The sequence below is a fragment of the Panthera onca genome, chromosome A2 (assembly GCF_046562875.1).
Source record: "Panthera onca isolate mPanOnc1 chromosome A2, mPanOnc1 haplotype 2, whole genome shotgun sequence".
In the NCBI taxonomy this organism is placed as follows: Eukaryota; Metazoa; Chordata; class Mammalia; order Carnivora; family Felidae; genus Panthera; species Panthera onca.
Window position 1 is genome coordinate 1,397,889 of NC_138340.1, and position 108,401 is coordinate 1,506,289.

Consider the following 108,401-nt stretch of genomic DNA (forward strand, 5'->3'; position numbering starts at 1 on the left):
AGTTGCATGCTCTACCGGCTGAGCTGGCCAGGCATCCCTATCTCTATTCTTTTTTTTTTTTTTTTTTTTTAATTTTTTTTTTCAACGTTTTTTATTTATTTTTGGGACAGAGAGAGACAGAGCATGAACAGGGGAGGGGCAGAGAGAGAGGGAGACACAGAATCGGAAACAGGCTCCAGGCTCCGAGCCATCAGCCCAGAGCCTGACGCGGGGCTCGAACTCACAGACCGCGAGATCGTGACCTGGCTGAAGTCGGACGCTTAACCGACTGCGCCACCCAGGCGCCCCTATTCTTTTTTTTTTTTTAATGATTTAATATTAATTTATTTTTGAGACAGAGAGAGAGACACACACACACACAGAGTATGAGAGGGGGAGGGACAGAGAGAGAGGGACGCGCAGGATCCGTAGCAGGCTCCAGGCTCTGAGATGTCAGCACAGAGCCCAATGAGGCACTCGAACTCACAAACCAACCATGAGATCATGACCTGAGCCAAACTCAGTGCTTGACCGACTGAGCCACCCAGGCGCCCTCGCGTCTCTACTCTTAAATTTTTTTTATTTTTATTTTTTTAATTTATTTTTGAGACAGAGGGAGACAGAGCATGAGCAGGGGAGGGCCAGAGAGAAAGGGAGACAGAGAATCCGAAGCAGGCTCCAGGCTCTGAGCTGTCAGCACAGAGCCCGACGCGGGGCTCAAACTCACGGACTGCGAGATCGTGACCTGAGCTGAAGTTGGACGCTTAACCAACTGAGCCACCCAGGCACCCCTTTACTCTTAATGTACATACACAAATATAACTCAGAATGGATCACAGACCTAAATGTAAAGGCTAAAAGTTTAAAGCTTCTGGAGGAAAACATAAGAGAAAGTTTTTATGACTTTGATTGGGCACGGATCTTTCTTTCTTTCTTTCTTTCTTTCTTTCTTTCTTTCTTTCTTTTCTATAAGATACAAAAAGGACAAACCATTTTTTGAAAGCAATAAGGTAGACTTTACCAAAATTAAAAAGAAAATGCTATTCAAGAAAATGTTTAAAAAGTGATAAGACAAGCACCACCTGGGGAAAGTATTCACAATACACATGTGACAAATGAAAAGAAAATACTAAGAAATAATAAGAAAATAAGCCACACAATTTCTTAAATAAATTAGATTTGAACAGCACATACTTTTACCAAAGAAGATTATGGATAGCCATTCCTTAAGCACATGAAAAGATACTTGGCAGAATTAGTCATTAGAGAAATGTTCCCCAGTGGGTTATCACAGTATATCTATTAGAAAGAATAAATTTAAAAGCCCATTAACACCAAGTATTGGCAAAGATGCTTAGAGATTGGAACTTTCAGGAATGGCTGGAGTAAACACAAAATGGCACCACCACTCTGGAACATGGCTTAGCGGTTTGTTACAAAGTTAAAGATACATTTACCATATGCACCAGCAATTCCACTCACAGGGATTTACCCAGAAGAAATTAAGACACATTTCCAAACACAGACTTGTAGGCAAATGATCATGGCATCTTTATTCATAGCAGCCAAAAAGTGGAAACTACTTAAGTATCCACCAACAGACAAGTGGATTAAAAAAACATAGGAAAATAATATTGACAGAAAACATATCAGTGGTGGCCTTGAGGGCAGGGATGAGGGGAGGGTTGACTGCAAAGGAGAAAAAACTTTGAGGTGACGGAAATATCCTATATTGGGATCATGATGTGGTTATACATCCATAAATAATGGCCCAAAGTTATCAAATTGTAATTTTACAGTAAAGTGAATTTAATTGTATGTAAAGTATAGCTCAATAAAGCTGAGGTGGGGGGGCGTCTGGGGGGCTCAGTCAGTTAAGCGTCCGACTTCGCTCAGGTCATGATCTCACGGTCCGTGAGTTCGAGCCCCGCGTCGGGCTCTGTGCTGACAGCTCAGAGCCTGGAGCCTGTTTCAGATTCTGTGTCTCCCTCTCTGTCTGACCCTCCCCCGTTCATGCTCTGTCTCTCTCTGTCTCAAAAATAAATAAACATTAAAAAAAAAACTTTTTTTAAAAAAATAAAGCTGAGGTGGGGAATGCTACAAGTGGTGGAGGGGGGGACTTTACATTGGCAGGAAAAAAATGGAAAAGATGGAAAAAGGATACACCATCCAAACACTAATCGTAAGAAATCTGGAGTAGCTATATCTCTATTAGGAAAAAAAAAAAAGAATTCAGAACAAAGAATACTAACATGGATAAAGAAGGTCATTAACAATTCATCAAAAGGACGTAGCAATCCTAAACATGTATGCCCCTAATAACTGTGTTCAAAATACATGAAGGAAAATTTGACTGGAATGAGAAGAAAAAAGTCAAATTCACAATTATGATAAGAGATATCAATATCCCTCTCTCAATAATTAGTAGAGTAAACAGAAAATCAGTTAAGATATAGATGATTTGAGCAACACTATCAACCAACAAAAGCAATATGTACATTCTCTTCAAAAGCACGTGGAGCTACACAAAATTAATTAATTAAAGACAAAAACACATGGAATATTCATCAAGACGATTGGATAATGAGCTGGGTCATGAAACATGTAATACATACAAAATAATTGAAATCATGCAGAATAGTTTCCTACAATGTAATTAGGTTGGAAATTAAAAACAGATATCTGTAAAACCTCAAAATCTCTCTCCCTCTCTCTCTGCCTCTCCCTCTCTCTTTCAAGGTAAACAAATAAACGTAAAGAAAAACCCACATGAGAGCAAGCTGATCTGTCGCTCCCCTTACCAATAATATCTTAGGGGAGATATTTCATTTACCAATAAATATCTTAGGGGAGATATTTTGAGATTATGTAATATCTTGTTTCTCATCCTATTTTTCCTCTAATATTTTAGTGTTTATCGCATCTTTTGAGTTCAGACTTGCAGGGACACAGCATACCTTTTGGCTTTTCTATCTCATGGCCTTCTCCAAAACCCGTCTTCCTCACGCCTCAATATCCTCTTCCCAGAGGAAAACAGTGCTAACAGTGGTTAGCAGTTGGGGATGTTCCCTTCCAGACCCTTCTCTCTACATTTATGCACGTTGGTCTCTACCTGGTCCGTTTGGAGGTGAATGCATTTTCATACAAATGAGACCATGCTGGGGCACCGGACAGTGCACAGCCTGCTCGGGGTTCTCTCTCTATTTCTCAAAATAAATATAAATAAACACTGAAAAACATGTCAGCGTGCTGATCCGTTGCTTGCCTTCACTTACCGATATGTCTTGGATGCTGTGGTTGGCAGAATAATGGCCCCCAAAGATGTCCACGTCCTAATCTTTTACCATATGAGGTAGATAGGTCGCCTCATATGGTTAAAGGGATTTTACAGATGAGGACCCTGAGACGAGGATGACCCTGGACTACCAGTCGGGCGGGAGGGCAGCACCCTCAGGAGGTCCTCATGAGAAGGAGGCAAAGGGTCAGAGTCAAAGAGATGGGCGGGGCCTCAGGCCAAGGAGGCGGTTCCTCTGGGAGATGGAAAAGGCTTGAGGAGGGTCTCCCTGGGGCCCCAGAAGGAACCAGCCCTGATCACACCCGGGTTTTAGCCCAGTGAGACCCTAGTAGGACTTGTGATCCAGGGTGTACTGAAGAATGGTTTTGAACAAGGGCCAATTTTTGCCTATGGGATTCTGGTAGACTACTGCAATATTTAGGACATCCAGCAGAGAGCAGTGCTAGCCAGGTTCAGAGAAGGGGCCACTGTTCTCTGAGATGATCTTGGCTTGGAGCCCCCAGCATGGCATCTAGCCAGAGGTTTGGACACATGTGATCAATCCCAGCTCCATCCCGACCAGTTCTTTCATCCATAAGTGACCCACCCATCCATGCATTATCCATCCATCTGTCCATCCATCCATCCATCCATCACCCATCAGCCAGCCAGCCATCCTCCTGTCTGTCCATCCTTCTGTCTATTCATCCATTCATTCAATAACAACATACTGAGTGTCTACTCTGTGCCGACTTTGGCAATGAGCAGGAGAACAAAGTCATGGCCAAGAGAAGTTTTGGGGAAAATGACCAGGCAGATGTCAGGACAAAGTTAGCATGGAAGAACGGAGAGAGAGCTGGCGTGATCGGAGCAGGGCGAGCAAAGAGGGGGACAGAGGAAGGTGAGCTTGGCAAGGTCAGTAGGCATCAGCTTACGGGAGCATTCACCGAGTGCCTGTGCTACTTCCCATATGTGTTCCTCTATTTTGATCTCTGAGATAATGAGTGAGGGTCATTTCAATTTTGTCTTGAAGGCAGAGGCTCAGAAAAGTGAGGACCATGAACCCAAACCCCACAGCTATTAAGTCTCTAGATTTGAACCCAGGGCTCATGTTTGTTTCCTAATCCCAGCTACCTTTGAACCCAACTGTGTCACCTTTAACAGATTTTCTCATCTTCACTTGGCTTCACTGCTTTGAAGCTCTCTCAGTCCAATAAGGTGAACGCCTGGTGTATGAGGTGGCAAGTGTTGTGCTAACGCTGGGTAACAAACTACACCAAAGCTCCGTGGCTTAGACAGTAATCATCTATTCCCATCTTCAAATCAGCGGGGCATCCGTAGAGCTAACTGTATCTTAGTTGGTCCTGGTTCCAAGATTTATGTTGCCCCACCTATATTCCAAGCACGGTGTGCTGTTGAATGTTTAACAGCTATCTAGAGGTGGGGGGAGGTTGTCGCCTTCCCCAATTTCTGTGGTGTAAATGCTCCCACCGCAGCTGATTTTCAATCGACCTTTGAGACAGCCCTGAATACAGAGTTGGAAAGAGATGTGCAGTGGTGGACCATCATATACCATCTGAGTCTTTTGTGATACAAAAGTATCACAGATGGGGGCCCGGCGTCGGGCTCTGTGCCGGCAGCTCAGAGCCCGGAGCCTGCTTGGGATTCTGTGTCTCCCTCTCTCTGTCCCTCCCCCGCTCATGCTCTCTCACGCTCTCTCTCTCCCTTTCTCTCTCAAAAATAAATGTAAACATTAAAAAGTTTTTAAAAAAAAATTTTTTTTTAACGTTTATTTATTTTTGAGACAGAGAGCGACAGAGCATGAACGGGGGAGGGGCAGAGAGAGAGGGAGACACAGAATCGGAAGCAGGCTCCAGGCTCTGGGCCATCAACCCAGAGCCCGACGCGGGGCTCGAACTCACGGACCGCGAGATCGTGACCTGAGCTGAAGTCGGACACTTCACCGACTAAGCCACCCAGGCGCCCCTAAAAAGTGTTTTTTTAATCTTTAAAAAAAATATAGCATACTTTTTCCTGAGTGATAAGAGCACCAGAGAATGAAATCATGCCGTCTGCAGCAGCGTGGATAGGACTGGAAGGTATTATGCTGAGTGAAATAATTCAGTCAGAGAAAGACAGATATATGTTTTCACTCATGTGTGGATCTTGAGAAACTTAACAGAAGACCATGGGGGAAGGGAAGGGAAGGAAAAAAAAAATAGTGACAAACAGAGAGGAAGGGAGGGAGGGAGGCAAACGGTAAGAGACTTTTTTTTGTTAATGTTTATTTATTTTTGAGAGACATAGAGAGACAGAGTGTGAGCGGTGGAGGGGCAGAGAGAGAGAGGGAGTCACAGATCCAAAGCAGGCTCCGGGCTCTGAGCTGTCAGCACAGAGCCCGACGCGGGGCTTGAACGCACAAACAGTGAGATCATGACCTGAGCTAAAATCAAGAACTGGGTGCGTAACCAACTGAGCCACGCGGGTGTCCCCCAGTTGGATTATTTATAAACTGTTGACTTGTAAGAGTTCTCTACACGTTCAAAATACAAGTCTCTTATCAGATACCTGATACACAGATATTTTCTCCCTTTCTGTGGGTTGTCTTTTCATTTTCTCAGTGGAGCTCTTTTAAGCACAAAAGGTTTTCATTCTGATGACGTGTAATTTATCTAAATGATGTACATGCTTGTGCATATTTTTTGGTGGGTAAGTGCTCTCGTTTCTCCTGGCTTCACATCCAGGGTCATGGGTAAGTGTATGTTCACGTCTCGTAGATGATGTCAGTTTTCCAAAGTGTCGTACGAACTTCCCATCCCTGCAGCAGTGGCCGAGGTTCCAGAGCTATGACATTCGTGCCCACACTTGTCTGTCTCAAGCGTCCAACGAATACACCCACGTGGCCGATTGTTACAGTGCCAGCTGGCAGGTGAGGAACCTAGATATTGGAGACAGAGGTGGTCTCTAATGAGTCCTCTGGTTCCGAGTGAGAAAACGCCTTTCATTTCTGCTTGTGAGGGGTGGAGTCCCTAGGGCTAGGCCTGGTGTCGGCATGAATGATTTGGCACTTCTAGCCCCCAGCGACCCCAGTTAGGCTGTTTCAGTCCCCTGGTAGCCGGAGAGGAGGTCCCAGCAACGAACCCATCATCTTGCGTCACCTGTGTTCCTGGTCACCACAGGGACCAGGATTGCTGGGAGGGTGCCGAGGTGAGGTGGCAACCGAGGTGCAAGCCAGGCTTCCAGGGAGGTGGCCCTTGGACCCCGGAAGGGCCTGGTCCCAGCCACCGCTCCACCAGGAACTCAGCCAGACAGCGGATCCCTGTCCTTGGTTTCCTCAGCTGTAAAGTGGGGTAATGATATTTATTCCCTGCTGGCCTAATGTCATGGGGAGAAGGGAGAGCAAAAGTGTTAATTATATTGACATTGGTAGTTATGATAATACAATAATGGGCATAATTATGGAGCATTTACTGTAAGCTTCATCTATAGCACCTCGCTTAATGCCCATATGGGGTTCATATCAAAATCAGAGGCTGATGACTCTCCTCCAAAACAGGCAACTGCCGGAGACAGGATTTGAACTCACATTCAACCTAGGACATCCACCTGCAATATTTTCACAGACCGAAGCTGCGATTGGGCCACTGAGTCACTGTCTAAACCTCTATTGGCTAGAACGCCTGCCCACCTGATAGGCTGCTTCCCCAACCTATGGCTGGTTGCTTTGGCTAGGGAGCCAATCCCCGTTAAGGAAGTATGATCACATGACTTTGTCACGTGATAATAAATATGGCTACTCAGGAAGGGACTCGGGCCCTTTCCCCCCAACAGGCTGGTGTGTGTTTGGCAGGTGTTTGGATTTCTGGGTAGGAATGCCACCTAGGATACAGGACTGCCCATTAAATTTGAATTTCAGGTAAACAGTGAATTTTGTTTAGTGTAAGCGTGACCCATTGAATATTCGGGACATGTTTACATAACAAAAATTGTCCATTGTTTGTCTGAAATCAACTCTAACTTGGAATCCTGTATATTTAATTGCTACATCTGGCAATCCTAATTCCAGGGACTCTCCACTGCAGACGGTTCATAGGGAGAAGAGGGGAACCCATAGAAGGGAGAAGAAGCTCGTGAGGACTTTTATCCTTGTACGATGGGGACTAAGTCTCTGGGTGGTCAATCCTGGCCCTGCCTGCTCCCACCCATGTTGCAACCCCACTCTTGCCCAGGACCCTTCCCTTCTTTCCTCCCATAAAGAGGATGTGGAAATATGTCTCATTTCTCTCTCCTTTTTTTGATTATCACAACATCCACTGGACGTTTGAACAATGAACAAACTTACTGACCCCATTATGCTCAGGCTAGGGCTGTGGCCCAGAGCTACGGGTGGCTCATCCGACATTAGCAAAAGCTAATCCCAGCTTCTTTCTCTGTGTTTCAGAAATAGCCTTTTCCCCACCACCGTCCCCTTCACTTGTTAAAACCCATCTAAAGACCTCCAGGGACACAACTGTGGTCCCAGAAAGTTTGGTTTTTTAACTTGCTACGGCAGGAGACCACATAACAGAGGAGGAATGGAGTGTCTCACCAGAAAAGGAAAAAAAGGAAGCAGATGATAAGATTTATGGGAAAAGCAGAGTTTAGGTGATATTTACATGGAGTGGAGTCTGATGGGCTCAAAGCTCAGCAGACTTACGAGTAAAGAGGCTGGCGTGAAGCTTGGGCTAAGATACCGACGCAAGGTCCTGTTTCCTTGGAAACTGTTGTGTGAAATGTTGTGTCTAGACAGCCTAGACGCTCTGCACCTGGTTTGGAAATCCAGAGTACTTCTCTGGGTCGAAGTGACCTGGAGGGCTCAGACCCTTCAGACAAGAGGAAGAGGTTGTATTTCCACCAAGACTGAAAATAGCAAAAACTCTGACAGACTATGACTTTAGAGAACAACGTTGTCCCACACTCTGATGTGCTTAACAGAAGCCACTTGTGCAGACTCACATCATGTATCTCTGTCCCATCGTGTGTAACACAAAAATCCACGACGCCCAGCACCCAGACCTGGGTTTCTAACACCATTCTCCAACAAAAGGAACCAGGGCTCCGTGGAGAGATGGCTGGTTCTAGACTGAGGAAATACATAATATGAGCCTGGAGCATCTTGTAATCACAGAAGGGTATGTCAACGGGACACGGGAACCCACTGAAAGAGTCCCTAAAGCTAAAACAATTTTTGCAATGAAATAAAGCAATATTGGATTAAACCCCAAACACGACATGAATATCTATGACTCCGTACTGATGTAAATCAATGATTAAAGAAATAAGTGGAAAATAGCCCTCCCAGACAGAAGAATTCGAAACAATTCACACCAACACTCCATCTTCAAGGAGAGGGAACGTAACTTCCAAATTCCAAAGCGTGGGCTATGCATAACAGCGTCCTTCCAAAGAGTACAGGATGGAAAGGGGGGAGGGGAGAGTAAATTTACAGTGCAGACACCTGACAACATACCTCAAAGATTAACATCAAGAGTGATAAGTCTTGTTGATAGCTGGACTCTTGATGTGGGATGACCCTTCAACTCTGTGACCTCCTTCCCTAAAACCCATAGCTCCAGACAAGCCCCAGTTGAGAGACATTCTGTAACATGCCTGATCAGCACTCCTCAAAATTGTCAAGGTCATCGAAAGCAAGAACATCTGAGAAACCGCCTCAGCCAAGAGGAGCTCAAGAAGATATGTCTACTAAGTTTTATGCGGTACCCTGGATGGGATCCTGGAACATAAAAGTGACATAAAATTGGGAAAGTCATGGAGACAGGAAGTAGGTGATGGGACCAAAGGGTGGGGGAGTGCAGGGGGGAGTTAAGTGTTTAATGGGGAGAGAAATTTCCATTTGGGAAGATGAAGGGTTTTGGAGATCAATGGTGGTGATGGTTGCACAACACTGTGAGTGTACTTAATGCCACTAAAATGTACACTTAAAACTGGTTAAGTTGGTAAATTTTAGGGGCGCCTGGGCGGCTCAGTCGGTTGAGCACCTGACTCTTGATTTTGGCTCAGGTCATGACCTCACGGTTGTGGGATTGAGCCCCGAGTACAGCTCTGCCCTGGTAGCACAGGGTCTGCTTGGGATTCTCTCTCTCTCTGCCCCTTCCCCACTCTTGAGCACGCACTCTCAAAATAAATAAAAAATTTAACAGTTTTTTAAAATGATACATTTTATGGCATGTGTATTTTGCCGCAATTAAGAACAACAACAACAACAACAACAACAACAACAGACTCCAAGAAACCTATGTGCTTGACCAGATGGCTTCTGGAGGCTCTGCCATGCGGTCAAAATAACAGAAGAGAGTTTTGTTTTTGTTTGTTTCGCCTTGTTTTTCATCAGCACGCTCGAACCAACTGCTCTAATTTGAAGCCAGAATGTGGGGACCCTTGAGGTTGTCCAGAAGTGACTAAGAGACGTGTCATTAAAGGGAGGGCACTCTTCCATCATGAATCTACTTACTGCACAACCATTGGGACTCTCCAAATGTGAAAGTATTTAGAGATTCCAGGAAAGCTCTAAGCTCTTGGGCCGCCCTAGATTTCAAGGCTGACGCCCCACCTCTCCCCAACTCGATGCCGAGGAAGGACCTGGAAAAGAAAAAAAGGAGTCCTGGGGTGTAGTTAGCGAGACAAAGCAGGAGTTAGAACGCTACAGACCCAAACACTTGGCCAAGACAGGCAAGTGGTGGGGGGTAAGGAGTGGGGGGTGTTTCAGTACCACGGAGAGTTCTGAGCTGCCCAGAAAAAGATCAGCGTCCAGATCCCGTCAAAGTTTGTGGGGGGCAGGTGCAGTGGCCGGGACGGAGGGGACGGAAGAGGTGCAACCTCAGACCACAGCGAGTTTACTGCGGGGGGCGTGGTGAGCCCTCCAATAGTTCTGCCTACTTCACTTATTGAGAGACTGGGTCCCCGCTTTTCTAAACCCTATATTCAGCCCCCCATTGCCCTCCCTCTGCCCACAGGCACTTGGAGTCACAGCACTCGTTCACAGGCTCTGCAGTTAGATCAACCCAGCCTGGCCACTGACTAGCTGCTCGTGACTCAGGTAAGTCACTAACCCCATCTAAGCCTTGGTGACTTTTTTCACCTGCAAAATGGAATGTTTATAAGGTATGGCAGGTAGATAGATGTCCCTTCCTCCAAGATGTCCACATCTTAATTACAGGAACACGTGAATAGGTTACACAGAAGAGAATTAAGGTTGTAGATAGAACTGCAGTTGTGAATTAGCCAACCTTAAGATGACGAGTTTATCCTGGATTATCCGGGGGGACCCAAGGTCAGCATAAGGCTCCTTCAAAGTGGAAGATGGTCAGGGAGGTAGCGGCCTGAGATGCTGCTGGGTCTGACGATGGAGGAAGGACCACAAGCCAAGGAATGCAGGCAGCTTCTAGAAGCTGGAAAAGGCAAGGAAATGAATCCTTCCCTAGACCCTCCAGAAGGGAGTGAGGTCCTGCTGACACCTTGATTTTAGCCCAGTGTGTTAGTCAGGGTTCTCCAGATACAATGTACATATAGTAGTAAATTCGTGTGTTTCAATTTGTGGTCCTTTGCTACAGCAGCCACAGGAAACTGACACGAAAAGACTATCCCTCCTGGGATCCTTGCAGGGTCAAGAGAGACTGTGTGTAAAGTGCTTGGCTTAGCCCGAGCATACAGTTGGTGCTCAATAACTGGAAATGGTAGAGTTCCCATTGCAGGGAACTCAGAAACCCTGGGCTTCAGAGATGACAGTGGCCTGGATCCTGGAACAGAAGGAACCTATAGTTCTTCACTTCTCTGCAGTTACTGTTGTCATTTCTGAGACTTTAAAGGGAGCCCCAGGAGCCAGCAGCTCCATGGTTTCCCCGCTGGGGGAAAGTTGGTGAATTCACTGAGATTTTCCAAAGCACCTGACAATCAGATGTTATTCTGTGCATGCTGGTCTTTAGCATGAAAAAAAAACCTTAAATATTTTAATGTTTATTTTTGAGAGAGAGAGAGAGAGAGAGAGAGAGAGAGCAGGGGAGGGGCAGAGAGAGAGGGAGACACAGAACATGAAGCAGGCTCCAGGCTCTGAGCTGTCAGCACAGAGCCCGACGCCAGGCTCGAACCCATGAACTGTGGGATCATGACCTGAGCCGAAGTCAGACCCTCAACTGGCTGAGCCACCCAGGCATCCCTGAGCTCCTGTAATCTTAAGCAGGGGGTCAGCAAACCACAGTCCCTGGGGCCGAGTCCAGCAGGAGAACGTTGGGGAGCTTTCTGTTACATTTGGGGGTCCAGGGGTGCTTTTCCCCAGCCCCCTGCAAGCATGGCAGGCATGATTAGGCAGCTGTTTCCAAAAGGCACATGTTATGTCTTGTGTCAGGGGCTGGCGCACTTTCCGCAAAGGACCAGGGAGTCGATACTTTGGCTCTAACAGCTCAACCGTCCAGTGGTGGTGGAAAAGCAGTCTTGGATGATGTGTAAGTGAATGTGTGTGTTTGTTTCCAATAAAACTTTATTTACAAAAATAAGGGGTGGACTGGATTAGACCCTGTCCTAAGCCAACTCTCCTTAGAGGAGAAAGTATGGGCCGTTAAAGCCCCTCCCAAAATATCTTCTAGAGGTCTGGACGCTTCCGTTCTTGTCCTCTTACCATGAGCTCGCCTACTGGAGGATGAGGCCAGAAAATAGAGATGAGCCAGCCCACCTAAAGCCCTTTAGACCAAACAGCCTACCGCTGACCCACTGAACGACCACGTGTGTGTAAAAAGACCCAGGCAAGACCGCCAGGAGAGCTGTCCAGCTGGGCTCAGTCCAATGTGCTAACCTTACAGAGCAAGGAGCAAACTACATGATGGTTGTTCGCAGCCACTGTGTTTCGTAGCGGCTTGTTACGCAGCAGTGGATGACTGATACACGTCGTTAGGCCTAGAGTTCACAGAGCCGGGATGTATGTTTTGACAGCTCTGCCGGGAGACCCTGCAAAGTCACATGGCCAAGGGTGTGCACGTGCGTAGGCCCATCGTCGGGAGACTCCAACAGTCTACTTGTCCCTTTCCAGTTGCAACCCCTGTGATGTGTTTCTTGTGAGCCAGAAAGACCCTACTTATATGCAAGCGTGTTTATGTATGTATATATGTATATATTTAAATACAAACATGAACTTGCTCAGCTCGCTAACCCGCACCTTGCTTTCTTCACATCACACATCGTGTAAATCTTTCTCCGCGAGGACATCTTTCCACAGTTTCATCTGCTGGATGACCTTTAACTTGGCATACAGCTTTGTAATCCTTGTTCCCTGCAACACAGATGCATCCCGTCTTGCCAAGAGTGATCTCATTGACCCTAGGAGCAAGCAAATGACACAACAGGAATGCAGACTCCCAGAGGGTTCTGTATTTCTGGGGCAGAAGCCTACCCTGGTCTCAAAATCTGGCTGTTATGATTATATTTGCTACCGCTTTTTAAAAAATCGTGATGGGGCTCCTGGGTGGCTCAGGCGGTTGAGTGGCTGACTTTGGCTCAGGTCACGATCTCACAGTTTGTGAGTTCAAGCCCCGCATCAGGCTCTGTGCTGACAGCACGGACCCGGCTTGGGATTCTCTCTCTGCCCACCCCCTCAAAAATAAAGCAGCCATTTAGGAAAATAAATAAATAAATAATTGTGATAAAATACACTTAACATTTACCATATTAACCATTTAATTTTTTTTTTATTGAAGCACAGTTAACATACACTATATGTTAGTTTCAGGTGTACAAAATAGTGATTTGAAAATTATATACATTATGAATCGCTCACCCCCGTAAATGTGGTCGCCATTGTAACGTTTCCAAGTGCACAGCTCAGTGGCATCAGGCGTGCTCACACTGTCGTGCAGCCGCCCCCACCATCCATCTCCAGAACTTTCCATCTCCCCAGACTGAGACCGTGTCCCCATGAAGCACGGACTAACCCCCCCCCCCACCTGGCTCCCACCATCCACTCTCTGACTCGGTGGACGGGACTCCTCTAGGGACCCCCTGTGAGTGGGGTCACGCGGGACGTGTCCTTCTGTGTCTGGCTTCTGTCACCGCACACACTGTCCTCCGGGTCCATCCACGTGGTGGCAGGTGGGAGGACGTCCTTCCTTCCTGAGACTGGATCCTACTTCAGCATGTGGATGGACACACCGTGTTCACTCGTCCATCAGTGGACGCTCCGGGTGTTTCTACCTTTTGGCTATTGTGAATCACGCTGCTGTGAACATGGGTGTACAAGTGTCTGTTTGAGTCCCTGTTTTCAATATTTTTGAGTATATACCTGGGAACGAAACTACTGGATCATACAGTAACTCTATGTTTAATTTTTTGAGGACCTCTAAAACTGTTTTCCATAGAAGCAGCTGCATTTTACATTCCCACCACCCCAGACCTGGTTTCATTTATTCTCGTCTTTCTTCTTTTATTTATTTATTTATTTATTTATTTATTTTTAAAATTTTTAATGTTTATTTATTTTTGACACAGAGAGAGAGAGAGAGAGACAGAACATGAGCAGGGGAGGGGCAGAGAGAAAGGGGGACACAGAATCCGAAGCAGGCTCCAGGCTCCGAGCTGTCAGCACAGAGCCCGACGCGGGGCTCGAACCCACAAACCGCGAGATCATGACCTGAGCCGAAGTCGGACGCTCAACCGACTGAGCCACCCAGGCGCCCCTATTCTTTCTTCTTTTCATATGAGGGGTGACGTACGTACAAAACAGACAGAAGTGCACTCGCTACTCTCAAGTGACTCTAGCTTGATGAATCCCACCCCCCCCCCTTCCATCTCCAAGTCACCAGCACCCGGACCACAAGCTGGAACACAGCCAGCCCCTTCTTAGTCAACACCGCAACCCCTAGAGACAACCTGTACCTGACTTCCAACACCGTTCGTTCATTTTCCTGGTTTTGACCTTCGCATAAACGGAGTTAAGAAGTCCGTCCCTTTCGGGGATGGGAGGCGGATGAAACAGGGGCAGTGCACCCTTCCGATGAACGGGGAGAAGCGCAGAGAATTGTTGAATCGCTACGTTGCACACCTGAACCTCGTGTAACACTGTGTGGAAGCTACACTGGAACTAAAAGTTAAAACTTGACGATGAACAAAACACCAGCCAAACAAATGAACTAACTGCTCAAAAAAGAAGAAGAAAAAAGGTAAGTCCCTCTCGTGCTGTTTCACTGCCTTTACCTGGCCACCGCGTCGGTGGCCCGCCCACGCTGGCGTGTGTCACTTCTTGCCTCTTCGGCGCCGTGTGGCATCCCTTTCCCTGCGTACCACCACACTTTCTCCACCCACTCTCTTCTGGAAGGACATCTACATCATTTCCAAGGGGCGCCTGGGTGGCTCAGTCGGTTGAGCGTCCCACTCTTGATTTTGGCTCAGGTCACGATCCCAGGGTCTTAGGATGGAACCCCACGTCTGCTTAAGATTCTTTCTTTCCCTCCGCCCCTCTCCCCCACTCACTCTCTCTCTCTCTCTCTCTTTCTCAAATAAATGAGATGAAAAAAACTTTCAAAAAATCATTTGCAGTGATTGACTATTGTAAATAAAGTCCTTGTGAACATTTCAGTGCACGTCTTTTCTTATCATTATTATTATTTTATTATTATTATTTTAGAGACAGGGGGTGCAAGTGAGTGATGGGGAGAGAGAGAGAGAGAGAGAATCCCAGGATGGGCAGAGAGAGAGAGAGAGAGAGAGAGAAGTGGGGCTCACCTGAAGTCGAGCTTGAGTTCACAAACCGTGAGATCGTGACGTGACCGAAGTCAGATGTTCACCTCCTGAGCCACCCAGGCGCCCCAGCGCAAAAGGTGTTCCGGTGGCTCCCCGTTCTTATCAACACTAGACGTTGTCAGCCTCTTTAGGTTTGCTTCCTCGGGGGAGGGGAACGTCCACCATCATTTAAAAGACATCTGGGTCATAGGTATCTACCCGCTGAGATGTCATCTGATGAGAATAGCCTTCTATCTCTGTTTGGGTCTTCCTCCCCCAAACCCCATAACCCCACACCAACTAGAAGAAAAATGGGGCACCTGGGCGGCTCAGTCGGTTAAGTGTCAGACTCTTGATTTCTGCTCAGGTCATGATCTCACGGTTCCTGGGTTCAAGCTCTGAGTCCGCGCAGAGCCTGCTTGGGGTTCCCTCTCTCCCTCTCTCTCTCTCTCTGCCCCTCCCCTGCTCACTCTCTCTCTCAGTCTCTCAAAAACAGGTAAACTTAAAAAAAAAAGAAAGAAAGAGAGACAGCAAACATCAGAAAAACAAACAAATTGAGGGACCAAATGCCTGACTAGTCCTCCTGAAAACTTCCGAGGTACCAAAACCTTCACAGCCCAGAGGACACTGGGGCAGAAAAAGATGTTAGGGAAAAACTAAGGAAATTCAAATAAAAATTGGGCTTTAGTTAGTAATAATGTGTTGATATGGGTTCCTTGGCTGCTACAAGTACATCTAACTAATGTAACATGTGAAAATGGGGGTGGGGTGGGGGGGGGACAGGATGCCAGGGCATAGGAATATCCTGTACCAACTTTGCAACTTTTTTGTCAATCTTTACTCTTCTAAAATTAAGCATGTATTTAACAAAGGTAATAATGTATGTCTTTGATTTGAACATGTCCCAGTCTCTTTCCGTGTTCACAATTTTGAGATCTGGGTGCATCTTACAATCAATGACAGGAGTTGCCCACCAGCCCCCTGAGAAGGTGTGGGTCGTCTGCCGGTGGTTTACTCTAGAGCTCAAGACTAAAATCGTGGGTGGAAGTCTGAAGGCTCCGGGAGAATTTAGAACCATAGGACAGGATGAGTCAGGTCACTTGGGGACCGGATTTGCCCCTGCTGCTGCCCTGACCTTTTCTGTTGGACATGACCTCGGTGTCGAGACTCCAGCAGCCAGAATCTGCACCTCGTGCGTGCGGACTGTCCAGGACTGTGGCAGGCCGGAAGTGCTGCGGAACTCACAGCCCCCCTTCCACCGATGACATCCCCTTCGCCCCCCCGGGACGCTAATCCCAAGGGACGTGTTTGCGCACCCCACAGTCTCTGTGGTGGTGGGGCTCCCACTGTGGCAGCTGGTGTCAGAGGCACCGGCTCTTCCTGTCTCCCCCCCCCCCCCACTCTTCTCTGCACTTCTGAAATCATCGACCTGCCTCGACTCCAGGGAACTCAACCCAGCACAGAGACCAGGCCAGCGGCCAGAAGAGGTGACTCTGGAAAGGGCTAGCTGCACAAGGTGGGTGAAAGAGGCCATCACGTGTGGGGGTGCCACCTCCCCAGCTCTGGGTGCCAGGTGGATGGGCACACACACTTATCATTTCATCCCCGAGGCTTGGGTCAACCCTGCCTGGCTGCCTCACTCCAGGTCACCTCTGAGGGTGTACCAGTGGCCAGGATAGAGTCCCCGCCCTTGCAGGACTCTGGGGGAACCAATGGGCCAGAGTAATGTTGGAGCAGGGTCTCTGCCCCTCGGCGCTGCTGATGTTGGGCCTGGGTCGTTCTCTGTAGGGGTGACCTGGACACTGTGGGGGGCTGAGCAGCGTCACTCCCAGTCGTGACAACCACAGATGTCCCCAGACCTGGCCCAGTGTCCCCTGGGGGCGGGATCCCTCCGGGGGCAGAACGGTGGTGTTGAGGCGGCTGGCGCGGGCCTGCGTTTGAAGCTGCCCCCCTCTCCCTGTCCTTTTACTTGAGTGGTCTCTGAGACGTCGTTCCCGTATCATAAATTACATCTTAGCAACTTATCGTTTGCCGTCCTTTCTGGAACGTAAGCTCTATGAGGACAGGGATTTCCATCCGCTGTCCCGTCGTGGCTGCTCTGTTCCCAGCGCCTGGAAGAGGCGCCACCACGTGGTAGATGCTTAAGAAACACTCGGTGAATAAAGTAGACGAGCAAAGAGACGAGTAGATGAATGAAGGGTTACGGGCAAGGAGGGGAAGTGGGGGGAAGTTTTCCCTTCCGGCTGCGTGGGAGTGGAAGGTAAGTCCTAGATGGAATGACGAACCATCCCTGTTTGCCCAGAACAGAGGGGTCCCCCGGGTTTCCGGAGCCAAGACCGGGCAAACGGGATAGTGGGTCACCCTACAAACCACCGTCACAGTACCGAGAGCAGTGCTGATGGCAAATCGTGTGCCAGGCACTGTTCTAGCATTTTCTATGGTAACTGACTCAACCCTCTCGAACACCCCGAGGCACGGACTGCTGGCATCATCAGCTGCTCAAATGAGGAGACCCGCAGAGGTTGAGAGACTCACCCAAAGTCACCCCGCAGGGAAGGGGGGGGCGGGATTGGAATTCTGTGGGCGTAAGGCAGGTATAAAGCATAGTCTGGGACCCCACCTTGGCTGCGGAGCCCAGGAACGTTCTGGAGGAAGCGAGCAGAGAACAAGACTGATGGCAGAGGCAGGAGTCTTAGGAAGATTCCAAGCCAGGGAACTGCACTTGCTGATGGCCCTGGGCCAAGGTCACACTCCTTCAGGGCTTGCCTTGACATCTCTCAGCCAGTGGGGGGTGGGCAGGGGAGGGGTGGACGGAAGCAGCTGTGAGTAGGCACTCCCTGGTTGGCTGCTGGACAGGGTGTGAGAGGTCCCTGGGGGTCTCTGGGCAGAAAGGAGAGGATGGAGGGAGTGGGAGGCAGAAAGGGAGGGAGGGTGTTTCCTGAGACGTGCCCTCTGGGATGGAGGCTGAAAATAGCCTGAGGGCCCTGGAGCCCAGGGTGACTGGCCCTCCTTGGGAGGACAAGGGGTGCATCTGGGCTTTGGGCTTCTCAGGCTGGGGACCCTAACCCTTATCTCCAGGGCTGGCAGGTGTCCTCAGCTCACGAAGCTGGAGTCCAGGCTGGCTGCGTGATCCATGGGAGGTTTGTCCCTGTCTGAGCCCAACTTTCCTGTTGCCTGGGTGACCCTCTGGCCTCCTCACTCCTCTTATTCGTTCTTCTTTTGCCCCCCCCCACCCCCCACCCCAATCTTCCAGTGTGCTAACATAGCAACCAGGAGAATCTGTTTTTAAAAAGCTTTTTATTGGGGCGCCTGGGTGGCTCAGTCGGTTGAGCGTCTGACTTCGGCTCAGGTCATGATCTCACGGTTCGTATGTTCGAGCCCCGCATCGGGCTCTGTGCTAACAGCTCAGAGCCTGGAGCCTGCTTCGGATTCTGTGTCTCCCCCTCTCTCTCGGCCCCTCCCCCGCTGGTGCTCAGTCTCTCTCTCTCAATAAAAAAAAAAAAAAAAATTAAAAAATAAAAAAGTTTATTGATAGACATATAAAAAGCGCATGATGGCTACTTTTTCACAGGTGAATGTCCCTGTGTAACTCCTCTGGCCACCCCCCCCCCCGCCCCGCCCAGGGCTAACCACTGTCCAGACTTCTAATGCCCTCGGTGAGTTGGCCTTGGTCTAGAGCTCCCAACAGCTTGTCTTTCAGACCCTGCCTCTCTCCCTCCACATCGCCCCTGAGAAGCCCCTACGGGGGTGTGGGCACTGCCGTGCCGCGCTCCTGCCAGAGCTCCATCTTTCCACCTGTGTGACACTGGGCAGGTCACTGCACCTCCCTGACGTCAGGCGCCTCACCTGGGAAGAGCAGACACCATCACCCGCCCTCCTGGGGGGCTGTGACACTTAAGGGACGTAGCGAAAAGGCAGAGGCGGTTGGCTCCTTTGCCAGCACATGCCAGGTGCTCAGTTATCACAAGTGTCTGTGTTAGTGAGGGCTCTCCAGCCAAGCAGAGAATGTCTGTGTGTGTATATTTACGCACACATATAGGGAAATATAGGTGTGTAGATGTACTCTGTACATATACAATATGCAATGCACATATGCACGTTTTTACAATACATGTATATACACATGCATCTAAACATGTACAGCAGGTGCATAATACAATATATACACACACGCATATATAGGTATACACAGCTAACATACACGTGCATATAGTATGCTCGTGTGTATGCATATATAATACACATACGCGCACACACACGCACCTGTCAACAGACTTACTTACACATATACTACATGTATATACGTACACACATAAATGCATAGGTGTGCATATGCTCAGTGTATGTACACGTTATAGATCCATACGAACTTTTAGGGAACTGGGCGATGGGACTCGGAGGTGGGGCTGGCAAGTCAGAAATCTCCAGGGCGGGCCCCCCAGGCTGGAACCTCAGGGAGGGCTGATGTTGCAACTGGAGTCTGAAGACTACTGCAGACAGACGTCCCTCCTTGTGGGGAAGCTTACTTATTTCCTCTTAAAGACCTTCACCTGATTGGACGGGGCCCACCCACGCCATGGCGGGTAACCACGTCCTTTACCTAAAGTCCACCGATTTGAAAAGTAGCTCCTGGCCGCATGTGGAGTAATGTAGTGGACGCAGGAGATTAGGCACGCTCTTGGGTGATCCTCTCGGAAAGCGCAGCTCCCTGCGGGCAGGGCATTTCCCCCTGGTCACTAACGAGTGCCCAGTCCCCGCGCCCAGCGGGTACTCAACAAGCTGCATTCGGGTACTCCGAGCGGCGGGCGGCGGCGGCGGCGGCGGCGGCGGCCTGGAGGCCGACCCTCCTACTTAACCAGGAATTACGGCTCTACTGCCGGCGCGGGGGGCGGGCCCCATTCCTCCAGGGGCGGGGCTCGAACCTGTCATCCCACACGCGCGGGGTCTCCCCGGGTCCCCGCGTCGGGCTGGCGTGGGTAGCCGAGGGCAGCCGAGGACGTGCGTGCGTGCGTGCGTGCGGGCGAGCCCACGGGGCGGGGCTGCGGGGGGGCCGCGCGCGGCGCGGCGGGCGGGGCAGCGGGCGCGCGCCGCCTCCTCGCGCCGGGCCCCCCCCGCGCGCGCGCGGCGAATGGTTCGGCCCGGCCCCCGGCTCATTGTGCTCGCTTCACGCCGGCCCAAGATGGCGGCGGCGCTGGAGGCCCCGGGCCTGTGACCACAAAGAGGAGCCGGGGGCCGGACGGGGAGCGCGGCGGCGGCGGCGGCGGCGGCGGCGGCCGAGGCCCAGGCCGGGCCCCCCCCCCTCCCCTCAGCCTCCCGCCCTCCCGCCCTCCTCCGCCCGCCGCCCCGCCCCCGCCGGCGGCGCCGCGCCCCTCCCCCAACCGCCCGACTAGCATGGTGCGGCGGCCGCGCGCGCCGACATGGGGGAGAAGCTGGAGCTGAGGCTCAAGTCGCCCGTAGGGGCCGAGCCCGCCGTCTACCCGTGGCCGCTGCCGGTCTACGTGAGTACTGCCCCCGCGTCCCCCAGCCCCCCGGCCCCGGGTCCCCGCGGCGCGCCGCGCCCGCCCGCCGACGGTGCCGCCGGGGTCCCGCGGACCCCCCTGCGGGTCCGTGGCCGTTTGCGGGGCCGGGCGGCGGGGCGCGGGGCTGCCGTTGCCGGTGCCCGCGGCGGGGTGGGGGTGGGGGGTCCGGGCCGGCGGGCGAGCCGGCCGTGCCGCGGTGTGTGCGCTGACACCGGGGTTTCCTTCTGTTTGGGGTAGTTTATTTTTTGCGCTGTCAGTGTGCCCGGCTGTTCCGTTTGGGGGATGCCCTGTCTTCCCTCCGCGCCGGGTTTTCTAGCCCCCCTGCTCTCGAGTGGGTGGGCTGGCCGGACCCTTGCAAACGGGACGTCCCGGCTCCCCGGTCCCGGGTGGGTGGGCCGGCCGGACCTGGGGCACGAGACACGCTGTCCCCCGGTGCCGAGTGACCCTTGGAAGATGACAGGCCGAGCGGAAATTTACCAAGGCGGCCGCGGGGCGCCGGGGCGCGGGGTGGGCGGCGTGGCGCGGTGTCCGCGGCCCCGGGGCGGCTCGGGCCGGGCAGTGTGCCGTTGGGCGGGGGGGGCGCGGCGGGCCCCCCGGGCGGGCGGCGTGGGGGCGCCCTTTGGCGCGAACGCCTCGCGGGGAGACAGGGCCTCCGGGGGACCCGGCGGGGAAGCCCGCGCGCCCCGCCCCTCACGCGCGCTCCGTGTGTGTCAGTTTTTGGAAACGTCGCGGCCAGGGGCGGGGTCGGAGCGCTGGGACCGCCCGGGAGCGGGTGTTGGCTCCCGGCCCCGGGTGCTCCGCGGTCGTAGGGTTTCGCGGTTGCCAGCCCGCCGCGCGCGCTCCGGAGCTTTCTATTTTTGCTTATCCTGCGGCCGGAGGCGGGGTCGAGCCCGGGCTCCGGCTTTTCCGGCTGGCAGCGCCCGTCTGGGGGTGTGTGTGTGTGTGTGTGTGTGTCCGTCCGTCCGTCCGGGCCGGCGGCCCGAGCAGTGGGGCAGGGCGGGGAGACGTCCAAGGTGACGACGCGCGAGCGGGGAGAACCTTCAAAACTCCAACCGTCGCACGGGCCTCCGCCTCTCTCGGCCCTTGTGACAGCGCTCGGCATGCACCAGTTGGCTGGCCAGCGCGTTCTTTGAAACGGAACTGGTTTTTACCCGCGGTGGCTCCCACGTACTACGGCCGCTCTCTTTAGCACAGCGCAGCTCTGGGGGTTTTGACGGATCTCTCGCCCCTCGGCCTTCCCTTCTGCTGCTCCTTCGCTGCCAACTCGCCCCTTTCCTCCTGGCCGCCACTAATCTCCTCTCTATCCCTGCAGTTTTGCCTTTTCCAGGAAGTTAGATAAGTGGATTCTGGCCGCTTTCTCTCAGCCGAGCATTTCTGAGACTTAATCCACGTTGCTGTGGGTATCCGAAGTCACGCCTTTTTATTGCCATGTCCTGTTCCGTGTTTTCCTTTCCCCCTTGGCAGGCGGGTGCCGGGACGCGGGGGATGTTTCCTGGTGGCGGAGGTGGTTACGAATAAAGCTGCTATGAACGTGTGGGGGCAGGTTTCTACCTGAAGTTGAGTTTTCCCCTTGGAAAGTGTTGGGGAGTGTGGGGGGGCACTCTGCTGTGTTTGACACTTGCACATCTTACAGACGGGTGTTCTTGAGTATTGGCAGAGTGAGGAAATTCACTGCGGGCCACTCTCCAGGCATTTGATACTATGGTGAAAGCTCATCCGGAGACAGTCACGATGTCCCCACTGCTGTCTTTTATTTGGAGCGGAGCAAGGCCACAGCGATTCGTACCTGCTGTAAATAGGCCCTTCTGTGTTGGGCCTGGCAGGACCTGGCTTCCCAGTGGCGGGTGGTTCTGAACTGCAGAGCCTCTTTCCCTCACTGGCCTCGACCTCGTTTGGCAGGGGACAGGGTTGTGCTGCCCGCCTGGCCCGGCGCTCTGCCTGACGTGAGCAGGCCCGTTCCTGGCATCGTTGTGCCACTGCCGGGCCAGCGGGCAGGACGGCCCTGTGAAATCCTCAGCGAGCTGCGGTGGCCGCAGCAGCTCGCTTGTCACCGCTTTGTAGTGATGCCTGCGGCCTTTCCGCACCCCTACTGAGGGATTGTGCTTTCTCGTGGGAAGGGGGAGGCGGTACCTTTGGAAGGGTTCGTACTCTGTGACGGCTCGATGACGAATGTTAGGAAAATGGACCGGTTGGTGAGTTAACTCTCCAGAAGGTCACGTTACTCGTCAGACCGCATGTGTGAGATGACAGGGCTATTTGTTCACTGATTTACCCGTCCTGCAAGCACCTGCTGGGGACGCAGAGGGCACTGGGCAGTGTTCTGCTCCAGAAACCTACAAACGCGGGGAGGTAGGTGACTCATACGCACAGAAGGGCACTGACGGTCCGACTTAGTCCTAGAGGGCAGGGCTGCTGGTTTCACCCTGGGGGGAGGTGTGGGTGGCTTCCCGGAGGCGGTGGCCGGGCATCTGGAGGAGGAAGTGTCAACAGCCACAGCCACCCACACTGGGAATGTCCAGCCTCAGAAAGGGTTTTTTGGGGAAATTGACAAGGGGGAGGGGGCAGGCTGAGTTTTGTAATCCTTCCCTGACTCAGAGTTCTGGGATACCTGCCTGCTGCTCACGGTGGCCCTGCTTTTGGTGGGAAAACCAGGTCTCCACCGGAGGGGAGTTTGTGGTATTTTTGGTTGCCTGGTGGCAGGGTGTGGAGTGGCCCTTCCCCTCCTTGACTTATTAAGCCTGTGGGCGGGGGAGCGGCCCCAGCGTGACTGTCCCCGCCTTCAGCTTCCTCCCCGGAGCCCACGACTTCTCTGACGAATGCCCTCCAGCAGTCATGCCCTTTCAGCGGGGCTGTGAGTAGTAGCTGAAGTGGGCGGGCCGAGTGAGCCATCCTTCCCTGTGACTCAGAAAATATTTTCTGACACTGACCTCGCTGGTGTGAGCCTTTTGCCTAATCCACACTCAGGTGGAAGGCAGATTAACCCTTAGATAACTTCGTGTGGGTGGAGTAGCCTCTTTAAAGGGGGGGAGGGATAATCGGAAAGGGCTGAATTTCCTATGTGGTCCCTGAGGTCCAAATGCCTGCTGGTGCTCTGTTCCCGATGGGTGGGAGCCAGAGGGAGCTGGGAACTTCAGGGGTTCTCCAGGGAGGCGGTGGCAGAGCTTCAGGGGACCTGCCTGCCCACTCTACCCTCCCTCTGGGAGCTCTGTCCTTTTTGTCCTTAAACTTTCATTTTTTAATTTTTAATTTAATTTAATTTAATTTAATTTAATAATGTTTATTTTTGAGACAGAGCATGAACACGGGAGGAGCAGAGAGGGAGACACAGGATCCGAAGCGGGCTCCAGGCTCTGAGCTGTCCGCACAGAGCCCAACACGGGGCTCGAGCCCTCAAACTGTGAGATCATGACCTGAGCCACAGTCGGACACTCAACCGACCAAGCCACCCAGGCGCCTCTGTTCTTAAGCTTTTAATTTCGAGATAATCGCGGATTCACTGGAAGCCATAAGAAATAACAGAGACATTCCCTGTTCTTAAACCCAGCTTCCCCCAGTGGTGGCATCTTACAACCAGTGAGGAGAACGATCGTATTGTCGAGATTGGTACAATCCAGATACGAAGCGTTTTGGGGTCCTCTTTTCTTTAGGAGTTTTTTCTTTTTTTTAGTGAGTGAGTGGGGGAGAGAGGCAGAGGGAGAGAGAGAATCTTAAACAGGCTCAGTGCAGTACAGAGCCCGGTATGTGGGGCTCGATTCCACGACCCTGGGATCTCGACCTGAGCTGCAACCGAGAGTCAGGTGCTCAACTGACTGAGCCACCCAGGCGCCCCAGGGTCCTCTTTTGAATGCCGGGACCTGCGGGGTGCCGACGGTCTGCAGCTGGGAGTAAGCGGGTCCTGGGCCCCATGCGTCTCTCCTGGGAAACTTCCTCCTCTGCCTGACGCCCCTGCAATTGTGTCTTCGTCTCCCCAGCTGTGGGAATAACGTTCCTGCTTCCTTTTTCTCAGGGTTGTACTTCCAGAAGCCTCTCCCTTGCCTTCTCTGTCCCCTCGAGCTGTCCCTACCAATTCCACAGCGTGTCTCCTGCCAGTGCCGGCCCATGGCATTGATTCTGTTTGCCGAGGCCCTGCCGCATTTTGGGGGTGCCGGGGTGCGTCTGCCACTCCGCAGCCCCCATGTGGCTCTGGTGCGCCCCTCAGTTCCCTGCACGCCCCTTGCTGTTCCTCTGCCCCGTGCTCTTCTCCCGGACCGGATTCTCTCTTCTCCCCTACCTGCATCCCCTGGGCACCTCGCAGGCCCTCTCCCCTGCGTTGGACCAGCCCCTGTTCTGGTGCACAGCACCTGGGGTGCTGCTAGCGGGAGTCGGGAGGTCAGGGGCTTTGGCCTGTATCGTGCAGTCTCCCTAAGCCTCAGTTTCCTCATTTCTGGAGAGGCTTCAGCCTGAATTCCCTTCAGTTAGTCACGGGGGTGCGTGGGCTAGTGCGCAGAGAGCATTAAATTCACTCCAGGTGCAAGCGGGGGTGAGCGTTCGTGGATGTTCACTCTGATAATACTTCTATCATTTAAAAACCCGAAGCTTCTTTTTAGGAGTTGGGGAACAGGGCTTCCGGGGCTTTGTGGCGGGGCTGGGGCGGTGGGGGGCTGTGACCTGCGGGACCACAGGAGCTCCGGAGGGCTCAGGCTGCTCTGGATGGCTGTTTTGCGGGGACGTGTTTAAAGTGGCTCACGGGGTTCTGTTTCCCTGGTCTGCCCGTGGCTCACTGTGGGTGGATCTGCTCTCCCGTGAAGGGGCGGGCACAGGAGGCCAGGCGGGATGGGGAGGGACCAGGATGACAGTTGGGGGTGGGGGGGTGGGGTTCAGGGGCAGTGCTGGGTCTTGTGGTTTTTGTTCATCAGTAACAGCCTTATTGCAATATAATGCACACACTGTACCATCTATCCATCTAAAGTACGATTCCACGGATTTTAGTCCATTCACGGGGTGGTACAGTTACCACCTCTAATTCCAGAGCATTACATCACCCCAAAAGGAAACCTTCGCCCACAACAGCCACCCCCCGAGCACCCCCACCCCCACCCCACCCCACCCAGCTCCTGACACCCATGAACCCCCTTCCTGTTCATGGATGAGCCTGTTCTGGACGTTTCACAAAGGTGGACTCACACCCCGCGTGGCCTCTCGTTTCTGGTTCCCTCCCTTAGCGTTGTGTGTTCAGGGTCCGTCCGCGGGGCGGCGGGTGTGGGCTCCTCGCTCCTGCTCGCGGCCGAGGGACGTTCCCCTACGTGGATGGTCCAGGTCGTGGGATCTTGGGCACCAGGTGGCCAGCGGCTGCTGCTGGGATGGCATAGCTCTAGACTCCCCTGCCTTGTGGGGGCTCCTTCCTCCGGACCCCCTGGTCATTGGGGTCCGCAGAGCACGGCGTGCGGGGCTGTATGGGACCGAGTTTGCGCAGGGGTAAGCTGTGATGGGCCCGGCCCGGCCCTCTGGCCTGCTTGCTCGGTAGGGTGGGCGTCCCTGATGCCGTGCTTGGCTCCTGGGACCGCTCGAGCTCTCCTCACGCCCTCCGGGTTTTTCACCCTTCTCTCCTCCAGCTGGACTCAGGCCTCGTGGCACCCCTGTGGCTCTTCTTCCCACGGAGACTCGAGGGGCTCAAATGTTCACTCGTCCACCGGAGCCGCTCTTCATGATGGTTTGCTAAGGGCCACGCAGCAGGCCTGGCACACTGCTGGGAGGGTGTCCGGTGGGACTCCCTTGCCCCCCGGAGCTGGGGCTGCCGGGGTGGTGGGCAGGGTGCTTTTGGATGCGGCCCTGGCCTCTGAGCACCCTCGTCCGTCGCAAGGCCTGTACAGGTCAGCGCTGGCGCCGGGAAGGGGGTGCGGTGGAGGTGGTGGCGGGGGCCGCGCCCTCCCTCCCCGTGAGTCTCAGAGCAGAGGCCTTCCCTGAGAGCGCCTGGCCCAGCACCCTCCTCCCTGGAGGGAGGTTACCTGAGCAGCATCAGCTGCCCCCATTCTGGCCCCTTTTGCAGCGTGACATTACTTCGGGGGCCACGTTAAGTTTAGTCCTTAAAACTAGCGAAGCTCCAAAGCCGTGACGAGCAGCCTTGACGTTTCGCGCAGCTCCTGGAGGTGCGTTGGCCGCTCTCGGCGGGTGCCGTGCTTCCCTGCGGGGTAGTGGCTTGTCCCCTCACTCGGCTCCAGATCTGGCACTCCCCACGCGGGTGCCCCCGTGTGGCCATAGTCACCGTGTGGGTCTTTCAGAACAGACGTTTCTCTCCCCGCGCCGCCTCCCGCCACGGACGTACGGCAGGCCCAGAGCCCCAGCGGTCTCCGTTGCCGCGTAGACGCCAGGGCTGTGAGCCGCGGGGCTGCCTTCCCTGCGCAGCGCTCTGTGTGGGCATGTGGTGTCTGAAGACCCAGCCAGTTGAGGGCAGAGAAGAAGGACCGGCCTGACTAGAAGGGGGGCTGTCCAGCACAGGCGCCAGTTCACAGACCAGGGAGCCGCGCAGACATGCCCCCGCCAGGTCCTGTCCTTCCTGACTGCAGGCCTTCCAGCAGGAGGGCTCCGTGCTTGGTTCAGTGCGGACGGCTGACCACGTTGGAACAGGGGTGCCCTCGCCGGCCTGATTGGCTGTCTTTGCCCAGGCCCGAGGCAGCCTGCCCTGGTCCCCTGCCCCACTGTGCACTTTGGCCTGACGATAAGCGTGAGCCAGAGACCCGCCCCTTGCTCCCCTCCTGGAGCCTCACCAGTAGCTGTCCCCCGCCTCCGGGGGGTGGGTGACGGGGCTCCCAGGGTCTTGTGCCGCTCTGACGTCCTGACCCTCTCCTGGCTGATCTCCAGGGTTGGCTAATCCTCTCCTACCCCAGCCGTGTCCCGTTGTCTTTGCTCTTGTCTCTAGATGTGGACTCTCGTTTTGAGTTCCTCTTGTTCTGAGCTGGTAAAAGTGCTTTTGTGATTCTTGACTTGGTCATCGGGAGGACAAACCGCAAGTTAATTGCTTTTGCTCTTGTCCGGTGATCTTAAGCAGGAGCTCAGACTGAAGTGGTGCTCTTTGTTTTAAAGTATCAAGGGGGCACCTGGGGGGCTCAGTCGGTTGAGCCTCCGACTTCAGCCGGGGTCGTGAGCTCGTGGTTCGCGAGTTCGAGCCCCGCGTCGGGCTCTGTGCCGACAGCTCGAGCCTGGAGCCTGCTTCGGATTCTGTGTCTCCCTCTCTCTCTGCCCCTCCCCCACTCACGCTCTGTCTTTCAAAGATGAATAAATGTTAAAAATTTTTTTAAAAAATAAATAAAAAATATTAAAAAAATAAAGTGGTCAGGAATGAGCATTCATTTTGTCACAGGGCCTTCTCTGCTCAAGTGGCTGGACTTGTCAGAGGGAAGCTTCTGGATAAAATTTAAGGTGACTATTAAAATAGCAAATTGTCCACACTGAGTTTTAAGATGTTTAAACAGATTCAGACTTTGATATGTTCCTTAACGTGAGTGTTATGTTACATATTTTTCTTATTTTTGAGTTGAGGAATATAGAATTTTAGCTGGGGAAAGGTACTGTGAAGTTCATGGAATGATTAACATGTTCGAAAGATTTCAAGTATGCTATATTTCTTTTAAAGATTAAAAAAAAACTTTTTAATGTTTACATTTATTTTTGAGAGAGAGAGAGAGAGAGAGACACACACACACACACACACACACACACACACACACACAGAGTGTGAACGGGGGAGGGGCAGAGAGAGGAGACCCAGAATCCGAAGCAGGCTCCAGGCTCCGAGCTGTCGGCACAGAGCCCGACGCGGGGCTCGAACTCGTGAACCGTGAGAGCATGAGCTGGGCCGAAGTCTTACACAACCGACAGAGCCGCCCAAGCGCCCCCAAGATTTTCTCTCTGAGTGACCTCTGCACTCACCGTGGGTCTGGAACTCACAGCCTCAGGATCAGGAGCCGCGTGCTTTTCCTGGGCCTGCCGGAGCCCCAGGTGTGCCATGAGGGTCTTGGTGCCGCTCCTGCCAAGTCCAAAGGTGGCCTGCGGTGTCTCCCTCAGGCGGATGGGGGGGCCTCCCGGGGAGGGCGGGCTGAGGGCAGGGCCCAGCTGCACTGCAGCGGGAGCTTCTGGGTCCGACCTCCCTGTGCAACTTTGTCCGTTTTCCTTGGAAGGGGTTTTAAACTTGAAAGCGCGTTGCACAAACAGAACAGGATTCCTTTGCGCCTCACTCAGCTCCCATGACACCGGGATCAGAGCGGGGCCGGCGCTGAGGACACCAGTGACTTCACCTCCCGTGTCCCTGTGTGCTCAGGCCCAGCCCAGGGTCCCCTTTGTGTTCAGTTGTCGTGTGTCCTCAGCTCGAACCTGCCGCGGCTCCTCACGTCCGAGGAAAGGCCGGCACCCGTCCCGACCTGCACGCCTTGTGTGCCCTGCAGAGAACGGCCCGTCCTTGCAGAGGGGCTCCCGTGTGGGGTCGGAAGTGGTTGTGTGTTCTCGGCGGGTGTCCCACCGGCACGTTGCTGCCACTTTCCCCCTCCCCCTGCGAGGGGCGCTTCGAGACTGTCGGGGACCCTGGTCCTCGAGTCGGCCCATGGGCTTTCTGGCCCGAGGGGGCCTGGCCTGCAGCACTGGTGTGGTGGGGCTTTCGCGCCCTCCCGCCCCCCCTCCCCCCCCCTCCCCTGCCCTTCAGCTGCTCCTGCATCCGCTTTGGGTCCTGCCCGCGTCCTGCTTCTGCACTTTGAGCCTCCGTGTGGCTCCTGGGTGTGTACGCCGTCTCCGGGCCACAGTCCAGTCTGTCCGGTCTGTGAGCCAGTACCCTGTCACTCGTGTTCCAGAACTGGCCACCGGGAGCGCCCCCGGGCTTTGTCCTGGGCCCTTGGCACGCCTGTGCCCCTTTTTGGGACACGTCTTGGCTGCCTGCTGTGCCAGATGTTCGGGCTCACCTGTGTGTTCTCTGCGCCGGCCCTGGAATCAGCCCTCCCTCCAAGGAGCCCGGTTCTTTTCAGGGCCCTGTGGAGCGGGGCACCGGTGCTGAGGCGCGGTGCTGTGAACCCGGATCTTAAACCCACGCAGCCCTCTTCATCGCTACGGGGCCGGGGCTGTCTCCACATGGGTCCTCGGGGGTGGAGGGGACCGCCCTCCCGGCTGTGGCGGTCTTTCTGCGGGGCGTGGGCGGGTGGCTCGGGGTGCTCCGCACCTGGGTTCGGAGCTGGGCTGCCCCGCCCGCCCCAGGGTCCCTGGTCCCGCTGCAGAAGCTCATTCCGTCAGTAACTGCCGTCCGCGGCCACGTCCGGCTCTGTGTGCTGCTGCCGGGCGGAACTCCGCGTTCCCGGCCGGCGCTCTTGGTTGGACTTCCGCGTTCCCACCTGTGTCCTTCTCCCTGCCTTCGGTCGGAGGCCTGCTCCTCCTTGGCCGCTCCTTGTCTCCTCTCTTCCCCCCGAGTCACCCTGTGAACACTGGCTGTTTCCTGTGTGTGCCCTGGGGGTCTTTGTCTTAGTTTGCTTGGACTGTAGTAATAGAGCCCTGCGGCGGGAGGGGGGTGTGGGGGGCCTCTCACGGCCAAGATGACGGCTGGCGGCGTTGGTGCCTGGGGAAGGCCCACTTCTGGCCGGCAGCCCCACCGTCTCGCCGTGTCGTCACATGACACAGAGCACTCCAGTCCCTTCGTCCTCTTAACAAGGGCACTAATCCCATGGGGGGTGGGGGCGGGTCCCATCCACCGTCCCTCCCACCGTCCCTCCCACCGTCCCTCATGACCTCACCTGACCCTCCCCACCTCCCAAAGTCCCTGTCTCCTGACCATTCTGCTGGGGTCGGGGCCCTAGCATGGGGATTTGGGGACACAGACGTTCTGCTCCTTACAGTCTCTCTGTCTTTCCACCTGGCCCCTCCAGCGGCCCTGAGAGTGCTTCCGCGTTGGTGTCTTTGTTTGCAGTTGTCGTCTTTTTTTTTTTTTATTTTTTATAACATTTATTTACTTTTGAGAGAGAGGGAAAGAGAGAGAGCGTGCGCGCACGCATAGGGGAGGGCAGAGAGAGAAAGGGACAGAGGACTGAAACTGGGCTCTGTGCTGACAGCGGAAAGCCTGACGCGGGACGCGAACTCACCGACCGTGAGACCGTGACCTGAGCAGAAGTCAGACGCTTAACCGACTGAGCCACCCAGGCGCCCCTAATTTGGCTTCTTCTCCTTTGAAGTCTGCTGGCTGGCTCCCCTGCCTGCGATGGCCCTGGCTTGGCCCGGCGCTCTGTTCTTCTGAGGCCTGTGTCCCCCGTGCAGACCTCAGCTGTGGGCTGTCCTCTCCTCGGGTATGGTTGGTGGGGCTGCCTTCCGCCGCCTTCCTGGAGTCTGCAGCGAGGGCACCTGTTGTTGCCACCCTGCTGTCCCCTTGCCGGGGGCGTGCGGACACGTGGGGCTGATGGTGGACCCGGCTGCTAGGATTCTCTGCTGCCGCTGCTGCGTGAATTCACGCGTTTCCACTTGACAGCCTTCCCCTTCTTGGTGCTCGGGCCCCGCACGTGCCGCGTCGTGCTGGCCCGCCGTCCTCGCCACCGCTCGCAACCCCGGCCCCCAGGTGCGCAGGCGTATAGGCGGATGGATGAGGCCGAGCGCCCCAGCCGGGCCCCCCGGGCCCTGTGCTCTCTGCCCCGCTGGCCTCCTCCCGGACCGAGTTTTCGGGACGCCTGTTGATTTCGCCGTGTCCTTTCTCGCCCTCCGGCAGACATCTGCCGGCCAAGCTGGGCCATGTCCCGTCACCCACCTTCATTCTTGTTCTCCACTCTGGGAACTCTGTCCCCACGCCGCCTTCCTGTCCACAGCAATTCCCACGTCACGGCGTGCGTGAGTGTAGCCTTCTGTGTCCTTAGGGCTGTGGTTCGCAGAGTGGGTCCCCCAGCCGGCAGCCTCGGCGTCATCTGGGAACTTGTCAGAGACGCAGACCCCAGACCCCTGACTCTGAAACGTTGTGGGTGGGCCTCATCTGTACTTGACGAGCCCTTCCGGGGGCTTCTGGTACCTCCCAGGACCTCTCGGGGTCTGCCCTCCTACTGTGATCCCTGATGGGAGCGGACGGTGCTCCTTGGGCGACATTCTTGTCAGAAATGGGAATCGGGAGAGTGGGGTTGGCGGGTGGGTTCGTCGCAGTAGTACGTCCGCAGAGCGTCCACCGCGGGCTCCCCGTGTCATCTTGTCCCCCTCTTGGTCTTCCCTTGCCTCCGCGCCCTGAGCACAGAGCCCCCGCCAGCCGTGCGGACGCGCAGAGTGACCGAGTCGAGGCGGTGAGGGGGGAGGGCATCAGACACCCCTGTGCAGACTCCTTGCGGTGAGACTCGAGGGGTGCTTGTTCTTAGCTTTGTCCTCAGGGCGTAAGAGGAGGCTGGGCTGGGGCCGAGCACGACAGCGGGGGATCCCCACACCCGCGCTCTGTCCGCGGTGTGTGCTGGGTGGTGCCGAGGACAGTAGGGTCAGGGCGTCTGGAGGAATGAAGCCGGGGCCTCACGTCAGCACCCGACTGGGGAGCTGGGTGATGGCGCCATCTCAGGTGTGGTGACTGCTCTCCGTGTGGTGTGCACTCGAAGACACGAGTGCGTGTACTTAGCATGGACGTTTGCGTGCGCTCCCCAGAGCGGGGGACCCGGTGAAGCTGAGTGCCCGTTGCCAGCTTTCCTGGGTAGCAGCGTTCGCCAAACAGGTGTTACGTGAAGAAACGTCTCTGGTTGCTTCATTTGGGCGCCCTGATGCGCTTAGTGATGAGAGAGCGGGTCAGTCCCTGCCGCAGCAAGCTGACGTTCCTGCCGTGGGCTGGCGCCAGGCTGGGGGTCCCTACAGGGAGACGGGGCCTGGGGCACAGACCTGGGATTCTGGGGCTCCTGGGATGGAGGAGGAGGATGGGGGAGGGCTGTCCCTGGGTAACAAGACGAGGGCCTCTCCTAAATCCAGGCTTCGTCGGGGCTGTTCTCAGTCCCCCCTTCCCGGTCGGCGTCTGGCGTCTTCCCTGAAGGCCCGAGGAGTAGGAGGAGGCCACGTCCAAGAAGTTGGATTTTCTGAATCATTTATGGCGATCGGCGCTTCTTAAATTACACAGCTCACAGCTGCCAGTGGAGGCTGGCCAGTCCCTGAAAGGGTCATTCTGTGATCTTTGGAGGCATAGTTGTCAACTTTTTTCCTTCCTTTTTTCTGCTTAAAAAAATTTTTTTTTAATGTTTATTTGTTATCGAGACACAGAGAGAGACAGAGCACAAGCAGGGGAGGGGCAGAGAGAGAGGGAGACGCAGAATCCGAAGCAGCTCCAGGCTCTGAGCTGTCAGCACAGAGCCCGACGTGGGGCTCGGACCCACGAACCGTGAGATCTTGACCTGAGCCCAAGTTGGACGCTCGACTGACTGGGCCCCCCAGGCGCTCCTTTTTTTTCTGCTGGATTTCCTCTTCTCACAAGCAAGACGAGCCCACATTCCAGGCTCCTCCCCACGTGTGCAGGATTTGGTGTGAGACAAGTCAGCTGGCAGGCTGTGGCGGGTTCCTGTGAGGACGGAGGCCGGGGTGCGATGTGAGCCCAGCACCCGCACGTGCCCGCCGCGGCTGCTCGGGCTGCTCTGTGCCCGCGTCCGCCTGGCGCCCAGGGGCTTCGCAAGGGTGTGCAGCTCGTTTCGTGACTTTGCGGTGAGGACTTGAATCAGGCCCTGTGGTGAGGGGCATTTCTAGGGTTTTTCCCCTAGGCAGTGTGCTCCCAGGAAGGTTTGTTAGCTTTAACGCCAAGTCTGTATCGGTTAGCTATGGCTGCGTAACAGGTTAACCCAGATTTAGCAGCTGGAAGCAACACAGTTTATTAGGTCATGATTTCTGTGGGTCAGGAGTCCGGGAGCAACTTAGCTGCGTGGCTCTAGCTCAGCGTCTCCCACGAGACACCGTGGTGTGGTCAACACAGACCCACCAGGGCCGCCTCGTCTGAACGCTGGACCAGGTGGGAGGAGCTCTTCATGCCGACGCCCTCCGTTGGCGGGAGGGCTCAGCTCCTCTCCACATGGGCCTCTCTGTGGGGCTGCTTGTGACCTAGCAGCTAGCTGGCTTTCCTAGAGTGTGATCCGAGAGAGAATTGGTGGAAAGTTCTAGACTAACTGCCCTCACAGACCTTGCGACACAGTATGGCGTTTTCTCCGCTTTTCAGGGTCAGTCCGTGCAGGAGTCCGGTGAGCTCTTGCCAAGACTGTGTGTCTGGGTTTCGTTAAACGTTACTGAGCGGCAACAGGGCAGAATCGTCGTGTGAGAATCTTACGAACTCCGCGTTTTCCTACTGAGGTCGGGGGCGGGGGGTGCTTTTAATGGTGGGGAGCATTTCTTCTGTGGATGTTTTTGCTGTTAACAGCTCTTTCGAGGTATAATTCACATACCGTACAACTGACCCATGTAGAATGTCACATTCACAGACTCGTGCAACCACCGCTACTGTGAATTCCAGAACTTTCCATTCCTCCAAGAGAAGCTCCATCCCCATCAGCCATCACCCTCCCAACCCTCCCAGGCCCCTGCGCGCAGGTGTTTGGACGTGTGCTGTTGTTTTGGGCGTCCGTATGCTTGGGGGTGGAGTCGCTGGGTCCCGTGGATGTTCTGTTTAAACATCACAGGAGCTGCCGGGCCGCTTTCCAGAGTGGCTGCTGCACGTGACATTCCGACCAGCCAGGTGTGAAGGTTGCTACTCCTCCTCCCCAACACTCAGGCCCGTCACTCCCGTTCTAGCTGTCCTCGTGGTTTTGATTCGGGTCCCATCCTGGCTCAGGTGGCAGAGCATCTTTTCGTGGCCTCGTTAGCCTCGTTGTCTGGCCACTGTCTGGCCACTGGAGCATCTTCTCTGTAACCGTGTCAGTGTCAATATGTTTTCGTGGCTTCATTTGTCATTTTGTTTTGAGCTCTCCCGAGTTGTCTGTACACACAGGCACGCGTCGGGGGTACTGTGGGTTTGGTCCCGGGCCCCCAGAGTAAAGCGAGCGCCTCCATAAAACGACTCACGCAGATTGGTTTCCTGTGCGCGTACAAGTTAGGTTTAGGCCACACCGTGGCCCACCGAGTGTGCAGCGGGATGACGTCTGAAGAAAAGGCAGCGTGCGTACCTTAAGGGACAAACGATTTGCAAAAACGCTCACCATCGCCTGAGCTTTCGGTGAGACTGACCGCTGATCTCCGCGGCAAATACCACAGTGATGAAGCTGGGAGGATTGCGAGAGTGGCCAAGACGTGCCACGGACTCCGCGTGAGCAAGTTGGAGAAAGGGTGCCGAGGGGCGCACGCTCATCAGGGGGTCCGTGCCGCCTTCGGTTTGTGAGAACGCCGTGCCTGCACAGGGCGGCAAAGCGAGGTGTGCCCGTGAGAGATAAGGTCCTTCTCCAGATGGATGGTTTGCAAAGTTTTTCTCTCTTCTGTGGTTTGTCTTTCCACTTCCTTGATGTCCTTAAGTGTAATCGTTTCATTTTGATGAAGCGTACCCGACCTGTTTTTCCTTCCCCGGAGGTTTACGAGGTCATTGTAGGGGTGGGTGTGTCGCCGCCCGGCAGGGACTCTGATTGGCCCTCCCACTCATCACCGAAGCCTGTGCCCCCATCTGCAGGATGGACTCGTACTTGGGAGCAATGCCGGCCATGGGTGGAGAGGGCTTGGTGCCATCTGAGCTCATTGGAGGTGTCACCTACTCCCCTGCATTGCCATTTACTCTCCCGAGCTCTGTGGACGCCTCCCGCTGCTGTGGCCATCAGACCTTACGCCTCTCTAGCGTCCGGATGGGGGGGTGTGGACCTAGAGGGCCCAGGGCTGAGCGGAGGGCGGGCTCAGCCATGGGCCCGGGCGCTGCGCGGTTGGAGCGAGCGGTCGGAGCAGCAGGAATCACGGCCTCCCCCTTGTTCGCGATGCTGTGTCACCAAACAGCAGGGAAATGCCCGCGAGGAGTTTGTGGGGGCCCCGAGGGTAGCGGGGTAGATTCCGCCGGGCTCAGCTAAGAGGAGCTCTGCGTCCGTCGAGCCGGGAGGTGTGGAGTCGAGGCTGAGACAGCAGACGAGCTGCCGGGATTCCTTGTGTCACCGGCTCCTCCTCCTGCACGGCCTCCTGGGGAATCGGGCCAGTGGGCTGCGTTCCCGCCCGCTGGGGCCCACAGAGGCTGGCGCAGGCGGGCGTGGGGCTCCTGTGTCCGAGGCCTGGGCTTTCTGCCGGCTCCACGTGCCCTCCCCAGAACACGGGGGCAAGTCGCGCTGGGCCTGGGGCCGGTGGTCCCCGCGGCCTGCAGGGCGGCTCTCCTTGCTGCCGGTTCCCGTTGTTCCCGTGAGACCGGTGTGACCTCACGCGCCCAGCAGACCTGCCCCCCAGCTGTCTTCTGACGCTTACCGCGAGGTGTCCGGGCCACGAGTTCCCGTTAGCGGTCCCCACCCCGGGTTTCTGACTCAGCAGGTGGCAGTCATGCTGGTGGTCAGGCTCCCCTCAGTGGGGACCCCTGGCCTGCGTGGGGTCTCCCGTGCCGGACCGCCTGTGACCCATCTTGCACAATTAATATTTGTCACCTGATCCTTCGTCCGTGGGAGGATACATTGAGAACGCTGCGAGTTGGTTCTTTTACCTTAAAGAAAAACTAAGGCTTAGCGCAAAAGGCCACACGGTGTGTGATTCCATTCACGTGAAATGTCCAGAAACAGGCACATCCTGCGAGACAGAAAGTGGGTCAGTGGTTGCAGGGGGATGGGCCGTGGCAGATAGTGGGGACGGGGTAGCTGTTTGGGGTGAGAAGAGTTCTGGAATAGTGCTTTGGTCGCACAGTTCTGGAAGTACCAGAGCCACTGGGCTGTGTGCGTGGAGCGGGCGAGCCCCCTTCTGGGAGGAGCTGTCCCCAGAGAGCCGTGGCCACGAAACTGAGGTTAGGGCCCAAGGTCCTTGGGGTTGTTTTGACCATCACTGACTGCGGGACGGGACCGGAGGCTCCGCACTAGGACCCGCCCCCTGCCCACCCCCCTCACCCCCCTCACCCCCAGGGTCTGTTGGAAAGCCTGGCCTGAGAGGTGCGGTCACTGCCGTGGAGCAGCTGTTCGCGGCTCTGAACCTGACCTCTCGGCACCGCGCACGCCTTCTCTGTGCCGCAGCAGGTGCGGTGCTCGTATCAGAGAAGCAGGGGGCCAGAGAAAGGCCACTCGCCGCATCCGGTCCTGCTTTCTTCAAGGTCTGGGGTCAGGGCTGTCCGGACCCCGGTGAGAGGCCTGGAGCGAGCCCTTGGCCTCCTCTGTGAGGAAGGAGCAACAGTGAGCACCCCCCCCCCCCCGCCCCGCCCCGTGTGACAGGCATTGTGGGAACCTGGCGTGATCAACTGTGGGGTTGGGAGGTGTCTGCATTCTGGCGGGAGGACCGCCACATGAGCTTTCCCCGTGGTTGTGGTACTCGTGTTTCCCCATTTTGCAGATGGGGAAACAGAGGCCTGGAGATGTTCAGTAGCTCAAAGCCAGGCCCGCGGCTTCTAGGCTGTAGGAACACATGGGGGCTGTGGGTGAAGAGTCAGCAGAGGTGGGGGTGCGAGGTGGGGAGAGAAGGGTCGGGGCATCGACGTCACCCCGGGTCCCTCCTCCCTGCCCGCCTGGGAGGGAGTGCCACAGGTCCAGCTCGGGCCAGGGGCGGGAACTGGCTGGTAGGCCCTGCCTGGTCCCCACACCCTGTACCACCGGAGGGTGTAAAACCTGTCCCTTTGTCTTTCAGGACAAACACCACGATGCTGCTCACGAAATCATCGAGACCATCCGGTGAGTGTGCCACCTGCTGGGGTGGGTGAAGTCTCAGGGTGGGCCCCCCTCCCCCCTCCCCTCTCCCCCCCTCCCCCCTCCTCTCCCCCCCCCCTCCCCCCCCCCCCCCCCCCCCCCGTGCAGGCCACCCCACCTGTGCTCTCTGGGCATATGGTCTGGTCTGCGGGTTGACCCCACTTTGCCCTGCGTGGCTCCTCCTGGGAGCACCTCCGGAAGACTTGAGAGGCAGTGACCACTTGGTCAGAGGAGTCCGGGTTGTCCACGTGTGGCCCGGAACAGGTCTCAGTGCTTCTCTGAGACTTGGTGCCTTCCTGTGGAAGGGGAGGGAAATGCTGAGCCGGCAGGGCCCTCGGGGGCTCTCCCCGCCTCCCCTCACCCCCTCGTTTCCCTCTCCTCCCTCTTGGATTGGGTGCTGACTCAGCTTTCCTGCGGCTGCTTTTCCCCTCGGTACCTGGGACAGCCTTTTGCTGGCCTGTCCTGTGTGCGAGTGGAGAAAAGCCCCCCGGGCCCTCCTGGGCCAGTAGGTTGGCGACCTAGACAGGACCCGGGGGAGGCTGCCAGCCGTTCTGTTTCTCGTGGGCCTTTTCTCCCGTGCTGGCCTGGGGTCTGGAAGGACGTCCTGAATGCTGTCGTGGCTGGACCGCTTCTTGTCTACATGTTCCACGGTCAGAAACCCCGTTCTTCTCTGAGCTCCTGCGGCAGGGCCGTTGGTGTTTGTGCGTGGCTTTGACCTCTCTCGCTGTGTTGTCCCTCAAAGGCCTTAAGCATACAGCCACCCCCCAGGCCACAGCCGTGAAGTCTACATGAACCTGCCGAGGCTGCTGGCAGGACTGGGCTGGTGAGAAAGCCAGGACGTGAGGTCTGGCTGTGATGGGAGTGCTTTCCCTGCCGCCTGGCGGGGCCACCGAACCCCTGGCGCTCCGGCTGCCTGAGCCCGTTTGGTTTGCTCCTGAGGCCAAGCCGAGTCTCCTTGCAAGAGTGTTTGCAATTTTAAGTGAAATAATCTGTGCAGATCTTGTAGGGTGGGCCTGAAACCAGTCAGTAGCGTTAACTGGTTGGCTTAGTTTGATTTATGTTATTAAAAAATTTTTTTTTTTTTTTTTTTTTAAATTTTTTTTCAACGTTTTTTATTTATTTTTGGGACAGAGAGAGACAGAGCATGAACGGGGGAGGGGCAGAGAGAGAGGGAGACACAGAATCGGAAACAGGCTCCAGGCTCCGAGCCATCAGCCCAGAGCCTGACGCGGGGCTCGAACTCACGGACCGCGAGATCGTGACCTGGCTGAAGTCGGACGCTTAACCGACTGCGCCACCCAGGCGCCCCTAAAAAATTTTTTTTTAATGTTTATTTATTTTTGAGACAGAGAGAGACAGAGCATGAGCGGAGGAGGGGCAGAGAGAGAGGGAGACACAGAATCCGAAGCGGGCTCCAGGCTCCGAGCTGTCAGCACGGAGCCCGACGTGGGGCTCGAACTCACGAGCCGTGAGATCACGACCTGAGCCGAAGTCGGACGCTCGACCGACTGAGCCCCCCAGGCGCCCCTGATTTATGTTATTTTTTAAAAAGTCTGCTGGTTAGGAAGTGGGAGTGTGGTGCTTAACACAGCGGCTGTGAGTCAGGTGGGCTGGAAGCCGTTTCTCGTGTGTAGGGCTGGTCACTTGTCCCTGGTGCTGGGGCTCAGCATCGGCTCTGCGGCCTTGGAGCCAGCCCTCTGTCCGCAGTCCCCTGTGGCCTCGTCCCCTCCCGAGGCCATTCTGCGGGAGCCTCGCATCGGGCTCTCAAAACGGCTTCACCTTCTTCCCTGCTGTCCCTGCAGATCCGTTCTGTCCGTTGGCAAGATGGTCTGTTACTTCAGTGTTCTTTCTCTTATGTTACTTGGTGCGGTGGGGAATGTCCAGCAGATACGGAGGTAGACAGAGGGCATGCTGAACCCAGGTTCCCGTCACCCAGCCTGACAGCGACCAGCTCATCGCCACCTAAGTGTCATCTGTACCTGCACACACTTCTAGTCCTTCCCGTAGTTGCATGTTTTAAAAGCGCAGTTGCGGGGCGCCTGGGGGGCTCGGTCGGTCGGGGTTCCCGCTTCCGCCGAGGTCACGATCTCGTGGTTCTTGAGTTCGAGCTCCATGTCGGGCTCACCGCTGTGAGCACGGAGCCCGCTTCTGATCCTCTGTTCCCCTGTCTCTCTGTCCCTCCCCCACTCGTATTCGCTCAAAAATAAACGTTGAAAGAAAGATTAGGAGAATTATAAAAATTTGGAATATAGTGGGCGTACGAGAGCCACACACAAGTAAGGTACACGTTCTGACGGGCGTGGACGTGTCCACGCATGCCCAAGGCAGCCTCGGGAGCGGGCATCTCCGTCGCCTGTGCGGGCTCCCTCGTGTCCTCTGACCTGCGTCCCCCCACCGCTGTCCCCAGGCAGCCCTGAGCTGCGTTCTGCCTCTGCAGGTTACTTTGCGTGTCCTAGAATTTTACGTACATGGACTTGGTCAGTAGTGCTGTTGTTTTCTCCTGACTCCTTTCAGCACACGATTTTCAGGTGGTCGTGTTTCCTCTTTGTTTCTGAGGAGTTTTCCCTCGGAGGATAGACCGCAGTTTGTTGACGACTGCGTTCGGGTCCTGTTGGACTCTGGTGATTATGAACAAAGCTATTGTGAACATCCACATGGGGGTCTCGTGTGGACGTGTCTTTGGTTCTTTTGGGCAAATACCCGGGAGTGGGGTTACCGGGTTTTATGACAACTTTCTCGAAGAGGAACTGCCGAGGTGTTTTCCAAAGGGATCCGCCTGCTTTGCACCCACACCACCAGCTCAGGAACCTCTGTGTAGCCCCCAGTGCACAGCATGTGGTGTTGCTGTGGGTTGGTTTTGCAGTTTCTGATTTGAGCTGTGTAGTGGTACTTTATTGTGTGTGTGTGTGTGTGTGTGTGTGTGTGTGTGTGTGTGTTTCAGTGTTTGTTTATTTAGACAGAGCTCAAGCAGGAGAGGGGCAGAGAGAGAGAGGGAGAGAGAGAATCCCAAGCAGGCTCCACACTGTCAGCACAGAGCCTGACATGGGGCTTGAACCCACGTACCGTGAGATCATGACCTGAGCTGAAACCAAGAGTTGGATGCTTAACCAACTGAGCCACTCAGGTGCCCCTCATTGTGGTTTCAATTTCCATTTTCCTAATAACTAATAATGTTCGTCTTTTGCCCATTTTTAAGAACTGATTTTTTTCTCACTATTGAATTTTGAGCATTCTTTTTAAAAAACATATATATTTTTTTAACATGTATTCACCTTGAGATAGAGACAGAGTGTGAGATAGAGACAGAGAATCCAAAGTAGGCTCCAGGCTCTGAGCAGTCAGCACAGAGCCCGACGCAGGGCTCGAACTCAGGACTGCGAGATCATGACCTGAGCTTAAGTTGGACACTTAACCGACTGACTGAGCCACCCAGGCTCCCCAATAGCTTAATTTTTAATAAAAGTTCGACTTGTTCACATTTTTCTTTCATAAGTTGTGTTTTTTGCCTCTTAAGAAATATTTGCCTAAATATTTGCCCTTGAGCTCACAAGGGCTTTCTTGTATGTTTTCTAGAAGTTTTACAGTTTAGCTTTTCTTTTTAAATCTTTTCATCCATCTTGAGGGAATTTTTACATGTGGTACAGTGTATGAGTTGAAAGTTTATTATTTTGCATGTGGATGTCCACTGGTTCCAGCACCATTGTTAATGACACTGTCCTTTCTCTATGAAATACCCTTGTCGCCTTTGCAAAAGTCAGTTGACAGTGTAGGAGTTGGTTTATTTATAGACTTGGTTCTGTTTCACTGACCCCCATGTGTGTCCTTTGGCCAAAGAAGACCTTGGTTACTTAGCTGTATAGTAAGTGTTGGAAGTGGGTAGAGTAATTTCTCTCTTTGTCTTCTTTTAAAACATTGTTTTGGTTATTCTACCTCCTTTGCATTTCCATGTACATTTTATCTTAAAGTTTGTTTTCATTTATTTGAGAGAGTAAGTGGGAGAGGGGTTAGAGAGAGAGGGAGAGACAGAATCCCAAGCAGAATCAGCACGGAGCCCGACGTGGGGCTCGAACTCACGAACCGTGAAATCATGACCTGAGCCAAAGTCAAGAGTTGGACACGTAACCGACTGAGCCACCCAGGTGCCCCACATTTCCATATAAATTTTAGAATCAGCTTGTTGGTTTTTGCATAGTTTTGTTAGGAATTGCATTGAATCGATAGGTCGTTTGGAAAGATTTGCTGTTGCATTTTCCAGTATTGGGTCTTTCAATCCATGAACATGGTATATCTTTCTACTTACTTAGGTCTTTTCGTGTTTCTCTAACAGCCCTCTGTTATTTTAGTGTGGGGTCGTGGACACCTTTTGTTAGATTTGTTCTCAGGCAGTTAAGCTTTGGGCACCACTGTAAATGGGATTCTGTGTTAAATTTTATTTTCCAGTTACCTGCTGCTCATAAGAAAGAACACAATTGATTTTCATACATTAACCATGATCTTTTGCTAAATTTATTGATTCTGGTACTTGATTGGTAGATTTATTAGGATTTGCTGTAAGAAATAATTATATCATCTCTGAGTAGGGACAGTTTTACTTCTTCCTTTCAGTCTTCACGATTTTATCTCTTTTCCCTGGTCTTACTGAGGTGACTAGGCCCTTCAGCCTTTCCTCATGGAGATGACGTAAGCTGTAGGTTTTTCACAGATGCGCTGTATGAATTTGAGGCAATTCCTTACTATTCCTGATGTTGTTTTTACTAGGTGCGCCCACAGCATTGTAGTTATGTTGAAAGAAACAGTCTGTCACTTTTAGGAGGAATGCTGACGTATTTGTGAGGGACACACTGGTAACATTTGTGGCCTGCTTCTGAATAATGTGGAACAGGTGTGGAAAACGGTTGTGACAAAAAGCGTCCATTCCTGGTAAGAGCCTCAGTGCCGCGAGAGGCACCCGGCCTCTGATTCTGCCTTACTGTAGAGTGACGTTAGGCTTGACCACCCGGTTGAGGTGGCGTCCACCAGGCTTCTCTGGGGTGTAGTTACCGTTTCCCCCTTTCTAATTAATACATACCTCGGGTGAGGTCCTGGGGAACTATGCAGAGATCACGGTTCCCCTTGGACTTCCGCACCACAGGTGGACCTCACCTGCCGCCACTGCCGACTGCTGTGTTCTAGGCCTCATCCTCTCCTCGGCTGTTAATCAGAACTCCGTTTTCATGTTTCATCCCATGAGCTGTGATGCACTCCTGCTGTTACAACCTTGTTTCACATTGTTCCTGTGCTGGCCACCGAGGGCTCTCCGGTTCGTCCCGTGTCCCTTTGGCATGCCCCCTGCCTTCCTGAGCACATCCTTGTTTTCTAGAACCACAGATGCTCTGGAGTCACCTGAAATCTCCCGTGTTCCAAACCTTCGAATCAGCAACATCTCTGAGGAGCTCTGGTTTCTTTCTCTTTTTTTTTTTTAATTGTTTTTTTAACCTTTATTCATTTTTGAGAGACAGAGCATGAGCAGGGAAGGGGCAGAGAGGACACAGAATCCGAAGCAGGCTCCAGGCTCTGAGCCATCAGCACAGAGCCCAGTGAGGGACTTGAACTCACGAACCGCGAGATCATGACCTGAGCCGAAGTCAGACGCTCAACCGACTGAGCCACCCAGGCGCCCCTGGTTTCTTTTATGACAGAATAGTTTGTGCTGCCTTTTTTCTTTTTAATGTTTTTTTAAAAATTTTTTTAATGTTTATTTTTTGAGAGAGAGATAGAGTGTGAGCAGGGGAGGAGCAGAGAGAGAGAGAGAGACACAGAATCCGAAGCAGGCTCCAGGCTCCGAGCTGTCGGCACAGAGCCCGACGCGGGGCTTGAACCCACAAACCGTGAGATCATGACCTGAGCCGGTTGGACGCTTAACCGACTGAGCCCCCCAGGTGCCTCTTTTTATGTTTATTTTTGAGAGAGAGAGAGACAGAGAGACAGACAGAGCTTGAGCAGGGGAGGGGCAGAGAGAGGGAGACACAGAATTTGAAGAAGGCTCCAGGCTCTGAGCTGTCGGGAGGCCCATGCCAGGCCTGAAACCCCAAACCATGAGATCATGACCAGAGCCAGAGTTGGACACCTAACTGACTGAGCCACCCAGACACCCCAGTGCTGTTTTTTGAGATTGAGTTGTTTGCGTTGTCCTTGCTGAGTTGTGAGAATTCTTGACATATTCTGGCTGTGAGTGCCTCGTGAGATACTTCATTACACATAGTGTAGCTGCTTGTGGTTTTAGTGGCATCTTGACTGGTGGAAGTTTTCAGCGTATCAGATTTTTTTTTAAGGTTTATTTATTTATTTTAGAGAGAGAGAGAGGGAGAGAGTGCACGCAAGCAGGGTAGGAGCAGGGAGAGAGAGGGAGGGAGAGAGAATCCCAAGCAGGCTCCATGCTGTCAGCGCAGAGCCTGACGCAGGGCTTGAACCCGTGATCTGTGAGACCATGACCTGAGCTGAAGTCAAGGGTTGGACGCTTAACTGACTGAGCCCCCTAGGCGCCCTGTGTGTCAATTTTACAACCAGGTCGTCTGCTTCTCCAAAAGTTGCTGGGCTTGCACTGGGCACTACTCTGGAGTTGGCGGTTCAGTTTTGGGGGAAGGGCCATTTTAACAACGTGGAGTCTTCTGTGAGCAGAGTTTCCCTTTTCTCGTCTTTACGTTTGCTCAGCAGTGTCTTACAGTTGTCAGTGTGGAGGTCTTACAAATCTTTCATTAAAGTTATTCCTGGGGGAGGGGGGCGTCTGGGTGGCTCAGTCGGTTAAGCGGCTGACTCTTGATTTCAGCTCAGGTCATGATCTCAGGGTTGTGAGTTCGAGCCCCACATCGGGCTCTGTGCTGGCAGGTTGGAGCCTCCGTGGGATTCTCTCTCTCCCTGTCTCTCTACCCCTCCTGAGCACACACTCTCCCTCTCTGCCCCTCCCCTGCTCGTGAGTTCAGTCTCTTTCTCTCTCAAAATAAATAAGTAAACATTAAAAAACAATCATCCCTAGGTATTTAGCTTTTACTGGTATTTTAAACGGCATTAAAAAATTTCATTTCAAAATTCTTTGTTGCTGACATATGCAAATAGACTTCATTTTTGCCCATTGACCCCATGTCTTCTGACCTTGCTCAATCCACCTGAGTTCTAGAAGTTCCTATGTAAATTCCTTAGGTTAGTCTGTGTGTTAAATTGTGTGCCTGTGAATAGAGATGTTTTGTTGTTGCGTTTCTAGTCTTTGTGCTGTTTTTTTTTTCCTGCCCTGTGCTGCTGGCCGGAGTCTGTACTGAGTACTGGAGGGAAGTGTCTTTCACCTGTCCCTGCCCTTCTGGGGTCCTCAGTGTCGCACCGCCCGTCTGGTGGCCGCTGCAGGGTGCACACCTTCCTGTACCCTCGGGTCTCCTGACATCAACCACGTGGGCCGCCGAACGGACTGCGCCACGGAGAGGTTGCTCCCTGGGTCTGAGAGAGCACGGGGTAGTTGATGCTTGGAGGCGGGCGTGCCCCGCTGGCCCTGGGGACTGTGAGCCTGAGGGGGTCTTGTGGGGAGGGACAGAGGGGGGAGAGAGAGGGAGAGAGAGAGAATGGATGGATCCCTCCCAAGCGGGCTCCATGCTGACTGTGGAGCCCGATTCGGGGCTGGAGCCCACGACCCTGGGATGGTGACCTGAGCTGAGATCAGGAGTCAGGTGCTCAGTTGACTGACACGGCTTGCTAACCTGTCGGCTAATATTTGTAGAGGATTTTTGTGTCTGCCTTCATGAGGGAAATTGGCCCGTCGATTTCCTTTTTCTACCCGGAGTTTGCTTTACGAGGCTTTGTCTCCCTCTGGTTTGGGCACCGGGGTAAGGCCAGCCTCATTGGTGTCACTTGTTCTTAGGCGTGTCAGGTCTTGGTTATTTGTGTGTTTCAAGGAATTTGTTCATTTCACGTCAGTTTGAAATCATAACGTCGGTGTTTTGTAAGGTCTACAGCAGTGACTTCTCCCTTGACTTTCTGTCAGCGTTGCGTCATGATTCAAGAAGGGTCGTATCTTAGGGTTCGTTGGTGTATTTTTGTGCCCCTTTTAATCTGTAGGCTCCCCCTGTTTGTTGAAGAAACCCCCTTGTCTTGCGATCAGTTAACTCGTGAGATAATAGTTGCCTTTAGGGGCCTCTGGGTGGCTCAGTCTGACTCTGGATGTCCGCTCAGATCGTGATCTCATGGTTCATGAGTTCGAGCCCTGCTCTGTCGGCGTGGAGCCTGCTTGGGATTCTCTCTGTCCCTCTCTCTCTCTGTTCCTGCCCCTACCCCGCTCATTCTCTCTCAAAATAAACAAACAAACTTAAGAGAAAAATAGTTGCCTTTAACCCTCAGTCCACCCGCTGCCTTTCAAGCTCTGACCTGAGCAGGCCCGCTTCCAGGCTCCGTCGCGAGTGAGCCCAGTTACCACCCCCCCCCCCCCCCCGTAGGCGACACCGACTGGAGCCACGGAAGCGTGTGTGTCACAACCTCGTCCTTAACGTTACGCGATTTGTTCTGAAGTGATGCCTCCCTTTCCTTTTGTGCATTTTGAGTTCGGTAATGAGAATTTGTTCTTGTTTTTGTCTTCAGTATTCGGGAGTAAACCGTGTTTAAGACCGTTGAGAGTGGAAAAAAGACAATGGTAACACTCTTCACCGCTGTGTCTACACTTGTGTTTCAGGTGGGTCTGCGAAGAGATCCCGGACCTCAAGCTCGCTATGGAGAACTACGTTTTAATTGACTACGACACCAAAAGGTGAGCCGAGCTCTGCCGAGCGGTCCGCCCGCCTGCGCGGGGCGCAGACTGGCTCTTCTCTGGTCTGAGACTCCCTGTCAGGGTTGGCTGGCGCCTCCGTGAGGTTTTGTTGGCGGGAAACGTTGATCAGACACCGGAGGACGCGATTGGGAGGGGCGCGTTGCGGGCGCTGCCCCTGCCGTGAGCGGGGCCGGCCCCGGCTGGCGGGCGCTGCCTTCTCTGCGGCCACCGCCGGCGGCGCCTCAGCACGGGCCTCCCCGGCCTCGGGTGCCGGCCCGGCTCCAGGCAGGGTCTCTGGGGTTCACCCTCTGGCAGCTTCTGGCAGTTTCCCCGCGGGCACATCCGGATGGGGAGAGTCCTGTGGGTGGGGAAGGGCGGGGCCGGCTCTGGAATGCCTGCCTGGAGTTGTTTGTTTCTCTTCTTCTCCACTCCTGCCGCTTCAGCTCTGGGCAGGCTGGAAAGAGGACTGGGTCACCTGCGGGCACGATAGCTGGGCCCCGAGGAGCCCCGAAGCCCCTCGCGGGGCCCGGCACCCCACTGTCGTTGACCTGGCCTCACTCTTCCAGCCTGAGCCAGCCCTGGCCCCGTACCCCGTTCCCTGATCAGCTCAGCATTTGAGAAGCAAGGAAGGGGCTGTGCTCACCCTCCGTCGTCCCGAGCGCTCAGGCCCTGGGCTCTGGCAGCAGGGGCCCGGCCGAGGACTGGGGTGCGCCCCTCCCGATCCCAGGGCGAGGGTGCGGACGGGCGCTGACCCTTGAACAGTAGGCATTTGGCCAGCGAAGCACACTGTCAGAAAAGGGCTGATTGCTCTGTGCCCGGCCAGTGTTTTTAAGGATGGTTTTCCTTCAAGGTGGTTTTCCCTTCCGTGTCCAAGTGGCTTAGGAAAGATTGCGAGTGGACACTGGGGGGCCGGTCTGGGGCGCGGCCGAGGATGAGGGGCAGGCGGTCGGTGAAGACGCAGGGAGGCCTGGGGCAGGAAGCCCGGGGTGTACACGGTGCGGCCATCGCTTCCGATGCCCTGGGTGTGGAGGCTCCTCTCCCAGGCTCCTGGTGTCCTGCTCGGGGCGGGAAGCCTCCTTGCTCTGTGTGCGTTTTGTGGGTGTTGTAGGAAGAGCCGCTGACTCCCCCTCCGGTTTGGGGCAGATGCTTGGAGCACGTCCCCCCCCCGCACCGCTGACACCAAGCGGGTCTCGTCCTCTGTGGGGCGTCCCGGGCCCTGTCGCAGGCTGAGCAGCGTCCCTGGCCCCACCCTGTCGATGCCGGGAGCATCTGCAGGTGTCACACAGTGTCCCCTGGAGGCAGAGTCAGCCCTGGGTGGGGGGTGGGGGCGGCTCCTGGGTTAGAGGATTTCACTGAAAGTCATACTTGAAGTAAAAATGGTGGGGTTTGGGAGAGTCTAGTCTCAACGACAGACTCCCAGCCCTGTTGTCCTCAGGCATCTAACACGTGCTACCTATGTCTTGGAAAGTGCTGGAAGCTTTCTGCAGAGGCCGGTGTTGGGCGGTGCCCAGGAGAGTCAGGGGGCCCTTGCTGCCGCCGGGTGGTCCCCAAACCCATCAAGTCAGGGCTGAGGCGGGGGCTGTTTCCGGCCAGGGAAGGAAGACCGTGTGGGGCCGGTGCACAGCCCGGCGGGGCAGTGGGTCCTGCTGGCAGGTCAGATGGGACTGCTGTCCGGCCCCGGGGGGCAGCGACGGCCGGCCCGGGTCCTGCCCACAGCGCGACGTGAAGTCTGTGCTGGGCTCCTCACCTCCTCACCTAACGCCTGCTGGGCGCGCCGTTGACCTTGGGTTTGACCCGGGAGCCTCGGCCTCCGCAGGCCGCCCCAAGCACGCGGCACGTGGCCCAAGACTGTCTCAGCCCCAGACTGTTGGCTCAGCCTCGTCGCCCACGCGCGGTTCTCCTGGGGGCCCGAGTCCTCCGCCTGCCCACCGGGGGGCGGGCTGGCTCTGCCTGGCCATGGGCTGTCCCTCCCGAGAGGCCGGCTGGGCCCCCACGGCTCGTTCCGAGCTCCTCCGTGACCGGAGCCTTTCCCTTGCCTTCCAGCTTCGAGAGCATGCAGAGGCTCTGTGATAAGTACAACCGCGCCATCGACAGCATCCACCAGCTGGTAGGTGGCCTCTGTCCTCCCCCCACGCTCGGCTCCTTGCCTGGGGCCTGTGCTGGGCTGCCCGACCCGGCTGCCCTCACGCTCCCCGGGTGGTTTTAACCACACGCCTCCCAGAGTCTGCAGGCCACCTGGAGCGTGGGCTTCCTTGAGAGGCGTCTGCAGGGGCGCACGAATGTGGCTTGGGTCTGGGGAGCTGCTGTCGGGGGTGGGGTGCGTCCTCGGGCCCTGCGTGCCCAGCGGTGGTCCCCAGGCTCGGGCGCACGCGTACCTTCCCGCTGGCGCCCCGTCTCCGCAGACTGTGACAGGCGGACACGCTGAGGAGCTTCCCGGGGCTTCTCCTGCCCCTCAGCCAGCAGTGTTGTGAGCATCTCCCCGCCCTCCTAGGACATTCTGACTGGGGAGAGGCCTGAGGCTCTGTCCTCGCTTTGCTCACCCACCATGCTGGGGCCTTAGGAGGCCTCACCTGGCAAAGAACAGAGACAGCCGGGCCGGGCCAGGCTGCGGAGGCGGTTCCAAAGAGCGCGTCACTCCTGTTTCCAAGGATGTTCTGCTGTCCGGACAGCGTGGGCTCTTGGTCTGGGTGGGGGCTCTCCGGCAGGAGCCTTGCTGTGGGGGAGGCTGTGGTGGGGTGACAGCCCACTGTGGTGGGGTGTGTGGCCTCTGCCTGCTGACCCCCCTGTGGCACCGGGGCCTGGGACAGGGCAGTCATCCCCGTTAGTAGCAGTGATGGGGGAGGGGGATGCTGAGTCAGTCGAGTATGGTCAGGCCTCGGGCCTCCTGTGCAAAGGGACTGGGGCTCATAGAGGCTTTTCTGGGGTCAGCTGTGTGGCACCCCCACCCCTCTGCCTCAGTTTTGTCCTGGGCAGGAGGCGGGGCCTGAGGTTTGGGCCGGGCCATGCGGCCTCCGGTCCCCCGCACAGTGGTGGCCTGGCTCCCGGCCGCCCTGTGTCTCTAGGTGGGTAGGTCCTCGGGGGTGCTCTGTGCCCAGTCATGGCTGCAGGTGGCTGAAGGGCAGCTGCTGTGCGTCGGCAGGGGGTGGGCTGTGAGGGGTCAGAGGACCCACTGCCCCTCCGGGCCCAGTCCCTGTCCCCGAGGCAGAGGTCCCGGCCATGGGGCCCTAACAAGGGCCCACAAGGCGCTAGCCCTTTTCGCGGCTCCCGGCCCACTTCTCTGCCCAGCCAGGCTCTCGGGTAAGGGCAGAGCTCTGAGGCCAGGGCTGCGGGGCCCACACAGCTAGCGGCCTCTGTCGTCTCCTGAGGGGTGTGGCGCCCAGGACGACACATGCGTGTGAGCCTTTAGCCGGCTCGGGCGGAGTCCGCGGTGCTGGGAGGACGGTCACTCGTGACGTGCTCCCTTTGACGCCCTAGTGGAAGGGGACCACTCAGCCCATGAAACTGAACACCCGGCCGTCCAACGGGCTCCTGCGGCACATCCTGCAGCAGGTGTATAACCACTCGGTGACGGACCCCGAGAAGCTCAACAACTACGAGCCCTTCTCCCCGGAGGTGTACGGGGAGACCTCCTTTGACCTGGTCGCGCAGATGATCGACGAGATCAAGATGACCGAGGACGACCTGTTTGTGGACCTGGGCAGCGGTGAGTGCGGGCAGCCCGTGCGGGCAGCACGCCGCCTCCCTGGCCCCCGGAGGCGGAGCGGGTGGCTCGGTCACCACCCCCTGCTGCCCGCAGCCCCTCGCGGCAAGCCCCCGTGGCCTCTTGAGACCTGGACGGCTGGGCCTGCGTGCGTGCGGCCCACTCGTCGGGACGCACGGTCCGGAGAGCCTGTCTCTGGTGCGCGGGGCCCTGCGTCAGAGCCCGCCACCGCCACGCCGTGGCGCCGATGGGGGTGGGCTCGGGTGGCCGGAGCCTTCGGGGTGCTCCCGCGTCTCGTGGAGCCGTGTCTCGCGGATCGCTTAGGTCTCAGGAGAACAGCGTCCTGACGCGGGGGCCGTGCGGTGGCGTGTGTGTGTGAGGCAGTGTGAGCGAGACGGCCGTCCCGTCCGCGGGTGGGGGCTCAGCTCAGGGTCCGTGTCCCTAGAATGTCCTCAGTGACTTGGGAGAGCCTGTGGCCTCTGCCTGCTGACCCCCATGGGCAGCACCAGGGGTAGGTCGCGCCTCTGACCCAGGGGCCGCGCGTCTGTGACAGCGCCTCTCCCTTCCCCCTGTCTCCCTCTCTCTCCCCCTCCCTCCCTCTTGCTCCCTCCCCCTCCCTCTCTGTCTCCCTCCCTCTCCCTCCCTTCCTCCCTCTCTCTCCCCCCTCCCTCCCTCCCTCCCTCCCTCCCTCCCTGTTCGTCTCTCTCTCTTCCTCTCTTTCTTTCCCTCTCTTTCTCTCCCTCCTTCTCCTCCCTCTTTTTCCCTCCCTCTTTCTCTTCCTCCCTCCTTCTCTCTCCCTCTCCCCTGCCCCCTCCTCCTCTCTGTCTCTCTGTCTCTCTGTCTCTGTGTTTGTCTCTGAAGGAGTGGGCCAGGTCGTGCTCCAGGTGGCCGCGGCCACCAACTGCAAACATCACTACGGCGTGGAGAAAGCCGACATCCCAGCCAAGTACGCGGAGGTGAGTGACCCTGGAGTAGGGTGCAGGGTCTGGCTCCTGTTGGCCATGACCTGCGGGGCACAGAGAGAGGACAGAACAAGGCGGGTCTCCGTGTGCTCCCCACAGGGCGGCCCGTGCCCTCCAGAGGCGGCTGCCCGGGGAGGGGCCAGTGGGGTTGGGGCAGCGCCTCTGTCTTCGGAAACCCCTTTAGGGTGTGTGGTCCGGACCCGTGGACCCTGCAGGCCCCGGGCTGTCCCGGGGCTGCTTGTCAAAGGGGTCGTGTTGAGGCCTGGTCCACGGGCGGCCCCCCGCTCGTCTCGCGGGGGTAGGAAGGGGCCACGGGGAGCCGCTGACGGCTGTGTGGTCGTTCCCTTGCAGACCATGGACCGAGAGTTCAGGAAGTGGATGAAATGGTATGGAAAAAAGCATGCAGAATACACAGTGAGTGCCATCGCTCCATGCCCCTGCGGCTACCGACCCAGCTCCATTTGTGTGCCTCTTCCTCCCCCTTGACCCGCCGTTCTTCTCCCATCCCGGGACGGGACGCCCTCCCTGCCTGTCCCGGCCCTGCGTGGGGCGCGCGTGTCGTCACCGGAGTGCCGCCTCCCTCTCCGGTCTCTTCCACCCTCTCTGGGCTGCCCGGGGGCTGCGGCCCCTGCGCCTGCCGTCCGAGAACGGGGGCGGCTCTCCTCTCCCCCGGCCGCTGAACGGAGTTCGTCGTGCGTGTGTCTCCAGGCCCCTGCGGGCTCTCGGGGAGCCCTCCTTGGGTGTTGGGCACGTGTCCGTGCCGGCAGCGGTGCGAGGCTGGGCCGTGGGGTGTGGGTGGGACGGCCTCTTCCCTCGCCCGCTGGCCCGCTCTGGGGCACCTTCTCCTTGCCTTCGTGGCGGTACGTGACCCTGCCCGTGAGTCCCTCCTGGCAAGGCTCGGCTTTGGGGCCGCACGCGCCCCCGGCTCTCCCGGCTGCCGCCCCTCGGCCTCCGTTGCTCGGCCCCGCCTGTCGATGCCCAGGCTCCTTGGCCAGGGTTCGAGGCCCCTGGCCTCCGTCTGCCTCCGCCCGGGCACCTGCATCACACCTCGAAATGTGTGTCTGGGCCCGTGACTCCGTCCATCACTCTCTCTCTTGCCGTGGACACACCGCTGCCCTGTAGTCTCCCCGCACCGGGCTGCCGCGGGGATGGCCCAGATGGAGTGTGTCTAAACCGCATCTTTGACTCCTCCTCTCATCCCAGGTCATCGCCTGCACGTACCCAGAGGTCGAGGCCCCGATCGCTGAGGTCCACTTGGCTCTGCGGTGGGGGCCCCGTTGCCCCTCCGTTCGTGTTCACTTCTTTCCCTCTCCGTAGTCACCGGCCCCAAGCGGGCCGTCGTGGGGCGTGGGCTTTGAGCTGCTCGTGTTAGGGAGTGAGGATTGGTCACGAGATGACAGGCTGGGGCGTGGTGGGGGCTGGAGGCGGGGAGGCTCCCTCTCCCTTAGCACCGCCTGACAGCTGCCGCTTTCCCGCTCGTGCCTCTGCTGCAGCGTGGGAAAGGCACTCCCCAAACCAAGGTCACCCGCCCCTGCTCCTCGGTACCTTCTGGGCGTTCTGGGGAGTTCCGTGTTCCGTGCTTGACGTGTAGAGCTGTGAGGTGTGAGGTCGGCTCCCGGATCCTTTCCGGGCACGCGGGCCCCGTCCTTGCAGTCTGCCCTCGCCCCGGTGCTCTGCCCGTGAGGCGTGTCGCACGCCAGTTGCGTGTTTCTGGCCGTCCGTCCTGTCCCGCTGTCCGCCTCCCTCACCAGCCCGTGCCGTCCGCGTTCCCGTGGCTCTGGACTGCGTCTGCGCCCCCGCAGCGCCCGGCCGTCCCGTGACGTGACGCTTGTCTTTGCCTTGTCCAGATAAACCCGGGAGTCCGTCTGTGGGCGCCCGTCACAGAGCACGCCGGCTCGGGGCCGGGGGGAGCGTGTGCATGTGCACGTTGGGTCGGGAGGAACCAACATCTTGACGGTATTTCCTGCCCTCACACGGGGACTCTCCGTCCGTCTGCTGACTTCTTCGTTGAGGTCGTTCACCAGGGTCTTGTACTGAGCCTCGTGCGGGCGTCCTACACGTTCCGTTAAGGTTATGCCTGAGTCTGTCTGTCTCGGTGCTTACGTGAAGGTCTTTTTAGCCTCCGGTTCCACTTGTTCGTTGCCCGTTGATAGGAAGGCAGCTGACCTTTGTGTGTGGTTTGTTCGCGGGCAGCAATACCCTTCCTCCGTGACTGTTGCCGTAACGGCTGGTTAGTTCCAGGATTGTTTGTTGGTTTGTTCTCTGGATTCTTTTGACCCTGTCGTCTGTGAACACAGGCGGTTTTACGCCTTCCTTCTCAACCTGCGTCCCGTAGGTCTGTCTTGCTGGGCACGCCAGCGTGGCGGCAGACGTGTTCAGGACGCTGTCACGAAGAGAGAGCGGCCCCCTTGCCCTGGTCCTGATGGTATCGGGAAAGCTTCGGGTTGCTCACTGTGGAGACGATGTGCGTTTGCAGGTGTCCCGTGGGCGCCCTTTATCAAGCTGACGTGGTTCTCCTCTGCCTTATTTTGTCGAGAGGCTTCGTCATGGAGGCCCTCTGTGCGTCTGGCGTGAGCCTGTGCTCTTTCTTTGGCCCGTTGACGTGGTGAGCGGAGCCAGCCCTCCCGCCAGGGTGGATCCCACTCGGTCGTGGCGCGCGGTCGTTTCCACACGCTGTGTCGGGTTTCCGGGGCGCTCCCGTGTCCTTGAGAGATATCGACCCATTTTCCTTCCTGTGGAACATCTTTGGTTCTGGTGTCAGGGTGAGGCCGGCCTCGTAGTGGGGAGGTGCCCTTCTGCTCCTTTTGGGCCAGGACTTGCCCATCCTGTCTCCTGGTGGGATTTCTTCCGGAGTTTTCTCCCCTCCGTGAAAGGTGAGCAGTCCAGCCTTCCTCCTGTGCCCCTGTGTCTGAGGTCCCCTGGTGTTTGCTATCCGGGCTGAGCGCGCGGTGGGTCCAGTGGGTCTGTTTCCAGGGAACTTCTTCCCGCACGGTCCCCGTATCTGCTGTTAACGCTGGCTGTGTTCCCAAATGGCTTATCGTTTTCCTAAAGCTGTGACTTCCTAAATTGTTTTATTTCATTTTTGTGTCTTAAAATTTTAGCTTGGAACGCGAACAGGGGAGAGGGACAGAGGGAGAGAGCATCTTAAGGAGGCTCTGCGCTCAGCCTGACCCGGGGCTCCGTCCCACGACCCTGGGATCGTGACCTGAGCCAAAACCGAGAGTCGGACGCTCATTGACCGAGCTACCGGGTGCCCTAGCTTTTCAAGTTTTCAAACGCTTCCTGTTTCTGGTGACGGGGTCAGGCAGCTGCAGCCCACAGCGTGAAGGTTCCGAGATTTCCCAGAAACGGCTGGCGTTGACCCGTGCGCGGCCTCCGGCACTCTGTCCGGAGCCTGGTTTTAGCCTCTGGCGTGTTCCTCACGGCTGGAGTAAGAGACAGGGGTGAGGCTGGGGGCGCTGCGCACCCCGGGCGGGCCTCCGCTCCCCCCACCTCCCCTCTCCGCTTCCTCCCGTCCCCATCCAGAGTCGGAGGCGCGTCAGGGCCTCGTGGCGCAGCGGTTGGCACACAGGAGGGGCTCTCGTTCCTCCCGCACTCGTCAGCCCTGTCGGGGCCCCAGCGAAGGGGCTGGGAATGGAATTTGGCTGGAAGGACGCTGGGGCACGGCCTCGGAGTGGTGCGTGGACGAGCGGCTGGCCGTGCCCCTGGCGTTCTGTTGCCGGCCTCCACGCGGCCCGGCTCCAGCAGGGTGTGGTGGATTCGTGCCGACCGTGAGCGCCCAGACCTGGCGGGAACTTGTGTCCTGGGTCTGGCGAGGCCAGCCTGCCGGCTTTCTGTGGCTTTGACCAGGCGTCCTGGTTGGCGGACGGAGCCCCGCTCCCGTTACTTACGGACTGAACAGGAAACAAAGCCAGTGGGAGTCTAAAAATAGCCCGGTGTGCTTCTCCGGGCCAAGGCTCCCTGGGCGGCCGCCTCGGTCCCCCTCCCGCCACCACAGAGGCGCCGCCCAGCCAGGGTTCACCCTGCCAGCCTCGGCACCCCCAGCCCCACCCCCACCCCCGTCCTGCAGCCCAGCAGCTGCCAGGCGCCGGGCCCCCCTGACCCCCCATGCAGCCCTCCTGTCAGAGCCGCTCCCCCCCCCCCCCCCTTCTGCTTGGCTTCTGTCTGCGCGTCTGTCTGACCTCAGGGCACCCCCTCCGTCCCTTCCGCCTGGGAGGTGCTCTGTCCAGCCCCCGGGGCCCCCATCACACAGTTCATGGTGAGACCCGCCTGCTGCTGGCACCTGGCGGTGGGCCTGGCACACAGCAGGTGTCATGCGTTGAGAGTCCGGTACCTGGGGTGCCCGTGGCCTCGTGGAAGTGCCACGTGGGGAAGGTGCCAGAGTCTTTATGGACCGGCCTGTGCCCTCGTGGGCAGGTGCCTCTCTAGGAAGTGTGCGGGGCCTCCCTCTGGGTGCCGGCCGCCCCTCCGGGCCTGTCCGCGTCAGGACGGCCCAGTGCTGCCGGCGGGCAATGCCGTGTGGCCCTCGGGGTGGCTGGGCGCCGTGGTGCCTGCAGCTTCCTCCTTGGCCGGGCCAGCCGGAGCCCCGCGCTGGGCTCACCTCCCCTCTGGTCTTGGTCTGGGTCGAGCTGCTGGCGACCCGGTGCTGCTGAGAGAGAGGATCTGGCCGTCCTGTCGAGCTGCGCTGTGTCCGTCTGTGGGTTGGGCTGCCCACAGTAGGTGGGCTGCAGGTTAGCGAACGTCGAATGACGGAGCATGCAGGGCCACCTGACCTTGGGTGGGGGCAAGCTGGGTCTCTCCGTTCTTGGAAGCAGGCTCTCGTCCCCTCACCGGAGACGTGTTCCTCCAGGAGGAACCAGCAGCCTGGGGTGGGCTGCGGATCAGTGGTTTCTGGGAAGGGCGGGGAAAGGTGGTCATGGGGACTGAAACCCTCTGCACCTGTGCGTGCCGGGGCCCTCTCACGCGTCTTCCCGTTTCTCTATAGAAGGAGGTCTCGGGGTCCCCCGGGCAGGGGCGCACGGGAAGGCCACGCACGTCCTTCTGAGCTCTGTTAACTCCGGAGCGCTGGGCCCAGCGGCACGGCCGGCTCAGCTGGTCACTGTGCCCGTCACTGCCCTTGGATGATCGCAGCCCGCCTGTGCCCGGAGCAGGCCTGCAGGGGCTGGGTGGGCAGAGCCTGGACACCGGCTGTTTCCTTGCTTGGAATGTGAGGCCGAAGCTCCACAGTGCTGCTGTGGACGGTGAGCCAGCCTCCGAGGTCAGGGACCTGGCCACGGCAAGAGACACCTGCGGCACCCCTGTCCGTTCCCAGAACCCCACCCTACGGGCAGGGATGTGCCAGGAGGGCCCTCGAGGGTGGGGGTCTTACGGGAGGACCCCCAGGGCTCAGTAGATGGTGGTCCCCAAGCCCCAAGGCTGTGGTTTATACAGAGAAAGGATAGGAAGCAAGATGACCTCCGGGCAAAGGCATGTGGGGCAGGGGTGGGGACACCAGGCCAAGCTCCCAGAATCCTCTCCCGGCGTGTCCCTCAGGATGTGCTTAATTCCCCCAAACCGACACGTGAGGTGTGGTCTCCAGGGGGCGTAGAGACCCAGCGTCCAGGTTCTCACCGGGGGTCGGTCAGCAGGCCCGTCTGCCGGGCTCGGGCGGAGACCCCAGACCCCAGGAGGGGAGCGGGTCCTCGGCGCAAACCTCGTGTCTGCACGGACAGCTCCGGGACACGAGCCCTGCCGGCGAGGGTGGTGGGAGCCCCGGAGTCCGGGTCCAGACGCCCCTGAGGGCCGGCCTCGTGAGCCGGCCTTGGGGGACGGAGGTGTCAGGCCCGGGTGGGCTCTGTCTTGCACAGGACAGTAAGCACTTCGGACTTGAGCCACTCCTCAGGCCCTCAGGGCTGTCCTTGGGAGTGCAGATCCTGAAAGTTCCACAGGTGGGAAGGGGGTTCAGAGACAGGACGACTGGGGTGTGGGCAGCCCCCCAAGGTGCCAGAGCGCGTTAGGGTGGCCGCCCCTTCTTCCCATCCCCCACGCCGTGCGCTGTCACAGCACATCCACCACATGCTGCCCTAGGCGGTCTCCTCGCGTGTGCACCGGAAGACGGGCCTGGGGCCCTGGCTCACGGCCTCATTGCCCTGGGGCAGCAGCACGCAGGACCTTTTCTGCTCGGGTCTCTCTTCCGTCCCTTTGTGAGAGCCTGTGGGGCCGGTGCCCCGTTGGGCTGCTGTCTTCACGAGAAGGGTGGGGGTTCCGGGTCACCTCACCGCATGTGTGGGGGTGCAGGTGAGGGCGGTCACCCCCAACCCTCGGCTTCCATGAGCCCCGCCCTGTCCGTGGATGGGCCTGTTCTGGATGTTTCACCCACGTGGACTCACACCCCGCGTGGCCTCTCGTGTCTGGTTCCCTCCCTGAGCGTCGCGTGTTCGGGGTCCGTCTGCGGGGCGGCGGGGGTGGGCGCCTGGCTCCTGCTCGCGTCTGGGGACCTTCCTGTGTGTGGGGGACACGCTGGTGGACATTTTGGGTTGTTTCCACGGTTTGGCTCTTCTGAATCACTCACGCTGCCGAGATCACGCGTGCCCAGGATCGTGTGTAGATGTGTGTTTTCCATTCTCCGGTGGACACAGAGGAGCGGCGATGACTGTCTTTTCAAAGAGTGATGCAGTTAGGCTTCTTGGCTTGTGGAACGCCACGGCTGTGGCCGCGTGGGTCGTCACGAACCGGGTGCTCCCGGGCAGACTTGGGCCCGGAGTCGCCATGTCCTTCTGCCGCGAGTGAGCGGCAGGGAGAGCTGGAGGGAAGGTGCCTCGGGGCCCTTGCAGGCGGACAAGCCGGCGCAAGCCTGGGGTCAGATGGACGCCCCGGGGGGTGTTTGTGTGTTACAGAGAGCAAGCCGTGCGGACGCTGTCACCTGGCGGAGACCTGTGCCCCGGGGCGCTTCCTGAGTGCCTCGCCAGCGGGTGGGAACAGAAGCGGCCGTGCCTCGCGGTCCCGCGGCGTGTCCTCTGGTGTAGCTGGAGCCTCCGGCCCACCGTCTTGTTGTCCTGTGTGTGCCCCGTCCCTGCTCCGGGCCGCTGTGCAGTGACCGACCGTGGGTGGTCCCGTAGCCCCAGGAGCCGCCGTCCCCTCCCCCGTCTCACGTCCTCCCCACTTTAGCGACCGCGCTCATCTCATCCTCTCTCCGAGGGAAGGGCGGGCGGGGCGCGACGCCCAGGGAGGCCCCACCAGCCTCGCTCCTGTTCTCTTCCTTCCAGCTGGAAAGAGGCGACTTCCTCTCGGAGGAGTGGAGAGAGCGGATTGCCAACACAAGGTAGGGTCCGGCCGGGCGGGCGCCCCGGGGGAGGGTCCGTGGCCAGGGGGCGCGAGCTGTCTTTCTCTCCCGGCCCCTCACCTACAGCAGAGGGGGGCGGGCGGGGGTGGGGAGGTGGCCGGGCCCCGGCTCCCACTGCCCATCCCCCGCCCTCCGGCCAGCCATGGGGCTGGCTGTCCGCACCCCTGACCCCTGAGGGCGGCCGGCTGGGACGCTGCAGCGTTGCCCACGGGCCTGCCCTGGGCCCGACACGGGTCTGCGGCCCCTTCTCTGGTCTCCGGCGTGTGGGTGTCCTGGGACACAAGTCAGCCTTGCCAGCAGCAGCCACTGTCTGGGGGACCTGGCAGCGTGGCCTCTCTGCCTTTCCTGCAGGCTTACCGCCTGCCGCCCTGTGTTCCCCAGCGTCTGAGCCTGGGGGCCAGGTAGAAGGCGGGGGGTGGGGGGGGGCGGCTCTTTGCAGAGTGTGTCCCTTTGTGGCGCTCCTGTGACAAGTCCCCCAACTGTGCTGGGTCCGCTCTGGTCTCCCTGCCAGCCCAGTCTTCCCTCTTTTCCTGAGCCCCTTGTGCCGACCCCATGAGCATCCCCATCGGTAGGGATGTGAGGGCTCTCCAGCGGAGAGGAAGCCCCATCCTCACCGAGAGCTGGCTAGCAGCATCCAGGCCCAGGGGTCCCGTCTCTGGTTGCGCTGGCGATGTGAGAGCTCATGGCGAGCACGCCACCCCTGGGCCTGTGGGAGAGCAGGACGGGCCTTGGGCCCGCAGAGCATCCCCTGACGTGCCCCAGGCGCTCTGCTTCTGGGCCCCCTCCCCAGCAGCCCCCTTATCGTTAGGGCGTCTGCCCCTGCTTTGCCTGGCCTCAGTGAGCTTCTGGTGGCTTCTGAGACATGAGAGGGTGGCTGCCTTCAGAGCACCCTTCTTCGGTCAGGGCTTATCGCACCCAGCTCTCTCGTCGGGGCTCGGTCTCTCAGCCCCCAGGGACGCCTTTGCCCCGGCCTAAAGTCCCACCCGCCCTCTTTCCATGCGGCGCTGTGGGGGGAGCACCCTGGGCGCTTCTGCATCTTTAATGCCCGTTGGGTGTGCTGTTTGTTCTCGCCCTGCTCAGGCTCCCCAGGACCATTCTGCTACTGGGTGCAGTGACGTTTCCAGGCTTTTTTTTTTTTTTTTTTTTTTTTTTTTAATATTTATTTTTCGGGAGAGTGTAAGCAGGGGAGGGGCAGAGAGAGGGGGACAGAGCTGTCAGCACAGAGCCCGACGTGGGGCTTGTGAACCGTGAGATCATGACCTGAGCCAAAGTCAGACGCTAAACCGACTGAGCCACACAGGTGCCCCAGGTTTCCAGGCTTTTTAATTTTAAACTATCAAGACTTAAATCGAGCAGCGAGGGGACGGCCATCGGCCCTCTCTCTGTCTTCCGTCACGTTCCGGTGAGGAAGTAAACTCCCTGTCCGCAGTTCTGGCGGCTGTGCCCAGTTCTCGCTGTGGCGTAGTTTTTACCTGGAGGCCCTTAGGTAGGGAGACAGGAGCCACACGACCACGCACAGAGCCGAGTTACTCGTGGGCTCAGATGAGCCAGCGGCATGCTGCTCGTAGAGCGCGGCCGTCAGAGTTCCTCTCGTGGGCGAGAGCCGGGCCTGGGCAGGTGTGGGGCGGCGTGTCCGGGCCAGGCACGCGGGAGAACGGAGAAGGGACGAGCCACACCCTCCCTGGGGACGACTTCGCTTCTGGTCCCACGGGTCCTCTCCTGCTGCCTCTGTGTCCTCACGCCTCTGTCCCCAGGGGACATCTCTGCGGTCCTGTTTCGGCCCCAGGGGCCTCCTCCTGGCGAGCAGGTGTCCACCTTTCCTCCAGGGAAGCGGGCAGCCTGGTTGTCGAGCCAGCAGCAAGCCGGGCTCAGCGTCCTGGCCCGCGGGCCCCGGTCGCACCCCCCCTGCCCCCGGGCTGGGGCGCTGGTGGAGGAGGCCATGGCACGGTGTGCCCCGGAGTGCTGTGCGCGTGCGCGGATGGAGCCTTCGTTGTACTCAACTGGAATATTATTTTGCAGTGTTATATTTGTGAATAACTTTGCCTTTGGTCCTGAGGTGGATCACCAGCTGAAGGAGCGGTTTGCGAACATGAAGGAAGGTGAGGCGCTCCCCGTAACCCTGCCCTGCGTCGCCCCACGCCCGGTCTGTCTGTGGATCTGGCACCGGTTGTGGGCCTTGGAGCCCTTATCCGTGCCAGTCAGCCTCGGGAGCGGGGTTCCGCTGATCGGACCCGGGTGGGCGGCCACACTGACGAGCGGGCCCCAGGCCGTGCGGTTACGTTCCCGTTTCGCGTAGACACCGAGTGACTTCTCTGTACAAGGATGTCCCCGCTTCTGCTGCAGGATTGCTCGGTCCGTGCCTGAAACTTAGATTTGACTGGCGTCCCCATTTTATCTGCTGGCCCTAACCTGGGGTGGTGAGGGCACTGGGGCCGTCCAGACTGGCCCCTTTGCTCTTCCTGGGTTTTCCTTGTGTCTGGGCCCATCGCCGCCCGGCTGCCTCCGCCTTCCGTTCCCGGGGTGGGGAGGAGGGACGGCCCCTTCGCTGTGTGTGAGGCTCCGACTCGCAGCCACAGCTGCTCGGCACGGCTGTGGGGGAGGCCGCACTCTTGTTCTCAAGCCGGACGTGTGCCTAGGGTCGTGTTTCCCTCGTGCCCGTGAAGGCTTCTAGGTTTGCAGCTGTGTTGGTGCTTTGGTGGCGTGTGAGGCCCTCCACTGTGTCTGGCCTGAGCCGCCTGGGGAAGAGTGTGTGTTTTCTGAATCTCGGCAAGCTGAGAGTCAAGGCCGCGTGCCGAGGTGCAGCCTCTTGGCAGCCTCACGGCCGCTTCACGGCCTGGCACAGCCAGCCGCTCCCTCCGGGGGAGCACCTGGGAACGGCCGTCCTGAGTGGCGGCCCGAGGAGCCTGTGCCGTGGGGCCGCGCGCCCCGCCCGCACGCCCTCTGTGGCTACGGGACGAGGGAAGGAGGCTCCCTCCGGCTCTTGGCTTCTGGCCCCGGGAGTGAGGTCGGGGCCCGCTCGGGCCGCAGGTGGCCCAGGTTAGGTGTCTCTTCTCCCTCCGCCGTGCCAGGGGTTTCCTGGTGTGCTTGGAATGTCAGACGGACGAGAACATCCGGTGTAGAATCTTCTCAATAGGTGGGAGTCAGCTGGTTTGTTTGGACACCAGTTCGGCCTTCGTAAGTGCCAGTGGGCCACACAGCATGTTGTGCTCGGACTCGGAGCGTGGGAGAGAGGACCCAGCGAGCTCCCGTAGGGAGGTAGAAACGCCAGCACGCTTGTGGGCTGTAGGTGGCCCTGGGCACCCCGTGGGCCACGGCGGGTCCTCCTGTCTGTCTCCGTGGACGGGGGCCATGTCGCCTGGCCGTTTGCTCTCCTCGGTGTGCGGCCTCCTGCCTGTTTCTCGTCCGTCCTCAGTGACCCAAGAGTCGAGGTCGTACCTGTTTCTCCCCGTGGAGAAAGTCAGGTCAGTTGGGCCGAGCCCTGTGACGCGCTGAGTCCCGCGTCCTTGGCCGTCGTGCACGGTGTTTCGGGAGAGAGGAGCCCACCGCTCGTGGGTCCAGTCTGCAGCCAAGCGCTCAGACCCTAGCTCGGGACTCCCCTCCCCACAAGCGCCCAGGGTGCACGGCGGCCGGGCTCCGGGTGGGGGCCAGGGGCTGCTGCTGTCCTCGTTAGAGCTCTGACCTCAGGCGCTCGTCCTTCTCCGGGTCCTCCGGGCATGAGCGCGACTGGCCTGTGGGTGCCCGGTGGGGTGTGCCCTGGTGGGGGAAGTGGGCCGTGAGCTGTGGCTGTACCGTGAGGTTGTGTATGCCGTCCTCACGCTGTCGGCCCACCTGGGGCCTGGACCGGGAAGCCCCAGGAAGTGCCCTCCTCTTTAGCCGGTCACTACAGTTCCTAAAGCTACAAGAACTTTCTAGACTCCTAGATGGCCTGCATGTGACCTCAGCGCTCCCAGCCAGGGGGCCTGTGTGTGGCACCTTCCCTGCCCCTCCCACCTGGGTCCTGTCCCTAGCTGTAAGAAGGCCCCGGGTGCCCTCTTCGTCCCTGTTGTTAGAGAGGAATGGGATTGGGTCCCCTGTGTCTCGTGATAGAAGGTTTTGAGCCCGTGAGAGGGTCGCCCTGCGTAGACACGGGCTGTCTTCAGCACCGACGGCCGCGGGTCGTGCACACGTGTGTCTCTTGGTCATTTTGGAAGAGTGAGCGGTGGCTGTCCCAGGATAGGGAGCGAGCCGTGCACCTGCCCCAGGATGGACCGGGGAGCCCCTCCGCCTGCTGCCCGCCCGAGAGCTTGCCTTCCCGCCGCCCTGCCCTGGCCAGGTGCCTCGCGGGCTTTGGCGCCAGCACGTCTCCTCCCTGCTCGTCGGGGACGCCTGCCGGGCACTCGGGCTCGCCGTCCCGCGCAGCGTTGCTCTCCGGGTCTCTGCATCGTGCTTTCCCATGGGAGGGCTGCCTGCCGAGCCCTGCGGTCCCAGCCGCCGGCCGTGACCTCCTCTCGGGCCCTCGCAGCACCGGCTGTTGCCGAGTGGGCAGCACGGGGTGCCGGGCTCCTAGCGGGAGCGCCCGTGGACCCGGCGTTTATCCTGCTTGGCACCACGCTCTCAGAGGCGCCCTGGGTTCCCAGCGTCCCACGGGGCTCTGTTCAGCCCCTGGCTGCGAGACCTCTGATGCGACCCCGCGCGCTCTGTGAGCTCTGGCTCGTGCTCTGGCACGACACGTCCGCCCCCTGACTTCGTCCCTGGCCCGGCGCTGGGCCCGTCACCCCCCGCCCCCAGGGGGCCGGTTCTCAGGACCGGGTGGGGCAGCGGGTGCTCCCCGCGCCGGGGGTCATGGCGGGCTGGCATGTTTGTGCCCGTGTCCGTCTGTGTCTGTGTGCCTGTGTCGAACTGCATTCAAAGGGAATTTTCCAATTGATTGATTCGTTGATAGGAGGGAGGGTGCACAAGCAGGGGAGGGGCAGAGAGAGAATCCCCAGCAGGCTCTGTGCTGTCAGCGCGGAGCTTGACGAGGGGCTCAGTCCCACGAACCGTGAGATCGTAACCTTAGCCAAAAATCAAGAGTCGGACGCTCAGCCCACCGACCACCCAGGTGCCCCGGGACTTTTCCAATTTGAACGTGACCTTATTGTTTTCCTCGACTTCTCCGACTGGCTCTTTTTTCCCTCATACGGAGAAGCGTGGCTTCTGGGAGCACGTGTGTTTGTTCACGGTGTTTATCACGCACGCGCCGCGGACTCCCTCCTGAGCCCATGGGTTCCTCTGTGAGTCCTCTCTCCTTAGAACTCCGCACACTGGGGATGATGCGGCCTGTGTGGCTGCCCCGCCGACGCGGCCCGGTGCTGCTTTTGGGGCTTTAGGGCTTTGCCTTGGCTGTCGATTGCGGGACGCGTCCCACAAGCACGCAGACCGTGGGGGGGGGGGGGGGGGGGGGCGTGCCAAGTCACCGTCCTCACTCCCGCCCGGTCTGTCCTCACAGATGGGTGAGCCCCCAGCTGGGACCTTCGGGTCCGAGGTCAGCACCGTGGGGCCTCGGACCGTTGTCACAGGAGAGCAACTGGCGGGACAGAGTTAAGCTGGGAGGCGGCACCTGGTCCTGCTCTTCCTCGTAGGAGGCGGACGGGACTCTGTCCTGCTGCTGTGCACACGGTCGCTGTCCCCACTGCTCCTGCGGCTTCCCCTCGCTCCCCTGACGTCTGTCTCCCTCTCATTTGTGTGCGTGCAGGCGCTTCCCCAGAACGGCAGTAACTAGGTTTGTGTTTCAGGTGGCAGAATTGTGTCCTCGAAGCCCTTTGCGCCTCTGAACTTCAGAATAAACAGCAGAAACTTGAGCGGTAAGTTCTCCGTTGCTGAAGTATTAAGATCTGTGATTTCCGGCATCTGGCTGTGTCAGCATCGGGTCTGTCCCCCCCCCCCCCCCCCCCCCGGCAGACTGCCCCCTGGGGGCATTCCTCCCCACCCCCCCCCCCCCCCCATGCCGGGACTGCCCTGGTTGTCATGACCACAGACCTGCCCTGTGTCCCCTGGGGGCAGAGTGGCCCCGGGTGGGTGTCGAAGGCGGGACAGCTCAGGAGAACTCAGGGAGGGGTCTGTCACAGAGGTGGCTGTCCTGCATAGCATGGGCTGCACCTCAGGCCCCTGGGCCAAGCCACATGGGCCCCGGGGCTCATGACCTCTTGTGTGCTGCTGGGGGCTCCTGCAGCCACGTTGCTTTTCAGTCGCCCTCTAAGTGCTCTCCGACCCCACGGGGGCTTGTCGCCATCCTCCTTGGACAAGCCCCTCGGGGGAGCGGGACTGATGCGAGCACCTCACCTGGCCTCCCACCTGTCTTTTGTGAGGAGGGAGAGAGTCCCCACAAAACCGCGCAGAGCCTCCCCCCCCCACACACACCCCGCTCAGCCCTTGGGCGCAGGAGGGGCCCTAACCGCAGCCCGTTGTGCGCAGACATCGGCACCATCATGCGCGTCGTGGAGCTCTCGCCCCTGAAGGGCTCTGTGTCCTGGACGGGGAAGCCAGTCTCCTACTACCTGCACACCATCGACCGCACCATAGTGAGTGCCCCACGCGTGCGGGGTGGGGGGGCCCGGCGCTCTCCACGGCCCCAGCCCTTGTGTGGGGCGGGCCTTGTCCCGGGTGGCTCGTGACAGGGTCGGGCCCCACACGCTGGGAGCCCGGAGTCGGGTCGGCCCCTACAGACGTCGGCCTGGGGGCCTCTGTGCCACCCTCCCGAGAGCGCCCGCTGGCTGTGCATCCGGGACGTTGCTTTCGTCCTGAAAGGGTTGGGGCTGACTTCTAACAAGAGTTTTCCTTTCCTTTTTGTATTTTTAGCTTGAAAACTATTTTTCTAGTCTGAAAAACCCAAAACTCAGGGTAAGTCTGTGTTCTTCCCTCGCCTGAACAGCGTGTGTGTGCTGCCTGTTGGGGTGTGCGGGTTGCAAGTGGCCAGACACGCACAGGTGCTGGTCTGTGTGACGGGGTCTGGGTCACGGCCCTGCCCGTGCACACCCGCCTCGTCCTTAACGGCCGCGGCTGGGCCACGGTTCTTATGCGCGTTTCGGCAGCGGGTTGAGCGGGTCTCTGAAGTGGGCTTTGGTGACGTGGGCGTTTGTGCTGAAGGGCGGCGAGCGGCCCTCGTGCTGTCCCGGCCTGAGTCGCCATCCGAGGGCAGAGCGGCCGCCCCCGCAGCGGGGCGCCAGCCTGGGTCCTGACTGCGCCGGCCGCCTGGTTCCTGCATTCCTCCCAGTGCTCACGCCCTTCCCGCTGCGGCCTCGTGGCCGCTGTCCGTTTGTTCCGTACGTCTCTCCGAGAGCTTTTCTTTCTTTCTGGGGACTCAGACAAGTCCGTGTGCAAGAGAGGCCTGTCAGACGGCCAGCTCCTGCCACCCGGAGCCCTGTGTCCTTCCCACCGTAGCCGGGCACCTGTGCCCACAGCCCTGCAGCTGCCGGCCCGCCCGGGTGTTGCCGGGAGCCCAGGCCGGCGGCAGCGTCTGCCCTCGGGCACAGGCCTCTCTCGGTGTGGCGGTGTGGCAAAGCTCGCCGCCCACGGGAGGGAAAGGACGGTCGGGCGGCTCGTCTGCCTAGAGGTTGGCGGGGGGAGGGGGCGCTGCACTCTCGGGCTCCGCTGTGCCTCGGTTTCCCCGCCTGTGCTGGTGGCGCACCGCGAGCCGTGCAGGAGGGGCCCGGCCGAGCCCGCGCATCCGCAAACGCCCACCGCTTGCTTTCCAGGAGGAGCAAGAGGCGGCTCGGCGCCGGCAGCAGCGAGAGAACAAGAGCAACACGGCCACTCCCACCAAGGTGCCCGAGAGCAAGGCTGCCGTGGCCGCGGACACCCCCGTGGTGAGCGCTCGCCGCGCGCCCTGCGCCCGGGGGCCCCTGCGCCGTGGCGGGCGGCTCCCGTGACTTACCGGGAACGCGCGTCCCCGACGAGGGCATCGCGTCCCCTTGACGTCCCGCCGCCCGCTGTCTGCTAGGATTCCGGTGCCGAGGAAGAGAAGGCTGGGACAACCGCCATCAAAAAGCCGTCCCCCTCCAAAGCCCGGAAGAAGAAGCTGAACAAGAAGGGGCGGAAAATGGCCGGCAGGAAGCGCGGGCGCCCCAAGAAGATGAGCGCTGCCAACCCCGAGCGCAAGCCCCGGAAGAGCCAAACTGCACTGGACCTCCTGCACGCCCCGGCCTCGTCACAGACGGCGGCGCCCTCGCCACAGGGTGAGTCGGCCGCGAGCGGGCCCACAGCCCCCCTCACCTCTCCACCTCGGGGCTCAGGCCGCGGTGACGGCTAGTGCGCCGAGTGGCTCGGTGCCACAGGCGCACTGGGGCGTCCCCCGGGCCTGTCTACGCCCGGGCGCCCCGCCCCGGAGCGTGTCCCGTTCCGGGCCTTGCCAGCATCCTGCCGACCCAGGCTCTGGTGAAGAGCTGGGATTTCTTCGGTCGCGAGGGGACGCGTCTCTGCTTCCGGAACTGCCGGGATGTCGTGTCTGCCATCGTCCTTGGCCGAGCGCGTTCGGTCGCGTCTTTACAAAGACCCGGCAGTTCCGTGGAACGGACTGGCCGGGCCCCGGGAGCGTCAGTCTGCCGCTGACGCGTGAACCTGCTTCTCCCCGCAGATGCGTACAGGTCACCTCATAGCCCCTTCTATCAGCTACCTCCCTGCGTGCAGCGGCACGCCCCCGACCGGCCGCTGCTGGCAGCCACCCCGCCCGCACTGCAGAAGCTGCTAGGTGAGCCGCGGCCTGGCCCGCGGGCCCCCACGCTGGGCGCCCCGGCCTCAGGCTCAGTGCCGCCAGGTGGCGCCTGGGCCTTGGGTCAGCCGGCCCCCTGGTCACCTGAGGTCGGGGCTCCTCCCCAGGGCATGTGGGGCCATTTCCGGGGGGTGGGGGGGCGGGGGGGGGCGTCTGTGGCTGTCTGGACTGCGGTGCTTCTGGTCTCGAGGGGGCGGGGCCCAGGATGCTGCGCAGTGCTCCCCAGAGAACAGTCCGGGCCGTATCTACGGCAGTGGGTGGGGGAGGCCCCATCTACGCACGTGCTCACGATGCTAGGCCGGGTGCACCTGTTGCTCGTCTAAACATCAGGCAAAGGAAACCCCTTCCGTGCTTCGGGCGTCGCCGGTTCCCTCGGTTCAACATCAGTAGCCCGTGTTTACCAAAAAACCGGCAGATTCAATAACACGGTCTTGCGGGGAGGTCCACACCGGGGAGCGGTGGCAGGAGCCGCGAGGGGCTCCAGAGGGCACCGAGGGCCCTGGCCTGATGGCAGGAGGTGACCTGCAGCAGCCTCTGGGGACAGCGGCCACGCCCTCCCACACCGGTTTCTGAAGGGCCCCATGGGGTCACGTCTGCAGTGAAGTCATCTCGCTTCCTCCTAGAATCCTTCAAGATTCAGTACCTGCAGTTCTTGGCCTACACCAAGACCGCCCAGTACAAGGCCAGCCTTCAGCAGCTGCTGGACCAGGAGAAGGTGAGCCCTGCCCTGGGCACCCTCACGGAGCGGTTCTGCCCCCTGGGTCCCGAACGCTGCCGGGCTGTCCTGGGCCTGGAGGCATAACCCGGCAGGGGCTCCCATGCCCGTAGGAGCAGTGACGGTCTCCACAGGCCCAGTCACCTGCCCCTGCAGGGTCTGGAGAGGCTGCGGGACGTTGCTCCTCACCGAGCAGCGATGCTCTCAACCACTGAGATGGGCCAAGGGTCGTCGGCCTTCTGGGCCGGGGCGTGTCCCGCCGTGGGAAGGGGCGTGGGGGGACGGGGCCTCCCGTCACCGTGCTGCGCCCCTGCAGGAGAAGAACGCCCGGCTGCTGGGGGCCGCACAGCAGCTGTTCGGCCACTGCCAGGCCCAGAAAGAGGAGATCAAGAGGCTCTTCCAGCAGAAACTGGATGAGGTAGGAGTGCCGAGACCGCATCACCACCCTGGGCGGGCAGCGTGCGGGCCAGGGCACGGCCCAGGGAGTGGAGATCTGGAAGGATCTTCTCCTTCCTGGGGTTTTGACCTTTCACCTGTTCTGACGGCGGGTTCCGGAACGTGGGAGGGCTCGCGCCCCTTTCCCGGGCGGCCGCCCCCCGGGCCCCTCCTTACCGGCCCCACCCCTTGCCCGCCATGGCGCACCCCCGCACGAAAGCCCACCCTTGCTATCGTGTGTCCACAGCTGGGGGTGAAGGCGCTGACCTACAACGACCTGATTCAGGCGCAGAAGGAGATCTCGGCCCATAACCAGCAGCTGAGGGAGCAGACAGAGCAGCTGCAGGAGGACAACAGGGAGCTGAGGAGCCAGAGCCTGCAGCTGGTGGGCGGGGGGCGGCCTTCTGGGGCACACGGGGTGGGGAGAGGGGCGGGGGAGGGGGCACATGGGGCGGGGGGGGGGCCTGGAAACGGTCATTCTGTGTGCACCCTGGACAGGCAGGATGACAGGGTGCTCGTGGGGCCCGACGTCCTTCCCGAGGACGGGTTTCCCAGGCCCCCCCTCACCCGACTCCAGTCCGGCTCATTCTGGGAACGCTGAGGTCCCTTCCTGGGCTCTCAAAGGACGCGGGAGCCAGCGGGGCCCAGGGCCCTGCCAAAGGCCCTGACGCTTTCACCAGACGTGGCTTTGTAGGTGGCCCAGGCTTTCGCGTTTCTGCCACCCATGCTGGGCTCCCGAATGCGCCCCTAGGGCTAGGGCGCGGGCGCGGGCCTCTCGGGACCTCGCTCCCACGGGGCCCAGGGCACGTTGCTGGATGGGCAGGAGCGCCACTTCTCACGGGGCCTCCCCGTTCGGTCCTGAGGACCCTCATCTTGTCCCCCTTGGGTGTTCCCACAGGGGACCCCGGTCTCCCCCTTGGGCTGCCTTCTCAGCCTCGCCTTCCCTCAGCGGGGGGTCCCTTCCCTGGGCCTGCAGGCCCTCAGGGACACCTGTCCGGTGTCTGCCCTGTGCCGGGTGGACCTGCGCCCACCCCGCCCTCCCCGCGGGCTCACGACTGCGGCCTCCCCGTCCCCGCAGCTCAAGGCTCGGTGTGAGGAGTTGAAACTGGACTGGTCCACGCTGTCGCTGGAGAACCTGCTGAAGGAGAAGCAGGCCCTGAGGAGCCAGATCTCCGAGAAGCAGAGGCACTGCCTGGAGCTGCAGGTGGGGGCCCCTCTGGGCTTTGATGCATCAAGAACGCGGGAAGTGCCCCCCGCCAGCCCCCCGAAACCACCCTGCTCCCGAGGACAGGATACGGGTTGTGTTGCTGCAGTGATGGCGGCCCTGATGCCCCATCTTGGCCCCCGGGGAGGGTGGGGGGGCGCCGGGCTTGGCGTCCGAGGGGCCCCACTTGCTCCCGGGGCGGCTCGGGTTCCATTAGAAACCTGGGATTCCCTCGGCGCCCCTACCCACCTGGGGGTGGGTGCCGAAGCGGCCCCCGGGGAGGGCAGTGCTCGCGCACCCCGCCACAGAGCTTGCACTGCTCGCTGAGGACGGTGACGTGTGCGTCCAGGTCAGCGGGGACACAGGGCGAGAAGGAAGGGGGAGCAGGGGGGTCCTCGTGCCCTCACGTTCCTCGGCTGCTGGCTGACCGGGTGACCCCACGACCAGTTGTGCTCTCGGAAGGGTTGTGGCCCAGGCGTCCTGTCCTGCTGAGCCAGCAGCACGTGGCACAGGGAATAGGCCTGCCGACCCTGTCGGCCGGGCCGGGTCCTGTTTCCACAGACACACCAGCAGGAGGAGCTGCTGGGCCCTGACCCTTCCGCGTAGTAAAGAGCGAGGTGCTTTCGTTACGGGAAAAGAACAAAACAGAGAGGCCTCAGAGGGGGCGTCTCGTGTCCCCAGTGACCGAGAGGGAGCGCGGCAGGAGGGCTCCCCGCGGACGGAGCGCCCGTAGCCTCCTTCACAGCCGGGGCCGCCCCGTCCCGTCCCCTTTCCCACGAGTGCGCATCGGCAGAGCTGCTCTGGACGCCCCGGAGCCTCTCGACCCGTGCGGGGTGGCCGGCGGCGCTGGCTTCTCCGTCACCCACAAAGCCGGCCCGCGTCCTTCCCGCCTTCCCGGGCCCGTCCTTCGGGTGCCTTGCTGGGCGCGGCCCGGCCGGCCGGTCCCCAGGCCGGCGGCGGCGGGCCTGACCCCCCTCCCCTTGCAGATCAGCATCGTGGAGCTGGAGAAGAGCCAGCGGCAGCAAGAGCTTCTGCAGCTCAAGTCCTGCGTGCCGCCCGACGACGCCCTGTCGGCGCACCTGCGCGGGAAAGGCGCCCTGGGCCGGGAGCCGGAGGCGGACCCTGGCCGGCTGCACCTCGACCTGGACTGCTCTAGGTTCTCCCTGCCGCACTTCAGCAGCGCCAGCCCGGAACTCTCCATGAACGGCCACGCGGCCAGCTACGAGCTCTGCGGTGCGCTGAGCCGGCCCCCGTCCAAGCAGAACACCCCCCAGTACCTGGCCTCCCCGCTGGACCAGGAGGTCGTGCCCTGCACCCCCAGCCACGGCAGCCGGCCGAGGCTCGAGAAGGTGTCCGGCCTGGCCTTGCCGGACTACACCAGGCTGTCCCCGGCCAAGCTGGTGCTGAGGCGGCACCTCAGCCAGGACCACGCGGCCGGCGGCAAGACGGCGGCCGGGGAGCTGCACCCGCGGTGAGTCTGCGTGTGGCACGCGCCAGCCCTGCTCTGGTGCCCTGGGGCCACCTTGGGGTTCTTAGGGCGAGACCCCAGCGGTTCAGAAGAGATTCGGGGCGTTTGCTGGGCCCGGGATGCCAGCTCTGGGTGCAACACCCCGGCTCTGGCGGCTCCCCGGAGAACGAGCCAGAGATGCGTCTTCTTCCAGAGCCGAGCACGCCAAGGAGAACGGCCTTCCGTACCAGAGCCCGGGCATCGCCAACGGCATCAAGCTGAGCCCTCAGGACCCCCGGCCCTCGTCCCCCGTGGCCTTACAGATGACAGGGGAGAGGGGCGGCGAGAAGGTGAGGGCGGGGCGTGGGCTGTGCGGGGTGCTCGGCAGGCATCCTGAGCCAGGTGAGGGCCACGCCAGGCTTCGGGGGGGCCGGGGGTGAGCCTGGAAACGGTGCTGAGCCCCTGTGGGAGGCTGTTGCCCGCAGGCTGGAGGAGGAGGGCGGTGGTTTCGTTCGTGAGCGGAAGGCGGCAGGTGTGAGGGGCAGCGTGTGGGTCACGGCGTGGGGACCTGAGGTTGGGGGGAGGCGGGACCCCGAATTTCGGGAGGAGCCGTGGGGGGGTTTTACTGGGACACGGGGCCTTCTCCTGTGGCGGGAGGTCCCCGTGTCCTTCGGGTGGTGCTCGTGGCCCGGCATTAGCGGTCAGCGGGAGCAAGGAGGGTGTGGCCGTGTGTCTGCAGGGTTTGAAGGAGCGTGCCTATGCCAGCAGCGGGGAGGCCATCACCAGCCTGCCTGTCAGCATCCCGCTCAGCACCGTGCAGCCCAGCAAGCTGCCCGTCAGCATCCCTCTGGCCAGCGTGGTGCTGCCCAGCCGTGCCGAGAAAGTGGTGAGTGGACGCCGGGCGGGGAAGGTGCCGGCGACCTGCTCTCGCAGGCCCGGGCCCTCGGGCTGCAGGGGTGTGGTGTGTAGGCAGAGGGGGGGGGGTCTCGTTTCATTTTTTCCCACAAGGCCTGGTAGTTCCCTTTTGTGAGCTTGTGCGCTGGTACGTTCGGAGCGGACCGCCCTGCTCCGGGACGTTGGAACGCCCAGATTCCGGGGCTCCTCACGGCGACGTTTTCCCGTGTTTGTTTCAGGTCTGTTTTTGTAAAAGGGGGCGCGCGCGGGTGGAGAGGGACTAAAAGTCTGGATTCGGTACAGGCGTGCAGCCCGTCTCCCCTCCTGGTGGCTCACTTTTGGCCGTCCCGCCTCACGTGTGTGCCCCCGCGAATGGCAGAAACGGCAGTGTCTCGTGTGATGCGGGCCTTTCTTTGTGTTTATTGAGATACGAGTCACGGACGGCCCACCTGCGTAGAGCATACTTTAGTGGTTTTAATACGTTCGGTTATGTAGCCATACCCGTTCACAGGTTCATTCACACAGGTGGACTCCCACCCCGTGTGGCCTCTCGTGTCGGGTTCCCTCCCTGAGCGTCGCGTGTTCGGGGTCTGTCCGCGGGGTGGCGGGGGCGGGCGCCTCGCTCCTGCTGGTGGCCGAGGGACGTGTGCGTGTGTGGAGGGCCACGCTGCGCTTCTCTGTTTGTCCGAGGGTGGACGTTTGTTTCCACCTTTGGCCATTGTGGATCACGCTGCCGTGAACGTGCACGCACAGGTTTGGTATGGGTGGCGTCTTCGCCCCGTTCCATACGGGAGTGGAATCACTGGTTGCGTCATAGCTGCAGCCCGTCCCGTCTCTCCTTGATCCCTCCGTCCCTAGCCTGACGTTGGCCGTTAGCCACAGCTATCCTTTCAAACCCAAGTCGCCTTGTCAGAACCTTCTGGTGACTGCCCACGGTGCTCAGACCCAAGCAGGTCCCTTTCCTCCTATGTGCCGGCTCTCACCTACCTGCCGTTCTCCCTGCCTCCGGCCCTTTGCACCTCCCGTGGCTTACATCTGGGACGCTCTTCTTGACCTTCACCTGCCAGCCCAGGCTCAGCTGACAGTACATCCTTTTTCTCCACAGAGAAGCACCCCCAGCCCCGTGCCGCAGACCCGAGAGTCCTTGTCCACACTTGAAAAGCAGATGGGCACTAATGCACACAGCGCCGGAAGCAAAAGTCTCGCCCCAGCCCCTGCAGGTCGGTGGGCTCCTCCTGCTCCTGGGTCCCTGCCCCTGGCCCTTCCCCCGTGGCCCAGCTGGCCCACCTCCTCCCGGCCGCGGGGTCTGAGGTGTTGCATCGGGGCTGTCGTCACGCAACACGACCAGCTCTAGGCGGTTGGGGGCTTCTCGTGTGGGCTTCGGCAGGGCTCGCGACCCTCGGGCCTCGGCATCCCGACGTGAACGTGCTCACTCTGGCTGTATTTCAGCCCGGGAGGTGGGCCTCAGCCGGTAGGTGATGTCCTCGTCAAGCTGCTGTGGGCGTTTCTAGCCCGGTGCCGGTTCTCCTTCAGGGAGCGCCAGTGGTTGAGGCCGCACGCGCCGGCAGAGGCCCCACGGACTTTCTGTAGCAGCCAGGTGGCACTCCGCGGTCCGTTGGGTCTCTGCCCCCCCGTGCGGCTCTGTGGCTGGAGAGCGCGTGGCCCGGGATGCGTGTGCAGGACGATAGTGTTTACGCAGCAGGCGCCCGGACCGCTGGACCCACGGGCTGGTCTTGAGTTAGCCGGCCCCCGTGCCGACACGCGGCCTGTAGGAGGGGAGGCCCTGCCTCCAGTCCCTGGCACAGCAGCCCCCCTGGCGCCGGGGCCGGGCCTCGGTCTGCACAAAAGACGTTCACGTGCTCAGGGCTTCCCCCACGCTTGGTGAGGCTCCCGGGGCGGGCCGCGAAAGGGCTCCCTGGGGGTGCCCAGCACGCATCCGGAGCTGCGGGCCCCCAGTCCAGAAGTGCCGGGAGCCCGGGGGCGCCCGGGGCTGGGCGGGCATCTCTCGCACCGCCGAGCTTGGTTCGCGGGCGCCTGTGTCCGGGTGCTCGAAGGAACCACGTGTAGGGCAGGTTCGTGGGAGCTGAGCTCCCTCACCAGCTGCACCCACGCGGGTCCCCTCGGCCACTCTGCGCTGGGCTCCCCTGAGAAACTGTCTTTTCCGGCAGGCTTCTACGCGGGCTCGGTGGCCGTCAGCCCAGCCCCCCTCGCTTCCGGAGCAGATCCCGGCACCTTTGACGAGGTCCCCAGCGCAGGCGGTCTGTTTGCCAGCGTGGGGTCCTGTGGCTCCACCCCGCAGCACCCGCCCCTGCTGCCGCAGCCCCGCAGCGCTGGCGCAGCCTCGCCCGCCCACCCGCTCTGTGCCAGCCCCCGCCTGGGCGGCGCCGCCCAGGGCCCGCTCCCTGACGCCAACAAAGGGGACCTTCCTCCCGAGGCCGGCTTCTCGGACCCCGAGGGCGAAGCCAAGCGGAGGATCGTCTTCACCGTCTCGGCCGGCGGGGGCAGCACCAAGCAGTCGCCTCCCAGCAAGCCCAGCCCTCTGCCCACGGGCGGCCGTGGGGACGGCAGCCAGGGCCACGGGCAGGACAGCCGCAAGCGGGGCAGAAGGAAGCGGGCGGCGGCAGGGACCCCCGGCCTGAGCTCAGGCGTGTCGCCCAAGCGCCGGGCCCTGCCGTCCGTGGCCGGCCTCTTCACGCAGTCTTCAGGGTCCCCCCTGAACCTGAACTCCATGGTAAGGCTGGGAACGGGCGGGGGCGGGAGGGCGTGTTCTGTGCCCAGCCCGGCCGGGGCGGCAGGGCTCCCGGAGCACAGCCAGGCCTCGGCCCCCTCGCCCCGGCACTCCCCCGGAGGGTCCGGTCTGAGATCCGGAGCGGGTCTGGGTGAGAGGGTCCCAAGCACAGCCCTGGGTGTCGGTGCTCTGGGAGCCTGTTGACGGGGTCGTGCTGTGTCTGTGCCGGTCCCTCAGGTTAGCAACATTAACCAGCCTTTGGAAATCACGGCCATTTCGTCCCCTGAGAGCCTGAAGAGCTCCCCTGTCCCCTACCAGGACAGCGACCAGCCGCCCGTCCTCAAGAAGGAGAAGCCCCTGAGCCAGACCAACGGGGCCCACTACTCCCCACTGACCTCGGATGAGGAGCAGGGCTCCGAGGACGAGCCGGGCAGCACCAGGTGAGGGGGGCCAGGCAGGGCAGCTTTCGCGGGAGGAGAGGCCCTCGTGATCCGGCGGGGCCCCTCCCAGGGCAGGGCCCGGGTGAAGGACAGGTGGCGTCCGGCTGTCATTAGTTGGGGGGCACGGGGGGCACGACCCGTCGGCTGCTGTCCGCGGTCCCCCAGAGCGGCCGTCCTCGGGCGGACAGTGTCTCTGGGGTGTTGGCCTCCGCTCGGTGAGTTGTTGTCTGTGAAGGGCCCGGGCCGCCTTCCCACCCGAGATTCAAGGTCCAGGGCAGGGCCGGCCATCCGGGTTTGGAGGCCCTGGCGTGGGGGCCGCTGTGTTGTTTCTCGTCCGGGGCGCAGGCGGCCACGGCAGGAAAGCGCTCGAGGAGGCCGAGCTCTGCGCTGCTGGTGAACGCTTCACCCGCGGCGTGATGGGTCGCGAAGGGCTTCTCTTCGGTGGTGCGTGGAGTTCTTATTGGTGCGGATTCCCGCAGCACGTCTCTGTCTGGAGCGCGATCTGGGGGTCGGGGGCGTGTTCAGAGGGGTGCAGACGTCGCTAGTGCCAATTGTGGGAGGTTGTTGTCACCCCGAAAAGAAGCCCCCTCATCCGTCACCCCCCGCCCCTGCCCCAGCCCTGGCTCCCACCGTCTACTCTTTGTCTCTGTGGATGGGACTCCTCCGGGGACCCCCTGTGATGGGGTCACGCGGGACGTGTCCTTCTGTGTCCGGCTCCTGTCACCGCGCACAGTGGCCTCCGGGTCCCTCCACGTGGCGGCAGGCGGCGGGACGTCCTTCCTCCCTGGGGCCGGGTCACATTCCGGCGTGTGGGTGGACCACATCGTGGTCATCCTTCGTCTGCTAAGGGACCCTGGGGTGGGTGTTGCCGCTCTTCAGTTAATGAGGATTATGCTGCTGTGAAGTTTCACACACGTGTTTTTGTTTGAAAATGTTTTCCAAAAAAAATAGCGTTTCCCGTTTACCCAGAAGTAGAATTGCTGGGTCACGCGGTGACTCTGTTTAGCTTTTTGCGGAACCTCCAGACTGTTTTCCGCAGTGGCTGCCTCGTCCCCCGGCCACGGGTGAGGGTGCCAGTTTCTCCGTGTCACTTGTTAGTTTCTGGTTTTGTCATCTCCCTACCTATTTACGATTTTTTTAATATTTATTTTGAGAGGGAGAGAGAGGGAGAGAGAGGGAGAGCACAAGTGGGCGGAGGGGAAGAGAGTGGGAGACACAGAACCCGAAGCAGGCTCCAGGCTCCAAGCTGTCGGCACAGAGCCCGATGCGGGGCTCGAACTCACGGACCGCGAGATCATGATTAAGCGGAAGTCGGATGCTTAACCAGCTGAGCCACCCAGGTGCCCCAACGGTTTTTTTTTTTAACGTAGCAGCCATTCTTACGGGCACAGCGTTTCGTCGTTGTGGGTTCCTTCTCTTTCAATCACCAGTGACGGTGAGCATCGTCTCGTGCGCTGCTTGGCCATTTGTGCGTCTTTGGAGAAACGTGCGTCCAGGTGCTGCTTGTGTGTGGCGTCGTTGGGTGGGTTTTTGTTCGACTGTCAGAGTTCTTCACGTGTTCTAGACACCATCCTTTATCAGGGGTCTGATCCTTGAACGTTTTCTTCCTTTCTCTGGGTTTTCTTTTCAGTTTCTTGCTGATGTCCTTCGAAGGGCAGAGTTAGATTTTGGTCCAGTCCCATTCCTCTTTGCCTGCTTTTCCTGCCTGTGCTTTCGGTGTCTTGTCTAGGGTGATTCATTCTGTTCCTCTTCCGCGTACCTAAGTTATGTTTCTAGGAATTTTGCACTCGAGTGCTTTTGTTTTGTGTTGGGAATGTCCAACCTCGTAGTTTCCAAATCCTTTTGGAACTTTTCCTGTGTTTCTGGAGGTCATAGCATTCTTGGCACGTGCTCTGGAGATACTGACACGTAGAACATACGGATTTGGTGCCCCTGTGAGCACGTGCTACCGGCCACAGGGGACACGCCGTAGATGAGGCAGCGCCTGTAGCCACAGCCGGCGCCAAGATTTGACAAAGCTTGGGAGGCAAGTTAACACCCAGGTGGCCCCAGCAGGGACTTGTGGGTGTCTCTCTGTGTCGGGAGATGGCGCCCCTGTGCCTGAGCCTCGGCCCTATCGCCTGCCACTGGCGGCGTCCTGCACGGCACACGAGAGGCCTGGGAGCCACAGTTGCCTGTAAAGGGGTCTGAGGGCAGGCGGGCTGCGTGCCACCTGCCTCCCCGCCTCCCCGCCTCCCCAGGCAGCAGCGTGCGCACACAGCCCTCTGCCGTGCAAATGGATTTCAAACATCTGCCGCCTGTGTTTTTCTCGATAGAATTGAGAGAAAAATTGCGACAATCTCCTTAGAAAGCAGATCTCCTCCGAAAACCTTGGAAAACGGTGAGTGACTTTCCTCCCCGTCCTGTCCTGTATCTCCCCCGGGCTGAAGGTGACTCAGCCCCAGGCGTGGCCTGGACGCTCGGCTTCTAGAATGGTCTCTGGGCAATGTTGAGTGCCACCTGCGTGGACAGCGGGACCTGGAAAGCCGTCCCCACGGCTGTTGGTTCCGGTGCTGCCGGGCGGCAGTCCCGTCCCCTCCTGTTTGGCCCAGGCCGGAGTCTGACTCTCTCTGCTTACACGCCTGCCTCGTCCCCTCTCGCACAGGCTCTGGTGCCCGGCTCCCCTCCCGCCCCACCCTCGGCCTGCTCGGCACCACCCGGCCCCTCCCCCCCCCCCCAACAGGCCTAGTTATGGACCACAGCACGCTTCCCTTGGGTGGGAGGGGTGTCTCTGAGCCCCCGGCCCCTCAGAGGCCCAGCACCTCGTCTCCTGCCCCGCTCGGCCCTCGGAGGTGCCTGCGCCTCACGGGCTGCACGTCTCCTCGGCAGGTGGTGGCCTGGCCGGGAGGAAGCCGCCCCCTGCCGGCGAGCCCGCCAACAGCAGCAAGTGGAAGTCTACCTTTTCGCCCATCTCCGACCTCGGCCTGGCCAAGTGCGCCGACAGCCCGCTGCAGGCCGGCTCTGCCCTGAGCCACAACTCCCTGTTTGCTTTCCGGCCGCCCCTGGAGGAGCCCGGCTCGGCCGACGCCAAGCTGGCCGCCCACCCCAGGAAAAGCTTCCCTGGTGCCCTGTCGGGGGCAGGCGGGCTGAGCCCAAGCAGCAACCCTCCCAACGGCTTCGCCTTCAGCGGGGGCCTGGCCGCCGACCTCAGTTTACACAGCTTCAGTGATGGTGCTTCTCTCTCCCACAAGGTCCCCGAGGCGGCAGGCCTGGGCGCCCCCCTGAGCTTTCCCGCCCCCCGGGGCAAGGACAGCGCTGCAGAGCCTGGGCCCTTTGTGAACAAGAGGCAGCTGGACGGCGCGGGCGGCCCCAAGAGCAGGGAGGCAGGCGAGCCGGGCCCCCCGGCGTGCGGGCCCCCGGACAAGGCCTCGCTGGCGCACGGCAAGCCGGGCAAGGGCCGGGACCGTGAGCCCGACCTGAAGAACGGCCACAACCTCTTCATTGCGGCCGCCAACGTGCCCCCCGGCGGCCTCCTCAGTGGCCCGGGCCTCGCCACGGCGGCGTCCTCGGTGGTCAGCGCGGCCCCCTCCGCCCAGGCGCACCGCCCCTTCCTGGGCACATTTGCCCCCGGCCCGCAGTTCGCCCTGGGCCCCATGTCGCTGCAGGCCAACCTGGGCTCGTCTGTGCTGCAGTCCCTGTTTGGCTCCGTGCCGGCCGCCGGCCTGGTGCACGTCTCGTCCGCCGCAACCAGACTGACCAACTCGCACGCCATGGGCAGCTTTCCCTCCGGGGTGGCAGGCGGCGCAGTTGGAGGTAGGCGGACGCGCGTCTCTCTCGTGTGACTCTCGGGTCCTGTGGGCCGCATGCCGTCGCCGACGCCCTCCTGGACCGCCGGGTTAATGACAACTGCTTTCCAGGTTCCCTTGCAGGGCCCCCTAAGGGGCGAGAGGCTGTGCCCGTGTGTCCCCTCGGGTCCACTTTGCACCCGTCACCTCGTTCCTTTTCGTGAGCTGCAGACGCGCCTGTGGCGTGGGCAGAGCGCCCACGCGTGAGTCGGCCTGTGTCAGGTCCTCGGGCCGTGACGGCGTCCCTTGTACCTTCGGGAGAGCTGGCGCCACGACTAGGGCTTTGTCTCATCCCCGTGGAGGCCACCTGTCGAACCTGACACGGCCCATGGGTCCGGGCGGCCGCGGGGGGCCGGCGCTGGGCGAGAGCCGGCGGCCGCGGCGCCTGCCGCGTGGTGGCACCGTGTAGGGGTGGAGAGGAGCCGCGTGGCTGGGCTGGGCCGGGCCCACCGCGGGGTCCCAGCCAGCTCTGTGGTGGGCGCAGGCGGGCAGGACCCTGTCCTGCGGCTGGGAGCCCCGGGCAGGTGCGCCCGCAGGTGAGTCACACCGGCCGCCCGCGCCCCCCCCTCCCTTCCCCCCCCCCCCCCCCCCCCGCTGCTTGCTGCTTTGCCCCCCCTCCCCCCGCGTCGCACGCAGAGCTGCGGCCGCTGTCTGCTTCCCGATGTCTCGCTCTCTTCGCCCGACTGGAGAGTGCCCCCCTGTTGAAGCTGAGTTTTTCTCTCCTGTTTGCAGGTGTCTTTAACCACGCGGTGCCTTCCGCCTCCGCTCATCCGTTTGGAGCCAGTTTCGGCAGCGGGGCTGCGTGTCGCAGCGCCACGCTGAGCTTAACCCCGCTGCAGGCGGTGGCCGGCGCCCCGCCCCCGCCCCTACCGGGGCAGCCTGCCCTCCCCGCGCCCCCTCCCCCTAACGCCGCCTTGCCTCCCGCCCCCGCGCTGCTCCCTGCTAACTCTGAGCCCACGCTTCTGCAGAACCTCGCGTCCCTCCCGGCTAACCAGGCTTTCTTACCCGCCTCCTCTGCCGCCTCTCTGCAGCCTGCTAACGCCTCTCTGTCCATCAAGCTCGCCTCCCTCCCGCACAAGGCCCCCCGCCCCTCCTTCACGGTGCACCACCAGCCCCTGCCCGGGCTGGCCCTGGCCCAGGCCGCGCCCGTGATCCCACAGGCCAGCTCCACGGGGCCGTCCGCCGTGTGGGTTTCCCTTGGCATGCCGCCTCCGTATGCCGCGCGCCTTGCGGGGGTTAAGCCAAGATAAAGACCTTGCTTAGCTAGCGGTTCGTATTCTGTAAGGTAAGGCTAGAGCCCAACCAGGGGGCCCGTATGAGACCCTGAACTGTCTGTCCTTCCTTCCACAGAGAGTGGACGGGCCCGCAGGGCTCCGAGGAGGGGCCCAGGGGACCCAGGCTGTTCTGCCTCGGGTGGAGACGGTCGGTTCTGAGAGGTGCAAGGGAAAGCCAGGGAAACCGGGGCTGGCCGTGTGTACCAGCCTCCAGGACGGCTGAGCAGCCGCCACGGAGCTCGAGGGAGTGGCCGGCTCTCGCTGCCCGGCCCAGACCTTTAGGGCAAGCCCCACGGGCCCCCGGCCACAGGGGCAGCTCGGAGCTCAGCCTCGACGTCTGTCTGCTCTTGGGCCTCCCGCAGCCTGTCTCCCCGGCGCGCTTTGTAGGTCTTAAGGAAAAGGCAGTGTGTAGACGGCCATCCAAACTTGGCGTTCGAGCCTCGGGCTCCTGAGCTGGAGCCCCCTGCCTGCAGGCCCTGGGAGCCAGTGGGTATGGGGCTGCGTGGCACCGGCCACAGAGGAAGGGGCTGCCTAGGTCGTGGGCAGCGCTTTGTGCTGGCGGCTGCAGCACACAGCCCCTCCTGCTCGGAGGAACGCGGCCCCTGCCTTGGGGCGGTCAGTGGAGGTTCAGCGGAGGGCAGTGTAGGAAGGGCCCGTGCTTGGAAACGGGTGAGGAAGGTCTCCGTGAGGCCTGTTCGGGGAGGGTTTGCGTCCGCTCCTCTGCCGGCTGTGTGCCCGCGTTAGGAAGCCAGGCCCTGGTGCAGCTGGCGTGGCCACTTCTGGTGCTGCTTGGCGTCCCTGGGGGTGAGGGGCCTTCCAGGCGAGGACTTGAGAAAAGGAAGCCGGGCGCTGACAGGGTGCTGGGGCCGGGCCGTCCTCAACCGTCTGCCGCGTGTTTAAGTGGAAACAGACGGGAGGGGCGGGGGCCGCTGGAGTCTGATGCCCTCCCAGTCAGAGTGCAGGTCGGTAGACAGCCCGGCCTGAGGTTGTGCCTCAGTCCTGTTGGAAAAGTCCAGAAGGTAGAGCAGCTTTCGCGTGTGGTGGCCTCACGCTGTCAGAGCAGGCGTTTTGTGCGGCCGAGACTGGCTTCGAAGAGGTCAGAGGTGTACGCGTGGAAGCGTCCGGGCAGCAGGCTCCGGTCCTGGCCCACAGTGGACCGCTGCTGCTGTCGCACGCGGTCCCCCCGCCCACCCCCCCGGGGCGGGACTGTGAGCAGTGCCGGGCAGGTGGCGGTCCGGCCTGGAGGGCCTCGGCTCCAAGGCTCCTGGGGAGGAGGGCCAGGGGGTGTGGACCGGGGGGCGGGGGGCGGGGCTGGGGAGGGGGCGGTCCCTGCCGGCAGAGGTGGGGCCTGCAGCGACCACAGCCTGTCTGTCTGACCTTGCGCCGCCATTTGTCTGTAGGAGGTGTGGCTCCCTGGCCTGGGGGAATGTGCGGGTCCCCCCCTCCCGAGCGGAACGCTAATGCTGCCTTTCCTCCCGCGCTGGTCTCCGCAGGTAACTAGGATTCTACCTCAACCGTGAGACCTATGCACGCACGGGCTGGGCCGGCGGTGCGGCAGCGGCCACGGGACGGCGGGACGGACCGAGGACCGGGGACGGGGCTCTACTGTGAATCAGCGCTGCGCACACCTGCGGGAGATGCTGGGGCCTGGCTGCAGCTCGTACTGTTGATAGTTTTAGATAAAGTATTTATCGTTTTTTAAAAAGTATAGACATTCTGACTTCTTTTACTCCACCGGAGTCGTAAAGGCGACCTATTGAGAAATGTAAATACTATATATGAGAGGATCTATATAAAGACGTCCGCCCGAAGGACCGGCCCGCCCGCGGACACGCTGACCGCCGGTCCCGGTGCTATCTCGACGCGGGCCTCGCTGCCGCCTCGTCCTCTTGGTGCTGACTGGAGGTTGACCAACGCCAAACCCAGGCCGTGAGGCGCCTGCCCTGTTTGTCCCCGCCGCTCTTCCTATACCAAAGGCACGGCCGTCTCCGGGCGGGGGGTGGCTCGCTCTGTTGTGACATTCCTCCGAAGAAGCCCCCTCCCCATCACTGTGAACGGCTCCCGCCAGACCGTCGGCCCCCCCCCCCCCCCCCCCCCCCCCCCCCCGGCCCCGGGATCAGCGCCTTTGGCATAGGAACGGCCGCTGGGCGTGGGAGGGCCAGGCCCTCCCCGCTCCTGCACGGAGCCCGTTGTGAGTGGTGCTCGCGAGGAAGGGCTGGTACCCGACTCCCCGCTGGCGCGGCAAGTGCGTTTACGTTTGTGCGTCTCTGCTCATCTCGGGCTCACGCCGCCGTCCACCAAAGCGCGTAGTAAGCTCACGGCACGTTGGCCGGTGACGTGGGGCAGGTTAGTCACGGGTGCCTGGTGTGTGTGTACAGAAGAGAGTCACGCTGATGAGTGACAGTATTTTATAGAGATGTGATGAAAATTTATAAATTTCATAGACTTGACTTCATTTATTTTTAGATTGTATAACGCACAGTAAACTAAAAAAGAAAAAAGTGAGGGGGGAAACCTTTCTATTTATTCAAGTGCACACAGTGGCAGGGGCCCAGGGCCGGCCCTCAGCCCCGGACTCTGCGTCACCGCGGCTCCTGGGGCAGAGGGGACAGGCCCCGCGTCCTGCCCGTGTCTCTCTGGCCAGTTGGCATTGCTGCTCCCGGTCTCAGCCGGCCCCTACCCCAGAGCAGCCTTGATGGTGCTTGGGAATGAATGCACTGGGGGGGGGGGGGGGGGGGGGGGTGGCAGGCGACCAGGGAAGAGTCAGGAGAGTCATTTTAGATGTTTCCAGAGGTGGCCAGCAGGGTCCAGCATAGCAGTCTGTGACTGGTCCCGGGTCCCCCAGCTGGCCAGTGCTGTGTCTCTCCACAGTCTTCAGAAGGGTGCCCCCCCCCCCCCCGAAGCCTTCCATCCCCTGAAAGGGCCAATGTCAGCCAAGGTCCTGGGAGGGGACCTGAACCCCAAGACGGGGGAGGGGTCAGAGCCCTGTCCTCAGGTGCTTGCACCCACCAAGGAACACAGGCAGCTTGCCTCTTTCTGAAGGTGGGCTGTGTGTAGGGTCTAACCTGTTGCTCAAGTAAAGGCCTTGAGCTCCTGCCGCGTCCGGTCTGGCCAGCAAGGCTGCCTCCCTCCAAGTGTGGATGTCAGGAGTCCTCTGCCTACCTGGGAGCGTCAGTGTGGTGGGCCGAGGCCAGGCCCCACTTCCTCCTCACCCCCAGGGGCAGGGCTGGAGCCAGCCTTTCTGGCAGGCGGGGCTGGAGGATGGGTTTCTGCCTGCCGCCACCTCAAGATGGTGGACCAGTCTATGCAGGGCAGGTCTGGCCACTGGCTCAGCTTTGGAAGTTGGCCGGACCCTCCCTGCGAGAGCCCTGCTTCCCTGCTTGCCCTGGGGGTGACGTCGCTGGTCCAGACCAACAGTTGAGGCAGAAGATGGTGCTCGTGATGGGTTCTTGAAATTGGCTCATCCTCCTGTTAACTGGTGGTCATGGCTCCCTCCCTCTGGGCCGGTGCTCCCGGGCGTGTGAAGGTGCTGTGCCTCGCCCCTGTGAACCCCAAGCCCTGGCCTCCTGGACAAGGCGGTGTCTGCTCGGCCTCTCTGAGAGGGTGCCCTCCCACCCCCTGTGTCAGGAACCCAGGGCTCCCTAAAAACTACAGGGTGGGCAGCGGAGAGGTCACGGCACAAGTCCCTGGTCTAGAACAGGGCAACCCTGTACACAAACACTGCATCGCTTCGGGGGGGTCCCCAGCGACGTGCCATACGCACCCTCCCGATAGAAACGGCGCACACGCACGAGCGTCGGTGTGCAATCTCAGCGGCCCCGCTGTCCCTGGCGGGTTAGGCTAGGGAGTCTCCTTCCTGAGCCCCTCGGCCCTCCTGACCGCGGGATCAGTCCCCAGTCCGTCCCCCCCCCCCCCCCCCCGCCAACAGCAAGGCCGGCTGTGGGAGGGAAGGCAGCGCGGCGGTGGTGCGCAAGGCCCCGGTGCCACCGCTGACTGCGGGCACCTTCAGGGAAGTCCGGTGGGCCGCAGGGTGGCTCTGCTCAGGAAAACTCAACAAGGAAAACGGCCCCCCGGGCAGTCGCCGTTTCTCACAGCTACAGACTGACGCGTGTGAGCCTCGCGCGCCCCTCTTGATCCACACCGCTCGCTCCACAGCAGGACACGGTTCCTTTCCGGCCCCTGTCCTCCTCCCCATGGTCCAGCCACACTGGCTCGTTTTTCGTGTGTCCACCTTAATTTGTAACTCAGATGGGGCTTCGCTTTGTGTTTCTGGTAGACTGTGTTCCAGTTGGGGGTGGGTGCTGGCATGGCCTGTCCCTCCCCGGGCTGCTGCCTCGACCCTCCTCCTGTCCTAAGAGAACCCCAATGCACTCTGCATCTCCACCTCTAGGCGCTGTAATAAAATACTTTTCATTTGAACCTGGTCTGCCGGAACCATTTCTTTCTGCTTACGACAGGGTGAGGGAGAGGCATGAGGGCCAGGGGCCACACTCCCCACTCCCCAAGTGGGAGGACTGGGGCTCACAGAAAAAGCCCCCCAAGGCAGCCGTGAGACCGTGACTGTGAGCACCCATCTCAGGGAGGGCCCGCCCCACCTGTGCCTACACCTGAATAGGTCAGCGCAACCCAGCACACTTCCCTTTTGAAGTAAAACCAACTAATTTAGGACTTTTACGTTGGCAAGATGCTTCCTGAGGTCCTGCCTGGACTCAAGGGAGGCCTGGGAACTGGAAGTGGGGTGCAGTCAGGATCATCTTAGGGTTCCTCACCCAGCCTCCCCGTCTCTCCGTGGTCTGGTTCTAGGTCTCTCTGATCCAGGCAGGCCAGCCCTTCCTCCCGGGGAACTTCAACCTCTGGCCTGGAGAGCACTGCTGTTCCACTTAGGCCCTGCTTCCTTCTGGAGCCGGCTCAACCACCCGGCCCGCCAGCCCTCCACGTGTCCACTGCAGCACCGTCCCATGTGGAAAAGAGGTACCTTTATTTGAACAGAACAAGCACGCTGGCCTGAGTCAATGCTTGCAGCTCCCCGCCCGGAGGCGCCCAGCCAGGGCTTGCCCGTCGGTAGGAGTAGAATTCACAGTGGCTCCAGGAGGCCCGGCCCCCACGCCCTTCACAGCATCATCTAGCTTCGTACATTCAGCCTGCACAGGGAAGCAGGGCTGCACCAGCCTTGGGCGCTTCAGGCCCCAGATGGATACACCCAAGGGCTGGGCACAGCTTCTGGGAGGGGACACTCATCCCCCGGTAGCAGCATGTGGCACCAGCAGGTGCCAGACCAGTCTGGGGGAGGGGGGGAGTCAGGGGGTGGGCCTGAGGCACCGGGGTGGGGGTGGGGGTGGGGTCACTGGGTTGTCTCTCCAACCTGCCCCCGCCCACCTCCACCAGTCTTGGGTTTCTGAAGTCTGCTGCAGCAAATCCAGGCTTGGCCAGGAACCCCAGGGCCTGGTGAGGACGGGGAGGGCTCTTCCAGCCCCAGTAGAAAAGCTGAAAAGCCCCACCCCACACTCAGGCCTTCAAGCCACCCAGCTGGAACCTGGCCTCCTCGGAGATGCCAAACTGCTCCAGGGGGTCCTGTGCGGGTGAACAGGTGGTGTCAGCTCAGGCCCCAGAGGCCCCACTCCATCCCACCCCCGCCCCCAGCCCTCTGTGCACCTTGCCGGTCATTTTCTGGATCTCATTTCTGTAGAATATAAGGCTTCTCCGCATGAACTCGTAGCTGGGGGAGAAAGCGACGTGTGCTCACAGAGTCCTGCTCTGCCCCCGGCCCAGACCGCCCCCCCCCCCCCCCACCGGGCCCACACCCCACCTGGCTCGACGCAGAGCCCCCATCCACTCCTGACACTGTTCCTCACTGCGGCACTCGAAGTGATACTTCCTCTCCGGATCCTCGATGAAGCCTGCAGGGGGAGGCAGTCCCCATCTCATTCCCCGGCTCAACCCCCCCCACCTCCCCCTCCCCCTCCGGCCTCAGCTTCCCACGACCTCTGTCCAGAACTGTCCCTTCCTCCAGTCCAAGCCCAGGCTCAGGACTTCTCACCAGCTGTGCCCTGAATGGAATTCTGTCCCTAAAACGGTACGTTCAAGTCTAGAACCTAAACACGTGACCCTATTTGAATACACAACAGTTACCAACGTAATGACTTACTATGAGATTAGCCTACAATAACACTGGCACCAAGTCTGATAGAATTTGTGTCCTTGTCAAAAATGAAAATCTGGACACAAACAAGGAGAGTAAACCACGTGAGAATGAACACAGGCTGGGGGGACAGGATTCTACAGAGAAGCGCGGGCAAGGAGCACCCTGGATCGCTGGCGACCCCCAGAAGTCAGGAAAGCATGGCAAAACGTCTTCTTAACAAGGAACCACCCCTGCACACACCCTGATCTCAGACTCCCGCCCTCCAGATCTGGGGGAGCACACGTTCCTGCCGTTTAAGCCCTTCAAGTGTGGCATGGGAAACTTGTAGAAACTCCGTCTTTCCTCCCTGCCAACCCGACCCCCTCAGGACCCAGGAGGATGCTCCGCAGCGCCCAGAGGACGGCACCCGAGGGGTGCAGGGCTCCCCAGCGAGAGACAAAGTCCTAGTGGATCTGGGGCGGGCACCGCGGGGCGCTAGAATGCGGCGCCCGCCCAGCGGGAAGGCCCAGCTCGACCTTGGGCAGCCCGGGGCAGTGGACTTGATCTCGGCAGAGGCAGGCGGGGCAGGGCGGGGCTGGGGTCGCTGCCGGCCTCGTCCGCCACGCCCGACACTCACTGATGGAGAAGCCGCTGGGCTCTTCCTGGGTGACTCTGCAGTGCTCCAGCAGTAGGGCTCCGACGGGCTGCGGGAAGAGGAGGAGCAGGCGAGGGTGGGGGCGCGCCTCCGGAGGGACCCCGGCCCCCGTGCGCTCCAGGGCGCCCCCCGGGCGGCCTACCTCGGCCTCGTCCGTCCGAAAGTAGAAAAGGAAGTTGACCACCAGCTTCACCAGTCGCCGCTTCAGCACTGCGAGCACAGGGCAGGCTCGCGCGGGCTCGGTGGCCGCCCACCCCCGTCCGCCCGCCCGCCCGCCCGCGTCCCCCTGCGCCCGCCTCGGTGACCCGGCCCGCTCACCGCTGCCTTTCTTGGGGCCCCGCATGCCGAGCTCGGCCGCCAGCTCGGCCGGCTGCCGGGAGAGCGCCTGCAGCTCCTTCTCGTTGTAGCGCATGGCGCCGCCCGGACCCAAAACACGGAGCACGAGCCGCGCCCTCCGGGCCGCCGGCCGCCCTCGCGCCAAAAAAGTCCCACAGCGCCGTCCTCCCGGAAGTACTACCGCAGCCATTGCGCTTGCGCGCTGCCGAACCACCCATCCCGTCGACCTCGGGCGCGCGGCGCGCAGGAGACAGTAAGCAAAACAGACGATCGTCACATATAACTGCGCAATAAGCTGGACCCGGGGTGGGAACAGAGTAAGGTACCCTCACGACCAGTGGTGCCCTTTGCCGAAGCGGACAGAAGCAGGCGGAGCGGAACGAGTCGCAACCCGACCTCCCGCGAGACCTGAGCCCGCGCGAATTAGAGCCACCGAGAAGTCGTCAAGAGGCTGGTGCGCACGCGCACTTAGAATCCCGGCCCATACTCTCAGTCCCGCCCCCTTTTCTCGCGCCTCCCGAGCCTCCGGCCCACCTCTCCGGGCAGGGCGGGCATGCGCACTCGGGAGGCCCTGCCCGCTTCGTCCCCGGAAGTATTTCCCTAGGATGAGATGCGCTTGCGCGTAACGTAGTCGTAGTGGCGGCGGGCGCGGAGTGAGGAACGGAGCACGGTGAGGGCGGGGGGTGGGGGGTGGGGGGGCCCCGAGGCCCTGGCTTCCCTGGACGGGAGCGTACGCGGGCGGCGGGGGGTGCGAGCGAGGGCCGGGCGGCTTCGGGGTTCCCGACGGCCGCGCGCCAGGACAGCCAAACGACTCCCGCGTCCTCGGAAGTCTCTCCGTAGGCCCGTGGGATCGGGTCGGGTGGCGGCTCACATGGTGCTCTCCGCGCCCCTAGGACCCCTGCGAGCACTGATTTGCGGCTCTTCGCCGTGGTTGTGCGGTCCTGAGTCTCTCGGGTCCGGGAAGCTTCCATGCCCGCCCCTGTTGTGTGGGGGATATAACGGCCGCCCCGGGCCCGCCGAGTAGGGAGCGCGGTCCTGGGGGCGGGGCGATCGGCGCCGCCCCCAGGCGGCCAGAGCCCGTTAACTGGCCCTGGTCAGACTCGCGTGTCCGGGGCTGCTTTTCCTGGCCGAGAGGAGCTGGCGCTGATCATCCGCTTGCTAGCTTCCCGCTCCCTCGTTGGGCCCCGGAGGCCGCCTCCCTCTCCGTAAAGCGAGCCCTTGCTTTTGTAAGGAGCGGGTCTCTCTGGCCGTGTGGGTTTGGGGCCTGACCTGCTGACTTCTCTCATGATTGGTGGGTCTTGTTTCTGCCTCCCGCCCACCCACTGCAGCTTCCCCTTCCGCTCTCTGAATGTGTTTTCTGCAGGAGTTTTAGCGACATCGTTAGACCTGTTTCCTAAGGCTGAAAGTATTCTCTGCTGCGAAGGCAATTATCGGGGTCACTTGTGTGCTTTTCTTCCATTGTTCTCCCTCCCCCCCCCCCAAAAAAAACCCCTAATTTCTGCATTTTTCCTGTTAGCCTGGTTTTCTTGACCTGTTAAGTTTTTTCCTCGAAGCTCCCAACATCTCAACACCTATTGATTGGCTTCTGTTTTCAGTCGGATTATCTGTTTGTTTTCCTTTGTTGTGTCGGGATGCATCTCCAGATAGCTTTCAAAGGAATTGATTTTGAGTCCTTGGTTATTTCCTTACTCTCGCGGTTGGAAATTGGAGTGTAAAAGTCTAGGTCGAAAATTCATCTTGAGACTGAGAAAGTGTTGCTTATCTCTGCTCTGATTCTCCTTTGGTGTCTGACCTTTTGTTTCTGTTTTTTTCCTTTGATAGAAACTGGAGGTTTTTCTTGGTGGTGTAGAGTTTCACGATTGTTTTCATTGATGGGTTTTTGTGTGTTTGTTTCTATCTGAACTGTCAGATTCCCTCAGCCCAGGGATATTGTTTCTCTCTCTGGTAAGGCTCTCGCATATCTTTGGTAAGGCTTCCCATGCTTCTTTCTATTATTGCTCTGAAATCTGACCTATTTTCCCCTTTTTTATTCCCTTTTGTAAAAGGCTTGCTTAATTTGTACTTCCAAGCTCTCGTGTTCTGTGTTTTGTTTGGATCATTCCATGTTTCTGAAGTTTCCTTCTGGTTTTAATTCGCCTTGCTAACTTTTGGCGGGTTGCACTGCTTTCGTGGTGTAGTGCCTTGTCCGGTAATCAAGGAGGACGCTGCCATCATCTGGGGAGGTTTCTGTCAGGTTTCTTTCTTCCTCTTCTTCCTTGCTTCATTTCCTTTTCTCCTTTTCCTTTTCCTTTCCTTCCTTTCTTGATACATGGGGTTTTTCATATCTGGTTATGTTTGAATTGCCAGCTTCACTTAGCGAGTCTCACTGCCCGGCCAGCCTGGGAAGGCGCTGGTGTTTTCTTTGGGGCGTGCGAGACCCCAGCGGCCAGAGTCCCAGGAGCTGGTCTCTGGTGCTCTTGCCGGGGGCCTCCAGCTGGCCCTGCTGGGCAAGGCGTGGGGGAAGGGCAGGCTGCCTGCTGTTTGGTGGGCAGGTTTTGATGGGATTCCCTCTTTTCGGCCTGGCCCTCCCTCCTCTCCTGGGCTCTCCCCCACAGTGCCAGCCCAAGTGCAGTGTCCCTTCGTTCCAGTCCTTCTGACGATAAAACTCCGGTCTGTGCGAGCAGTCTGTCGAGGCCCCTGGGCACGAGGTCTCTTGGGGATGGAGGCGGGGACAGGGATGATGTATGCAGTGCGCTGCTAGGAGCCAGCAGTTTGGGTCTCTAGTGGTCACTGGTTTCCCTCTGACGTGGCGACCAGTTCAGTATCTGAGTCGGGTTTCCCTGAGCTGACACCCGCGGGGCACACTCCCCAGCCGGCCTCTAACATTCGAGGGGCTTATCTGGCCATTCAGAAGGAACCGGGCTCATCACCAAACTTGTGGGAACCCTTGGCTTTGTTAAAACGTTGCCTTCCGAGTCACTTGGGCAGCTCTTTGCTCCCACTCGGTCCGTGGAGTGTTCCGGAAGTGTCACCCATGTAACACATGACGGGAAACAAGGCATCAGCACAGACTGTGTCCTGGGCCTTGAGCTTGTGTCGTCCTCTCCTCTGCAGACGGGGGGACGCCGCTTCCTCCTGAGTCCGGCCCTGACTCCGGAGAGTTGCCTTTGTTTTCTGTTTCTGGCAGCAGCCATCCTGATGGGCGGGAGGCAGTGCGTCCGTGTGGTTTTAATTTGCGGTTCCCTGGGGACAGTGATGTTGAGCACGTTTTCATCTACTGTCAGCTGCTGCTCACTTGATCAGCACACGCTCCCCCACAGGCACGCCATTTCATTGTTTGGATGAACGCTCTCCCGTAACGTCCTTGAGAAGGTGGGAGGCTCCCCACGGAGGCCCGTAAGTCACTCAAGACCTGTGGGAGAGACCTCCCCAGCCCCCGGCCGTGCTGTGGGCAGCAGCGAGGGCCAGTCGTGTCCCTCTGTGCTCCCCCCTTCCCCCTGACCCCAGGAGTTTCTCACCACTTCCCCCAGAAACGCTGGAGTCTCCCAAGGCACAGCGGGTGCTTCATGGCAGATGCCGGCACAGCTCAGCCCCTGGCAGGGCCTCCCCCGCGGAGCCTGTGACCGGGTCTGGCAGCCAGGACCACGGGGATCCCCCCTGGGAGGGTTGGGGTGCAGCTTTCCCTGGGCTCGCCGCAAACGGCACAGGTGGCGAGGCAGCGGGGGTTCCGTGGGCCGATGCACTTGCCTCCCTGGCAGGGGGTGCTCTTGGCGTGGTACCCTCTTCTCAGGACCGAGTGCCGTTTGATGGAGTGATTGGGATAGTTGGCGGTGCTTGGCCTCCGCACTTGGCCTGACAACGTTTCAAAGTGGGAAGCTCCAGGCGTCCTTCTGTAATACAGGGTCTGACCCTGTGGCCGGTATAACTGCCCTGAGTCGGCAGCCATCCGGAACGTCCCGTTGCTGGTTCTGGGGTGTGAGGTCTTCATGTGCTCATCGAGAGGATAAGAACCGGGCCAGGGAGAGGTCGAGGTTCCTCTAGAGTTACAGGGTGACTCCAAGGTCCACAGCACAGCTGGTCTGTACCCCCTGTGTTCCTTGCGTGTGGCCACTATAGCAAATCACCACGAAGTTAGTGGTTTAAGGGCTACAGATTTATTACTGTGCAGTTCTGGAAATCAGAAGTATAAAGTGGAGGGCCGTGCTCCTTCTAGGGGCCGCAGGGAGCCCCGTCTCCCCCTTTTTCCGGCTTCCAGAGGCACAGCGTCCTCGGCCTGTGGCCCCTCCTCATCCTCGCGGCCAGCAGCACAGGGTTTGCCTGGCTCTCAGCCTCCGACCCTCTGCCTCCCTCGTGAGGACACTGGGCCCCTGGGGAACCCAGGGTCACCCCCACTTTGGGACCTTGAATCGATCCCGCCTGCAAGGTCCTTTTTGCCATATGTGGTTCCACGTTTACTGTTTTAGGGATTAGAATGGGGGCGTCTTTGTGCAGTCATGTTCACTGCTGGGCCTGTCCCTGTGAGCTCACTTCTGCAGAGACAAGATAGTGTGGGTTTAAGCCAGCGGGGCTGATACTGACCAGTCAAGAGGGAGAGTGTTCAGAGACGAGAGAGAGGTGCCTGGGGGTTGGGTTTGAGCCGAGTCTGGAAGAACGTGGGAGGCACTGTGGCAGGGAGCGGAACAGGGTATCGAGGGCTCAGGGGAGCCCTCCTGGGCCACAGTCCGGTCTTGAATGTCTCTTGTGCGTTAGGAAGAACAGGTAGATTCTCTTCCTCCTCTTCAGCAGGTTTTCGGCTGAGCTACAGGACTCCGGAGAAGTGAGCAGACACAGAGACTTCGGGCCAAGGTCCGGGAAGGCTTCTTGAAGCAGGTGGCTTGGCCGTTTCTTCCTCGTTGCCCTTTTGGGTCTCTGAGCCTTTACACCTTTCGGGCTGCGGGGGCTTCCTGTCCAGGCCTCCCCCAGGGCCAGGCATGTTTATCCTGTTCCTGGTTTGTGCGTGCCTGGGCCATTCTGGGCCCTCAGCCTACCTGAAGATTGGGGGGGGGGTGGGAGGCCATGAGGCTTGTCCCCATCAGGAGTTGGCGGGGTGGGAGACTATGGGGTGGGGGGCAGGGAGAGGGATGGGAGACTGCAGAGGGTGGGGGGAGGGGGTCTCTCCTGCCCTGTCCCCTGCTGTGCCCTGCACTGTCACAGCCTCTCCCTTGTCCCTGCAGGTTTCTCCGGGGTCTGGTAAAGCCCCAAGGCCATCACCATGGACTTCCAGCATCGCCCTGGGGGTAAGACGGGGAGTGGAGGCGTGGCCTCCTCCTCAGAGAGCAACCGAGACCGCAGGGAGCGCCTCCGGCAGCTGGCCCTGGAGACCATTGACATCAACAAGGTGGGTTGAACCGAGGGCAGGAAGCCCCCTCCGTCCCGTGTTCCCTCGCTCTGCCTTCTGTCAGTGGAGCCACATTCACCACGCCCGCACCTGGTGCCCTTCGCCCCGCTGCCCAGCTCTCCGGGCCTCGGGTCCCGGTCTGTAATCAAGAGAACTTGACCTAGAGCAGCTCCAGCTGCCCACCCCGGAGACCGCCTGCTGTTCGGGGGGGGAGGGGGGTTCTCGCGTGAGTGTTTTGTGTGACTGACTGACCAGAGGCGTGGGGAATTGCCAGTGGCGAGGACCAAGACAGTGTCGTGTGGATCGACGTTCTGGCCACGAGCAGCGAAGGGCAACGTTTTATTTGGCGGTTCAGAGCTGTCGGTAGACCGGGGTTTGCCCGTCGGCACTGCGGACACTTAGGGCCAGAGCATCCTGGGTGCTGTTGGCAGCCCAGCAGCATCCCGGCCCCCGCCCACTCAGTGCCAGGATCACCCCAACTGTGACGAACTCCAGTGTCCCCAGACGTCCCCCAGTGCGCCCTGGGTCCACGCATGGTGCCCCTTAGACTTCAGACTCCTCTGAGACGAGAGCTCTCACCCTGTGCCAGGCCTCACCTGTGAGGTCAGCTGTGTTCCCGTCCCCGTTTTCCCAAGGAGACGAGGGAGAACCGTCACGGGCAACAACGACACGGTCACGGGACAGCGAGTTAGGATTTGAACCCCCGTGGGTCTGTGCCACCGCCCCTATTCGTGGAAGGCTGCGTGGCTGGCCTGGGAACCCCGCGTGCAGAGACCAGGGTCTCCACGGGCCTTTGTTGAGGCGTTTGCTTTTGTTCTGGTGTCTGGCTTGTGCCGCAGAGCTTGGCAAAGCCGGCGAGGTTAGCGACGGGCCCCTGGCCTGGCCTGGCCTGGCCTGGCCTGGCCTGGGAGGCGGGCGCTCAGCCATGCCGTCCTGGCTCTGCTTCCTTCCGGTCCTGGAACCGCCACCGGGGCCGGGTGGAGAACCAGTATCGTGGGCCCCCAGCCCTGCCGAGCGGCCTGTGTCCACGGGATCCGGGGGGGCGGGGGGGGGGGGTGGGGCGGGTGCTGCGGTGCTGCCTCAGGAGGGCCCCGTGGAGCCTGGGCCACGGGCTCCTCCTGGCCCCCTGTCCTCGAACGCCTGCCCGAGGGAAAGCAGCCGCCTCTGCTGCTTGGACGAAGACCGGGCTCTGGCTCTTCACGGCGCGTGCGGGGCCACGGTCGCCGCTGACGGATGTTTCTCTCCGCAGGACCCTTACTTCATGAAGAACCACCTGGGCTCCTACGAGTGCAAGCTGTGCCTGACCCTGCACAACAACGAGGTGTGTTCTCGGCTCTGGGGTGGATTCTGCTGCTGCGCGTCGGGGTCCCCCGCCGCCTGGCCCGGCAACGCTGCCCCCTTTGTAATTCCGGGACATCGTTCAGGGCCCGCCCGAGGGTGGAGGGGCTCGGGCCTGCTACCTCAGCAGACTGCGCTCTCGGGCACGTCCTTTAGGGGAGACCCTGCGTGCTCCGGGCGCAGGCCAAGCACCCCGTCCCCGGTCTGCGTTCCCCCCCCCCCCCCGGTCCCCCCGCTGCGCCGTAACCCCCGCTGCTACCGTTACTGCGGGAGCGTGCCGTCGGCCCTGGGCCAGGCCCGTGCCCGGGAGTTCTAGATCCGGTTTTTGGGATCTCGTCGGTGTGGCTCCAAGTGGGCTCTTTGACCGGGAGGGCGTAGTCCGCCACGAGCGCACGGTGCGCAGATCCGCCCTGGAGCGAGTAGATCCGGCTTTCCCCTTTCCCGTTGTTGAGCGTTCGGGTTGTTTGCGGCCACAAGTGGTGCCGAGTTGCACGGTCTGTCCCCCTCGGCGGTGCTGACAGAGGAGTCGGGTCGTTCTCGGGGGTGCTGAGCCGCGTCCCCCACCCGCTCGATGCCAGGACCGCCCCGGTCACGACCACCACACACTTCCCCAGACGCCACCAGTGCTCCCCTGGCGATCGAGAAACGGCGAGTCCGCCCCGCTCCGTGTGGAGAGGTCCCTTGGGCTGTCGTCAGGTCGGACCCGGCGGTCACGGGGCACGTCACTTGGGGGGTACCAGCCTCCACCGTGCAGCCAGGCCCACTGATCACCCCCCACGGCGCTGGGCGGCGAGCCTTCCCGAGTCCCACGCGCCGTGCCAGCGGGCGCTCGCAGACGCCTTCTCCGGCTCGGGGTTGCTCCGCTTCGTGCGAACGTGCCGGAGCTTGTCTGTCCGGCAGCCACCCAGCGCCCGCCTGGAGGCAGGGCCTGTGGACAGAGGCCGGCTCCTCTCTGCCCTCCCCGCCCTCGCTCACCTGGTCTCGAACCACCCGTGTGCTTTTCCCTCTGCAGGGGAGTTACCTGGCGCACACCCAGGGGAAGAAGCATCAGACCAACTTGTGAGTAGCTGCGCCCCCTTCCGGCGCCCGGGGTCCAGCCCCTCCAGGAGCTGCGTCACGGGGTCTCCCGGGCCTTGGGGCCGAGCAGAGGGTGGGCGCGAGGAGGGGCGGGAGGTGCTCTTTCCCCAGCGGTCAAGCTGATCGTACTGCAGCCTGGGGTTTCTGTAACGCGGGGAGAGAGGTGAGGGTCACAGAAGACCGCCTAGTGAGGGGCAGCACAAAATGTGATGGGGACAGAGGTGCCCCGAGCCTGTCCCAGCCCCACTGCGTGCGAACCCTGGGACCCCCAGCCAGCACCCCCACCCCCGTGCCCCTGGCCTCTCAAACTCCCAAGGTCGCTGTGAGGGTTGGACAGCTCCCAGCACCTGGGCCTGTGGCCTTGGCGGCCCGTGTGGGGAGCCACAGTGCCGTCTCTGTCCCGCCTGCAGGGCCCGGCGAGCCGCCAAGGAGGCCAAAGAGGCCCCCGCCCAGCCGGCGCCAGAGAAGGTCAAGGTGGAGGTGAAGAAGTTTGTGAAGATCGGCCGCCCGGGCTACAAAGGTAATTCTGTCTGGGGGCGGTCTGGCCCGCAGCCCTGTCCTTGAGCCACACAGAAGCTGCTGTTCTCTGGCCCTTTGCTGCGGAGACCCCCACTTGTCCGTGCCTCTCCTGTTTCCCATTGGAAGGACCAGGCTGGGACCGGCGGCCCCCCTTTCCTGTGAACGTTCCCAAACAGCCGTAACAGAGTGTCACGGCTTCTCGGGCCCTGTGTCCCCGTGTCTTAGGAGCACGTGGTTCTTTACTGTGCTGTTGGGGGACATGAGTGACCATGGGGGGGGGGGGCCCTTTCCTTGACCTTGGGACAGGGTGTTGGTGCTTCAGCCTGACGGAGGAGAGGATGAAGGTCTGTGTAAGAAACCACTTACTTAGTGGAACTGACGGCAGAGAGGAGGGTTCTTGGATCACCTGCCAGAAAGTAGGTTAAGTGGCTCCATTGGAATATAGTGGACTGTGTTTCCGGGAGTTAGAAAGAAAGAGCTAGCAGGCAGCTGTTCTAACTAAAGGTAGTGATGTCTGTGCGTGACTGGCACTCCAAGCCTGACACAGCAGCACAAAGGTCCTGGGGCAGGTCTGCTTGATAAGCTAGGGCTGGGATGACAGGATCTGAGGGGGGTGGGGGGGCAGGTGGAGGCCACCAAAGGCCTTTGGGCCATGGTAGGCCACCTGGTCTCTGTCCTGAGTGTCATGGGGAGACGCTGGAGGGCTTGGGGGGGAGCGCGGCATGTTCCAGAGCTGTATGGAGAGCGGTCTGCAAGTGAGAACAGGGCCACTGGAGGCCTGGCTGCAGGGCTCTAACGTGAAGGGCGTCCTCCCAGAAGCAGGGGCACAGACCCCGCTTGCTGTGTGTGCACAGTGTGCGCCCTCTTCAGATTCCGTTGAGTGTCGTCCCAGGCCTCGAGGTGAGGGCCACGGGGCCCGCGTCCTGCCCACGCACACCCCTGACTCTGTGACCTCAGGCAGGGACCCCACGGTCCTGGGCGGGTAGCCCTGGTTCACCAGCCAGACGACGGGCCCCAGCGTCCTGCCCTCCCGTTCGCGGGTGGTGTTCGTCCACACCCGTGGTCCCCTAGCCTCCGGGAGCACGAGCTGGCCTGGACCTGATAACCTTCGTGTGTTGCAGTGACCAAGCAGAGGGACACAGAGATGGGCCAGCAGAGTCTCCTCTTCCAGGTAGGGGCAGCCGGAGCCCGACTGGGGGCGGGAGGGGGTCCCTTGAACGGCGGCGCTGCCACCTGCCCTCCCCCACCCCCCAGATCGACTACCCCGAGATCGCCGAGGGCGTCATGCCCCGCCACCGCTTTATGTCCGCCTACGAGCAGAGGATCGAGCCTCCGGACCGGCGCTGGCAGTACCTCCTGATGGCCGCCGAGCCCTACGAAACCATCGCCTTCAAGGTAGCACCCACGGGGTCCCCCAGCAGCCGTCCCCCAGTGGGTCGTGGCCTCTGGAAGACTGGGGAGCTGTGTGAAGCGACAGCCGGGGGCTGGGCGTCCAGAGGTGGGTCCCCACCGAAGGGCAGAGAGCCTGACGTGGCCCTAGTGGGAAGACACCCTTGTGGCCAGGCTGTTTGGGGACCCGTAACCCCGTCCCGGGCAAAGAGCACAGCCTTTCCCCGGGGCCCCAGGGCTGCTAGGTAGCCGGGCTGGGACATCAGCCGCCGCCACCCCAGATCCGTCGTGGTCCTCAAGGCCCCACTCCACCCCCCTCCCCACACAGGTGCCAAGCAGGGAGATCGACAAGGCCGAGGGCAAGTTCTGGACTCACTGGAATCGGGAAACAAAGCAGGTGAGTGAGTCGGTCTGGGTCCAGGCGCTCGTGGGGCCTTGGGCATCTGCCCCGGCCGGCCTGTCCCCTCTGGACCGCCGCTCAGCCCCCTCCGTCTTCTCCAGTTTTTCCTCCAGTTCCACTTCAAGATGGAGAAGCCTCCAGCCCCGCCAAGCCTCCCCGCTGGGCCCCCCGGGGTGAAGCGCCCCCCGCCCCCCCTGATGAACGGTCTGCCCCCCCGGCCACCGCTGCCAGAGTCTCTGCCCCCGCCACCGCCAGGAGGCCTGCCCCTTCCGCCCATGCCGCCCAGCGGGCCTGCACCCTCCGGGCCTCCGGGCCCTCCCCAGCTGCCCCCACCAGCTCCTGGGGTCCACCCTCCAACATCTGGGGTCCACCCCCCGGCACCAGGAGTCCACCCCCCGGCTCCCGGGGTCCACCCCCCGACACCAGTGGTGCACCCCCCAGCATCTGGGGTTCACCCCCCTGCTCCGGGCGTCCACCCTCCAGCCCCAGGGGTCCACCCCCCTGCCCCGGGTGTCCACCCTCCCCCCTCTGCCGGGGTCCACCCCCAGGCCCCAGGGGTCCACCCTCCAGCTCCTGCAGTTCACCCCCAAGCTCCAGGGGTGCACCCCGCAGCTCCCGCGGTTCACCCCCAGGCCCCTGGCGTCCACCCCCCAGCTCCTGGGGTCCACCCCCCAGCCCCAGGGATCCACCCCCAGCCTCCTGGGGTTCACCCCCCACCTCCTGGGGTCCACCCATCTGCTCCTGGGGTCCATCCCCCAGCTCCTGGGGTTCACCCCCAGCCTCCTGGAGTTCACCCCTCAAATCCCGGGGTGCACCCCCCAACTCCCATGCCTCCGATGCTGAGGCCCCCGCTGCCCTCCGAGGGCCCTGGGAACATTCCACCCCCTCCCCCAGCCAACTAAAAAGCTGCCCCTTCTCCAGGCCAGTTCGCTGTCTTGTCCTGTTTCTCTCCGAGCTATGTGCTTTTGTGCAGGGTTGTGCCATGTCCCCGACGGTCATTAAACGGTCTCCCCTGATGCCCGAAGTGACCTGCTGTGTGGGGGAACCGGGGGGGGGGGGGGGGTGAGGCTCTGTGGGTCAGTAGGTGTGGTAGTTTCACTCGCTGCTGGCGAACACCCACGTGCACCCCCACCATATATGTGGGGAGCTTGGGATTGGGGCCTCAGTGTCCCTGTGTCCTCCCAGGATGCCGGTGGGTGAAGGACAGACCCAGGCAGTCAGCAGCGGGTCTGGGCTCTCTTCTGCGGCCGCTCACCCTCCTTGGGGTCTCCAGCCAAATGGCTGTGCTTCTGCAGCTCCAGGGTGCCAAGAGGCAGTGTGAACGAGCACTTGGGGAGCCCCAGCTTCACTGGGAGACCACCCTCCGGCCAAGCCCATGCACCCAGCGGTCTGAACACCAAGATATCTGGTCCCCATCAGAGCCGGGTGCCGGAGTCCTCCAGGGCGCCTGCCCCCCTGCCCCCATCCCAGAGCTGTTGATAGTCTGCGCTTTCGCTCCCTGGTCTGGTTCCCACTCCCTCCTGCAGAGGGGAAAACCTCATCAAGGACAGTCGTTGGACCAATTGGGCACGGGCGGCACTCTGTATCACGGGTAGGAAGATAGGCGGTCAGGCTGGAACAGAAGAGGCTTTGAGAGGCTCCTTTGCCTGCCCGGGCCCATGGTGGGGCACCAGACACTGGCCCCCAAGGTCACACCCCAGAAGGAGATAGGGGCTTTGCTCCTGCACAAACATCCCGGTCTCCTCCATATAAGCCAGAGCAACACGGCCCCTCGCAGCAGCTAGGATGCCTGGTCTGCTCTCTCCGCCGGCCCTCGTGCTGTCGGTGATGGGGGCTCTGCTGATGGCCGGGGACCCTGGGGAAGAGGTCTCCGGCACCCCGGCCCTGCCCGGAGGGCCAGCCACAGGCACCGGGGGTCTCATCTTCCACCCGGATTGGGACTGGCAGCCCCCGGGCGGTCCCCAAGACCCCCTGTGCCTGGTGACGCTGGACAGGGGTGGTAACGGGAGCGGCTCCCCGCTTCGGGTGGTGGGGGCGCCGAGAGGCTACGAGCACGCTTTCCTCGAGGCCGTGCGGCGGGCCCGCTGGGGTCCCCACGGCCTGGCCACCTTCGGAGTTTGCGCCCCCAGGGACAGGCAGGCCGCCCTGTTCTCTCTGCGGCAGCTGCAGGCGTGGCTGGGGGAGCCCGGGGGGCGGCGGCTGGTGGTGCTGCACCTGGAGGAAGGTATGTAGGGAGGGGGCCACGGCCTGGGGGGGGCCACGCTGCCACCACTCTTTCCAGACCGGGTCCTGCCAGAGCCCAACTCTAGACCCATCTTGGCCTCCTGGGAAGGCTGAGGCCGAGGGCCCAGGAAGTGGGGGCCCTTCGTGTCCGGGGGCTGCAAACCCCCCGATGCTTTGCTTCCAAGCCCACCCCTCCTGCAGCCCTCCTGGGAGGTGTTCACCGCCCCCCCACCCCATGAAGGAGCAGAAGGGGGTCGGGGCAGAGCCATGCTGCACCCACACCCCCCCTCCAAGAGTAGTGTGTGGCCTGTTCCCAGGAGCTGCTGGAGGAAATGGTTTCCCAGGGGACCCTATGGGCTCCCCCCACTAAGGAGAGCCCCAGACAGACCCCAGGGGTGCTCCAGGCTCCTCGTATGGGGGCAAGGCCCTGCACCCGATGTCTGGGTGTCAAGCCTCTCCCGGTAGGGGTGGGGGCTCTCCCCGCAGAACTGCAAGACGGGCTTCGGGGAGGGGCTGGGGCCTCGGTGACTCAGGTGTTGCCCCTTCCCTATTTGTCCCTCCTGGCCACAGTGACATGGGAGCCGACACCCTCACTGAAGTTCCAGGAGCCCCCGCCTGGAGGGGCCGGTCCCCTAGAGCTGGCGATGCTGGTGCTGTACCCTGGCCCTGGCCCCGAGGTCACGGTCACAGGAGCTGGGCTGCCAGGCACCCAGGTACCAGGGTATTGAAGGGGGTTAGTTCTGGGGCCTCCAGGAGCCCTCACCCAGCAGAGGACGGGGAATGGGGTTTTTTAACTGTGCTGAACAGAAAGGTTCCAAGTCTGCTAGTTGGAACCTTGAAGGGGGGTGTCAAGGGCAATGGGCAGAGCAGGGCTGGTGTCCTCGCCCCCCCCACCTGGCTAGGCTGAGCCCCCGTCTCCACAGAACCTCTGTCAGTCCCGGGACACCCGCTACCTGGTGCTGGCGGTGGACCACCCAGAAGGGGCCTGGCGCAGCCCCGGGCTCACCCTGACCCTGCAACCCCGCAGAGACGGTAGGCTCTCCAAGAGAGGGACTGGGCAAGGGCGGGCGGCCCGCGGGCCTCGGCCCCCCGCTCAGCCAGGCCCCCGGGGCCCCCCGCCACGCAGGTGCGCCCCTGAGCACCGCCCAGCTGCAGGAGCTGCTGTTCGGCCCCGACCCCCGCTGCTTCACACGCATGACCCCGGCGCTGCTCCTGCTGCCGGGGCCCGCGCCTGCACCGCTGCCCGCGCGTGGCCTGCTGGACCAAGTGCCTCTCCCGCCGCCCAGGTGTGCGCAGGCCCACGTTGGGGGTGTCGGGAGGGGAACCCTGCGCCTGCCCCCTACCGCCCAACTCCGCCTTCCAGGCCCTCCCAGGAGCAGGCGCCTGAGGAGCCACGGTCCAGCGCCGACCCCTTCCTGGAGACGCTCACGCGCCTGGTGCGCGCGCTGCGGGGGCCCCCGGCCCAGGCCTCGCCGCCGCGCCTGGCCCTGGACCCCGGCGCGCTGGCCGGCTTCCCGCAGGGCCTGGTCAACCTGTCGGACCCTGCGGCGCAGGAGCGCCTGCTCAACGGCGGCGACGAGCCGCTGCTGCTGCTTCTGCTGCCACCCGCCACGCCCGCCGCCGCCGCCGCCGCCGGGGACCCCGCGCCGCCACGCGGCCCGGCGTCCGCGCCCTGGGCCGCCGGCCTAGCGCGTCGCGTGGCCGCCGAGCTGCAGGCCGCGGCCGCCGAGCTGCGCGGGCTCCCGGGGCTGCCGCCGGCCGCCACGCCGCTGCTGGCGCGCCTGCTCGCGCTGTGCCCCGGCGATTCGGGGGACTCGGGGGACCCGGGGGCCCCCGGCGGCCCCGGCGGCCCGCTGCGCGCGCTGCTGCTGCTCAAGGCGCTGCAGGGTCTGCGCGCGGAGTGGCGCGGGCGCGAGCAGGGCGGACCGGCGCGGGCACAGCGCAGCGCGGGGGCCGGGGCGGCCGACGGGCCGTGCGCGCTGCGCGAGCTGAGCGTGGACCTGCGCGCCGAGCGCTCCGTGCTCATCCCGGAGACGTACCAGGCCAACAACTGCCAGGGCGCGTGCGGCTGGCCGCAGTCCGACCGCAACCCGCGCTACGGCAACCACGTGGTGCTGCTGCTCAAGATGCAGGCCCGCGGCGCCGCCCTGGCGCGCCCGCCCTGCTGCGTGCCCACGGCCTACGCGGGCAAGCTCCTCATCAGCCTGTCGGAGGAGCGCATCAGCGCGCACCACGTGCCCAACATGGTGGCCACCGAGTGCGGCTGCCGGTGAGCCCCGCACCGTGCCCCCCGAGTGGCGTCCCCGCCCATATTTATTCGGACCCCCATCATCGCCCCAATAAAGACCGGCAAGCACAGGCTGACGTGTACGTGTGTGCGCGCGCGCGGTGGGGACCGCCGGGGGGGGGGGGGGGGCCTCCTCCCGGCCAGCTCGCCCCTGGCAGGAGGGGCGGGGCGGGGTCGGGTCGCTGCCTGGCCGGCGCCCTCCCCCCCCTACCCTCATCTCCCCTTAGAGCTGCCATCTCCGCCATTCAGGCCGAGGCAGGTTCCGGCGTCGAGGCTCAAAGGAGCAGGCGGCCCCGGGGGCTGCAGCACTCAATTTATTTCACTGAACCGCGGGGGCCACCGAGCGGGGGTCCCGGGACTGTGTGTCACACAGTACCGAGTCCTGGCTCAGTCCCGCCCCTTGCCAGCCCGCTGCTTCTGGCGGCCCGGAGGCCGGTCCTCGTCCGGCCGCCGCGGGGAGCCCCAGGCCTGCCTCTTCCTGCGCCCGGGGTCTCCGGAGTCCTGCGTCCAAGGCCGACGGCCCCCTTCGCCTGCCTCCCAGCGCCGCGGTAGGGCCCCTCGGGGCTCCCTGGCGGCCCGTGGCTTCTCCTGCTTCCGAGCCCTCTCCTCCCTCCGCGGCCTCTCCTTCGGCGGCCTCTGCTCCTTCGGCGGCCTCTCCCTCCGAGGCCTCTCCTCCTTCCGAGGCGTCTCCTTGGGCGCGCGCTCTTCCCCAGCAGCCTTGTCTGCAGCCTCCCGGCTCCCAGGAACCTCGGCCTTCTCCTCCGCCTCCACCTGGGGCGCGGGCGGTCCCGATGGGGGGACCCAGGCCTCGGGCTTCGGCTGCCACGCCGGCGGTGTGAGACGGCGGGGTCAGCGCACGCCTCCCCTGCCGGCCCAGGCCCCTCCCCCCACCGCCCGCGGTCACTTAAAGGAGGCGCTTACCGGGGGCGGGGGCCGGGGCGACGCTGGCTCCGGTGCCGACCTGGGCGGTACCCACGGCTCGGGGACAGGTGCAGGGGTGCCTGCCTCCCCCGCCACAGCATCTTGAAGGGGAGGGGTGTCAGCCCAGGCCAAGGCGCACACCGCGCCCTCCACCCGCGTCCTCCCCGCTGGAGCCCTCCCCCCTCCCCTCTCCGAGCCTTCCGAAGGGAAGGCTCCAGGGTCTCACTGCTGCGGCGCCCCCTTCCCTCCCAGTCTCCCTCATTCCAGGTGCAAAAGGGCGGCAAGAGCTGCCCGGAGCGCACACACTAGCAAGGGGGCTCACAGGGCCAGCCCTGGGCGGGGTTAGGGGCAGGGCCCGAGGTGGGCGAGGACCTGTTCACCGAGGGGGGAGGAGCGCCAAAATCCGACGTGGGGAGAGGAAGGGCCCAGGGTCAGGTCGCCGGTGGGGGTGGGGGTGGGGGTGGGGGAGGAGGCCCCGCCCTGGGGGCGCCCAAGGTCAGTCGCTGAGCAGTGTGCCTGCACAAGGCGGGGCAGTGGGGGGACGAGCACTCCTCTGAGGTCCACACCGTGGCGGGGGCGGGGGGAGGGGGAAGGGGACGAGCCCGGGGAGGCGGGGGCGGGTATTCAAGACCCCACCCCGGAGGGCGCAGGCTCACCGCGGCACAGCTGGAAGGCCGAACCCAGCATCGCCAGGAGTGAGGCGAGCACCAGGCACTTGTTGAGTGACAGGTCTCCCCAGGGCAGCTCCTCGCTCAGGGCCGGGGCCGGGGCCGGGGGCGGCGGTGGCCGCTGCGGGGGAGGGGCGGCCTGCGCCTTCTTGCGGGCGGGGCTCCGGGGAGCTGCGGGAACAAGTGCTGGGCTGGGCACAGCCCCACGGGGCAGACCTGGGCCCTGATCTCAGCTCCTCCCTGCCTGGCCTCGCGGCCCTGCATGCCTCGGAGCTTCCCTGGGATGGGGAGAATAATCTAGAAGGTAATTAACCCAGGCTGAGGTTGTGTTAAGCTTTAGCAGAGGGTCCCAAGCCCTTTTGGTGACCGCTGGTGACACCCGGGACAGAACCCAGCCAGCAGCCCCACTGCGCCCCGTTCCCTTCCCCCTACATCCAAAGCCCCAGCAGCCCAGGATCTGACGCCCTGCTGGGCCGCACCCACGCCCCCACCTCACCCCTGCCTTCTGCAAGCCTACTTGCTCCAGCTTTCAGCCTCTCTTTCCCAGCTCCTAGGGCCACTTTGGTCACAGGCTCTTTTTCGGTCTTCTTGGGCCTGGCATCCACATTGCCTGTGGGGCTGCCCTCTGCTGCCGGCTCTTGAGAATCCTATGAGGAGTCACCAGTCGCCTGGGGTGTTTCCTTTGTCTCTTTCTCCTAAGGGAGCCCACACCCTTCCCACGGAGTATAGAAAGCCACCCCCTTGGCCAGCGTATCCCTGGCTGCAGGGGCATCGTAGGTTGAAACCCCGGGGCCCCGGCTGCTCACATGGGACCAGCTGCTAGAGTCGGCCAGCCTCGGTGTTGCTGTAATAGGAAAAGAGAGAGAGTCAAGGTCGTGAGACCCCCGGGCCCATCCCACCCTCTGCTAGGCTCTGCAGGGCTAAGGGTGGGTGATGGCTCCCATTTTACAGATTAGAAAGGAAACAGGCCCACAGGCAGCCCTGCCCACAGGCACACAGCACTTTGCGGGCAAGCGGGGATTTGACTCCTGACCCTCGGGGCCCAGCGCTTATGTTTCTGGGGCTCTTTGTAGATCCCCAAGGCACTAACGGACAGAGGTCGGAAACGGGGAGCATAGTTTAAACCAGTCCAACGTGGGAGTCTAGGTCCCGGTCTCTGGAGGTCAACCTCCGGCTCAATGGGAAGACAGGGGCTTGGGTTCCATCCTGCCAGTGCCTCTGTGGGTACCTCGAGCTCTGTCCTCCAGGGGCTGGTCAGGGCAGGGGTCAGCCAGCGTGGAGAGGTCCTGGCCTGCTTGGCAGCTGCCCAGGCCTCCATCCAGCTCCTGCAAGGCCCTGGTTGTCATGGAGACGTCTGAGAAGCCTGGGATCCGGAGTTGGGCGGGAGGAGGGCTGCAGAAAAGGCGTCTCGCCTGAGAGGCGTCTTGCACTTGCTGAGGCCCTGCTGTGGGCCTGACCTGGGGGGCGCCCCGTGTACACGAATCGACTGGCCCCCGCCTCTCACCTCAGCCATTACTGGCCCCTCTGCCCGGAACCCCCTTCACCTGGCAAGTTCACACTCAGCCTGGCGTGGCGGGACAGCCTTGCCCTCATGCCCCCCGCCCCCTGCCTTGGGACCCCTCCCCATAGCCCACCCTCCCTGAGCACAAGGAGGCTGCTGGGGCCCAGAGAGGGCTGGGACCCCCCCCCCCAAGGTCACACAGAGAGGAGACAGAGCCCAGACCAGAACCCTTGGCCCCAGGGTGGACTCATGTTCTCTGAGAGCAGGGACTATTTTTATCCGGCGCCGGAAGCCAGCGCGACAGGCCAACGTGGTGCCAGCCCCTCCCAGGCTGTTGTCCACATGGGGTCTCCGGACCATCCTGGTCTGCCATTGCTGCACCCCCCCCCCACCCCTAAATCTAGAAGCTCACGCTGCAGCGGTCAGGACCAGCCTCACTCTGGCCACTACAGGCAGGGAGGGGCAGGGGCCCCCCGGGAGCTTCCTGACCCCAATGCTGGGGCCTCCTCCCACTGCCTCTGCTCCCATAGGGCAGATGAGGAAACTGAGTCTCTGGAGACAGCCGTCAGCCGGAGGTCGGAGGGAGCTTATGGTCGAACCCAGTCCTGCCGATTTCCCAAAGCCTTTGGGGTCTCCAGTGCCCCTGGCTGCCAGCACCATTGTGTCACATCTCCGGCCAGAAAAGTGACCCTTCCCTGGGGCTGGAGCAGGGCATTGGGGGAGGGGCCCCGACAGGCCAGGCCGCAGGTATGCGCCCTCAGGTATGTAGGGGGGCCGCCACGAGAGCTGGGGACTCCCGCGGACCTCCGAGATGGCCTCCCCCAGACCCAGGGGACCCCCCACCTCTGCCCAGGCCTCCCCCTGCCCTACTTACTGTGCACAGCCGCCACAGTGAGCCCGCTGGACAGATGGAGCACGGGGAGGGTGGCCCCCAGACAGACAGCAACAGGTGCCTGGAGGCCGCGGCCTGGACCAATGAGCTCAGCAGGCTGCAGCGAGAGGGGGGGAGGCCCGGGCACGAGGTTGCTGCTGGGGTGGCCCCCACGCTCAGAGCAGGACTGGGCATTGGCCCAAGGGTGACCCCACCCCCGCTGCAGCACAGAGCCTCTGCTGGGCTGGCCACGGTGGCCTGGGAAAGCTGCTTGCCGTCCCCGAGCCCAGGAAGGGAGGTCCCGGAGGCGGGAGCACCCAGGGAGGGTCCCTCGAATTCCATCAGCAGGCATGTGGAGCACCGATTACGTGCGGGGCTCAGCTGCACCCCTGCTCCTGGGGCCCGGTGGGGCCTGTGGGGCCAGGGGCCTGAGGGCAAGACGCCAGCTGGGACGCCTGTTTCCGCACCTGGAATCCATATGAAATCCGCGCTCACAACCATGGGCGCGGTGGCTCTACCACCACCAACTCCAGAACATTCTGTCTCCCCAACAGCAACCCCCTCCCCGTTAACCGTCACCGCCCCTCCCCCGGCCCCCACGAGGCCCCTCCCCGTCCGCGGATGAGCCCGTTCCGGACGTTTCACACGCGGACTCACACGTCGCATGGCCGCTCGTGTCGGGTTCCCTCGCTGAGCGCCGCGTGTTCGGGTCCGTCCGCCGGGCGGCGGGGGCGGACACGCGGCGTGTATCCGCTCGCTGGCATCCGACAGGGTGAGATGAGGGAGAGGAGAAGACGTGGTGGGTGGTCAAGCCCCGGGTCAGATCCCGTCTTTAGAAAAGGTCGAGATCATGTTCATCGTGGATTTTTATACGTTGATTTTTTTATTGTGGTTATTAAATACACACAACCTGAAATTCACCATCGTAACCGTCTCTAAGCGCACAGCTCAGCGGCGTCAGGCGCTCACGCTGTCCTGCACCCGCCCCCACCACCCGTCTCCAGAGCTTTCCATCTCCCCAGACTGAGACGCTGCCCCCAGGAAGCACGGACTCCCCGCCCCCTGCCCCACCCCTGGCTCCCAGCGTCTGCTCTCTGTCTCTGTGGACGGGACTCCTCTGGGGACCCCCTGTGAGTGGGGTCACGCGGGACGTGTCCTTCTGTGTCCGGCTCCTGTCACTGCGCACAGTGGCCTCCGGGTCCCTCCACGCGGTGGCAGGTGGGAGGACGTTCTTCCTTCCTGAGGCTGGGTCATACTCGGGGGTGTAAGTGGACCCAGTGCGTTTGTCCTTCATCCACCGAAGGACAGCAGTCATGCTGCTATGAACACGGGGGTCCAAATACCTGTTGGAGTCCCTGCTTTGAAGTCTTTTTTTCTTAATACCGGATTTATGAGATGCCCTTTACATGCCAGACTCATCACCTGTAAAAAAAAAAAAAAAAAAAAAAAAAAAGTTTTTAATATTAAAATGTGTGAAGAGGGGCACCTGGGTGGCTCAGCCCCGACTGCAGCTCAGGTCATGATCTCACGGTTCGTGAGCTCGAGTCCCACATCAGGCTCCGTGCCGACAGCTCAGAGCCTGGAGGCTGCTTCGGATTCTGTGTCTCCCTCTCTCTCTGCCCCTCCCCTGTTCAGGCTCTGTCTCTCTATGTCTCTCAATAATAAATAAACGTTAAAAAAAAAAATTGAAAGATTACATAACAATGAATTCCATTTCGTATGACAGAATTAAGGGGACAAGCCCCGTGAGCTCATGTAGAATCTTAAAATACCACTTTACCTGGACAGGACCAAAACATACATTGGAAGTTACCAGAGTGGCATGCCAAGTGACCAAAAAAAAAAAAAAAAAAAAAAATGTCCCCACCTTCCACAGGAGCTGTCTGGATAAACAGAACCCCCTGAGTAACTAACGTGAACTGTCAAAGTAAAAAAGTCATAAGCTTATTTTGAAAGCCTCCAAAACCTTTTTTTTTTTTTAATTTTTTTTTTAACGTTTATTTATTTTTGAGACAGAGAGAGACAGAGCATGAACAGGGGAGGGGCAGAGAGAGAGGGAGACACAGAATCTGAAACAGGCTCCAGGCTCTGAGCCGTCAGCCCAGAGCCCGACGCGGGGCTCGAACTCACGGACCGTGAGATCGTGACCTGAGCCGAGGTCGGCCGCTTAACCGACTGAGCCACCCAGGCGCCCCGAGCCATATATTTTAAAATGTGTGACAAGACACGATTTCTGTAACTGTAGGTCTGTGGTTCTCAGCCAGGGTGACTCTGCCCCATGCTGAGCCATGGGGGGGGGGGGGGGGACGCTGCTCTGCCCCCAGAGTGACCCGCCCCGACGTCAGCGGCACCGGGAGGAGACCCTGTTGAATTTAAACTGTCAAAACACAGTGGACTATATCCCGCCATCAGGACAGAACCTAGTGAGTCCGTTCCACCCCAGACACACGTTGGTTGTCATAGTAATTACCCAGTGCAAACAGGTCTCCCGGGAGGCAGCATGGGAGCGGGAGCATCAGGACTTGGGACGGGGGTCTCTGGGCTCAGAGAGCCCCCGCGTGGAATCCCAATCAATTTTCACGCAGCCGGGCTCCCATGGTTGCTGTAAAAGTCATACGCTTGTGGGAAATGTGCCCGCACTCAGTCAGGAGGGCCCTCGCCCTACGGGACCCGTTCCCGCATTTTTCCCCCACGGCTCACATGAGGCCCCTTGAGGAAGGTTGATCTTTGGGACACGCCTCTGACTCCGGTACTGGGTTCACTGTACCCCCCCCCCCAAAACACATGCTCAGGTCCTAACACCCAGAACCTCAGGACGTGGCCTTACTTGGGAATTGGGGTCCGCTGCAGATTGAAGGCGTGTGTCCCCCCCCCCCCCCCCCCCCGCCAATTTGTATGTTGAAACCTAATCTCCAGCGTGACGGTATTTGGAGGTGGGGCCTTTGTGGTGATTGGGTCGTGAGGCTGGCGCCCCCGTGGATGGGATCAATGCCCTCATGAAGGAGACCCCAGAGAACCCTCCC

At 60.7% G+C, this 108,401-nt stretch overlaps 5 protein-coding genes across 19 annotated transcripts; 3 read left to right on the forward strand and 2 right to left on the reverse strand.

Moving 5' to 3' along the window:
* The first annotated feature begins 20,170 nt into the window (after nt 1–20,170).
* Nucleotides 20,171–84,135, forward strand: DOT1L (DOT1 like histone lysine methyltransferase). Of its 3 annotated transcripts, none has more exons than XM_078443668.2 (29): nt 20,171–20,511; nt 37,228–37,271; nt 45,973–46,047; nt 48,091–48,154; nt 49,522–49,750; nt 50,609–50,703; nt 51,061–51,123; nt 57,954–58,009; nt 60,050–60,129; nt 63,784–63,852; nt 64,463–64,569; nt 64,847–64,888; nt 65,743–65,853; nt 65,988–66,222; nt 66,621–66,734; nt 67,379–67,470; nt 67,787–67,888; nt 68,153–68,290; nt 68,984–69,109; nt 70,096–70,580; nt 70,771–70,906; nt 71,296–71,442; nt 72,556–72,670; nt 73,619–74,181; nt 74,416–74,618; nt 76,934–76,998; nt 77,487–78,410; nt 79,175–79,727; nt 81,210–84,135. In XM_078443668.2, the coding sequence occupies exons 1-28, from the start codon at nt 20,431–20,433 to the stop codon at nt 79,690–79,692; spliced, it is 5,079 nt and encodes a 1,692-aa protein (XP_078299794.1). In that variant the 5' UTR covers nt 20,171–20,430; the 3' UTR covers nt 79,693–79,727; nt 81,210–84,135. The 3 variants fall into 3 exon arrangements, with proteins under 3 accessions (XP_078299794.1, XP_078299795.1, XP_078299796.1); XM_078443669.2 differs by having other exon boundaries at nt 74,497–74,618; XM_078443670.2 differs by lacking the exon at nt 79,175–79,727 and having other exon boundaries at nt 20,172–20,511.
* A 542-nt stretch (nt 84,136–84,677) lies between these two features.
* PLEKHJ1 (pleckstrin homology domain containing J1) lies at nt 84,678–87,267 on the reverse strand. Of its 2 annotated transcripts, XR_013554375.2 has the most exons (7): nt 86,811–87,267; nt 86,635–86,702; nt 86,475–86,541; nt 85,523–85,613; nt 85,369–85,432; nt 85,093–85,287; nt 84,678–84,857 (listed from the first exon to the last, which is right to left on the reverse strand). XR_013554375.2 is itself a non-coding variant. In XM_078443683.2 (6 exons), the coding sequence occupies exons 1-6, from the start codon at nt 87,016–87,018 to the stop codon at nt 85,222–85,224; spliced, it is 564 nt and encodes a 187-aa protein (XP_078299809.2). In that variant the 5' UTR covers nt 87,019–87,267; the 3' UTR covers nt 84,678–85,221. The 2 variants fall into 2 exon arrangements, 1 of the variants encoding a protein (XP_078299809.2); XM_078443683.2 differs by having other exon boundaries at nt 84,678–85,287.
* SF3A2 (splicing factor 3a subunit 2) lies at nt 87,259–97,923 on the forward strand. 12 transcript variants are annotated; one of them, XM_078443678.2, is made up of 10 exons: nt 87,259–87,282; nt 91,593–91,676; nt 92,021–92,184; nt 93,434–93,505; nt 94,535–94,581; nt 95,010–95,119; nt 96,240–96,289; nt 96,373–96,513; nt 96,836–96,904; nt 97,009–97,923. In XM_078443678.2, exons 3-10 carry the CDS (start codon nt 92,059–92,061, stop codon nt 97,807–97,809), a joined length of 1,416 nt encoding a protein of 471 aa, XP_078299804.1. In that variant the 5' UTR covers nt 87,259–87,282; nt 91,593–91,676; nt 92,021–92,058; the 3' UTR covers nt 97,810–97,923. The 12 variants fall into 12 exon arrangements, with proteins under 12 accessions (XP_078299804.1, XP_078299805.1, XP_078299797.1 ...); XM_078443679.2 differs by lacking the exon at nt 87,259–87,282 and adding an exon at nt 87,379–87,498 and having other exon boundaries at nt 91,593–91,652; XM_078443671.2 differs by lacking the exon at nt 87,259–87,282 and adding an exon at nt 87,380–87,498.
* A 109-nt stretch (nt 97,924–98,032) lies between these two features.
* On the forward strand, nt 98,033–101,488 carry AMH (anti-Mullerian hormone). The gene is made up of 5 exons (XM_060629773.3): nt 98,033–99,131; nt 99,701–99,843; nt 100,054–100,162; nt 100,257–100,416; nt 100,494–101,488. The coding sequence occupies exons 1-5, from the start codon at nt 98,693–98,695 to the stop codon at nt 101,401–101,403; spliced, it is 1,761 nt and encodes a 586-aa protein (XP_060485756.3). The 5' UTR covers nt 98,033–98,692; the 3' UTR covers nt 101,404–101,488.
* A 225-nt stretch (nt 101,489–101,713) lies between these two features.
* On the reverse strand, nt 101,714–105,955 carry JSRP1 (junctional sarcoplasmic reticulum protein 1). Its single transcript, XM_060629777.3, has 8 exons — nt 105,846–105,955; nt 105,382–105,496; nt 104,235–104,463; nt 103,813–103,850; nt 103,524–103,653; nt 102,995–103,177; nt 102,339–102,439; nt 101,714–102,236 (listed from the first exon to the last, which is right to left on the reverse strand). The coding sequence occupies exons 1-8, from the start codon at nt 105,854–105,856 to the stop codon at nt 101,805–101,807; spliced, it is 1,239 nt and encodes a 412-aa protein (XP_060485760.2). The 5' UTR covers nt 105,857–105,955; the 3' UTR covers nt 101,714–101,804.
* Nucleotides 105,956–108,401: the final 2,446 nt, after the last annotated feature.

What these genes read in the sequence shown, in the direction of transcription:
- JSRP1 (XM_060629777.3), bottom strand. An exon ending in CCTGGAGGACAGAGCTCGAG is followed by an intron (nt 103,851 to 104,234) that starts GTACCCACAGAG and finishes TTCCTATTACAG; the next exon opens with CAACACCGAGGCTGGCCGAC. An exon ending in GGCCTTCCAGCTGTGCCGCG is followed by an intron (nt 102,440 to 102,994) that starts GTGAGCCTGCGC and finishes CTCCCCTTCAAG; the next exon opens with ATGCTGTGGCGGGGGAGGCA.
- DOT1L (XM_078443668.2), top strand. Translation starts at nt 20,431, where the DNA reads ATGGGGGAGAAGCTGGAGCTGAGGCTCAAGTCGCCCGTAGGGGCCGAG. An exon ending in CGTGGCCGCTGCCGGTCTAC is followed by an intron (nt 20,512 to 37,227) that starts GTGAGTACTGCC and finishes TTTGTCTTTCAG; the next exon opens with GACAAACACCACGATGCTGC. An exon ending in GGCAGGCGGCGCAGTTGGAG is followed by an intron (nt 78,411 to 79,174) that starts GTAGGCGGACGC and finishes TCCTGTTTGCAG; the next exon opens with GTGTCTTTAACCACGCGGTG.
- AMH (XM_060629773.3), top strand. Translation starts at nt 98,693, where the DNA reads ATGCCTGGTCTGCTCTCTCCGCCGGCCCTCGTGCTGTCGGTGATGGGG. An exon ending in CTGGGCTGCCAGGCACCCAG is followed by an intron (nt 99,844 to 100,053) that starts GTACCAGGGTAT and finishes CCGTCTCCACAG; the next exon opens with AACCTCTGTCAGTCCCGGGA. An exon ending in GTGCCTCTCCCGCCGCCCAG is followed by an intron (nt 100,417 to 100,493) that starts GTGTGCGCAGGC and finishes TCCGCCTTCCAG; the next exon opens with GCCCTCCCAGGAGCAGGCGC.
- PLEKHJ1 (XM_078443683.2), bottom strand. Translation starts at nt 87,018, where the DNA reads ATGGCTGCGGTAGTACTTCCGGGAGGACGGCGCTGTGGGACTTTTTTG. An exon ending in TTCGGACGGACGAGGCCGAG is followed by an intron (nt 86,542 to 86,634) that starts GTAGGCCGCCCG and finishes CTCTTCCCGCAG; the next exon opens with CCCGTCGGAGCCCTACTGCT. An exon ending in GGGGCTCTGCGTCGAGCCAG is followed by an intron (nt 85,433 to 85,522) that starts GTGGGGTGTGGG and finishes TTTCTCCCCCAG; the next exon opens with CTACGAGTTCATGCGGAGAA.
- SF3A2 (XM_078443678.2), top strand. Translation starts at nt 92,059, where the DNA reads ATGGACTTCCAGCATCGCCCTGGGGGTAAGACGGGGAGTGGAGGCGTG. An exon ending in TGACCCTGCACAACAACGAG is followed by an intron (nt 93,506 to 94,534) that starts GTGTGTTCTCGG and finishes TTCCCTCTGCAG; the next exon opens with GGGAGTTACCTGGCGCACAC. An exon ending in CGGCCGCCCGGGCTACAAAG is followed by an intron (nt 95,120 to 96,239) that starts GTAATTCTGTCT and finishes CGTGTGTTGCAG; the next exon opens with TGACCAAGCAGAGGGACACA.